At 37.6% G+C, this 144,179-nt stretch overlaps 1 protein-coding gene across 2 annotated transcripts; it reads left to right on the forward strand.

Moving 5' to 3' along the window:
- Window positions 1-27,600: 27,600 nt before the first annotated feature.
- On the forward strand, window positions 27,601-114,013 carry KITLG (KIT ligand). 2 transcript variants are annotated; one of them, XM_017659036.3, is made up of 10 exons: window positions 27,606-28,078; window positions 61,780-61,893; window positions 72,887-72,949; window positions 85,771-85,941; window positions 88,112-88,271; window positions 88,980-89,063; window positions 100,312-100,421; window positions 101,116-101,183; window positions 102,167-102,243; window positions 108,777-114,013. In XM_017659036.3, exons 1-9 carry the CDS (start codon window positions 28,064-28,066, stop codon window positions 102,204-102,206), a joined length of 825 nt encoding a protein of 274 aa, XP_017514525.1. In that variant the 5' UTR covers window positions 27,606-28,063; the 3' UTR covers window positions 102,207-102,243; window positions 108,777-114,013. The 2 variants fall into 2 exon arrangements, with proteins under 2 accessions (XP_017514526.1, XP_017514525.1); XM_017659037.3 differs by lacking the exon at window positions 88,980-89,063 and having other exon boundaries at window positions 27,601-28,078.
- The last annotated feature ends 30,166 nt before the right edge of the window (window positions 114,014-144,179 follow it).

Raw genomic sequence — 144,179 nt, forward strand, 5'->3', positions numbered from 1 at the left:
AGCCTGAGTCCTCCGTGGCTGAGCCACAGCAGCTGGCCACTGACCAAGTGACTGCTAGATGCTAAAAGCATTTCGAGACTCTAAGCCAGAGGCAAAGAGACCTAGAGCTACCTGAAATGAGCCTGAGGCAGGAGGTTCAGAGCAGTACTTGTCAGCTCTGTTGGTCTGTTTGAATGGAATTGCCTTGAGGCCGTGTCTAGGCCCAGGAAGTGGGAATGGCTCTTCTTTACTTTCCCTTTTAGAGTTCTTTCTTTGAAGAGACTGCAGGGAGGGAGTTCAAATCTTTGAAACTAGTGTTTATATAGCTAAGAATAGCTGCTGTTGACAATCTCATGAGAAAGCTAAACAGGTGATGGTATTAGGGTTTTCCAGAGAAACAGAAAAAATAGGGTATATCTGCATATATCTAGATAGAGGGAGAAAGAGGGAGGAAAGCAGAGAGTTTCTTATAAAGATTTAGCTGATGCATTTATGGAAGCTGAGAAGTCCCAAGATCTTCAGTCTGCAAACAGAAGAGATGATGGAATAGTTACGATCTGAGTCTGAAGGCCTCAGAACCAGGAACACTGATATGTAAATTCTAGTCTAAGTCTGACTGGAAAGGCAGGAGAAAAACTGATATTCCAGCTCAAAAAAGAGGCAGAGAGAGCAAATTCTCCCTTACTCAGCCTTTTTGTTCTATTCAGACCTTCAACGGATTGGATGAGGCCCACCCACATTCAGGAGAGTAATCTGTTTTGCTCAGTCTGCCAATTTGAACATTAATCTTATCCAGAAACACCGAAACATCCAGAATAATGCTTTACCAATATCTGGTGATCCAAGTCAATTTGATACATAAAATTAACCAACCAAGGATGGCCAAAGACACATTTAGGGGAATACAACCACAGTCCAGAGCATAACAAAAAAGACTTCAGATGCTATTTGTATTGTAAATATGGTTAACAAAAGCCATCAAGAGGACATATTGATACTATACTATTCCTCTCTATGTAAGCAAACTAAAACCACCTAAAAGATCTGAACTGTTTTTCAGATCTTATTGCATAATATAAGCAAAAATATTTTCTTTTTATATTTGATTTAAGAAAAGGTATGTATTGAACATCTATCAGGAATACATTGCAATGTCTTCCCTGCTGATCATGCTTTTTGCAAAGGGTTGTTTTCTTTTTATTTGTTCTAAGTTTACTTTTGGACCATTGTGAGAGTTTAGGGGGTTACATTAATATTTATTTTGGCAGAAGTGGCCTAACTTTTGCAAAAATGTGAATGTAATATTAACCCACCATATCATAAATGCAGAAAATAGCAACTTTTGAAAGAACAATTTCTTTTAACTATTGCTTGGATTTTAAAGCGAGATCAAGGGTGATTCTGGAAAAGGATCCAATGTTTGGTCATTTAAGAGTGTACCTATCAGTGATTTTATAGTATTTGACTCTTCTTGTTTATTTATGAGTTTCAGGCCCTAGAATTTGGTCAAATGGTAATCACCCATGTTAATAAAAAGGAGTAAATTCTTAAATAAAGATATTATTGATATACAATCTTATGAAGGTTTCACATGAACAACATTGTAGTTTCAACATTCACCCATATTATCAAGTCCTCACTGTATCTCCCATTGCAGTCACTGTCCATCAGTGTAGTAAGATGCTGTAGAGTCACTACTTGTGAGAAGGAGTAATTTTAATGGCAGGAATAATCTCAAACGAAAGCATAGTTTATTTGATTTTAGATGTTCTCTATGTTTAAATTTCAGATCATACTTTCCTATGTTTTGTCGACACACACCATGCCATTCTTCATGATCAACTATCAACTGCACAATGGAGGGAAACTCAAACCCTAAAACCTTACTTAATATTTGGATATCAAATTTTAAAAGGAGTTGTAGATAATCCAGAAAGTAAATAAAGCTTATGTGTTTAAACTGAACATATACAGTAAATCCAGCTTAAGAAAAATGCTGGCAATGACTTTAGTAGACAGAGACCATGGCACAGAAAGGAGCAGAAACATTCTCATCCACTTTTACTGCAAATTTCCTCGCCTGTATCTCTCTCCCTGGTGTAACTCTAATGCACTTTGGTTCACTGCCATGCAAGACTTTAATGGCAGAAGAGAAGAGGACAGTATTTTTTCAAGTAATGATTTAAGGAAAATCCTCTGAGGCCCTTTTCTATTAAGTTCTGAAGACCTAAGGCAAAAAAGGAAATAACATTGTCATATATAATAAGCAAATTCATTTCAATGAACATCTATAGATAGTTAATTATCTATCTCAACACCTCTGTTTTTCTTACAGAAATGTTCAGGTGTGGGAAAAGCATGAGAGCATACCATCAATTAGGGGAGACTCTGAGATGGTCTCTAGCACATGGTTCTTTTTTAAGCATGCTTGTGCTTTTTTTCCCAACCTCTACATCTCTCTGTTATCTCTTCCTGAACAGTTGTTCCTCCTTCTTTTCCACGCTTTGATTTTTAAGCCATGGTGATTCTTTCCCAGGTAACATCCAGGCTGTCACTTTTTTGTCATGACATCCTTTAAGGAAGTCCCTCATCACCCAAGGTTTCTTTCTCTGTACTGTCTTCCTCCTAATTCCTTTCCCAACATCCACACTTTCTGAGGTTGTGCCTCTGCGAGTTTCCAGCCACTGGGAGCTAGTTCTTCAATTCTGCCTCAATTGTGACCTCTCAGCCTGACTTCTCAAGAGTCACTGTCCAGATTGTAGCCTTTTAACTACTGATGAAGTAAAATGAACAAAGGGAGGCAAAAAAGTAAGAGAATACAAAAGCAAAAATACAAATTTACAGCAAGCTCATTCAATACTGGCTGTGCATCCCAGGACAGGGGAGCTCGAAATAGGTCACAACATCCAGAAATCATTTTGACAGAGTAATATCGGTCATGACTCACAGCCAGGCCCTGTCTCTGCCTGGCGCCAAGTCCGTGGCACCAATTTGTATCCCCCTTTAAGGCCCCTGACTCCTGATACAATCACTGATGTAGGGTGTGTAGTGTCAGCCACAATTCATACCCATGCTCATCTTCTAATTCCAGTAATTGGACTCTAGTAATAGAGATTCTTTTTCCTCAAACATTAAAACTAATTATGCTTAAGGAATATTATCTATAAAACCCTCACCATTTGGGCTAGAATGAGACCAGTACTAATTGGATGATTTTTAACTTGATGACAACAATTTAAGACAAATTAATTTAATCTTCTCAAAAGTGTCTCTATTTGTTTTTAAACAGAAAAGCTCAAGGAGAAAATAATTCAGAGCTTTAGGGACTGTGGATTTTTTATTCATGAATCACTGTAACTGAGTGTGGCTTTGTATTTCTTAAACTGAAGAGAACTTTGAAGCAGTGACTAAGAAAAAACAGATTGCAAAGCAGGCATTGTATCAATCAATGGTGGAATTCCAGGGTAATAGTGAAAAACAACACTGTGACTGGTTACAGAGTCAGATTATTTTTCCACCAAAATTCTCTTTTATGAGCTCTGTCAATCAAGTAAACTTCATTCATCTTATAAAAGTTAGATGACCTGTAAGAGTTCGTCTCCTTAACATTCCCATCTTTTTCATCAAATAATGGGTCTTGCATATCTGGATAAGATTTAACCTCCATAGCATCACGTGGGGTCTAATATACGAAATCACTTTTACCAGGACATCCCTAAATACAAGGAAACTTCTAAAATATTAACTTATAGAATGCATAAGTATAATATTCCTGCTTCCAAAATGGATAATCTTAAATGTGAGGTATTTTAAAAACACAATATACTATAACTAACCTGAGGGTCCCCAAGTTTGCAAGACTTTGGAGATCCCATTAGTTTAATATTCAAATGAAAACCATTCAACTCTCCATCTTGCATGATTTCAGACATACTCCCCTTTCTTAATTTTACAGAGACCTTGGACAATACTTGCACATTCTGCTGGCCAGTCTTGGGTGTCACTACTCATTTCTTGCTCTTTCATAAATCATTTTCTTTGTAGCTGGCCAATTCATAGAATGCAAGGACTGATGACATCTCTACGAAGGATGCTGTGTCTTCACATTAGCCTCAGAGCAAGAAACAGCTATGCTCAATAAAGCTTAGTTGAAAATTTATGTGTAAATAAAGGAATAAGAACAATCAAAAACATTAAGAACAGGTATTATCAGAGCTCCTAAAGTTCACGGGCCACACTGTCCCATGAGAAGCTCTCTGCTTGTGATCTCCTTCCTTCTCCCCCAGGTCCTTTCATTCTTTAATTCCCTCATTTTCTCCCATTGACCCTTGTCTTCTGTTCCTATTATCTACCATCCAGAGGAGGCAAAGTCAGCTTGCTGAACAATCTGTCAGAATTGCCTGCTTCCTTAGTGAATGCTGTCTTTCTCACTATTTACCACAGCAAAATTTTCTTTTTTGTACAGACATACTCTAGACAGCCTTTTTGTAAGCAGTAGTCCTGTTGAGGTGATTTTTTTCCAAACAAAAGGAGAGTCTCCACTCAAAACTGAATTGTGCTGCCCTCCAATCTCCCCTCACCATAGAATTCATAAATAGTTGAACTTTTTAAAATGTAGTTCCACTGCACATATCAAATCAGTGTATGAAAAAGTGCTGTCGGAGCTCAAATATATCAGACATGTCTATTTTCAAAGTAAGAGAGAGACAAAGAAGGAAGAACAGAGAGAAAGGGAGGTAATAGTTCTAGGGCTGGAAAAGAAAAGGAAACATAGCAAAAAAAAGGACACAGTGCTTTGCAAAATACAACTGGGACTTTGGTGTTCTATATACCATTAGAAAATTTCAGGGTAGTGTGTGTGTGTGTGTGCATGTGGTTATCTTCTTTGTGGTATATACCAGGCTATTCTTAATTCAGTAAGGTATTACACATAACAGTGCAACCGCATTTTTGTGTCTTTAACTATTATAATTTTCAATAAATATAAGAAACTCTCATGAATTTCTGTACAGTGACATACCAAAAGTAACAGCAGGCCTTCTTTTTTTTCTTTTCTAGTTTAGAAGCAGAGCAGAAGTCAGCAGAAGAGAGAATCTTTATCCTGATATTCTCCAAAGTCCTGCTCCAGCTTTCTGTGTAACTCCAGGGCCATTTTGCCAACTTAACCCCCTATCATAGACAGGACATTTGTTCCAAAGTTGCAAAGCAGGAGCAAAGCAAGCTTGCAGGAGATCTAATTATCCAGTTTCTAAACATAGATAGGAGGTGAGAGTAAAGTATTACACCCACACTAAAGGCAGCTTAGTATTTGATGCCATCCACCCTAAGGAACTAAACTTCTCTATGTACAACCCTCCCTCTGTTCCCCATGCATCCTCCACTAACCCAGTCTCCTGCCCCCAGACACTTTACAGACACATCACATCTAAATATTTACAAGTTAGGAAGAAATAGGAGAAATTTTAACTACTGTTGTAACACAGGCAAGGATTGCCTCCCATGACTGACACCATGGCCATTAGCAGTAGGAATTCCTGTCAGAGATAAGCACATGAGGGTTTGTTAAACTCAGATTTTAAAAGTTTGAAACAATAAACATGATTTCCTTAAAGTCGTCTTCATACTTGCCACAAATAAACATAATGAATTTATTGGGAGGAAAGTTTCTTCTTCACAGTGCTACATCATACCATCATTCAGATCACAGACTCCTAGAACTGCGAGGGAAGGCTCAATTCTCAGATGAAAAGTGAGGATCAAAGACAACCAGCCATTTGTGAAAGGCCATTCAAATGGAAAGTTTTCTGGGCTAAAACTCAGGCCCTCAGATTCCTAAGTTAGTACTTTTACATGTACCAGCGATCCTCAAATGTGGGTACCTGAGAATCACCAGTGATGCTCTTTAAAAAATGCAGGCTCCTAGATCTCATCCTCAGGGCATCCTGTTTGGGAGAGCAAGACTGGGACCTGGGAATCTTTGTTTCTACTGAGCTCCCCCTGGATTCACATGCAAGTGGACCACACTCTGGGAAAATGTACTACACCGTCCAGCTGCTGCTGAAAGAAGCAACAAATTTGGCTCATGATGTTCAGGCCTACTTGCATTCTTTTCCTTGGTTAGCCTCTCTCCCATTTCTCCATTCACCAGCAGGCACGTGATTCTGACTGATGAGTCAACAAGTGCTGTGTTGAAAACCTCCATGCATTATAAAGGCTATGCAGTATTTTGTCTGCAGTTGGGTGGAGAAAGGACAGTCTCCCATAGAAGGAGATGCTACATCTTTTAAGGAGTTGTACAGGTAATGCATGAATATATGTTCATTGAACAATTGAAACAGTGCAGAACAATATAAATTAAAATGAAGTCCTACCTGTATCTCTGCCCTAATCTCATCTTCTACCCAAGGTTATTCACTGTTAACTGTTGGGTATATATCCTTTAGATTTTCCTATACACTTACATACATAGGTACATAGGTATGTGTGTACATTTTGCCCTTTAACTTTTGGAAAGTTCTGTTTATAAAATGATCTTGACAATTTTTTTTCATTATATAGGTGACAGAGGATACTGTCACAAGCACAGAAGAAATCAAACTTAAATCAAGGACATCTCAGGATATGTCACTGCTACTGGTAATCTGAGCATCTGCCCTTCATGTTTTTAAAAATGAAGACTTCCTGGACCTCACTCACCTCCTCAACTACATTTTGGTCAATCAGTGGTGTTCCTTAACCGTGTAAAAAAATATCTGTGAGGGAGGTAAAGGAAGAGGAGAGGGCTAGTAGTAATATCATGTAAACTTGTGAATACTATTACAGATTTCTCAAGCAAACACAAGATGCTAAATTAATTCAACTCCCAGTTAGCCCTGCATGACTGAGAACCTGTTCTTATGAAAGAAGTTTTGTGGGGTGCAGCTGAGGGTACAGTAGGGGATGCCTCTGTGTCTTCATAGAAAATGTACAGCATTCATTCTGCCTTCTCACCTTCCAGACCTCATAATCCAGACGTTACCTCCAGCATCTAACTGAAATGGCTCTTGCTGAAGTCACTCGGGACTCCTAATTGCTGAACCTCATTCTCCTGACTTCTGCAGCTACTTTTGGTTGGCCATTCTTCCTTTTGCAAAGATTTCCCCTCCCTTCTCTCTCTTCTGGTTCTGGTAGCTACTCTGAAAATGAGTAGTCATTCTCCATCTTTACAGTTGCTTTTAAATATTCATCTACTTCAGGATTTCATGCTAGGGGTGTTTTTATTCTTGTTCTGTATCCATTTGATGGAGCTCATAAAACCCCACAGCCTCAGCAAGGACCCCTAAATCTTTGTCTACAGCTCCATTTTACCCTGAGCTTAGGGTTCACTCTGTTAATAGCGTCTGGCAACTCAAATGGAGTATCTAACAGTAAACTGGCATCTCCCTCCCCATCTGTCCACCAAGCCTCTTCCCCCTACCCCAAGTTTTGCTCACATCAGTTAAAGATAAAACAATGTATCAGTTCCCTGAATTAGAAACTTAATCATTATTCCTCATTCCTCCCTTTCCCTTATTTTATTAAATCCTATGGGTTCCATCTCCAAAATATTTATTTGCTCTATCACCTCCTCTCTACTCCCATTGTTATTACCTTAGTGTTCATCATTCCCAAATGGACTAAAGTATTGGCTACCTAGCAGGCATACCTATATGAAATCTCTTTCCTCCTCCAAACCCAAGCATTTTATTTTTATTATTATTAAGGTATCATTGATATACACTCTTATGAAGGTTTCACAAGAAAAACAACGTGGTTACTACATTCACCCATATTATTGAGTCTCCCCTCATACCCAATTGCAGTCACTGTCCCTCAGTGTAGTAAGATGCTACAGAATCACTATTTGTCTTCTCTGTGCTAAGCTGTCTTCCCCATGCCCTCCCCCATACCATGTCTACTAATCATAATACCCTTTAATCCCCTTCACTCTCCCCCAACCCCTTGCTTTTGGTAACTGCTGATCCCTTCGTGGAGTATGTGAGTCTGCTGCTGTTTTGTTCCTTCAGATTTGCTTTATTGTTATACTCCACAAATGAGGGAAATAATTTGGCACTTGTCTTCCTCTGCCTGACTTATTTCACTGAGCATAATACCCTCTAGCTCCATCCATGTTGTTGTAAATGACAGGATTTGTTTCTTTCTTGTGACTGAATAATATTCCATTGTGTATATGTGCCACATCTTCTTTATCCATTCACCTACTGATGGACACTTAGGTTGCTTCCATATCTAGGCTATCGGAAATAGTGCTGCAATAAACATAGAGGTGCATATATCTTTTTGAATCTGAGAAGTTGTTTTCTTTGAGTAAATTCCTAGGAGTGGGATTCCTGGGTCAAATGGTATTTCTATTTTTAGTCTTTTAAGGAACCTCCATATTGCCCTCCACAATGGTTCAACATTTTAATTTACATTCTCACCATCAGTGTAGGAGTGTTCCGTTTCTCAGCATCCTCAGCAGCATTTGTTGTTCCTACTCTTTTCAATGTTGGACATCCTAATTGGTGTGAGGTGATGTCTCATTGTGGTTTTAATGTGCATTTCCCTGCTAATTAGCAATGTGGAACATCTTTTCATGTGCCTTTTGGCCATTTGAATTTCTACTTTGGAGAATTGTTTGTTCATATCCTCTGCCCATTTTTTAATTGGGTTATTTGCTTTTTGGGTGTTGAGGTGTGTGAGTTCTTTATACATTTTGGATGTTAACCCCTTATCAGATAGGTCATTTACAAATATATTCTCCCATACTGTAGGATGCTTTTTTGTTCTGCTGAAGGTATCCTTTGCTGTACAGAAGGTTTTTAGCTTGATGTAGTCTCATTTGTTCATTTTTGCTTTAGTTTCCCTTGCCCAAGGAGATGCATTCAGGAAAAAGTTGTCCATGTTTATATTCAAGAGATTTTTACCAATGTTTTCTTCTAAGAGTTTCATGGTTTCATGACTTACATTCAAGTCTTTGATCCATTTTGGGTTTACTTTTGTGTATGGGGTTAGACAATAATCCAGTTTCATTCTCTTACATGTAACTGTCCAGTTTTGCCAACACCAGCTGTTGAAGAGGCTGTCATTTCCCCATTGTATGTCCATGGCTCCTTTATCGAATATTAATTGCCCATATATGCTTTGGTTTATATTAGGGCTATCTAGTCTGTTCCATTGGTCTATGGGTCTATTCTTGTGCCAGTACCAAATTGTCTTGATTACTGTGGCTTTGTCGTAGAGGTTGATACCAGGGAGATAATCCCCCCAGCTTTATTCTTTCTTCTCAGGATTGCTTTGGCTATTTGGGTCTTTTGTGGTTCCATACGAATTTTAAAACTATTTGTTCTAGTTTGTTGAAGAATGCTCAAACCCAAGCATTTTATACCAAAAATGTTCATGTCTCTGAAACACATTACCACATGTCACTCCACACTTAATACTGTTAAGTGGTTTCCCATAACCTACAGGATACAAATTTTTAATACTTTAGGTACTTTCTAACCCTGCCCCAACTGACATTTCCAGCATTATCTCTGGTTATAAATAACTCAGCAACTTCGCCAACACACATAAGATTTTTCATCTATGTTTTTGACCATTTGGTTCCCTCAGGCCAGGGTGAATGCTGTCAACAACTCATTCAGTCTGTAAAATAAAGGCTTTCTCCTCTGAAATCCATGCGTGGCAACACACCTCCACAGCCTCCACAACTCACCCTTTCTATGCTGCCCCTTTGCATCCCACCTTCATTCACATAAATCTTCAAATAACAAGGAAGTAAGCATCCACACAGTATGTTGTAAGAGCATCATTTCTAAACCCTACTACTCTAGGAGACCTCCTAACCTGCAACTCTGCTTCAACTTCCAGCAGATAGAATGGTGCCTTGTTTACAATAGGTTCTCAATTGGTGTTTGTTGTTAAGTGAATGGATGAATGAAACATATATTTCCAATAAATAGCCCTACATAGAAATTATCTTATTTCTTATGAAGTTGGTAACTAGAAAGCCACAGCTCTGAACCCTATTACTAGCTTTGAGCCCTGTCTTCTAGAATTTGTTAATTCATCCATCCTCTTATTTATGCATATATTCAGTAACTATTTAGTATCTCCCCATACCAGGCATGGCTCTAGGTCCCAGGGACACAGCAGTGAACAAGAAAGACAAAAGGACTGACCTGCAATTTAGATTCATGTGAGAAAAAAAAATAACTTTAGACAAATACATAATTAGAATATATGGCATTCCAGTCAGTGATGAAGGTTAGGGAGGAAAATAAAGCTGAAAAGGGGATAGAGAGTGTGGTTAAAGGTTTGAGGGAGGCAATTCTAAATAGAGAAGTCAAGAAATGCCTAAGGTGGCATAATTCTAGAGTATAAACCAGGGTGGCTTCTTACACAATCTCAGGGGAAGGGGATACCAAGCCTACCTTCCCAGTCCTTCCTCAGGAGAAAAAAAAGGGGGGAATACAGTATATAATGGTGTGGTAAACAAAGAAGCCTACAGCATACCAATATGTGGTATGGATTCATAAGGAGTGAGACAGAAATGTTGTCAACCTGGGCATACAGTTAGAAGTCCATACACTTGGGAGAACCTCTAGACTTTATAAGAAAGAGAAAGCTTGAAGCTCTAGGGCCTTGAGGGAACTCTGAAGAAGAGGCTTGGGTTTGTTACTAGAGATAGGCTTGGATTGAATTATTTAGTCAGGGTGAGGCAGGGCAGTCTTGGTAGCATGGAAAATCAGAAGCAGCCCAGGGTTAAGAGTCCTGGAATGATAAATGAAATGGGCAGTAAGCTTAGGCAGGATGCCTTTAAGAGTAAGATTTCAAATGTTTGTTCATTTGTCTCTTTTTCTCCTTCATGGGAGATGTGGAACTCATCACAAACTATTTCCAATTTCATGATCTTGATGATTTTATATATTCCATTTTTAAAAATTGTGTCTCCAATTTTTACGGTGTAAGGCTGATGTGTATCTTTAGAAAACACTATTTCCAGAATTTTTGCATGACGGTATTTAGTTACAACTAGCAAAAATCACTTGAAAGGAAAGGGGATATTCTAATAAAGAAACTTTCAGTCTTTAACAAAATTCGGAACCTTCAAATACCATATTTAATTGTTTTGTTGACATTCTGGAAGGTTTCTCTGGGCTTCTCTAACCTTATAAGTAATTGGCAGCAATTTTCACTAGAAGCACCATTACCAAAACTGTCCTCAAAGGCAGGACTCTTACAGGAATTGTCGAGTTAATCTTATTTTTAAAGGATTTAGTAAGTGATGAAAACTACAGATATCCTGTTATTTTATAATTCCTTTTACTATTATCTAGGTTGTACATTTCTTATGGGAATAAAGTGTTATAAATTCACAGATTTGAACACTGAATCCTCCCATCCTAGAATGAGCTAAAAATATTCTTGTAATACCATATTTGTGAATGGTATCACTTGGAATGATAGATTGCTAAAAGCAAGGCAGAACATTCATAAAGAAAAGAGAAAGCGGAGAGAGAGAGAGGGAGAGAGAGACTGGGAGATTTTTTTTACAAATTATCTCATTTATTTCTTTCCTAAATTTGGTGAGAAGCAAATAACTTACTACTAGACAGAGAAATGCTTTCCCTCCTTCTATACTTGTCAAACTGTAGGCTAGAGAATGAAGCATCTTGTCAAAGGGAGAAGCCAGGGGCCTATTAATGATCCAGAAAGCCATCATACCTGCCCAGGAAGCAGACAGGAACTGCCGCATGATACTGCTTAGGCCCCTTGCTCCTCATTCTGACAGATAACTGCAACTTGCCTCCACCAGACCTTGACCTACCGGCAACAGAGATCAGAGAAAAGGACAGAGGGAAGGGAGTCCATGGCTCAGACAATTTTCTATCATGCAGCTAGCTTTTTCTTACTGATGACACTGGTACATAGCACCCAAATGCTTTGCCTGAGTTCAGACAACTTTTTACCAAGTCTCTGCCTAATCCCTGATCCCTCCTCCATTATCTCTGCCTGAGTTATAAATCTCTGTGACAGTACTGGTAGAGTACTAGACAGTGGAGCTGGGCCATTCTGGCTTACAAAACCAGACTGTTAAAATTTCAGATCCTTTTTAAGCCCATTAATCTCACTTTGGTAGCTTGAACTGGCCATGATAGGAGATTTACATGAGGGCTATTGGCTTGCACCTCCAATTTTCCTCTCCTTCAGCCCCCTATCACTGCTTCTAACTCATGTCTGATTTAACTTGGAGAACTTGCATAATGATTCCTGCTTTATCTGACTTCCACAGATGTATCATCCTGCCCACCTGACCCTTTCTGTCTGCAGGTTCTCAGTCCTGCCCTGTTTCACTTACCCTATCCTTTTGCTGTCCATACTTAGCATGGGGGTATACTCTGCCAAAAGCTGCCTCAACAGTGAAGATAAATCTCTCTCTGTCCAGAGTATGATCTAGTTCCAGAGTTTGAGGAAACCTGAGTCTGCAGGTGGATTGTACAGTCACTAGTTCTCCAACCACCCTTCGCATTTCTCGTGACTAACCTTTCTTGGCATCCCTACAAAAGACAATATGCTATCTACTTAAGGCAGCTTTTGGCCATATAGGTGACCATTTCAAGGAATAAAAACTATTTGAAACAGAAAAAAAAAATATTTTTTCTGTTTCCTTTAATTTCTCCTACTCAGCTGCCACATTATTTTCCTAAAATGCAGATCTTATCATGCCATAATATGCTCAATACTTTTGATGGTTCCCTGTAGCTTACCAATTCAAGTCTATCCATATCAACGTTTGAGATCTTATCTGATCCCAATTTACCTTTCCAACTAGTCTTCCACTACTGGCCTGCACACAGTAATATTCAGGCCTAAAGTCATCAAGATTTTCTACAGGCATCTGGCATTTTATACACATCGTTCCGTTAATCTGGAATGTTCTTTCTCCAGAGCAAATCCTAATATTCAAATTCTATCCTGATTTCAAGTGCCATCTCAAATAACCTCTTCACCATTAGATATCCCTGGTCTTCTCAGATACAAGTGAGCTACAGAAATGTGATACATATCCATTGAAAGCGATGAATTGCCACAGGTAATTTGGGGTTCTTTTGGTAATTATTTTTTAATAATCCTTTCTGTAATTCTTTTTCTGTGATTTCTGTTATTCCTTCAAGGCATTTAGCACTTTCTTTTTTTAGTTGCCTGAGTCTTCACTCCTTTGTCTGATTTCAAACTTTCTCTGTTGCTTACACATCTTCTCACCACGCACAACCTGTATCATAATGTTCAAATATGCTGAGTAAGTGACTGGCATCAATTCAAGTTAGGAAACAAAAATTTTTAGCAAGACAGCAAACTAAACATTTAGGTAGCAATAAATTAACATTTGTTGTACACAGATTTTTAAGTTATGTATTATTATTTGTTTACGTTTTATGAGCATTATGCATTGTGAGCATGGATTTATAGTAATTGTTCAAATACTTATTCTTATATTAATGTAAAGTCATTATAAAAAGTACTTAAACCATACATAATTACAAAAATTGGAAACTGAAAAATCCATCATGCCATTCAGTAGAGGCAGAAATATTCTGCTAAGAATTTAATATAATGTCCCACAGTTGCTGTACATTTTTTAAGTCTTAAATTTTTATTTATTTATTTTTGCATAGCTCTCACACAATTTTGGTTAATTTTAAATATTTTAATGTTATTTTTAAAGTTATTTTGAAGGATATTTAGCCTACAAAAAGGGATATATTTAACATGTACAATTTGATGGGAATTCATATATGTATATGCTCATGAATCCATCAGATTAACCAAAGTAATGAACATATTCATCACATCAAAAAGTTCCTATATACTTTTATATCCTTTTCACTCACCACCCACTTGTGTCCCAAGGTAAAAACTGATCTGGTCTTTGCCACTATAGATTACTTTGCATTTGCTAGAATTTTGAATAAATAGAACCATACAGTACAAAAAATGTACCTTTTTTTTTCTGACTTCTTTCACTCCATATAATTACCTTGAGATTCACTATGTTTTTGGATGTATCATAGTTGGTTTCTATTGATTGATTAGTAGTATTCCACTATTGGATATTTCATGGTTTAGTTATCCATTTATCTGTTGGAAATGTGGGTTGTTTTCATTATTTGGCTGCTATAAATAAACAAGCCTAAATATTGGTTTCCAAGTCTTTGTATGAACATACGCCTCATTTCTTTGAAGAGTGGAATGATTGAATCATACAAAAAATGTATCTTCTAAAAAATTTTCAGTAGTACTGTATAAGGTTGATAACGGTCTTGCAGTTAATATTTTTATATCTCAATGAGAAAGAATAATTAGACTATACAATGATAGAGAACATAATGCAAAACTCATTTGGAATCTAGAAGTACAAAATCTAGTGATTATTCACTCCTTTATATGATTAACATCCTACTCCCATTAAGAATTAAATGTGATTCCACTTAGTTTGAAAACTTTCTGTATTAAAGAATTGCACAACTAGAAATTACTCCAAAACTTGCTTAACCCGAAGAGTCATAAAAGAATCTTGTTAAAAAAAGAATAAAAGGACTCCTGAGCACTTTGCCAGACCTACTAAATCTCCACAGACAGGGTTCTCAAACTTTGTAACAAGTCTCTCAGGTAATTTTATGATTCATATGGCCTAGAAAATACTGATACATCATAACTTCCCATTTTTTAATACATGAGGAAACTAGTCTAGAGAAGTAAAATATTGATTAGTTAACAACAGCCAACCTGAGACTATTAATGAACTTTTCAGCATGTTATATTGAATTATGTCATAGTTAAGATAGTAGACAGAATAATTCAAGACTTATAAGGTATCATCTCCACAAAAAAAAACCCAGATGATTATTCTTTACAGAATTGCAAATGAATGTATTGTATGAAAACATCAATATTTATTCTGTAAATCATTTTCAAGGAATTAAGTAAAAATTTTAGCTACATGCATAAAAAAATCAAACATATACTTGAAGAACATGCCTAAAAATAGAGCAAATAAAAGTAATTGCTGTATTGTTCTTTATGCATCTCTTCTGCTGCATTCTATTTTTTGAGGCAATCATAAAGGCCTTCCACTTTTTAAAGAGGTGGGCAGGGCTGGGGGAGAGACAAAGGCTCCACCCCTTGACTGGGAGGGTCTGTGGGACTGGAAATACTGTTGCAATCATTTATGGAAAACACAATACACAACAGCTGGGCTCTTACTGAATGGATCTGGGATGACTTTTAATTTGTAGCATCACTGCCTGTATCTTATCTTAGTCTATATAATAAGGTAACTAAAATACCAGCTAGCATGAAATTGTAGGTTAATCTAAACAAGAAACTTAGGCTACTGCATTTTTAGAAAGCATGATTTTAACATGATGAAAAAGTGTGATTTGGGTTAGTCCTTTGGTCATATCTCATGGGGCAATAAATGGATGCTTACTTTTGGTTATAAATGTGAGTGAATAAAAGGTAGCCATAACCACAGTGGTCTATTACCCAAACACATACATATATATGTGTGTACTATATAGACATATTTATGGATATATGCACACACAGCTATATATAAATGTCCTGCTAAGTTTAATTCAGAAATGTCATTTTTTTTAAGAAACTTAATTTTCCGTCAAAGTTTTTTCCATTTTCTGTATCAGAGCCTGTGGAATACAGTAAGACCACCCAGTGGTTGTTCTTGCCCTTTTGGCCCGAGCAGTTGTAGTTTCTGCATGGTTCTCCAGGGCAAGCTGAACGCTAGTAGGGAACTGCCCAATAGGCACACCTTCGGGCCAGTCTGCGACCTCAGACTGAGGAGCAGTAAACTCGGGAGCTGGAACAGTTCCCCCTGGACCTGGAGCACTTCATTCTTCCGGAAATTCTTCCTGGGTCAGAATCTCTGCAGAAACAGAAACAGACAGTGCCCCGATGGCAGGTCACGGAGACAGTACCACGCACCCGCAGAGCTGGCACCCCCAGCGTCCACCACGTGGCACCCAGCGAGGGGGCTCCGCCTCGCTGCAGGCGCTGCAGTGTCCGTGTGGTGCGGAGGAGGGTCTGTGTCACACGGCGCAGTGATCGACGGGTTTGCAGAGGACCCTTCGGGGAGGCATTGGGGAACAGCCCTGGGAGCAGTGGCGACCGGAAGGCAGCGTGGGTTTGGTTGGTGAAGTCCCCGAGGGCGGCGGAGGATGACAGGAGCAGGTCCAGCGGAGGCCGCAAACTTCAGCTTCTTGGCTAACCTTCCTGGAGGTTGTGACACTGAGGTCAGCCAATCAGGTTTTCAACTACAGTAACACAAGGTGCCAGCAGAAGCTTCTCCCACGTTCTCCTCAGATTTATGAGGCAGCCGCATCCCTTTTCCTTTTGTAGATGTTCTGATGCGTTTGGAAGTCAGGATTGGTACCACCCAAGTGGGTTTCTGCTGTGAGGAATTTGAAGACATCCTTCTGCAGTTGGACAACATCAAGGGCTCCAGGCATTGTGAATGTTCCCTTTAAGTTATAAGGGGAACCCAGAGCAACACTGTATGGACCCCTCTCTGGGTAGCACAGAAAAACATGAATTTTTAATAAATAAAGAAAAGCATTAAAGTATCAAATTAGATTGTGGTCAATTTATATGCAGTGAAAATTCTGAAGAAGATGCATGAAATTCTAGATCTGGAAGAACTCTCAGCTCTTTGCAGTTAAAGGTCGCTGTTACAGGCTGAATTGTGTACCCTTAAACTTCGTATGTTGAAGTCCTAACCCCCAGTACCTAGCATCTGAAGAAAGGGCCTTTACAGAGGTTAAAATGAGGCCAACCGGGTGAGCTCTAATCCAATCTCACTGCTGTCCTTAAAATAAGAAATTTGGGCACACGGAGATGCCTGGGGCACGTAAGTAGAGAGGGACAACCATATGAAGACAGCAAGGGAGCATCTAAGGATAGAAGCCTCAGTAGAAACCAGCCCTGCTGACTGTGATCTTAAGACTTCCTGCCTCCAGAATTGTGAGAAAAATTAATTTCTGTTTTTTAAGCCACCTAGTCAATAGCAGTTTGTTATGGCAACCTAGTTAACTAATAGATTCACTCCATCTACTATTTAAATGCATGAATGGAATTAGATATCTCTAATATACTCCTAAATAGTCTATCAGGAGTGTTTTATCTGAAAATTTTAAATAAAATGGGAGGAAAGCTATTCTGTTTAAAACCTTGTATTTCCCTGAATTGCCCTCCCACACTTGTGCCACTCATGCATTTACGTCTAAGGTCCTCTAGCCTTAGGTGTTTGGGATCCTTTTATAAAAGATAGTTCTGAGTATATTCAAAGCATGTTATTATCACAGTGTTTCTAGAAAAACGCAAATATGATTTAAAATTAGATGTTTTATTATGAAGTTTTATTATAAAGTTTAAATATCATTTTTGTTATAATTTATCTTTTAAAAAAATGAACAAAATGCAGGTTAGGGTCAGAGCATTTGGGCTTAATACCCATGAATGGCTTTTGCACCCCTTTGTGATTATGAATGCATTGCCCTTCTGCACAATAATGATTCTACATCACATAATCATTATTTAATCATACACTGGCAGGAGAAACAACAAGCAACTACTTTGTTTCAATTTATAGAAATAAAAAGTATGTTTTTATACTTTTTTGTGTGTCTGTATAAAATATAACTGAAATAGTATACCAGTTAAGTGAATAAATTAAACCATTTTATGAACAGTGTGACCCTGGATCAATACATTAAGCTAAGCCACTGTTTCCTCTTCTATAAATTGGGGCTAGTAAAATGTTATCATCAAAGAATTTAGGTGGGGTTATTAAATAAGGAAACATATGCAAAACTCTTGGCAGAATGGCTGATACATAGAAAAGGTCAATAAAAGGTAGCAACTATAAGCTTTTATTACCGTAAAGCTCAGATACTGAATTCCTCAAAGGCAGAGACCTTAGTTATCTCCAGGCCAGCATTATGACCTAGAGAGTAAGCTCTCTATGAATATTATAGGTGGAATTAAATTATTATAGGTTGGACTGAACTAAAATAGGTATTATTTTACATTTAAATAATAGTTTCTATTTCTGTTGCCTTGTGAAAGTATTTTAATATTGCAAAGAAAACATTTTTATCAAATATTAAGTATTTTGCTTGGTAAAATTAAGTATATGAAGGAATCGAAGTTAGTTTGAGCTTGATTTTTATATACCCAATGTTTTTAAACAATGTAGTCGGAAACCATATATTCTAAGTAGAGGTCTTTCAAAAACAATTACTAATTCTGTTATATTCCAGTTTTCTTTGTTGATCAAAATATTTTTTCCTTACTATTTAGAGTTGATGAATTTGACTTGTGACTTTAAAAATGTCTATCATTTTTTCTAAAAAAATGACAAAACATTTTGCAAATTTTCAGCTTTGAAAGGTCTGAAATAAGGTCAAGGCTCAAGCTGATAGTGGCACAAGTCCACTCAATTGAGCAAACGTGTGCTCATTCTGTTCCTCTCTCAATGTTACAGAGAATTCATTGTCTTTTTTTATATTTAAAAAACTGAAACAATAAGCCAAGGATATCAATACATCACAAACTTGTAAGAGGAAAGCCTATTTTGTTTGCTTATTTCTTGCTCCTATAGTTTACCCTAACAGAGGATTTCTGGAAAGGTATGCCAGACCCGTAGGACAGTGAGAATATGGCATAATGGGGAGATCACTAGGAAGGAATTCAGGAAACCAGATTTCAGGTCTGACTCCCCCATTTAAACTCATATCATCTCTGATAGACATCACTAAATTTTTCTTGATCGCAGCTTTCTTTTCCAGAAAATAGGGAGTATAATGTATGTGTGTGTCTTCCATGAAAATATAATGCTTTGAAAACTGGAGAACAAAATTTAATGAGAAATTTTTGTCTTATATGTTGACTGCTATGGCATATATTCTTCTCTATGAAAGCAAGTATTGAGTAAGCCTATGTCACCACTAAATCTGTGAATTTAATAAAATAAGTTCTAATATTTACTGTGTGCCTTTTATGTGCCATGTATTACCTAATTACTACAAACTAAAGATCTGAAATACATTACTGCCTACTCTTTAAAATGCCACTACCAGTTACTCACTATTCTGATTTGACAGAAAAACACTCAAGACCTACATATTTTGTCTACCTGTGCAGGAAAAAGTTCTAGATTGGATCCTGAAGCATTATCATTCCCATTTTACCACTGGAGCTTCTGATGCTCAGAGAGGTTGAGTTGCCTAAAGTCAAAGGTTAGTGACAGATATAAGCCCCAACACTTCTGGGAGACAGGTAAGGGGAGTTCCATTTAACCTATTGGGCAACTGAGGTTCAGGGAGTGTAACGAAACTGCCCTAAGAAATCTCCCAAGTGAAAGTGGTGGAGTCAGGTTTTAAATCCAGGCCAAATGACTGCAAAACTTACATTCTTACCACTACAACACAGTGTAAAAAGAAGCACATTAGGTAAGTGAAATGTACTTCCTCCATCTAATAAACAGTTGTAAGATAAATGATATTGTGTTTTACCTTGTTCACTTTTTCTTCCCTCTGTGGCTACTAAGCCTCTCTCTGCTCTTCCACCTGATTTAACTGGTCTCTAAAAGTCAAACCTGTTCTATTTCTTTCCAGACAGGAAGGTTTATGTAGCATTACACTTTCAATTTTTCTGCTAGCTCTGCTTATATCAAGAGTTCAAGGAGTATCTTCCTTAACAATGCCAGATCTTTGATGCATTAGATTTAGGAGCACAGCTTCAGCATGAGGATGAATTGACAAAAACTCTTTATTTAAGTTCAAATAGGAAACTTTGTACCACTGCAAATAATCAAGATTTTAGCCAACTCTCTTTGTTCACAATGTCCTAGGGTGTTGATATTCTTTAGCAAACCTTCTCCCTAGGAAACCTTCCTTCTTCAAATACCTTCTTTAGGTTCACTGTTGGTGCTTTAATACCTTGACTACTTTATTTCTGCTCAATGCAAACTTTTTAGTTTCTCTTTTTTCTAGTTAGCACCATTGGAAACCAGATGAAAGGCAGCTTCTCACTTTGCACTGATAGTTGATTGAGATAAACCGACAAACACAAAGGTTACAGAGATGATATTGTACAAGCTATAGTAAGGTGAGTAACCAGAAACCCAGTAACAGGGATTAGGGAAAAAATCAGCACAGACAATCTTCAGCTTCCAATTTTTGCCCTGAAAGGACTCAGTGCTAGCCTAACTATTTCCTTTGCTCTACATAAAAGAACCTTGTTCCGTTTTCAGAGCCCTTCATTATCATGAAATCAGTCATTTGAATCAAAATCCTTTAAGGACATTTTCCATGCTGAGAGTACTGCTTTGAAAGGTGTCTAATTATCCTATAGTCCCGACAGCTACCCAGCATGCCCTAGCACTTGGCAAGTTGTTTTTCTACCTTTTGACCACAAAAGAAAATTTTGCAATGTTAAATACTGTATTATCAGAAATATTTATCTCACTTCTTGGCCCATAAATTCTTCTATTTAACAAGAAAGACTCATAAAGGGATGCAGTCAAAGATCATGGTTAGAAGGATGGGCTTTTAGAGTCACTCAGGCACAGGTTAAATCCAAGATTGGCCACTTTCTAGCTTTCTGACCTTGAGTAGTCACTTAGCCACCCTGTAGTTTACTTTCCTCATCTGTAAAACAGGATAACTGTATCCACCTCACAGGCAGATTTGACCATCTTGCTTCTTTCTCTAAATAAGAACAATGATTATCACCATCCTATGCAAAGAGGTTTAACCAAAAAAGTCCCAAGTATGTGAGACCTTCTCTGCCATTCTCTGTGTATATTTTTATAGGAAAAGATAGCCAGGGAAGTTGCATTACATCTTGTGGTAGAGCTTTACCAAGTGGAATATTTGTTTGTATCTCTATATTATTTAACTGTATCATTCAAGAGTTGTACAGAGCAAGCTTGTCAATTAGGAAATAAGCTATTCTCTAAAACCTTATTATTTAAATGATTCATTAGAGAATGCACATTTCAAAGGTAGGATAAAAGAAAGAACATTGCCACAGAGCCACAAATCCTTTCAAGATTAGATAAAAGAAGAGGATAACATTACTGCCAAGAACACCAACCTAAATTACCTTATCTAACACACATAAAAGTTGTAAAACATATATGAAAGCCGTAACCAGGGTAATTATGCAAAAATGTACAATTAAATGATATATGTTTTAAATGTCATGGAGAAGAGAGACCTGTGTAAAATATATAAAAGTTGTAATTTCATGATATTGCCCACTCTATGTCATGTGCCATACAAATACACACACACACACACACACATTCACCAATCTCCTGTATTCTGGGAATAAAGAATATAGAATCTATATTCCTAGAATATATGTCATTTAGGAAATCAATTCCACCTTTCCTTCTCTAGAAATTATTCTCTGAATAACTTTAAAATAATTGTTTTATTAATAATAATAATAAATAAATAATAATAATTCTCCTTACTATACATAAGGGTGGTTTATTTATTCTTTGAACTTGATTCCATGGGAGGAGTGCTTCCAGATTATCTGGAAAGTGCTTCTTAAGTCAATTCTGGAGATCTAGGTTCTACCCCTTATTCAAGTTAGCCCCTCTGTGGCCTCTGTTTCTTCATCTGTCGATTAGTTGTGTAAACTATACTTTATCAACATTCTCTTCTAATTTTGAAACTTATGTGTTCATGAAATAACTCAATTTCTGAAATCTCTAAAGATTAAAAAAAGACAAACAAAAATGTTTAATAAGCTGAATGAAATAATATAACGTTTTATTAAAACAAAATCTTTGAGTGAAAAAAAAACTTCTTAAACTTTTAGAAGCAAAAAAAACAGCACGAAAACATAGTTAACTTTTGTCAAGCCCTATATGCATATTCTCTCTCTAGAATGTTCCCATCAAATTCCTACAGCTCACTTGAATTTTTCACTCAGCACATTTTGAGCAACATCCTTTTCTCCTTCACTGAGTGAGGGCTCATGTATTACAAATTAATTTTCCCATTAATTGTAAACCTAATTAAGATGGTAAGGAATGAGCAGTCACTCTGCTTCAAAGAGGAAGTGTTATTTGAACCAGGATTTGAATGATAAAAAGGAGATTTCAGGCAGAAAATAGAGGGAAAGCTACTCTATGCTAACGGAACAATGTGAACATGGGAACAAAGGTGTCAAAGAGAAAATGTTGAGAAGTCCAGTATGGCTAGTTGGAAGGAAGGGGCTAGTACAAGAGTCTAGGAACTACATATACTGTGGCCAAATCATGAGAAGATTTGGATTTCACATTCTGAGTCACCAAAATCAAAACATATTCATAGACAGTGAGGTAGTATGACAAGATTTTTATAGATGCTACTATAACATTGGCAGTGTGGTATTGAAATGGACTGGAGTAAGAAAAGACCAGAAACAGAAGAACCATTGGTGAATGTGCTGAAATAGTTTAGATGAGATTCATGAAATTCTGAAGTAGGACAGTGATAATAGAAATGAATAATATGTTTTTGAGAGAATTACTAGTGTCATGTGGAAGTATTAAAAAATACGTGTCAAATTGATTAATGAAAAAATAAGTTATTTCTGCAAAGTTGAATTACCAGTTTTAAATATACCAGGAAATTCCCTCTGTTTAAATAGGAATGTTTAAGTAAATTTATTCCTTTAGAATGTCTTGATAATCTTTTTCATTGAGACATGATGATTAATATCTTCTTGATTATTCAATAGATACAGATGATAATAATCCATCTGTATTATATTTATCTCTATGAATCACTAGTTCTTTTTTTTGTCAATCAAATTCCATTTAATATGTAATCAATATTTATCGATAACATTAAAAAGAATGTTATAAACATTTCTAGCAGTTCATAAGAAGTAAAAATATAAAAATTTCTGTTTTGGTATTATATAGGCTCAACTTTTATCAGGAATATAATGATTTACTGTTGATTTTTATATTGGGCCTGTGATTAATTTTTTGGCACAGAATACAGGGAAAAGAAGGACAACTACCAATAGTTTAAGTATTTGCTATCCCTAGCAATATTTGCTAATCTTTATTCCATAATCAATGAAAAAAAATGAATAAAACAAATGGGTTTGATGGTATTCCCTGAATATTAGGAAATCTGAATTATTCAAAGAATACTCTATAAACTGATGTTTTTCATCATTTTTTAAGGCTGGTAAAACCACACACCTGTAGAATAAAGGAAGCTTCACATTTTTATAGTTTGGCAACTCCAGGAAAGAGAGAGTATTTCCAAATATCTTTAGGAGGTAAGTCCCACAGTGGATCCTGATTGGCCTACCTCAGGCGATGTACTCATACCTCTGACATATCTGGATCCTAAAGCCCACTCTGATAGTGGAGGTGTAGGGGGAGGTAAACAGATCCTGGTGAGTGGAAATCTGTCTTGAAAGACATGGAATTGAGTGTGAATTCCACAAAAGTAAGTGAAGTTCTGGTAGCAGGGGAAGAAGAATAGGAAAGTGTGCTGAGCAGATAAAAAAAATCCTAACCATGGTGCAAATGCCTGGATTAGCTCATGCTTTTTCCACTTACTGATTGAGGATTCTTGAATAAATTACTTTGTTGGTCCTCAGTTTCCTTATTCAATAGAAAAACTGTCTCCCTTAGATGATGGCTGTGAGAAGTTAGTGACATAGTACAAGCTAAGGGCCTTGCACAATTCCTGCCTCACGTCTGGCATCAGTAACCTAATTAGAACAATATGTATGAAATTCACTGCTTTACTCACTGTACTAGACAGTGAAGATAAAATAATAAGTGAGGACAGTCAAAGCAACTTTATCAAATAATCACACAAACATGTTGAACTGCTGCTGTTTTGTCTAGTGCTACAAAAGAGGGAATTTGTACTTGAGTTCTAATAAGAGAATTGGTCAAATCAGAGGTTATTCCTGGGAAATCTGCCTGAGGAAGAGAATATAGGGAAACACTAGTTGAGATCTAAAGTATGAGGAGATATTAGGCAAAGCAGTCTAAGCAGAGGTGGAAGAAAGGATACATGCAAAGGCTCTGAAAGGGGAGGAAATTCTGAGGAACCTTGCCTCTGGAGTTGGGGAGTGCAGAATGAATTGACTTTGGAGAGACAGCAAGAGGGCAGACTCTGGAAGGCATGAAGCCTTTGCTAAGGTATTTACTTCTTTATCCCAAGAGCACTGGCAAGCCAGCAAAGAGTTTTCAGCAAAGGAAGTTACATGATCAAATAGTGATTTTTATCCTTCTTTTCTGCTTCCCTCAAGATGGGGGTGGATGGCATCCCTCTGCTCTGGCCTGGTCAGGCAATAATGATTTCAGTTTGCAGTGCCATTTTTTAAAAGAAGCATACTGGAAACAAAATGTGTGTCTAGGGAGCCACAGAGTTGTGAATGAACAAGAGATATTTCATGTGCACAAGACAAAACTTACAAAATTTATTTATTAAAGTAGACCTGCCTCTTAACAACAAATGTTAAAGCTCAAAAAGAAAAGCTTTCCAACAATTTATCAAAAATAACATGATAACCAACTAGCACAGAAGACTATATAATCGTGGAATTTCTGTATATCTAATGCTGAACTCCCCGCACCCTGTAGAGGGAACCTACTATTTCTACAAGAAAAAAATGCCCCATGCCTCCTATCCACTTGGGACACAGCCCTGCCTCTAATTCACTTTTAAACCTGTTGTTCACTGAGTATCTACTGCAAAGGTACTGGATGCTGGCCTCCGTCTTCTCTCAAAGGCCTACCTACCTAAAGAGAGATCTCAGTCTTTCTGACCCACTCTGACCTCCTGATGAGCTTGCCAGTAATCTTTGATTTGCATACTAGCTCTTTCTAATCCCTTTGATATCTGCCTTTATATTCTCTTGACTTGATTTCAAGTAACATACATAGAAACTGTAGTGCAGCAGTATGAAGGAAACAAAAGATACAGAATAATGGATGACACAGTCAGTGATGATATTGACGTGCTAGAGACGTGAAGCCTTGGAGATAGGCAGAGGAGACAGAAGGAGAGGAAAAAAGACCAGGAGGAGGAGGGAAGGAAAAGAAGAGGGTGAGGGTGTACTGTAGGAGATATATATATATATTAAGCGCTCAGATGAATGAAATAAATTAAAATGGACTTCTGATAGATCCAAACCCTGGTTTCTTTAAGCCTGGTGTAAATTATTAGGCCATTCCTTCCTACTGGTGTCATAAAATTAGCATGGTTAGATTGATGTTTCCCAAGCCCCAGCAATTCTACCAACTTCATGATATTTAACATATACACCTTCGTTTAGTATGAGTTCTTATTTATGTAATGCTGTACATTAAACTGGTGTTACAAAAAATTTTTCTAAGAAATAATCAACTTGGAATCATGTTTGATGTGAGATATATATATATATATATATGCATTTTAAAACTATACATTTCAGTTTATACTCATTTGATAAACAGAAGTTCATCTGTATACCACCTAAAATCATCTGGGGAACCTTTCCAATTATGGATGCCACCCTGCAAACCTGTGATTTGAAGCAAAGTCATAAAGCCTGCAGTAGGAACTGAAACAGAACCCCCTTTTCTCAAACTAGTTTCCCTTTCCATTAGACCATAAACACACCTTAAGAGAGTGACGTTTTTGTGCATAATAAATGTACTACTGTTGGAAGACTTTTGCAGAACAAAATGACTCCTAATTGCTGGTTGTGTTAAGATTGGGATTACCGGGGAAGAGTTGTTAAATGATTTTCCAGTATTGTCATATTTGCTTCTGTTTTCCGACTTCTTTCTACTTCTGTTTGAAATGGCTTGCAGCACTGTTTTGTTTATAAGTAAAAGCAATTATTTAGTTCTTTGAACTTTTCTTGTGGTCCTTTTTTCAAACATTTATTTTCATAACTACGGAAAGGCAGTTGTCTTCTAGCTGGAAGCTCCAGCCACTTGGAGTGAAGCACTTGTTGAAGGCTGCCCAGTAACAAACCAAGTCCACATTTCCACTCCATGTTCTTCCCAAACTTGTTTGCTATTGAGTAGACAAATTAATGCCCCTTCTAAAGATGTCAACATCCTAATCCCTACTGTATGTGAATATGTAATGTTACGGTTGCAAAGGGGAATTAAGATTGCAGATGGAATTAAAATTGCTAATCAGCTGTCTTTAAAATAGAGAGAGTATCTTGGATTATCTCGGTGGACCAATGAACTCACAAAGTCCTTATAAGTAGAAGAGGGAGGCAGAAGGGAGGGTCAAAATGATTGTACAACAGGACTCAACTCATCATTACTGACTTTGAGGTTGAAGGAGGCTATGAGCCAAAGATGGGCAGCACCTAGAAGCCAGAAAAGGGCAAAGAGAGGAATTCTCCCCGAGAACTTCTATAAGGAATGCATACCTGCCAACATTTAGTTCAGTGAGATACATCTTGGATGTCTAACCTCCAAACTGTAAGATAATAAATTGTGTTGTTTTAAGCCATTAAGTTTGTGGTTGTTACAACAACGATAGGAAACACAGTGAACCTAAAATTCTACCTAGTTTCTTACTCTCCCATGGGCATAGGTTTGGCATATACATCCTTAACAAAGGCATACTGAACTAAGGAAGGTAAATTTGAAGTCCTACTTTTGTATTAAAATACCTAATTCTTAAATTTACACATTAATCTAGTTTCAAAAGATTGCTGATGTAAATATCCAGTTAATATTTTCCTTTAAACATTAATAAAATGCTTTTTAGTGGTTTCCAGTTATAAGAACAAAGGTAGGAAGGGTTTTGGAGAATTAATAAAATAGTTATTTTCAGTATTTTTTAAGTCTGTTGCGCTAGGGCTCTGGATTCAAAATAAGCTGTGCCGTCCATCAGCCATGTTTTGGGAAAATTGAGCTCCCTAAGCCTCTATTCCATCGTCTATAAAAATTTAAGAGTAACAGGACCTATACAACAGGTTTGAGGAAAAGGTTTAAGAGACAATCTATGTAAAGTCCTTAGTGTAACGCCTGGTCTGTAATTAAGCATATCACATATGGTGTTAGTTACTGTTGCATTATCTTTCTGATTTTGAAAACTTGCCTAACACAAAAACACAGCTCTCAAATGCTGCTGTGTTGGCAACCTGCACTTTGCTTCTTTTTCAATCCTAATTTCTAAAGAAGCGTCAATAAACCATTTTGAAAATAGCATCTCCCTTAGCAATACTTAACCCTGAGTCAACAATTCTTTTAATTATTAAATATTCATTCACTAGAGTAATTGTTTCAGAAAAGTACAGGGGGTAAGACAATGGCTTTGCGGATCCTAATTAGGCTTTTATCTCTCTAAGGCGTGTCGGGGTGTATTCTTTGCTGGGCAACCACTGGACTCCTCTCCCCGACGTCCTCCGCAGAAAGGAAGGAGCTCCTGGCCCTCGCCAGAGCACGAGGCCTGTCTCCGGGCGGTGCCAGGTGAGCCCCGGCGCTCTGAGAGGCCGAGCTGGGACTCGCGGCGCCCGGAGCACAGCGCGAGCGACGGCTGCAGGTTGCTAAGCTTCTCCCTCAGCGCCTGGCGCCCAAGCGGCCTCCCGCCCGTGCGCGCCCGGGGCCCCTGGCGAGGGGACGCACTTGGCCAGATCGGTCCAACTTCAGGGGCGTTCACGGTGCTCTGGCCGCCCTCACGGGTCTCCCCGCCCGCGCCCCGGCCCAGTCTCGCTTCCCCAGGCTCCGGAAGGGAAGGAGGCGTGCCCGGAGCAGGCGGGAGGGAGCGATATAAAAGTGCTGGCGGCGCGCCGGCCCCGGCTTCGCTTGCTGCCTCACGCCGAGCTCTCGGGCGCCGCTAGGAGCACGGGCCGCGGGGGAGGGCGCTGCGCTAGGGCTACCAATGCGTGGACTATCTGCAGCCGCTGCTCGTGCAATATGCTGGAGCTCCAGAACAGCTAAACGGACTCGCCACACCGCTGCCTGGGCTGGATCACAGCGCTGCCTTTCCTTATGAAGAAGGCACAAGTGAGTAGGGCGCACCCCGGAGCTCGCCGGCTCTCCAAGAAAGCCTCCCGCGGCGCCCGCGAGAGCACTGCGCGTCCCGGCACGGGCTGCGGGGGTGTGGGGCTGGGCCCTCCGGCCTCGCCTAGAGGGTGCGGGGGAGGCGTGCGTGGCGTGCGAGCCCGAGCCGCCCGGCTGGGCGAGCCAGAGAGGAGGAGCGGGAGTGATGAGAGGGAGCTGGTGTCAAGTTTGGAGCCGCAGCCGTGAAGTTTGGAACTGTCAGTCGGGAACCGCAGTTCCTCCAAGATGGACGGATCTGCTCTTTGGCCGGAGAGTTTATTATCACGGCAAGGCATGTGTTTGCACGGGAGGCATTTCTCCGTGGATTCCGGGAGATTACAAGACAGCTCCCCGTGCACCACGCTTGCTCTGGGGCCCAGAGTTTTGTGCAGCTCCCGGGTGGGCGCGGGGCTCGTGCGCAAGGGTGCCACCGCTCAGCCGCAGCTCCCCGCGGGGCGGAGAACCTGCCGGGCAAGCCCGGGAAGCGGCTCCCGCGGCGTTTGCCCGGTTTGCGGCTCTGGTGACCTCCCCAGAGCTCTAGACGGGGTAATACTTCCAGACTGCAGACACCTTCTTCCATTACAAAAAAGAAAAAGGGTTTTGGCTCTTTCTTTTTTTTAATGGGCACCTCTAATGATAGTTATTGAGATAATTCCCAGGGCTGCTAAATTGTGCATTATACATAAACACTGTGGGTAAGAACGGCCCAGGGGTACAATTAGATTTTTTTTTTCTGGAAACATATCTGGCTTGTTTAGAAAGGGCCGCCGCGGTACTCCCACCCACGGTTCTTTTAACCACTTGAAGTTCTTACCTTGTTTTAGTTCTTTCCCTTGGAATTTTTCTAGTTATCTGCCGCAGGTTGGATAAAGCTGCCCTTTCAGCACCGCGGAGGTTCTGTCTGAGGTCTGTCGAAGGAGTGGAAGCGATGGGGGGGGGAGGAGGAATCAGGGGTTTATACAAATCATCAGTTTAGAATGAAGGCACCCATGTGATGAAAATGCTTTTAAACGACCCCCTTAGTATCATATTTTAAATCGATGTCTAGTCATGCGGGAAATGTACACCTTGGTAAGGAAGTAGGAAGAATCGAGCCCCCAATGCACCGGTGTGGATAAGGGCAGGGGGAAGGGAGATTGCCTGGCAGAAGGGAGATCACTAGGGTAGCAGCCTAAGATGAAGAGTCTCGGAGCAGCGCTGAGTCCGGTCTTGCAAGCCGGTTAGTTTTACAGGCACAGCATCAAACGCTGCACTTGGGATCACACAGTGTGCTGTTGAAATGCAAATATTTAAGACTCTGGCAACGAAAGAAAAGTTTTATTGTAATTAATTGATTTGCACAAACTTTCCGCTTTCTGCAGTATGTAAGCCAGCGCGAGGAACCAATTCCTTAGTAGTAGCATATGGTCTCGTGCATAGTAGGTCTGAGATCTCCTTGGAGAAACCGCTACCTCCTAGTCTAGGAAATGAGCCTAAACCTTTATTTAAACAAGAGCACCGGAGACAGATCAGGTTAATGACCAAACACTCCAAAGGGGATCGATGTACTATCCAGTCACTTTGAGAGTCAGTAGGATTGATGATCTTTGCTTGCTTTGCGAAACGAATGTGAGCTCTGTAATCTTCTTTCTCTCTTTGATTAAATGGCTGTGTAAATCGGATTACATGGAATAATTCCATTGGAAGCTAGAAAGAGGTCCATCTACCCTGAAAGGCTGTGGTGTTAGTGACTCAGTGCTGCCGACCAGGGACATTTGAGACAGCTAAATATTTTAGAAATGTGACCTGTTCGGACCAAGTTAAAGTGCAAGCCCTTTGGGGGAACTTGCTGATGTTAAAGGTCTTGCAGGCAAAGGAGGGCAGTGCCCTTGGTGAATAAAGGCATTCATGGCCTGGGATCTAAAGACCTTCAAGATTTCCTTTAAGGATACTTATAGCAATTCCACATTCTTACCACTGAAAAAGGGGACACTGGAAATAGCAGAAGGTCAATAAAATATTCCATGATAATTGGGGGGCGAGGTTGATTTTAGTTCATATTGTTAAAACTTCTAATCCAAAAGTTACAAATAAATATTCTGTGCAACTGGATGAATGAAGACACCATAAGGAAATCAGACACTGAGAGGTAAAGATCAATTATTCTACTAGATCTAATGCTGCATCCTTGCCAGGAAGGAATCTGTTCGTAGTAGATAGTTTGATAGTCATTTATGAAGATGGCATCGATACCAAATGTCTATTGTAAGTCAAATGGTTCTGTACTCTCCCATTACCCAAGAGATAAAATGATGATAATAATGACAATAATAAACCTTAACTTGAATTATGCAGTTCTATAAGAATCACAGAGGCACCAGGCATTCTGGCCTCTCAGTTAAGCTAAATAAATGTGAAATTCCATCAACAACCACTTGGGGTTTGAAAAATGATTCATTTATAGAGCATGTGTAATAGACTTAAGTATTTGGAAAATAATTACACAGGCAGTAGTCATGAGGGGCATTTGTAACAAAGTTATTCAAAGTTATACAGAAATGAATGAGCTTTGCATTTTTTCAGATTTCTGAATGTATTCTATTCATATGTGGGCTTTAGTTTTTAAAGGGAATTTGCTCTGGCTTAGAAAAAACATCTTTCAGTGTATGATCATTGTTTTCAGTGTAACACTCTGTCACACTGGTATATTAAATAATAATTGGGCAGCATATTTTGCAAGACCAATTAGAAAGTGCTATCAATTTAATGGGCCTGGTGCCATGTTTATTGATATACTTCTATTTTGGTTTTGAGATGGTTTGTGAGAATTTTCGTGACTATTGTCAGTTTTAGAAATCCAAAGACAGGAAAAGATCATCTTGCAAATAGTGTAGAAAGACCATTTTAGCCACACATTAGTTCTCAGAGAAGAAGCAAATAGAATGCTAGTTAGCTTTTGTTACTCCAAAGAAAATATCCCTCTTTTATCTGTGTGAAGTGCATCATCTGGGTGGATGATATAGGTATATAGAAAAAAAAAACATTTATGAAAAGAGCATTTCCTAACTTTGTACTAAAAAAAATCACTCAGTTTGGAATATGTGCATTAAATAACTAATTAATATAGCTTTTAATTGATGAATTCTGCCAAGACTTTAAAACACAAGTGCTAAGTCAATTTTATTTAACATAAAATAAGGTAAGTGACCATATGGAAATTGGAAGTCCTGAGCCAACCCAATTAAAATTGCTTGATTTTATGTATGTCTAACTGCTGATTTGAAGATAGCCAATTATGAGACATGTTTGTTCTTTAATGATAGGTGACTGAAATTTTTCCATCACCATATGTTAAAGGAAAAGCCCCTGCCCGAATGGCTAGTCTGAGTATTAGAGGTTTCTTGTACAGTCTCTTGAGCCCCCTGTGTGTCCCCTTCCCCATCCATGTCCAGGAAACACCTCAGGTATAGTGGAAAGATCCTAGGCTCTGTAAAGACTTAGATTTTAAGTCCTGTTTTATCATTGGTGAGACAGATGACCTTAGGCAAATGGTTACACTTGTTGGGGTTTCTGTTCTGCAATAGGTACAATGATTATAAAATAAAGATTTTTCTCATGTGACAGTTTTAGGGACTAAACGAGATTTTATATGTAGCTTTATTCCAGCACAGTGGCTTACTCTAGTTACAGCATGAATTTATTGTCCCTGTGAAGATAATTGCCTGCCCGCTAACATTTAAGCCAGAGAAAACCTGGCTATTGCAGGTACAAGATGCCTGGCCAGGAAAGCAGAGACCAAGTTTTCCTAAACGGGGACGTGTAGATTCAGTACCTGCCATTAGAGGCAGATATCTGTTTATAGGCTGTACTTAACACATATCAAAGTAGGAATATGTGAAAACAAAGGATATATGTAGCATGAGGGATGTTAAATTCTTTAACGGTTTTCTTTAAAGGTGAAAGTGAAGTAATTAGAATTGAAAATAGAAATAATGGAAATGTTATCACCATATCTGATTCACTTTCATATTTCCACCCTATTGCTTTCAAACTTTAGGCTAAAGAGACCTGGTCAGCTTTCTAACCTTGATGCACTTGCTCTTCTGAATGAGGCGTTCATATCTGCAGGGTGTCTTTATTCTCTTTACCAGGCAACATGCGGTTACATTTTGTTGTTGTTATGCAAGTTTGGTAGATTTTTCTTTTTCTTTTTCTTTTCTCGATTACTTTAATGTTCTCTTTTGTAAATTAGGGAAAGGCATTTGTATATAAATCTCTGAGGAGTCATCTTTTGTCTTTGTTTCTAGTACGACTTACGATCAGGCAGGAGACTCCGTTTTGGGTGTTAGTCACCTGTGTAGACAGAACAATTCATCAAACAAATTGAGGGAACACCAGGATGCTTTTATAACATATGAGGTTTTCAGTGGCATTTTGTATAGACTTTGTCTCATAAGACCATTGACTTTAGCCTTTCTCATTTTTAGATGCAGTGAGATGTTTCTGTGTTTTCACTTAATTATGGGCATACTGAAAACTGTTTACAAGGGCTAGGAGTTTGAGATAATAGTCATTATTCCATCTCTATTTTGTCCTGAGAAAATGAGGTTTCGGGGGGGGCTAATTTTCTTATAATTAAACCTTATGGTTCTTTTTTTATAAATCACAATGTGTGCCATCTAAAGAAAGCGGCTGTCTTTGTCTTTGGCTACATTGTCCTATTTTTCTGGGATGCCACATTGACATAGCTATTAGGGGATGGAGTTCTTTTATTGGCCTAGAAACTAAGTTGTATGATTTTGGGAAGGTATTTGAATCTCTCTGAACCTCCGTTTCCACAACTTTAAAATGGGAAAATAAGACTAGGTGATTTCGAAGTGCCTTCCAGGTCCCAAAATTCTCTATTTCTAAGGTAGAGTAAAATAGAGGTATGAACCAGATGGGATTTAAGCTTCCTTCAGTTCTGAGATTTATGTAGGCATTGCTTAGGTGTGAATACAATTGTCACCATTGTTCTATGATTATGAACCAGCCAATGGGATAAGTGAAGGAGACAAATTTTAGACTGCTCTACTTGTAGCCATTTCACCAACTATTGATATTTCTCTGTAACAAGAATAATATCTACACTTTCCTATTTTAGCAATATCCATACTTGAAGAGAATCTCTACTTTCCTTCTTCTAATCTTTAAATTCTCTAAGTGAAGTGAGGAGGAATCATATGGCAGAAGTCAGACATCCAGGGGAGATCAAGCTTGCAGGAGGTGGTGAGTGCCTCCTGTATTTGCTTGTCTTCGCTGCTCCTGCAGTGACCACTACCCGTGGACATGGAGTAGAAATGAAGAGAATCTGATCATGAAGTAGAAAGAGCACTAGAGGGTAGAATCAGAGCAGCGGGTCTAGAGCTTGGCTCTGACTGCAGTGGCAGTCCCTGAGTCTTGGGCAAGTCATGGGCAAGTCACTGAATCTTCAGAGCATCTCTGAATTGTGCCTTAGAGTTCATCCTAAAACAGTAGTGGCGAGGGGAGGGGTCTGCAGCTGGAGACACAGCAGCCGTAAAGGGAAGGAGCAGCTTTTCTGCCGCAGGGAGAGACCGTGCCTGTGGCTGACACTGTGCAGAGGGTCTCCTTGCTCTGGATTTTTGCAGGACCGGTACCCTCTGCAACATCAGTTGCGTACCTCCTTTCCTTAGCTTCTCTCTAGGACTGACAGCAGCTGAGAATTGGGAAAAGTGCAGTGGCAGGTGCTCCTTAGCAGTCACAAGCCATGACAGTTGTCTTCTCATTGCTGACATGAGGAAGTTCAGAGATCAGCTGGACCCCCTCATCCAGCCAAGAGACCATGGATTCCTCAGAAAGTAGAGCTGTGACAATGATGACAGCTCTTTTCCTCTCAGCGCCCGCACAGTCTGGTGAGCTACCCACTGAAACAAAGTTCAGAACTGAGGCGATGGTCCAGACAATTAAAACAGCAGCAGTGACTCTCTGGGATATCTGAGGCAGGAATTCAGCACTGTGCAGGTGTAGTTATTGCCTTGGGGCTTTGAGTGCCTCCCATTAGCATGTGGTCTTACTGGGCCAGAGAGGCGGCCTTGTCTGTGTTCTGGGTGCACAGACTGCAGCCCAAAAATCTGGCAGTTGCCTGGCAAAGAATGCCTTTGTTCTCTAGGGTGACTGTTCAAAAGGGTGGAGAAGACAACGAGAGCAAACCCCTGGGCCATGAGCAGTTGAAAAAGCCAGCCTCCCCCTCCTTCACCTTTACAGAAAGGACATCTCTGCTGCAAATGAGCCCTTGGGCCAGGGCTGGGAGAAAGGAGCACAGCCGGGAGGGGGGCTTTGTGTTTGTCTGGGATACACAGGCTGTTGCCCTTTCAGAAACAGAGAAGTTCATCTTCTGAACACACTGTGAGTGCTTAGAACATTTGCCTCTTTTTCACCTTGACACAAAATGTCTGAAAAGAGAGACCTTTCCATTTGAGCGCCTTTAGGAAACCCCAGGACTGAATCGAATCTTATAATGGGCTTGTTTCTTTCATGTACAAGTGTTTGGTAGTAAACCAGGAGGCCTCTGAAAATTGAATAGTGGCTGTGTATTGTGAGGGCTCCCCTTTTGCTCAGTTTTTCACTATTTATTTGGGGTCCCTTGCTCAATGCCCTCCTAAACAATGGCCTTAGGAAAACACACAAAATCCTTGATTTCCAAGAAGAGTGTAGCAGAGAAAGTGGGTTGGGTCATAAAGGCCTTGTCCCCCTCCTGGAATGTGTTGTCCATGTGGATTGCTGTCAGAAATGTATATTCACTGCAGAACTTTGGATGGGTTCGGGGAGGAATGGTAGAGCTGTTCATATAAAATGGTTTCTAATGTGACCCAGAAGACCCGAGGATTGCAAAACAAACCTCAGCGACCACACATCATTATTTATGTTTCTGTATAAACCTACAATTTCATGCCTCTGAAACAGTCAACACATTAGGGATTTCCATTTTTGATGACTAACCAAAACCTCTGTGACTGCTTTAGTTTGAATCTCAGGTGATTCTGGAAAGCTGCCCTATTCGGCTGGTCCTACCGAGAGATCTCTGGTGTGTTGTGTTAGGCAGAGGACTAGCACATGTCATTCTCCTACATGTTAGAAAGATAGATTATCACAGGACCTGGACATGGGTGGTATTTTCTGCCTCTAGGTGTTCCAAAAAGGATACTGAAATGTAGGAATAATAAACGAGTTTTTTTTTTTTTTTTAGTGAAAAGGAGCATAATGTTTTTAATATCAGTTGAAATTAATTCTATGTAGAAAAGCACAGGACTATAAAATAGGGTATATATATATAATCCTTCCATTGTTTTTACAACAAATTCTAACCTTTTTTTTTGTTCTTACCCCTACCCAGAAAAGTATTTTTAAAATTTTAGTACATGTTTAAAATGTACCATCACTGTAGTACTTATAGCACAACTGTCTTAATAGTACTTAGAAAACAGTGAACTTCTTTTGCCTCCATTTGAAACTTGGATGTTTTTTATTCTTTAACAGTTCAATACACTTTTAAATCCCAAACTGACTTGACCATTTATTGTTTGTACTTTTGTACAAATGTCACACATCAATGATTCAGCTTGAAGGAATGAAATTTACAAGTGTTTGACATTTAAATGTGTAGCCATTTTAAACATCGTTTAAAATATTCCATCATTGTTTTATTAAAATCAAATCATCCTGATACACTGAAGATCATGCCAGAATGGCACTTAATAGAAAACAGTTCCAAAATTAACTAATTGGTAGAACTTTTCTTCTGGGAGGTTGGTACTATTATTTAAAACCCCATTTCACAGATGAGGAAACTAAGATAAAGTCTTTCTCCTGTCAACTCCAAGTGTTCATTGCCAAGATTAACAACCAAAGAGACTTAGCAGGTACAGCCACAGCACATTAGTGTGGCTTATTCACTACCTCAAAGAAATACATCCTCTTTATAGGAGCATAGAATAAAAAAAGAAATGCAATTCAGATACTCAAAACAGCTACCAGTAATAGAATTTGGACAACAAAAATTTCATGATACCAGTTGCCCAGCAGAATGGCTAGATGCTCAATGAATACATACAGAATGGTGTGGAACGAATAAATGCCTGATGCAAGTTAAGTGCTCATAGGATTTTTAGAAGTGTTTTTCTTTTTTCTTTTTTCCTTTTTCCTTTTTTTCCCCTTAACAGGAGGCACATTTTTACTACTGTACTGGGTCTGTTAAGCACAATGTTTGGGTGAGGACTGGAATGCATCCTTTGCTCACCATTTACAGAGTTAGTTTTCGTGAATATGCATTGTCATTAACTGAGCAAACCTGGAGGCCATGTGAGAAAACAGAAAACATCGGATTGGTTTATAAATCAAAAGTGGTAGTGGCTCTGCCTTCAGTAAGTGTTTCTCTCTGAATATTACTGTCCCAATTTTTAAAATGGGTATAGAAATATCTGTTAGTAGTATTGATGTGATGATGGAGATAAACTGATGGATTAGTCACTTGCCCTTAGTAAGTAATTATTTCCTTCTCTGATGAAATAGTGAATAATCAAACATTACAGCAAATCCACATGCTGTAAGAAATAAATCCATTGTTAGCAATTCTTGGCTTGGGCTGTAGGACTTGCATGAATACAGGAATTTAAAATAATCCTTAGAGATTAATGTCTTAATCTGCTTAATTTATAGGTTATCTACTTTCCCTAACACTTGCAAGCGCTCTTAGCAAGCTAAACAAAATTTTACTCCCATTTTATCTTCCCCCCTTTCCATGATTTTGGCCTATACAAAATAGGTCAAAAGACAAGCTGCTTAACAAGAGGAATAGCAATTTATTGAATAAGGAAATAAGACTAGTTAATAAGTTGTTTGTTGATTACTCATCATGGATGAGCCATTATGCCACAAACTGCACTGGTATATCCATTTGATTCTATCAAAAAGAAGTTATGAAGGAGATATTATTAATGAATTTTTTTAACCAATAAAGAAACCAAAGCTCAGAGGGATAAGAAAATTTGCCTATTAGAAGTAAAAACTGCAAGTAAGTGAAGATTTTAGATTTGAAGCCAAGCTTGTTTAATTCTGAAGATGAGATTTCACCTAACCACTGCAGTAGAATGCACCCATATTTTATATACATACATGCATGCATACATATACATGGAATCTGTAAGGTGTGAGCTTTTTAAAAAAAATTTGTGTGTGGACATGATGGCTTTTAATCTTATTCAGGGACTACTGAGAGTAGACAAAGCTGTGTTCCTGGATGAGTGATAGGCGCCTCTGCCCCTCAGTACTACCCAAGAGCATAAATGGTTGTAATGAACGACAACTCTCCCACGTGCCAGCGAACCTGGGTGTGGCCATCAGCCTCTCCCATCTCCGCCTCCCTAGTCCTCAAACGCCTGCCGCCTCTTCTGTCTGTTGTGAGGGAGACACCTTGGTGTCTTTCAAATAAAATGGTACTTTTGTCAGCCAGAGGGCAGGTTTTAGAATATCTTTAAATTGTGCTTTGAAATAACTTCTTGGAAAAAAATGCTTCGGGGATTAGTTGAATCAATTTGCTCTGACACTATTTTCATGCTGTTTTGTAAGACAGTTTTAAAAGTAGCTGTGATCATATTTATTTAATAATAACGTCTTTATGCTTATGTCTGGTTTTCAAAACTATCAGCCGTGTAAATTCTGACCTTTGTTTTGTAATTACTTGTCAGTCCAACTGCATGAATAGTAAAAATTCATTATCTGCATTGACATTACAGTGTTTTTAAACAAATGGCTGTTGGAACACCTTTATCAGCAATATCACTATATAACTTACTCATCAGTGGTTTAGTGGAAATGGAACACCAGCTAAAAAGTCCTGGCATTATCTGAGTGCAGGTGAAGGAGACAACAGAGGTGTAATGAACCAAACAGATTACAGTTAGATGGCCTGCTTTGGTTGACTAAGCACGTAATTCTCAGAGCCTCTGTCTCCCCATTTGCCAAACAGGGAGAGCAGTATGGCACCTTTCTCTAAAGTGGTTATGAAGATTAAATGAATAATGCACAAAAAGCCCGTAGTCTAGTACTTAGTATACAGGAAACAATGTTACTGTTATTATTAGCATTAAACAATGGGTGAAGTTATCAGTAGAGATGAATCCTCTGCAAAGAAAAAGACTTAAATTTCCGTTTCCACTGTCATAGTAAAAGTGAAATTTGAAGCAATTTATCCAGATACCTCAGGCTTCAAATTCACTTTAGACTTGAATAATTTGTTTTCGTTTCCTACTTGAATAAAAGCTGAAAAAAGAGCTAAATGTGTTTAATTATAATCGCAAGACAGTTTACCTAGAGAAAAGTTACTTCTTTCTATCATGAGCCCAAGGTCACAGAACCAACATGGGGTGGAGCCACCTTATGAATCAGGCAGTGTGGACACCGAGCCTGAATTCCTAAAGTTCATGCTACACCTGGAACTGGGGGGACAGAACATGAGTCTTTCCCATGAATTGGTGAGTGATTTCCTATTTTCCTCTGTCTTGGAGGAGAGGTCATTTTTAGCATCAACAGAAATACTGCCACTTGTCAAGGGCGAGTGGAAAGAGCATGGCTTTTGTGTCACAGCATCTCAGTTTACCTTTGGCTCTTGTCTCTAGCTTGCCAAGGGATCTTAGGCAAATTATCTAACCTTTCTCAGCCTGAACATTCTTTTCTATAAAATAGAAAAATAATACTTTGCATCTCTTCTCCCTCCTTTCCTTGTTCCTCGACCCTCCTTCCTTTTTATGTTTCCCTCCCTTTCTTACTTTTTTAACCTAGAAATAGTATGTTGTATATCTGCTTTATGATTGTTACTTACAGAATTATATTGTTATTAAACACATGTTGTAGACTTAGTTTAGCAAGAAACTGTGTTAACACTAGATTATGTTTGCACAAAGTGTTTGACTCCATTGGCCTCACAGACACTTGAAGAAACATGGACTTTGGAGTTAGAATGAGACTTAAGTCCTATCTCTGTTATTCACCAAGGCCATGTGCATGTTACTTACTTTCTTTCTTTCTCTGCCTCAATGTCCTCATATATATATATATATAAATGAAGTAATAGCACATAGTTGGAAGAATGCAAAGATTAAATGAGATCATACATGGTAATTGGCTGACCCAGAACTGATGTTCCATAAGTGGTATCTCTAATCTTTAGGGACTGGATTATACTAGTAAACAGATCAGTATACATCAGACTATCTACTACTTGACTGTTTGTTCCACTTGTGTGATGGCTTTAATAATTTAAAACCTGTTGTCATTGAAAAGCAGAGAGATCATGAGTAATTACAGAAAATGGGATTGTGTAACCATGAACTGAAATCTGTAAAGAGTCTGGGTCAGAATCAGTACCGCTCCCCCACTGCCGTGTAACTAAGGATGCTGACGCACATCTTGGCTACTTCACAAGCTGTGGGAGACAGAGGTAATGAGCAGTGTTCTGCAGACTGCTGTTCCATTCAGAGGGCTCGGCTCATGTTATTTTTCTAAGCCTTGAGTGATGAAAATTTCAAACTTTCTAAATTCATGAAAGTTTTCTGTTTATTAATGTCTTCCAAAATGAGCTTCCAAATACTTTATATATATTATGTATTAATAGCATTGGAGACTCACATATCTGTAGATCTTTGAACTGGATGACTTTGACTCACTTGAATCTTGAACATTCTGCTTTTCTCATTTTAAATATGAAGTTTTTAATAGTTTCTAACTCTTCAGGTGGTGGTGAGGATTAAATAAACCAAAATGAGAAGAGCTAGTTCCATGCCATATACCTAGAAAACTTAGGTAAATTCCAGCTTTAAAGCAAAATGTGTCTTTGAATTTAAAGGCTTTTTTTTTTTTTTTAGCCTGTGTTAAATTTAATAAGTGTATAGGATCAACAGTTTGAGAATGTTTCCATTTTGAATTCAGCTTTTATTTTCTTGTGGGTGGTGATTATGTTTAGAGTTTAAGGGCTTGATTGTCCAGGTTAATCTTAGAGTAGGTTTTGTATCAATCAAAACAAGATGCAAGTTACTTTTATCAGTCCATTTCTTCAGGTAAACAAGCATTCCATTCTTTCACAGAACATTAAACTGTTATGTTCCTTTTGATGGAGTGCTGACTTGTTCAAAGCACATGTTAAAGACAGAAAACAGCTCCTGTTTTCTGAAGTCATATAGTCTAAAGATGTTTCTAGAGGTTTCTTGACTGAATCTTTGACTTTAGCTACTTCAATGATTAAGTCACAACCCAGAAACGTATGAAATCATTTTGGGTTCAGTTCAGAGTAGGATCTAACACAAACCTTGAACCAAGACTGTGAAAACCAGAAGTAAAATCTCTTTTTAATCCTGAAAAAGGAAAAATGTGTAATTCCAATCTTATAAAAAATAGGCACAAAGGATCAAGGGACAGAAACATTGATATGTTTTATTTTTGTTAGTTGCGTAGGAGGAAAGCTTGGATTGCAACGGGGCTTAAATTTTGCATCTTTCCCTGAAAATTTGTGTCCTGGCATTTGAGGGGTGATATGGGAAAATCAGAACAAGAACTTGCTGACAACACAGGCGATCCCTGTCCTGCATTCAGCTGTGAGGTACTGATATGTGGGTTGGTGACAAGGAGGGTGATTTGGAAAGTAGGAGGAACTTTAAAACATTACTATGATACACTGATGTCAACTGGAAACAAAAAAATGTGCGAACAACACCACCCCACACAAACATACATTGTTCAAACATAATTCTTTTAGGAGAGAGAAATAGATCATTTGGGCCTGTAGGAGAGAGTGAAGACTGTGGATGAGAAAAAGATGAAAAGCAAGTTGCTTGTCATCTTTAAGGAAATAACATAGTACGTTGAATGGCAAATGCCAGTTGTTTGCTAATTCAAGATGTATAGAGAGCTGAAGCGCCAGAAAGGATTTTAGGACTAAAATATGGTTGATGTTGATGAAGAAAATGCAGATTCCACTGCTCATCAGAGGTGTGAGGTCCCAAGTTTGTTACATCCTTATCTTGCCTGATCCTTTCTGTCTGTGAGGATGGTCATGTGAACATTTAATTTCACAGAACAGGAATGTGGACTTAGGGAGGCTGAGCAAGTTACTCAGTACAACTCATTGCCTTCAAAACCGATCTGTTTGCTACTAATTCCTTGCTTGGACTCGTATTGCTGTCATCTTCTTTTGCCTGGATAAGATGTTTTCCTTGACGTAGAATGCACAGGACTATTATAAATACAGTAAATGGATTCTTCCTCCCCAGCTCACCCCCGTTCAAGATGTTTCCTTTCATATTTTCTTTCCACAGTTTGTGCTGGTTAATAGTTAGCCAGTACAGTGGGCAGGGACAGGATGTCAGGTAGTTTCAGATACTTCTGTGTATAATCTCTACCCAGAAAATGATGAAAGACAGAAATACTGACAATATGAGAAATTTTAGATGTTTTAGTAAAAATACTGTTTCAATACTTTGCGGAAGAGGTAAGATTAGCATTCAAAGATATATTTAAGGGTGGAGGAAGAAAGTTGGGGATTAACAAGAAATGATGTTATCATATTTCATCTGTGATTAAAAGTCATCATCTTAGTGACCCAAGGCAATAATACTACTGCTTTATGAGACAGTTCTCTAAATGAAGGTTTTGTGTACTTTTAAAAATTCACTTAAAAAGTTTGTAAGTCTCTTTTGATGCCAAGTTTCCAAAGTTCTGAAGTTTTTAAAGTTATGCCACCTTGTAACCTGGCCTGTTTTACTTTTTTTTTTTGAATCATCAGAAAGGTAAGCTTGGTTTTGGATGTGGAACTGAAAGGCTAACATTTCTGGAACCCGTTAAGAGCTTTCAAGTTTTAAATAATTATGATATCACAAAGAGCAAAGTCTACCTCCTGTCTCAATTTGCAAACAAAAGTTCCAGAAAGTACCATGAATGAGAAGAGGCGGTAACATACAAAATGTTATCAGTGAAGTAAATGTGCAAAATGCTTTGTGTCGATTTGACACTTCAGTCATATAGCAGCTGAAGTATATCTTTTACATTGCATTTAGCTGGATGCTCGTAGAGGCCTCTCTGCATTTCCTGGGGTGGTGGACCCCCATTCTCACCAACATGGTGAGGCACGTGCTCTGCCAACCAGGCAGTCTCCCTTTCACAGTTTTCCCTCCATATTCTTTTGATTACTCTGCTTTGACAAGAAGCCCGAAGGATTATTTTACCATGGTTACCCACTCACCTTCTTTCCTGACCAGATGGGAAAGTTCCTTTTTTTTTTTTTTTTTTTTTTTCTTCTGGCATTAGTTAGAGTAAGGGCTTGAGGGTTTAAAGTACATTTTCTATGTTCTTTTGTTTTTGAGTGGGAATCTTAATGAATAAGCTTTCTAAGTTTTTTTTTTGAGGAAGAATTTCAGAACACAGTTAAATTCACTTTATAGATTAATTCAGACCCTTTTAAAAAATAATAACAAAAAGTGTGATGCCAATATACTCATATCTTGATAGGTTGTAAAGTCTGGATTTCTGTTGTACACCTTCCTTTATTGAGTATGGACTCTCCGCCTCCATAGTGGTATGGAGAATGCTAGGCATAACTCCCTGGATATCCTGGCGAAAAACTGGAGTAAAAGAACTTGCCACTTAATCATACTTATTAACATGACAATGAGGTAATAGAGCCTATTTTGCAGGTAGGGGAAGTGTCATTTGAGCCAGCTCTTGTGTAGTCTGGCATGCAACTTTCTTTTCTTGCTAACAAGTCATGTGAGCAAGGGGCAGTAAATACTATGCCTGTGTTACACTGAAGAAAAGGTAGCTGGTTTTATACTTTATTCCTTAGTCAAAACTACAAATGGGTCTGGGTGACATAAAAAAAGAATTCCATTCTGTAAGTGGTTTTTTTGGTTGTTGTTTTTTGGGGGCATTTTTGGCCTGCTTTATTCAGTAGGGATGACAGATAAAAGTCAACCAATGCTTTGGGAAGAGATAAGATTAGCATTTAAAAGCTTAACCTATGTCATCACTTTTTTTTTTTTTTTTTTTTCCAGGAGAGCGAGGTACAGGCTTTTATTTAGAGCTTAAGTGAAAGGACAGAGCTCCCAGCTCACGCCAGGAGGCCAGGAGGGGACAAGAGAGTCCGTAGTGGTGCGAGTTGTCTAGGGGGTTTTATAGGAAGTTGGAGGATTTTTCAAGAACATGAAAAAACTTAGGGGTGGGGACTTGTTAAGTGGTCCCTGAATATTGAAAATTAACTTAACTGTAAGGAATTTCCTGCCTTGATTTCTCTCTGGGACACCAGCACCTTGGTCTGGGAGCATATCAAAAGGCTGACTGCCCAGCCCCCAAGGCGGGCTGAGGTATTGTCCACTTGCTAAAGAATCTTGCCTCTTGAACTTCCTGGGTGTTAAAATGCAATCTTATCTTTAAGATGGAATTCTTCCCGCCTTTAACCATGCCGTCTACAGCTGGGTCTGCAGGCTAAGTGAGTTGCTCAGTTTGCAAAATCACCTTGTCAGATCTGAAGAAGGAAAGACAGCACATAGGCCTGGGCCTTTTAGTATGTTAAAGTGAATCTTACACATGGTTACAAATTATTAGCATAATAAAACATGTGCTACTCTTCTTTATCTGGGGAACATTAACTGATTTCACTGAAGAATGATTCTAGAGCTCAATGTTTAACATAGAGTTTTAGTAGGGGGGTTTCCCTGCATGTAGTTACATTGCTCTGACTGCAGATATCCCGCCCTGCCCCCTCCGGAGGCTCTCACCCTACTGTGACTACATCCATGGTCCCTGTCTTATTCCCCCCTCTACAGATAGAGACCCTAGCTGCTGCTAGGGAAAGGGGGCAATGACCGCTCTGGCTGCTTCATGCTTCTGCTGAGAGGGGACGCAGTAAGGGATGCAGCTAGGTCTCCATCAGTGGACGGTTGAGAGGGCCTCGGAAGATGGGCACTTCTATTCTAGGTTCCATTTCTATTACTATTTGCAGTTTGGTGGCTTTGTAAGACAGTTGACATAAGGAAATTCTGATATTTCTTATTATATTGCATACATCTCTCAGGGACCAAGCCTCTCCATCAGAGAGTTTGTATTGAGGCCAGGCTTGTATGCAGAAGATAAAGCACTTTTTCCTTTTCAGGGTCTGGGGATCAAAATTGCTCCCAGTTAGTTCCTCAGAATGCATGCCAGAGGCGTGTCTGGCTTTAAACTTGAAGAGGAAGCTCCCACCTTGCGACGGTGAGCATCAGGTTCCGTGAGACTGATGAAGTTGGAAGAGAGTTAAGGACGCCCCCTGCCTCACTCAGAGGCCAGGGCGGCCTGAAGAAGCTGGCTGGAAGTCAAAGAGAGACAGAGACAGAGAGGAGCTCTTCACAGATACCATGTTGGGCTGTCGGGGTCTGATTCCAGATATGCGGACCTTTGTGAAGCCGCTGAAGTGTAGCCTCAGCCTAGACTCTCGCAGTTGCCCATGGCTTTCCTCAGTCCCTTGCATCCAAGGAGATGCCATTCTGAAAGGAATCCTGGCCTCCACTCAGGTGACTTTCCCAGCTCCCAAGGGAGATGGGGGATCCACTGAGGGAGACGCAGGGGAACCTGTCGCTCTAGACTTTGAGATAGGCAGCCAGGCTAGTCCCATTTAAGTGGCTGACGAGCGCCCCATGTTGTGTGCCACAGATGGCTTCCTTCTATAAGGACAGCAAAAGAAAAGGCAGGCTTGGATGCTGATACTTACCTCCGAAGTTATCCCGGACGAGCCCCCAAAGTTGATGCCGGGGTTCTTGTTTGCGGAGCCAAAGAATGAGCTTCACAAACAGTCAAGGTAGGAGAGCGAGGTACAGGCTTTTATTTAGAGATAAAGTGAAAGGACAGAGCTCCCAGCTCACACCAGGAGGGGACAAGAGAGTCCCTACGTCATCACTTTTGAACGCATCTGCTTCTAAGTGGAAGCATATTGCCTGCATGTGTTTCCAGTACAGAATCACCATGAATATTTTTTTCTTTGAATGGCTGCTTTAGAGACTTTGATGATCGCAGCTCTTTGGGGAAATGGAGAAATTTACAGTTGCATATTATACTAACTTCTAAATAAGGTACAAAATTGCAAACTTCTTTGAAACTTCCATTTGCCTTACTGTAGGACAGGGTCTGCATTCCAGGTCTGTGGGCTTTTTTGTTTAGTCGTTTTTTTATTCCTTTGCTGGGTTAATAGGGGAACATAAATTACATCATAGTTAATTTAGTTCCTTTAGAAAGAGAGCTCTGGGGATTTACAGGCTGGTCAGCACTTTGATAATCACACTTTGGTCACAGCTTCCAGGAGCAGCATTTTCCACTGGTTGTTTGTTCATTAAAAATGTTTATTTAACATTTACTATAAGCAAGGTGTGTGCTAGAAGCTAGAGATACAACAGTGATCAAAGCAGTTGCTTTGTTCCTGTTCTTCATGGGACTTACAGTCTACCCCTGGTTTTGTGGCCTAATTTGCCATTTTCATGGAGCTAGAAAAGCATTTAAAGATACAAAGAAAATGATTAAAACTTCAAATTGAGAAGCATTATCTAATGTCACATTTTGGATCATTTTAGAGAATGTTGCAACATTACTCATACTTGTCATCATTAGGATTTAGCAGCTATTGGACACAAGAATGAGAAGGATGACAATGGTTTATGCCCATCAGATGAGCAAAACATCTGTGTATTCTTCATTCACTCATTTAAAAAACATTCATGAGAGGCTGTTCTGTGCTGGGTACTACTGTACCCACTGTGGACAAAACAGTGAAGGACTGAAAGTACATGCCTTATGTAAGTGCCCAAACTCATGTGTAGGAGACAGATTAAAGGAAAACAGGTGGGTGATGTTGTAATTTCCTTGTGTGACTATGGACAAAATCTGCTAGGAACTGAGTCATACATTATCAGGACTTTGTCGGTGCCCTATTTCATATTCCTGAGTTTATTCTCTGTTCAAATGATTGAGATACTGCTACCTCATGGTCTGCATTATATAATAGAAAATTGGGTTGTAAGAACATTTTTGTGGGTGTTTTAGTAGCAGTTCGCAATGCACGTAATCCATAAATGTGAAGGAACGTGGACTATGAAGGGAGCAGGTCAAGGTGCTAGAGAAAAGAATGGTGAGCAAGAAAAATATAATCCTTTCCTCACACTATTGACATTGTTGCCAGAAGGACCAAGTATTGAAAGAGTAAACTAATTAGGTTATCAAGATAATTTCTGATGGAAAGTGTTTCTGTAGAAATAAAACTGTGATATGAGAGTGCTGGAACTAAGATTACCTGGGAAGGTTTGTCTACACAGGTCATATTTTTAATTGAATCCTGAGTGATGAGAAAGATGTATGTTTTGCCAAGAAGGAGAAAGCTTGCAGAGCAAGTGCAAAGGGCTTAAGGCAGGAATACCTTTCAGGTATTGCAGGGACAGAAAGGAGGCTAGTGTGGCTGGAATATGGGGGGGTGAGGGGGAGGTTGTGGTAAGATATGAGCATGGGTGTGGACAAGTTTATGTTAAATAGGGCCTTGTAGGCCTTGACCAGGAGTTCACATTTTACTTTAAATGTAATGGAAAGGCATTCAGAGATTTTAAGCAGTGATGTCTCGTATTACCAGAAGACCGCACTATTGTGAGTAGCAAGCATGAAAAACAATTTAGACAGTCCTTGCAGCCTTCCAGGCAGGAGTGTTAAGCTAAGCACAAGCACTAGCGATACGGAAATGGAGAGAAGTGAATGTTTCAAGATTGATTTTGCTGGGAGAACTAATAGGATGTGACAGACTGGTTGTGGAAATGGGGAAATAGGAAGCACTGGGACTGGTGCCCTGAGCTTTGGTTTGAACCACGGTGCTTCAAGCTGGGAAATGACGCTGTTGCAGATGTTCATTCTAGGTGTGGTTGAAAAGACAGCAATGAGAGCGACTACAGTGAACATTTAGGAGGGTGTGCTGTGCATCAGGTCCTATTCCAGGACCTTTACACATAACTCCATGCAGTCTTCCACCAGCCTGTGTAGTAGACTCTGTCATCGTGCCCATGTTACAGGGGAGAAAACTAAAGTACAGAATGATGAGGTGGCTTTCCAGAGGCCACAGGACCATGTGGTGATGGAGCAGAGATTAAAACTTGGGCAGCCTGATTTTAGACCTGCTGCCTTCCAGCCCCGAATTCTTTACCACCCCTCTGTACATGAGCAAACACACTCTGTTTTCTACAGCTGTCTTGGATTTATTACTGAAGCTAAAGCTGACTTTTGAAACTCAGCTATTTAGGTTAACATTCACCCTTTGCCCAAACAATTGCACTTCACTTTTGCACTAGGTAGAGATGAGCCTGCCTGCTTGGGGAGAGCTGCTTGGAATCCAAGCCCAGGATGTGATTTCACAACCTCTTTTTATCACCTTCCTGTGCTGATCTTTAATCTATGGGGGAGGCAGAACATAAACAGGTTTGTGACATCCACTCTTAGTACAGCTTTTTATTTTGAATTCAACAGCTAAAAAATTAGTAAATGATAAAATGACTATTGCATTAACAGTCATGTCCTGGTCTGTTATGTTGCCAGCCATCTTATGGGCACTTTACATAACATTAATCTTTTCAAAATCCCTAAGAAATGCTATCACCACAACAAAACTGAGGCTCACTGAGGTTACATAATGTATTCAAGTTTACAGCATGTCTCTGACAGAACAAGGATTTGAATCCATGTCTTACTTTGCTGATGTTCATTTCATCTATTCCAAATATCATCTCCGTCATAATGAATGCACTTGGCATTATGTTATTGTTACCAGAAGTGTACTGTTACCAGAAGAACATGTCCTGGGCATGCCACAGGTAAATGCTTACTGCACTTTGGGTGATAGAATTATATTAACATTCTCATGGATTGCCAATGAAAGATTGCTCTTTTTTTTTTAATTTTAAAATGATCCTTATTTTACAATTTGAATTTTGAAACACTAGTGGAAAATTCCTAAGGTGAGTTTAAACTGATCTTTATGAGAAATAAATGATTAGTAATTTGGGTTCTTTTTTTCCTCATATTGCTTTAGGGTTTAGTTGCAGTCAGTATAATCCACTCCAGCTAGTTGAAACAGAAAGGGATATATTAAAATTGATGGTGTATACCCCTGGAAAGGCTGGAAGAGGGCACTGAGCTTCCAGAGCTTCTGGTCACCTAAGCCCAGTGAAATCCAGAGATGTCTGTAAAGCTGCTGTAGTCAGTACAGGAAGCTGTTAATGCTGCTGACCATGGGGTCTTGTTTCCCCGCTTCCGCCCATGCCAGCCAATGCATCCTCGGCATTCAGCTTCTCTTTGCAAGGATTTCCTTCCCGTATCAAATCTCAAGGAGTTGTGCCTGATTGGCAGGACCTAAGTTACACCTGCAACTGCAGCTAATGCAAAGGAATCTGAGAAATGGAGATTTTAGTTTTGCAGCCACTACAGTACAGAAGAATATGAAAGAAGAGAATATGCTGGAATGGGAAGTGAAAGAGCCAATCCTTGGCATCCTCCATGTTTGCCACATTCAACTTTTCTTTTTACAACTTGCTCTAAATCAGGAGCCCCTAATATGTTGCCTTTCAACCAAATGCAACCTCATATACCTTTTTAGACATTTTTGTTTTTCCCCCTTGAACTAGAAAATAGTAAATCTCAGACTTCAGAGAGTACCTAAGAATCATAAGGAGAGCTTTTTAAAAGTATACATTTCTGATCGACATTCCCAGAAGTTTGGATTCTGTATGGTGCCTAAGAATCTGCATTCTTGGTGAGCATCCCAGATGATTACACTTGCCTCTAAACAGTAAGACTGCCAACTCCCCTTGTCTCAGCTGGAACTCCTTCAGTGAAAGGGTGAACATTTCAGCAGATTTTCAGCTCACATTGCACACTCAGAAATGCTTGTGCAGTGACCTTTGCAAACCAGGTTTGTCATCTGATGAGATGAAGAAAATGATCAAGATTGTGAGTGTTCTTGAGCTTGTGCCTTTAAAACCACTAGTTTTGATGTCATTTGGAAGCAGTTAAAGCAGAGTATAATGATTATTATTTTAAAATAGTAAAAAATCCCAGGTGGGAAAAATACTCCGGAGGATTCCTAAGCTGCTTCCTCAGATTAAGTTTTCTCAGAAATTAAAAGGCCCTGTGAGACCAAACTTGTCAGGCTCTCAATAGCTGATCTGATCAGACATCTCAGCACATTTAATTACAATCATAGGGGAAAAAAACCACAGGCAGTTTTGGAAAGTTCAGGCATTCAGTCCCAAGTTCAGTGCATGGGTTTGGGCAGCAACACTAGCCTTTCACTCATTTTCCATCTCTCAATTGTTTGGAGTTCAAAAGATTTTACAGATATTGAAGGAAGAATTGCAGAGCTTTTGATGTACATGCAATCACACTTCTGGAAGCAAATCACATAGTTCTGAGCGTATACATTTTAGGTTTTTGTAGCTGTTTTTGGAAAGCTCCTTCCCCAGGTTGCATATCATGGTGGTTCAATTCTAAGAGCAACCACTTGACATAATAGTGAACAAAACCATCCACAGAGAAGCATGGGGAGTGCTGAAGATGGGTATGTGGATTTCAGAGCCCTTGTGAATTTATTTTGCCGTGTTCCTATAACTGGTGTCTCTCTTACTTCTTTGAAAATATATACTTGTAGCAAAAAGAACTGACAACAGATATGTAAATCTAGATTCAACATTGAACTAGCTCCTACCAGCTTTCTAGACTAGTTCTGTTTGTTACATATCATCCTCACAAAACTGATTAGTCATTGACTAGCATCTCCCTAAATACAATGGATTATCTGTATGGGAGGATTATTTCCCTCTGCTTTTATCTAACTGCTAAAGAACCATATTTATGAACAGCTGATGGCCTATACCTTACCGTTGGTTCTAATGAAATAATCTCCATTGCAGGTGCAAAAGTTTATGCTACCATGTGTCCTAATAAAAATAATAACAGCAAAACGTAGGTCCTAGATTTTAGCCTGAGGGATTCTCACACAGCAGACAAACCTCTGAGCGCCCCTTGCTCTCATTAACCACAGGTGAGTTGTTGCCCCTGCGTAGACCACATAAGAAAGAGGAAGGCTTAGTTCAGCCCCACTCTTTCAGAACTGTCTTCCCTTCTGCTAAGACTGAGGTTAACTTTCTAACCTTTCCAGCTGTTACCGACTCTCATCTTCCTTTCATAGGCAAGCTGTTCTGCTGTGCTCCTGAAATGCCCCATACTCGTTTACCCCTGTAGTCCATCCACTCTGGTCTGACTCCATGTAAACTGTCCTCATCAAGGTCACCTCCACCAGGTGCTCTTCAGCAGCCAGCGGGTTGGCATCTTTTAGTGTTTGTTATATTGATAATACTCTCCTTTTGGTCCTTTGCTTTTTCCACTGGCCACGTAACATCAATCAACGTATTTCCTTTTCATGATTTTGGCCTCTCATTCCCTCTTTCTCCTCCTTATATGGTGGAGATGTTGGCATTGACTCTGGGGTGTTGGTGATGACTTCCAGGCTTCCACTGCTACTTCTTGTACATACTGGCTTAGTGAATAGCACCATTTTTTTACCCACTTACCCAAACTGGAACCTGGAAGTCACTGTGACTCCTCTCCCTTTTCCCACCCTTACTTTATGTCAGTCACCTTAGTCCTTCCATTCTGCTTCCATGTCCTTGAACTTGTCCATTTCTCTCCATTCCCACAGCCCTATCTGAGGCCCTCGTAAGGTGACTTTGGATACCTGCTTATTGCTCCATCTTTCTGATGCCTGATAAATCTTTCAAAAGTAAATCAGATCTTACTACTCCCCTGCTTAAAGTCCTTCAGGAGTTCCCCAGTGCCTTTAAAATAAAATCCAAACCATTTAGTAAAACTGAGAGGACTTCTGCATATTTCTCTAGCCTCAACTATTATTGCTTATTCCTTAACTCATTTTCCAATGCTATCATAAATATGAAGTTTTAGGAAAATGCCTTATTCCCTCACTTCTGTGGGCACCTGCTGCTTTCTCTGTCAGGAATCATCTTCACCCCAGCTCCCTTCAGTCTGGCTGCTTCCTGCTTACCATTAAAGAAGGTGTCACCTCCTCCCAGGAGCTATTTCTGATTCCCTCCTTAAGTTGCCACCCTCCCTTGTCCCCTAAGTGAAGTTTGTCCCTCCCCTCCCGTTTGCCTTTAAGTGGGTCTATCACCTTGTGTGGTCCTAGTAGATTGATCTTCCAGAAGCCAAAGACCATATCTCATATCTTTTATTTCTTTATCTTATGTACTTATGTACTCCAAACATATTTGTTGAATGAATAAGTAGCTTTTCTTAGAAGTCTGAAAGCACTCAATTTTGTTTTTATCAGAAAGAACAACTTATAACTTCATTTTTGGGGTTTCTTCCCTCCCAGCTATGTAATTTTTTTAAGCTACAGTGAAGTGTAACTTGGTTCACCTGAGCTACCTATTTACCCAGCCTAGTAAAAACTTGACATTGTGATTTCAACTAGAAACCGATTCAGTAAAAGGGACCTATATGCTGTCCACAGCATCAGCATTATAAATATAATTGAATAGTTCATTAAATATGAATTAGATCAGTTTTAGTATCTGACTGGTCCACTATTTTTCTTCCCTGTATAGTATAAGTCTTAGTCTAAACCCAAAGCTCAGGGATTTCCTAGCACAGTGGTCATAAGTTATTTAATCTCATTAAATTGTGTTTTACTCACCTGCAAAATGAGTAATTGTAACTACTGGCTGATGGGAAGGTTATATGAAATATCTGAGAACTCTCTTCTAATGTGTGCCCCATAGTAGGAGTCAGTATATGAGTCTTCCACTTTAAGTAGCATTTATATTTAGAGTAAGGACTGACTAACTTAGGGTGATTTTCCCATTTTTCCCCCCATAGATTACATACCTTGAAATCCTTAAGATCTCCTTTTACATCAAAGCCATTGTCTGCCTTTTTATATTAGACATGCCATCCTGGATGTTCAGCTTTTGTTATAAGAGCATATTCGTCACATATTTTAGTGGTCATACATATTTCTTAATACTTTTATTTCACTTCTTCAAAAAAAGTTCTATATGGAAAGAGGAGGAAGAGTATCTTCACAGACTTTTGTGCACTAAGTTGGACTTCAGGCTGGTTTGAGTTTTACTTAACTATCCTGTTAATGCCTTTCCTGATAGCAGTACAATTTAAAAAACAAATCTGCCAAGTAATTCCTTTGCTCCTTTGAGATTGCTGGACAATCACTATAGAAGAATTTGAGTCCACGGAGGGTGATTAGGTAATTTCTCTATAATGTTTAATGGTAAATATTTTAAGAAAAAATCTGAAGTAAGAAGCCATATAGAATTAAATACTCACCCAACAACAATCTATTGTTGGTTTAATACAAGATTATGAAGGCTATGGTTCATCTGACCTCAGAAGACCCAAACTCAGGACCAGTCTCTATACCTGTATCTTGGTAACTTGCTTTCTTGACTCCGGATAGCTGAGCCAGTTGGCTCTGTTCCAAAGCACATTTGGGCTACAAGGGAACTGCCTGCTTTGCTAGCTGGCATTCAAGATTAAAGAGAAGATCAATGTTGTTTTTGGCAGCAGCTGCTGTTTTGTTCAGGGCAGTCCTAATACCATTTTGTAGGTCTGTTAATGAAAAAAAAAAAGAAAACCGAGCTACACCAACACTCCATTTCCTTTTTGACTTTGAGAAGTCTCTACTATGGACCCTAGCATTGAATATTTTAAAATCCCTTCTCACATTCATAGAAAAGTTTGGGTTTCTTCTTTCCCCAAGTTTAGATGATTGGAATCTCCTGGTTTCTCGAACAGCGTATGTTTCCCTGATGATGTTGGGAACATGTTAATTTGTGCTAAAGGAAAGAAGTCTACAAAGTGATTTGTGTTATAACATGTTCTGATCAAGTAAATAATTTGCTTTAGGGAGACCTCATCATTCCTTTTCTGAGCATGTGGCTTTTTAGTGTAAGGAAGGTTCTGATGTTCAGGAAGCATTGGTGATTGGGTGAATAGGACACCAGAGTCTGCTGAGATTGGTTTTCAACAAAAATGAGATTTAGGTAAGACTTTTGCCTTGAGGGTCTCCAGCCTCACCTTCCTATAACCTTTCCTCCCTTCTCTAAAGAATCTTTGAAGTACTAAATGCCACTCTTAAAACGGCTCCCAGATAAACATCTGCTATACCTGTTATTCAAAATTGAGTGTGAATTTTAGTCACTATTACTTCCCTCTTTCTGAACTGTTTCTGTTGCACAACTTAGTTCTAACAGTGCATACAGATTTCTCAATAGCCTTTTTCATCATGTAAATAATTTAAAGGCAACCTTTAGCAATGAAAGGGTTATTGGAATTTTGTGTGTTGTGGGGAGTATGCGTGGCCCGCATTTGATGCACACCTCTAAATAAAAACGTCTAGAACTGCCTACTATACTCTCAGTTTAATGTGTCTGTGTAATAAAAGGTTATCATGGAAGTAGAGGTTATCATACAATGAGCGTGACCTAGAGAGAAAAGTTGGGCTGATGCTAACAAAGTAGCCAAAGAAAAACGTCATAAGCAAAAGCAGAGAACGCTACAGAAAACAGTGAGAAGATTACCCAAACTAAAAAGATACATTTTAAAGCAGAAGTCACAAACACAGGGACTTTATGCTTCACTTCTATCTCCAATAGGGTGTGTGGGTGCACCCACACACCCACACATTTAGGCACTCATAGGCCATTATTAGAGTTTCCAGAAATTAAAGAGGAGGAGGGAGAAGAGATAAATACCTTGTTGATATATTGGAATAACTCACTTAATTGGAAGTCAATTGTCTATTAACTGAAGCCACTCTAAACACAGTTGGGAACTAGAAAATAAATTGAAAAAGGCATCTGAACCCAAAATCAATGTCAAAATACCCACTTACTAAAGGTCATACTCTTTGTTCATGGAATTGACTCGCTAAAGTCCTCTCTCTGTTTATTCAGTGGTTTCGAAGCACTTGTTTCCCTGGCTCCCTAGACAATCCAAACCCATAAGCCACATAGGTACATTGCACATACATAGTTCGAAAAGTTTTCGTTTGGTTCTCCATCATGTGGGTAAGGCAAAAATTATTCTTATTCTCGTTTTAGAGACTGATAAACAGATCCTTAGAGGGATTAACAGGACCTCACATGGGTAGGGGCTCTGGTTTTCTGGATCTACATTCCCTTCTCTGCCATCACACCACCAGTGTTCAAAAGCATGGCTTTTTTCCTTTCTTGCCCTTGGAAACCTTTGTTCAGACAAATTCTTACCCAGAAGCATGAACAAATAAAACAGAAGAAAAGCTCAGCTGCTTTGTGTAAAGCAGGGGTTGCAGACCCAGAACACTGATGGGCTCAGTGTATTTTCCTTACCAGGAACAGCTTTAACGTCATAACACTACACTGTTCATTCATTAATTCATTGCAGAAATTATCTTTATTGAGCTCTGACTTATTTTTCTATTGCTACTGTAACATTACCACAAATTAGTGACTTGTAATAAATTTGTTTTCTTACAGTTTGGCAATTTAGAAGTCCAAAGTGGGGCTTGCCAAGCTAAAATCCAGGTGTCAGCGAAACTATGTTCCCTTCTGAAGGCTCTCGGGGAAAGTGTTCCCTTCGCCCTTTTTCAGCTTCTAGAAGCTACCTGCATTTCTTGACTCCTGGCCCCTTACCTTCGTCTTCATTGCAGCAATGGCAAGTCAAGACTTTATCAATCACATTTTTCTGACCCTTCTACCATCATTGTATCTCTCTGATCAGAGCTGGAAAGGGTTATCAGTTTGTAAGGATCCCTATGATTAGATTGGGCCCAGAGAATCCAGGATATCAAGGTCCTTAGCTTAATCACATCTGCAGAGTCCATTTTACCATATAAGGCAATATATTTACAAGGTCCAAGAATTAGGGTGGGGCCATCTTTTTAACATTATTCTGCCTACCATAAGCACCCACCTTGGACCATGTGTTCTGTTTGCCATGGAGCCCACAGAAAACTAGAAATAGGCATTCTAATAGTAAAAATATGTTGTAAATAATGACCTGCCAGTCTGGGAGAAACAGATAAACTGATAAACTGAACAAAAACTGAAATAAAAATTTTAAAACATTCAAACAAGTACAGTAATTTGGACCAGCTTGGATAAGGGCAGTCACAAATGTTTACTCAAACTGTTTACCCCAACCCCGCTGAGCTTTATTGAGGTTGATGAACAAATAAAAATTGTGTATATTTAAGGTATAAAAATGTGATGTTTTGATATATGTATACATTGTGAAATGATGACCACAATCCAAATATCACGACACAGTTACCCTTTTACATGTGTGTGGTGAGAACACTTGAGAGAGTCTAGTACATGTCAAGTATGCAATGAAGTATTAGTAACTGTAGCCACTGTGGGGTGCATTGGGGCTCCAGAGCTTATTCATCCTGTTGAACCCTTTGATCAATATCTTCCCTTTTCCTCCACCCTTTCGTAACTTCCATTCCATTCTACTCTTTGTTACTGGGAGTTCTATAAGTGTGAGGGTTTTTTTTTAAATTTTTTTAACAAGATCATATATATAAGAGCATATGATATTTCTTTCAGTGTCTGGCTTATTTCACTTAGACATCCCTTTATTTGATGAACATGAATCATCAAAAAAAGTTTAATGTTTCTATCCATTGTTTAGGGAATTAGAGAAGGGTGTGTACTGTGTGTTAGAAAGATTTCTGTATAGAATAAAACCGAAAAATTCCCTTTCCATATAAAGAAGTAAGCTCTGCATTTCAGTCTTTCATGAGCAGGCTGATGGAGGAGGTATTTCTACTGCTGTGCAGAGTTCTTAATATATTTCTACCTTCATTGCTCCTCCATCCTCATGTTTAGTTATGCAGAGTGAATTGTTGAATTTTATGCAAAGTAAATGTTCCTTACCAGGAGCAAAGTATATATAAAATTAAATTACAATGTGAGTTTATCTAAAGCTTTAAAATAAAGTGTTTCAAGCAATAGGTTTGTCAGGATATTTGAATGTATTAACAGATTTAATTTTAGCCCTGATCAAATAGATTCCTATAAAGTAAGCATAGTCATATCTTTGCAGATGCAAAAAAATATCAATGATGCCCTGGTGAAATTATTCTGCAGTTACTATAAAATCTGTATTAGTATATTTTTTAAAAAACTACCAAAGAAGGTATATTCAAAAAGAAGGTATATTATGGTAATCTGAAACATTCAGAATATTCAAGTATTGCATGGAAAATGGAACAAACTTGGCCGTAACATGCTTGATGTTTGAAAAATTACTATTTAAAGTTTTAGAGATGAGTTCTCAGAGTCCTCTCATCAATGATCTAACAGCTTTCTGGAGATGCTGTATATGGTGTGGTGAAAAGGACAGGATTCAGAACTGGACAGACCTAGGTTTTTATACTGATTTTACCACTTAGAAGTCACCAAATCTCTCTGAATCTCAAATGCTTTGTCTTTTAAAATTATGACATACAAAATGTAAATTTTGTTTGAAATAAAATATACAATATGTTTGGCATACACTAAGTGTTCAGTAAAATGGTAGCCGTTATTGTTCAGAAAACACCAGCACCTGTGCTTACATATTCAGGCATCCAGCCTGATAGTACCGATGAACTAGACATGCTCTTATGTAAAGCCAGGGCCTCTGCTTGAAAACTGTATCTCACCGCTTCTTCCCTTCTCAAGGACATTGCTCAGCAGCTCCCTCTTTTCTGACCCACGGCAGGTGTATCCTCTTATGGGAATATCCCCACAGGCATATGGGCAACCTGGTATTTCTTCCATCTTACAAATAAAATTCTTCCCCTGAACCCAATTCCTTGTCTACTACCACCCTGCTTTATTACTTATTTATTGATTCATTTGCTCTCCTTTGAAGGACAACTCTTTCAAAGAGCTGCCTATATTCTAATTATTCTCATGTTCCCTTAAAGACTCCAGACTGGCACTTTCCTATAACTGCTTCAATGAAAATGTTCTTACTAACACACCAGTGGCCTCTATTCTGCTAAGTCCAGCTGTCAGTTCTCAGTCCTCTTCTTACCTGACCTACTGCAAGTATTTGACATAGTTTGACATCCTTCTCCTTAAGGTACTTTTCTTTTTTTAACTTGGCTTCTCTCTTAGGCTCCTTTGTGAGCTCTAAATCCTTTTCCAGACGTCTGAAGGTCAGAGCACCATAGAAATCATCCTTTGTTCTTTTTTCTATTTGTACTCATCCCTTGATGGCCTCATCTCCCCCTTGGTTAAAATTCCATTTATGTATCAAAGGTTCCATTTATATATATCCAGGCCAAACCTTCCTCCTTAATCTAGATTCAAATAATCTCAGAACACCCAAAAAACTCCTGATCTGCCCTCCAGACCTTCCCTTCCCTTCTCCGTATCAGTTGACGCCAACACCATCCTGCCAGCTGCTCAGGCCTGAATCATCGTGGACTCCTTCTCTCAAATCACACTCCAACTGTCAGGAAATCCTAATGGCTCAGCCTGCAGGAGACAAGAATCTAACCATTTCTGGTCAATGCATTGCAACCTTTTCTTGCCTGGATTTATAGCATTCTAACTGGTCTCTTTGTTCCTACTTATTGTCATACCTAAAGTCTGTTCTGATCACAGCAATCAATGTAATTTTTTTAAAGACTTTCATTTTTTTTTTAGAGCAGCTTTACATTCACAGCAAAATTGAGGGGAAGGTTCAGAGATTTCCTATATACGTCCTGCCCCACCCATGCATAGCCTCCCCTATTATAAACATTCCCCACCAGAGTGGTACATGTGTTACTACTGATGAACTTGCAGGAACACATCAGGATCGCCCGAAGTCTGTACCTTACATGAAGGCTCACTCTTGGTGTACAGTCTGAGTTTGGACAAATATACAATGACATGTATCTACCATGATAGTATCATACAGAGCATTTTCACTGCCCTGAAAATTCTCTGTGCTCTATCTGTTCCTCCCTCCCTCTCCAGTCCCTGTCACCCACTGATCTTTCCACTCATCCATAGTTTGGCTTTTTACAGAATGTCATAGTAGTTGGAATCATACTGTTTTTAGCCTTTTCAAATTAGTTTCTTTTACTTGATAATATGCACGTAAGTTTCCTCCCTGTCTTGGAATGGCTTAATAGCTCATTTCTTTTCAGTGCTGAATAATAATCCATTGTCTGGATGTACCAGTTTATCAGTTCACCTACTGAAGGACATCTTGGGTGCTTCCAGGTTTTGGCAATTATGAATTATCTGCTATGAAAATCAGTGTTCAGGTTTTTTGTGTGGACACAAATTTCCAGCTCCTGAGGGTAGATTCCAAGAAGTGCAATTGCTGGGTCATAATGTTCATCATTTGTTTAGCTTTGTAACAAACTGTCAGACAAGTTTTTTTTTTAATGTTCCTCTCCTTTGCTCAAAATCCTGTGGTGAGTTCCATTTAAGACCCTGCATGATCTGGCTTCTCCATTCTCCTTCTGTGACATCATTAGCATTATAATCTACCGCCCCCTAGTTTAGTGTTGTTCCTTAAATAGACGTTAGGCACTTTGCAGTAGCTTTTCTCTCTGTCCACATGGCTCACTCCCTTAGTTCCATCCAATCTTTATGAAATATTGTCCTCTCAATGAGGCACCACCAAATACCACCCTGTCTAAAAAGTCAAGCTGGTTCCCCACATACTACAATCTCTGTAAAGAAAGGGGTACCAGCTAGTTCTGGGGCTTTTTCCCTAGATCTGGGGTCTTGGCCCTCTATAATCCTCCTACAAGAACTCCAGCTATATATAGGAGTACACTTATCCTTCATCTAAGACAATCCTGCTGAAGTGACCAGACAGCAGAACAAGCACTTGTACATACTTAACTGTTGGGACTGGGACTGGTGGTGAGTAGCTGTGCTGGAGAATGAATGGGAGCTCACTGCCTGCCCTGAAGGGGCTGTTCAACCAGTGAAGCAGAAGCCCAAGAAGTGGTCCTGCACTCCCACCATCGCCTTCCCTTGACACGCACATGCCAAGTGTGCAGCAATACGCAGACACTGGAGCCTGCCTGGGAGGCATCTGACTCCTGCGCTGCTGTGCACGCTCTTTTCTTGCGTGGCCTCTATCCTTCCCTCAAGCTCAGTAGCATACCTGGTGCTGGGTGGAGCCTCCAGTGCTTCGTGGCTGTGAGCTTGAACCCAGGACCCCCGCTCTGGGAGAGCAGAGGAGGCATTGAAGTCCAGACCCCTTTATCTAGATAGTTTTTACTTTTCCACTGTTCTTAACACTTTTTGGTGTACTCTATAATCTCATTACTTATTGTTTATTGGTTATGGTCTGCCTTCTAGTGAGGACAAGCCTCCTGAGGACAGGAATTTTTTTGCCTTTTTTTCCCCAAATATATTCCAAGCATCTAGAAAAAATGCCTAGCACACTAAATCCTCAATAAATATTTACTGAATGAATGAGTGAGTGAACAAATGTGTTCGTGTTTCTCAGTACCAGTTATAAGACATGGTAAAGAGAACAGAATTTATGCCTTTGTATTTCTTAGACCCTGGAATATCAATGTACTTTTTAGTAAGATTGGCCATTTACAGAGATCCTTAGGGAGGATTCAAAATACATAACTACAGAGGGTCTTTGAGAAATATACTTCAAGGTGGGGGAGGTTAGGTCTTAGTAATGAGAATATAAAGAAAACTTGAGTTTAATTTATATACTTGAAGGAAGACTAATTTACTAGAGGAGATTTTATATGTTGAGATTGCCTAAATAGAAGAATCCCCCAAACAAATCGATTACACAATTTAGTCTTCATCTTGGTCCAAGGGTGATGGTATGATGGACTGTGATCTTACAGTGCTCAGAGTAGCCTTAACCAAAATTAAGTAGGATTACTGCTAAATAGATCACAATGGTAAAACAATAAAAGGCTTTTAATTTTGTTTGTAAGCCATTATTATATATGTAATCTTAGAAATTATAATGAATGATAATATCACTTGGTCCAGTATAGTATCTAATCATTTTGCAGATACTACTTGAAAATAATAATCCACTTCCTTTTTAAAAATTTTAAAATCCCACTGTGAATCATTTTTGCTTTTTTCAAAAAAAAATTTGTATTGAGGAACATACAATAAAATGCACAAATCTTAGTATGCAGCTTGTTGAATTTTGACACATATATACACTTGTCAGCATAATCCAGTTCCCTTTAATACATACTTAGCTACAAAAATAGAAAAGATTTTTAGCCATGTACACATGGGCTTTTGTGTAATTTTCAGATACCATAGATGAATGTTAACACAGAAAAGAACTCTCACATTTTAAAATACCTTCACAATTCCATGACTTTGCTCAGGCTGTTTATTTTTCCTGGAATTCTCTACCCTTCTTTGTCAACTCTTACAAATTCCTCCTTGTCCCCCAAAATCCAGGCAGTCACATATTTCTTCTCTGGCTTTTCTTGACACTTTCGTCTTGCCATTGGTTCTCCCCAAAGGTTAGCTGATTAATTGCTTCCTCCTTTGTGTTCCCAAAACATTTATCACAGAATGCAGGTGTTATTTATTTACCTGCCTCTGATTTTCAAGGGCACTTTCATCAACCTTGTTCCTCTAGTGACTGGCACAGCCCCATCTCATAATACTTGCTCAATAAATTGGTAATGGGTTGAAGCATTGGACTGCTTCTACTTTGGTCACTGATTTGTCCAGCAAATATTTATTATTAAGAGCTTTTTATATGCAACGTGCTGTGTTATGTGTTTGGAAGATACTGGAAAAAAATCAGGTGCTCAATTTCTTAAAAGCCTTAAATGCAGTGTAATAAGAAAAAATAAGCCATGCATAAAAGTGACTATAATACATGTTGAAAGTGTTATTTTTTCAAGGAGTTGTGCAGGAATACAGGTGTGTGTATGATGATTTCTTGCTAGGGTTCCCAGATATCTTTCTATTAACTAGGGAAATATTTTTCCTTATTAAACACCTAAAAAGCTTGTGATTCAAAAGAACAGTTCTTCTGATGTCTCAGAAGTTAAGTAAAATTCTATTCTAGATCTAGAATTCTCTCTCCTGTCCTCACTTTAACTTGGTGTACTATTGTAGGTTCTTGGATTAAAGCACTGTTTAGGATATGTTGTTACTTGCCAAGCAGTCTACATTTAAAGTAGAGAAAGTTTCTTTTGATGCCTTAAGGTATGAATGTTTTGCATTCCCTAGTTTTTAGAAAACACCTTAAGTAATAAATCCTTTACGTGTTACCACAAGATCATTCCGAATTGTCATTAGGAAATTGGTTATAGAAAACTGTTGATAAAAGTTAACAATAATGTCATTGAAATGAAAAATCCAAACCACATTTTAATTGAGAATTTTTTTAAAATTTAGTTAGCATAGTTTGAATACTTAGCATTTAATTATATTTAAGCCAGGAGTGTTTTCTTGTTTAATGTGGTAGATTACCTTTTCCACATTAAGACATAAGATGCTAATGGTTTGAGTGGTTATAGATTTTAGCTGATAGTCACCAGCAATTTTTCTGTTTTCATTTAGACTTGGATTATCACTTGCATTTATCTTCAACTCCTCCTACTGAATCCTCTGGTCAAAGCTAAAGGAATCTGCAGGAACCGTGTCACTGATGATGTGAAAGACGTTACTAAATTGGTAAGTCAGGACTGCTTTCAAGAGCTGTTACTCTTTCTCTTGGCCAGTTGTTTTCCTGCCCCTTATTAGTTCTAAGACAAGGAAAGAAATCGTTGAATTATATTTATGGGCTTACAGAGAGCATGTAAGGACATATTTCAGGTCTTGGGAAATCTGGGGACAAAACTGGCTCACTGAACACAACTGCAGTGACTCTGTTTCTTTGCTGGTCTTTTCATCTCTGTCACAGGCCATAAAGGGCACTGGAGATTCTCTGTGTGCTCATGTGCCAGCACCAGCTTGTTCCCTACTATATCTGTAGTGGGTTCCTCAGGGTGTCTTATTTCCCCTATACATGACTTTCTATCTTTCTGTAATAAGTCTAACCAAAGGAGATCTGAGATGGCCCTTCTCCCCTTCCAAACAACATGAAGACCTGCCCTCTGCGGGTGTGTATTTGTTCCACTGGTGAACATAATGGGAGTGATTTGCTGTCCAAATGTTGAACAGATTCATCTCCCACATTTGCCACACTGGACCTTTCCCCCCAGCAAAAGCCATTTTACCCTGGTGCCCGTTGGTCACTGCCAGCTTTATGCCATGCTTCTCTTCAATGCATACTCCAGGGAGAGAGAAAATATCTGGAAAGTACTCTTCCAAGCTCTCATGCTCTAGGGGAGATTTTACTTGCTCATTTGGGCTACAGCATGTGTTTGTAGATTGACAAAATTTGAGAAGCAGTTTTGCAAGTTCCTGGTTCAAAATAGCCAAGTGCCATTCAGTTATCTGACTATTGGCTAGAGAACAGAGGTGATACCAGAATAGGAAAGTGAGGGTTGTAATATGAAGAAAAAAAAGAAAAGTTTATTTGTTGAGATACATATCTTCCCTACTCTTGATACGCATTCCCCTGTTCATAATTTTTTTGGCGGGTTATAGCCAGCCTTCAAAAGAGAAGTAGAATGGTAGGGTCAGAGTCTTGCTAGTTTAGCCTCAGTGCAGAAGAAGAACACACACACACTGTTCATGCAGATTCCTTAGGAAGACACCCAAGTGGTTCCGGGTTTAAAAGTATTCCCTGATGCAAGACCTGAAGATGTGTCAGCCTGGTCTGGTAGCCAAAACAGTGCGACACTTGCCTACTGTCTTGTGCCTGGCTCAGTACTGGGTATAGGGTTGTGTTGCGGTTGAGGGGGAAGTATTAAAAAAAGAAACTTATCCTGGTTCTTTTCCCCAAGTTGCTTGTTAGTTTGTGACCCAAGAAACTATACTAAAAAGGAAAATGCACTATTATGTTCTAAATTTTGTACCAGTAGAAGGTCGTCATTAAACGTTTGTCCAGTGAATGAAGAAACGATGTGCTTCACTGTGGTGAGCATTGTGATCATGTGTGGTGTTTATTAAAATTGCAGGTGCCTGGGCCCCAGTCCAAGAGACTGATACACTAGGTCTGAGGAAGTGCTCCAGGCACCTACAGTTTTTGAAATTTCTGAAAGGAGAGTTAAGTACTTCTGCTGTAGATGGTATATTTGGTCAAAGTTTAGAGACCAGAGTGTCTTGACTCTCATTTAATCTCAATTCTTTTATGACTAGTTTTATCTGTGTTACAGATTTATATGGATGTCAAATTAATATGAGTCTCAAAAATATTCATAAAGAAGGTAATATCTGGGAAATTACAGCTCTCATGGGGCTGCTAGTAAAACTGCAGAGCTGTAATGAGCCCGGTGATCTGCAGTGGTCCTAGGGAGCAAATTTCAAGTATATGGACAAGGAATCATAATTGAAAGATGATGGTATATTTGCCAAGTTTAACATGGTATTTAAGAAAAATTACTTGTAGGTAGCATTTGCTAAGTGTTTGAAGAATACCACTGAATGAGCACCACTTTCTGTGAAAATGTCAAGCCAGTATTTTCAAGTGGCGTAGGTAGATATTAAAAGCACCTTCCAAGATTTTCTATTCTTGTCTTTAACCATCTGCTTATTTGCACTCTGTTACTTGTCAGGTGATACAATGAAACATGACAGGAAACAGTAACGAAAAAGGGGATACTTATTAATATTGACACTAAAATATAATTCCTCACCCTAAGACAGATGTGAAGAAAACAAGGTTTTTTCCTCTTTCAGCAACTGACTTGGGGAAAATTTTTAAGCTCAAGAGTTCATCTAGTGAAATTAGTATGTTTACTTTGGGTTACTGCAAAAAATCAAGTTAACAAAAAATAGGACTCAGAAAATCATTTCTAATTAAAGATCTACATAATTCACAGCCTGTATGCTGTGTGTCTTCGACTAGGAAATGGAGAAGTAATCCCTGATCTCAATGTGTTAATAGTCCAGTTTGGGAGATAAACCATCTCTATAAAAATATAAATGCATGTCACTAGTCACTAATACCACAATTACAACATACAAGTTGCCATTTAAAAGTTTTTACGGTTATAACATAGGACTCAACCTGTGCTGATGTACTGGTTAGGAGAATGGATTTTGGAATGGGGCAAACCTGAGTCAAGTCCCAGCTTTTTGACCTTGGAATGTAACTGTCCTTTTGAGTCTCAGGTCCTACTTCATATTTGGGGGCATAGATTAAGTAAGAGAATCTGTATATGAATCGTTTTACCAAAGTTATTGTCACATCACCTCAGTTTCCTCTTCAGTACTGACAATAAGTAACCTCAGAGAGTGATTGTAAGGATTAAATAAATTAATAAAACAGTGCTAGGAACACAGGAAGTGCCTGCTAAATATTAGGTAGTGGTAGTAGTGTAGTTTGGGGGATCATAGGATACCAGAGCTGGAAGGGAATCTAGAGACAATCTGGGAAAACTATTTTATAATTAAGGAAACTGAGACCTGAGGATGGTGAAGCCCAGTTCCTGGTCCCATTACCAGTGTGATGTCTTCTAGAACAGTGGTTTTCAGACTCACTCCTAGAGCTCACCCAGCCACTCTGCTTTTACTTATGTGTCTGAGGTTCCAAATATATGTCTGGGTTTCCAAATATGTATCTGGCTTCTAAAAAAAAATCAAACTGATGAAAAAAATATATGAAAGCTGCTGCTTTAAATCTGCGTTTATGGGGTATCATTTGAGAACCATCCAATCACAATCTCGTAGGTATTTACTTAGTAAGTACAGCTGTTGGGGCCCCACCACAGAAATACTGAATCTCAACATGTGTAGATGAGGTGTAGGAGCCTTAATATTTATGGCTAGCATTTCAGGTGATATTTTCATAGAAGTGCCTGCACTGCTTAGGCCTTCATACTTACAATCGTTATTTTTCATGTTTGAAAAGAAGCTGTGTTCCCATCCTTAGAGTAAAACTCATTAACGTCACTAATTCAAACATCAACATGAGTGACTTGAGTTTTATGGATTTATATAACCACATCTCTATAAAGAATAGCGGGACAAAGCATCTCAAAGTAAATCAGGTATACTGGATTGCTTGAATACCAATTCAGATATTACTTAGCTATGTATATATAATAAATCCTGAATGAAGCTCTCTGGGATTCAGTTTCTGGTTTTGAAAAGGAGGAACAAAGACATGCTCAATAGTTCTTAATCTAGGATCCATAAACTTCAAACCCTTGCAAATGGAACTCCAAATTGTGTCTATGTGTTTATGTGCATTTCTGAGAAGAGGATATATAGTTTTCATCTTCTTCCCAAAGAATTCTATGATCCCAAGAGAGGTAAGAACTACTAAATTAGATAACTTTAGAAGCCTTTATTTAGCTCCGAAATTCTTTTATTCCACAATGATACAGGTTGTACTTTTTAATAATTCAGTAATGCCTTGACTAAAGGAATTATATAGAGCAAGAGGAATTTGCTTTGTAGGCATAACCTTGATACACTTTATTTGAGGGTAAGAAGGTGGGTTGACGTATTTTTTGCCTTGTGCCCACAGTAATTTCTTCAACTGAAATTTTTCCTTTACAGTCTGTCTAGATCTACTTCTACATTAGGTGACAGCTCATACTGTGCCCACAGACCTTAAGTTTGCTTGGTTGGAATGGTTCTCATGACACAGAAGCACATGATTTATGACCTTACTGTCATTTCTTTTTTTTTTTTTTTTTTAATTTCTTCTTGGACACTTTGTACTACCCCTACTGTCCCCATGGTTTTCACTTGAAATCCTTCTGGCATGTTTACTTAGCATAACAGTTCATCTATTTACAGAACATTTTGCTTTGTTTCTAAAAAATGTTGCAAGACTTGTTTTAAATGGCAAACTTAGACCTACCTAAAGAAAGGGTCAAGTATCTGGAAAGAGAATGAATCAAACTTCAAAAACTTGCATCCATGTGACAGTTTGCTGCAGCTTTTAATGGTTGTGTTAATGTAAGGAAGAATCCAGACACTGACATAGTACAAATTAATTTCCCTTCTTGTTCTTCCTACTGTTCCTTTCATTTGTGATGATGTTTTTCCTGCATCTGGGGGAATAGGGTTAAATGCAACTTTGTTGTTTTTTTAAAAATCTCTTTTTCTTTAAATATCTGTTGAGTAATTATTTGTCTTCCTCAAAACGTTTAAGGTAGGTTGCTGCCCCACTCCCATTTGTGAAGGTGAAATTACTCTCCTTTTTCAAGGTCAGTCTGCAAATCAGTAGAATAGAATGAAAACTGAGAAATTAATGGTTTTCCTGGCCTTTCAGTAGCCACTTATTTTAAATAGGTTATATTAATATGTGACTTTAGAAGTTTACCATAATGAGAGAGTATAAATATATATTCAGATTAACAAATTTCACATCTTGAATGGACAATTTTGAATAATTCTGATTTTTATTCTTCAAATACAGTGTTCTTCATACAGAATTACCATTGCATTAACACAGAGGGTTGGAGTCTCCAAGTCTTCCCATTTCTAGATGAATTCTGAGCTTTTCTAAGCATACCTTCTCTTTAAAAGCTGAGATTTCATGTAGTTCTGTTTGACCATTGAAGAAACAAATGGTTTGATTCCTCAATAGGTTTTTAAAGTTTATTTTTAATAGTTTACAATATTTAGCATTTGATTTCTGCTCCTGTGGTCAGTAGAAATGTCTCTATTTAAAGCTAAACTTAGAACTTTTAGTATTCAAAGGACAGAAGTGTATTAGAAATAATAGTTGTGAAAATTAACAACTAGATGGCCTACTATATTCCAAGAGTGTCAGTCTTATCATGAAGAAAAATTATTTTTCCTTTATAGAATAAAACACTTGGGTACTACTCCCCTGCTCTTTGTAGTAGTAGTTATTATGTGAGCACCCAAAGCACTTTGCATGAATTCACTCCTTAATTATCATGACCCTTGGAGGTTATTATTTTTACCCCCAGTTTATTGGTTAGGAAGCTGAGGACTAGTAAAGGTAAGTAACTTGAGCACTTTTATCTGGAAATAGGGAGCTGAGTAGAGGTTTAAACCCACAACTGCCTACCTCTGGAGCACAAGAACCCAGTTCATAAGTTATGATTGTCTTGATTTAAGATATATAATGTCAACTGCAGTTGAAGGATTATCACTGAAACCTTGAACTTTATTTCCTAGGTGGTAGTGACCTTATCTTATGATTAGGAAGTGATCTTATTGTAGAAATTTCGATCAGTACTGCTGAATTGGGTCATCATCTTAAGGTGTGTCTGTGAAGTAGACCAAAGGATGTTTTTCATTTCTTCATCCTTTTTGAGAGGAGACAAGGTCATCTAACTTCATTTAGGCATTCGTCACTGAGAAGAGATGAGAGAAGTCTTGTGACATTGTTATCTTTTTTTATAAATCACTAATTATCATTAAAGAAAAAAACAACAAATACTAAAAAAAAGGTAATTGGACTGGCAAGTTAGATGATTGGTCAATATAAACAGGAGATGATTTACAAGGAATAATAAAAGCAGAAACCTTTCTCCAGTGATAATTCTGAAGACTGAACAACCCACATCACATACCAAGCTGCTGTAACTGAGTGAACTGGGATATTTAAATACAATGGAGATAATTTTTCCTCTACAGCAGTGATTCTTAAACTTCCCTGGGTCTGATGAGACTGAAAGCTGTGGACTCTTTCCATAAGAAGGTTCATATATGCACAACATTTTATGTACACTGTCAAAGGAATAATGAGCTCCTGCTGCTTTTGACTGGTACTTTGAACTTGGGAGAAACAACTGAGTCAAGGAAGTGTCTCACTGGGATGTCTAAGAAGCCACAGATTTCTTGAGATTAGGGGACTTCAAATGACATTCACATCATGAGATCCAAAGATTTTAGATGAGTGACCTAGAGAAGGGAGTTAAGTGTTCTGACTTTGTTTTTCTTCCAAGTCCAAATACCTGCAGGGTATGGTATTCAGCCAGGGCCTGTTTGGCTTGCAAAGACTTTTTCTTGGCTGAGTTTCCAGCATTTCCGCATGTTGTGCCCTTACACATTTTTTTTTCTCTTTCCAATGTCACTGAGTATGGACAATCCTTAAGATGTCCAAAGTGATAGCAAATGTAGCCTGTCTAGTAGAGTGAGGTCATCACAGAGTTACTTCTTTTTACAGCTTTATCTGTTTTACAATCTGGCATAGTATTGATATCCTTGTCATCAATAAATCTTGCCAGAATAATTTGACCTTTGGTAAAGTTTTCCATCAATTAAGTTTTATTTTAATTTTTAGCCCTGAACTTAATTTACTAGAATAAATGTGTTTTCAGAATCTGTAGTCTTTGTTACCTATTCATTGAACCCACCAACAGGATATTTCCGTGAAATCTAAACCATGTTTCTGCTTTTTCAGTTTCCAGTCTCTGTATAAATATTGAAAGCACGTTCAGCTCTTCCCTAGCGGTCTTCTCAGATATTTGCCATCTATTCTCTTTGCTCCTGTCCATCCTTAAAAAATAATCTTCTTAATGACTGGTTAGCCAGAGACGGGTAAGATTCCTCAAGGGAGGAACAACCTAAGACAGGCACAGTCACAGGGGGGCCATCAGGTGAGAAATTGGGGATCAACAGAGGTGAGGCTCAGAACCTCACCCCCACTGTTTTGAGAGAAATCTTCTGCATCCGTGGATGTTTTGCTGCCCTTGTCTAGCTTGGATTAATACTTAGTCCATAGGCACACACCTGATCATCTACATTTGCCCTCTTACAGCACTAAACTATGTTTTCTACCTTTATCTTGCATCTACCTACCACTTCAGCATTTTATTAAAAATAAAAATAATAATAATAATAAAGGGAGAAATGTGGGATCCACATATAAATCAAGTATAAAAATCAAACGAATATTCATATTTGATCTGAATGTTTATAGTTCATAATGCGTGATCAAAACCAAAAGTTTCTGTGATGAATGCCCTTGTACTGTTCACCATGTAAGAATTTATTCACTATGTAAGAATTCATTCACCATGTAAGAACTTGTTCGTTATGCTTCAGAAGATTGGAGACTGACGAGAATTAGGCTTGAGATGGATTAATGATTGTGCATTGAGCATTGACCCCCCTATACAGAATTTTATTGTTGTTAACAACCATTTGATCAATAAATATGAGATGCCCTCTCAAAAATAAAATAATAATCTTAAATTTACTATCTTATTCCTTCCCTGCTCAAACACATTCAGTGTAGCACCACTGCTTACATGAGAAACTTAAATTTGACTAAGTTTTTAGTAATTATCTAGTTCACCCTCTTCATTTTACCAACAAAGAACTGAAGTTCCACAGAGAGGAAGCAATGTGCCTAAGGCAGAAGTGACTCGCTATAGGGTTCTGGTGGCAGAGCTAGACCCGCTAACTTTACTGCCTTCCTTAGCCCACCATTCAGGTCTCTCTCTGACGGTTTTCCTGGTATATCCCCTCTCTCTTATCTGCTGGATCCTGATTTATCCATGCATGGTCTCCCAAACACACTTTATGTTTTCCTGTCTTTGCATATGATACTTCCTCTATCTAGAGTATCCCACTCCCTTGCAACTAATAAAAACTCCTACTCATTCACACTCCATACTTAATGCTGAAATTGAGGGTAAAGTAGATTAAGTGACTTGGCCAAGATCTCTGAGTTAGCATATGGAAGGGCTTGGAACCAACCTGGACAGTGTGTTGTCCCCCCAAAATCTGTGCTGTGACTTCTACATCCAACTGACTATTTCAAAGGAACAACTTCCAAGTTCCTTGGCTAAGCGCTTCCTCTAGTCTAACAGTTTCCCTAATGATCAATATACATAAGAGAAGCTGATCATAAGGGTATCTGTGCTCTATGAGTGCTATTCAGCATATTTTAAATGCTTGGAAGAACAGAAGTCATCTATCGACCATAAAAATCTACAACTTGACTACCAAAGTTCTCTTCCAAATGGAATTAGAAAGGAACCTATGCAAGCTAAGAAAATCACAAAAGGGAGGCTACTCTATAGATAACTGCGCTGAGCCCAGAACACAGAGCCAGGGTTTGCATTCCACCTCTACCAGGAATTCCTCATGCCTGTGGCCTTGAGATACCAGTTAACCTCTATTAGCTCCAGGTCTTCATCTGTAATTAGGCTTAATAATATATGTATCATGGAATTGTGATAGAAACTGTATAGGAAAGCTTGTTATAAATTGCGAAGCATTTAAAAAAAATAGTATTGCTTTTTAGTCACATCAGAAATTAAGTATCAGTAAATCAATTAAAAAGTATAAATTAGTATGCACCCTACAAGTAGCAAGGTGTGGAAATTTCAATTTGCTGGCCGGAGAACTTCTTATTTCTTTGACTTCTTTGAATCAATTTTTATATACAAGTTATTGACATAATTATTGGCCAGTATCCCCCTTACATTTTCTTTCCTTTTTAAGTGTGTAAGTTTTCTGATTAATAATTTGACCACCTCTTTATTTTTGATAACATAAATTATGCTTAGATAGGCGCTAGCTTGTCAAGCAGCTTGCATCAGAACCTCTGTTACTTCTTGACACATTTCTCCATCTTGGAATGGCTTTAATTTACGTGGCTGGTTTATAACATTTACGTGATTGATCTTCCCCCAGGCCTAACATAAAATTATTAGGTCATTTTGATTTTCAGGGATAGGGGTGAAGATCCAAAGACAAATTTTGGAAGCGTGGTGGGAAATTTGATCGAGAGGGAGAAAGTATAATGAGTAAGAGAGTAACTCCTAAATTAAAAATAAAAAACACCACCATCTGTAGCAGCCCAGATGTGTTTTCAATAAGCAGTGAGGATTCTAGCATTTCATTGGGGAAGGCATGAGGAAGGATCATGGGGAGCTTCACGAGAGGAAAATACCCTGGACAGGTGTGCAGAGAGTAGGTGAGCTAAGAGTCACCTACTGTGTAGTAGAGCTAAGAGTCAAGGGAAGCTGTGCTGTCAGAAACCTAAGTTCTAATCCAGATGTAATATGTAGCTGTGTGACCCTAGTTACTTGGCCTCTTTGACCCTCCTGTTCTTCATCTGTTAGATAGAGAAAATTTGCCACAGGGATCCGAGGACTGGCAGGATCAGCCCATTAATGAGCACAGTGCCTGGCATATAGTAAATATTTGCTAAATGTTAGGCTTGAGGCTGAGATGAGTATGAGGTTGTACCACAGGAGGTAAAATGGTAGTCAGGAAAATTTGACAAGTTATTTCCATAGTTCCCCTCTGATTTCTAGAAGCTGTTGATATTAACATGAAGAAACTTACGGATTGTGTTATGGCAGACATGTCAGAGATGATCTAGTCCATATGTATGCAATCCCAGCTTACTATGGGGAACAGTTGAAGTTTTTAGAGACAGTATGAAGGGGGAAAAAATATGTCTGCCAAAGCAACATAGACCCGTTGAAGATATAATAGTGCAAAACCACTTTTTCACATTGTATATTGTTTTAAAACCCAGTGGACTAAGTCAGCTGTTGGCTATATTATTCAGCTGGAAAATTTAACAGTGCTAGAGGGTGGATGACAGAGCCAGTGCTGTATGTAGGAAAGGAAAAAGAGAACCTAGAACTCTGCAACTTACCAGGACATGTGCCTCAGAAGTCAGTTATACTTCTCAGTTACAGTTCTGAGAAGCCAATGAAGTTCTCAATAAAGAACATGGATTGAGTGTTTATGATGTGTTTGTCACACTCATCTCAATTTGTAAATTGGCTGTTTGACATGGGCATTTTTATCTCCATTTTATGGATTAGAGAAACCAAAGAACAGAGTTTAGATTTGTTCCAAATTCCCTGGGTCCAAATCAGGCGCTTGTTCAACCAATGCTGAAAGGACTGATGGAAACATATTAATTTTTTTTTTGAAAGCCTTTAAAAGAAGCTGGCTAAATATTTGAGGTATCTTAAACGTTCAACCCTGAGTGAGTGGATTAAGTTATGTCACAGAAATGAATCTTTCCAAATAATTTAAAAACATTAAAAAGTTAGAAAGCATTTGCATCTCCTAAATAGCATTGCTGTTTTGAAGTTTCACTGCCACTTTTCTAGGATGAACACAGAACAGTAGTTCTCAAACTTGAGCATGCATAGAAATCACCTAGAAACCTTGTTAAGTATGATTTTGGTGGGTCTGGTGTGGCCTGAGAATTTGCATTTCTAACACGTTCTCTGGGGATCTTAACACATAACTTTGAGAACTGCAAACAAGAAAAACTATATTATATTACTGCTTCTGTGGTAGAACAAGTAGGAAAATAGTCCTGGAAGAGAATTTCAAGACCACAGATGGAAACTGAAATTCAAATCATGTTTCCAAAACTCAGTAAATTATACTTATCCACCCATTACTGAATTTGGAGTCCAAAAGATTGATATTATCACTTACTTTATTTTGGGACAGTGTGTTTGATTACAAAGGGAAATGAAGAATGAAAAATCACTAGGTAAGTATTGAAATTAAGTGGAACTTACAAAAACATAACAGCTTTTTTTGTTGTTAAAAAAAAACCACCTAAAACAATATGATTTATTGACATATATGGATTTTCTCATGAATTCTTTTTCCTTTCTTGTTTTGGTCTTTGTAGGTGGCAAATCTTCCAAAGGACTATAAGATAACTCTCAAATATGTCCCCGGGATGGATGTTTTGGTATGTAAACTATACATTTTTGAGTTTCATAGTAACTGATAAAAGAGATGGGATCATTTGTATTGAAATGGGAAATTATCTGCCATTTAGGAGTTTGCTAATTGTCAAGATTTAAAGAAGGTATCTTTGGAATTTTACTTACGTAGTGTTTTTTCCACCTCTCAAACAACTGTTAAACTTTGGTTGTAGGTGAACATTTCAGCAGGTGTCTTAGATCTGTATGACCAAAGTAAAAAATATCATCTCCATTAAAAGCTAGCCACAGTTTTTTCTCTTTTTCCTTAGCCTTCCCCGAAAAAGGCTAGAGTGTAAAATGATGTAAATTCTTTTATATACATCTCTTTCTTATTTGAGGACACAAAATATTTTATCTCAGGATTTGTTAGCAGTGCCATAGATTCTTAGAACCTTACAAAAATTGAAACCAAGAAATCTATTTTCCTCATTACACAATATCAGAAGTCAGACTCAAATATTTCAAGCAAAGGAAACAATGTAATGCCTGTGTACCCATTGCATAGCTTGTCAAACCTTACCATTATACAGTATTTGCTTCAGATATGTTTTGTGATAATGAAATACACAAATAAACTAACACCCCCTGTATGCTCCTTTCGTCTCTCCATTGGTCCCCCCTTTGTCTCTTAGTGTCAGTTTGTCTCTTAGGAACAAGTATTCTGAGCTGAAATTTTTCATTCCAATTCATGTTTTTGGGGCTTGGCATGAGGATACAATCCCCTGGAGTTGTAGCAACGGAGCACAGCAGGCCCACATGCTCTAATAATTTTAATGCAAATTGCACACCCATATATAAAATAGTGTATTTTTGTGCATATTTTTTTATTTTATATTAATGCCATTCTGTTGCATATACCACTTCAGAACTTATATTTTGCAACATGCCTTTGACGTAATGTGCTGCTCTGTGTTGATTCATTTTAACTACTGTATTGTGTTCCCTGAGTTAATTTAAAACCATTTGGGTTACCTCTTGCTGTGCAAACCAGCATCTCTTCATAATTTACCAAATACTTATTACAAATCCACCTTATGCAAGTTGTCTTAGGCTTTGAGTAATTCTTGTGTATATCAGTCAACCAAAAGTATACCAGTTTTAAGTGTGTTAAGCACATCACCAAGTAACATGCTTAACCTAGCAATCTTTGAAAGACTTTTTATCATTTCAAGAGAATATCAAAGGCATATTTCTTTCTCATAAGTAAAGTGATCACTTTAGCATGACCTACCTAAAGATCCTTAGACCATGTATCTTCATATTGAACCAGTTATCCTGGAGTCTAGGTCAATGTTTGTCCTATTGGATTAGGCGGAGTTCTCTGGAAATAGGAATGTAAAGTTAAGAGCAGCCTGCAGGTTAATTGGTCTAATCATTTGATCACTCAAGGCAGCCAGTATTTATTTAGGAAAAACTATGGAGCCAGCATTTTACCAGCCTCTGAGTTACCAGCACACTTCAATTAGCCTGTGTTCAAAAACTTAAATAATAACCAGGGGGAAATTATCTGGCCTTTTTGTAATGCTTTTTATTCTCAAAATGATTCCACATATTTATCCTTGGATGATTAGAAAACCCCTGTGAGGTGGGAAGGTTAGCTCCTGAGATTCTTATTCTACAAATGACACACTGAGGTTTACAGCCCAGAAGTATTTTGCCCAAGGTTATACAACTAGAAAGTGAGAGTCTTAAAAAAGAAACTTAAGGTCATCTGACTCTTAACCCTGGGTTACAGAGTGTGGGTAGCTAAATAACTACAGTAGCAAGGTGTGGTGTCCTGGGGGAAGCATCTAAGTAATAAAGATGCACCCTGCTCTGACTGTAGAAGCATTTAGGCCTGTGATTGCCCAGCTCACTCAAAGAAATCATGCAGCTCTTTGAAAAACAACAAATGTTATATTGAAAATAACAAAACAGGTTATTTTGTGCTGGTATAATCATAGATTGTGCTAAATCATAGATTTCCGTACTGGCTGGCAATGGCAAGAGCCAAACTTGTAAAAATAAAGCTGATTCACTGCCACATATTTTTTTTTGTTGCTGTAATTGAGAAAAGTCCACTATTATTTGATCTTGGCACACCATCCTGGCACAACTAGAGAAACTGTTCTTGGCTACCATAGCTGGCAAGGAAGAACAAGCCCATGCACATGGCTTAGGCAGAAACAACAGAGTTTTAAGCTTTGTTTTACCTTCATTTTAAAACTTTAGTTTCTGCCAAGACCAGACGAGTTTCCCAATGGAGAGGCCTCTGATTATCAGTGGTAAGAGTCCCAGCAGCCTTATTTTTTGTTTTTAAACAATAGAGGGTGGAGTAAGAGTCAGAGTGATACAAGATTCTCTGGGGTCAAAGCAGTAAAATTTCCCTGAGGCACTGGAAGAAGAAAGCTCTTAGAATACACTCTATCTTTTGCTTTATTTTAAAAATCAGTTAAATACTACTGAAAAGGGGAGGTTACTTTTCTAAGGGCTTTCTTAGAAATTACCTAGAAGATTCTCTCTCGCAAATAGCAGGGTATGATCAACCAGTTAGTATTGAAATACAACAATAATTACCAATTCTACCTAAAATTCTTTGCAAAACTGCAATATTGCTAGGCTGTTCCTTTGTTCTTAGCCTTAAAATTCCCTAACATCTCTAATCCTTTCCATTTCCTAGTGATGTGATTGCAGAAAGAACAAAAAATTGAGTTGTTGAATTGGTGCCGCACATCTGCAGTCATTCTAACATCTAAAATATTTTATAAACTATGACTTGCTTGTGGTATTTGAGTAAAAAACTCATCAGTTTTTAATTAAAGTAAATTACGTATTTATGAGTTTTAACTTTATTTGTACCGAAAACTTGTAAGAATATTCAAAGAACATCCATATACCCTTTAATCCCTATTAATCTATTTTTAACATTTCACCTTGTTTGCTTTACTAAATGGTTGCTTTTGGTGTGCACATGTGTGTTTCAATATTTCCCTAAACCTACTGAGTAAACTGTATACATGCTGGCTGTTTACTAAATACTTGAGTGTGCATTTCCTAAATAAAGGGTTTTTCACTTATATAACCATGGTATGGTTGCCAGCTTCAGTACATTTAGCAATCACTGAAATGTTTCAATCTGTTGGCTGTGTTTCAATTTTAGAATTTTTTTTTTTGCATTTCTTTTCCTCCAGTACAAGACCCAATCTAGGATCATGATTTGCATTTTGATAACGTGTAATAGGCAGACTAATGGCTCCTCAGGGATGTCTTGGGCTAAGAATGTATTACCTTACATGGCAAAAAGGACTTTGGAGATGTAATTAAGGATTTTGAGATGGAGAGATTATCCTAGATTAGCTAGGAAGGCCTAGTCTAATCATGTGAATACTTACAAGAGGGAGGCAAGAGTGTCAGAGCCACACAGAGGTCTGAAGATTATACTGCTTCAGCGATTGTACTGCTGGCTTTGAAGACGAGGAAGGGGCCACAAGCCGAGGAAGGCAGGTAGCCTCTGAAAGCTGGAAAAGGCAAGGGAAGAGATTTAAGCCTGCTAAAACCAATTATGGACTTCTCAACTCAAGAACTGCAAAATACTTCTGGGCTGTTTTAAGCCCATCAAGTTCATGGGCACTAAAACATCATATCTCTTTAGTCTACTTTAAGAGTCCCTCAGCCTTTGTCTTTATGACATTGAAATCTTTTAATCATGCAGTTGTCCCCTTTAGGTAAAATGTTTCTCTTTGAAACATTTAATTGATATTTCCTAATGATTATATTCAGATTATGCATTCTAAGCCATGATGCTACATCTTCAGGTTATCACGTCCAGAGGTACACAGGGTCCATCTTCCTGTCATGTGCTGTTTGACTACCTGGTTAAGGTGTTCCACTATTTCTGTGTATTTACTGACCAGCAATTTATGACTGATCTTTTGGGAGGACACTTTAAGACCATGTGCATTATTTTAAAGGCGGGGTTAAAGTCATTGGCCACATGCAATATTACTCTAACAATAAGCCTCCAGCCCTCTTCCAGTGCCCTCCCTGGGGTGTGCATGATTTCCCTTCTTAACTATTCCCACTTTCTTTTGCCTGCCTTGCTGCCTCTGTGCTCTTCTCATTTCCTTGCCATTCCAGGAATTTATCACTTGAAGCTGGCACCTTTCCAAATCCTCTCTCAGTCTGTCATCCTCACATGTCCCCTGCTGCCACTGTTCCCCTGGGCAGGCTTTCTCTACCTGAAATGCTGATTGGTCCTTTTATTTAGGGAACTCCTGACTCTTTCCGTTCCAAACTCACTTCTTTAAGGAAACCTTCCCTCTCCTTCTTATTGAACCCAAATCCTCCATCAGAGATTTTTTCCATAGCACTCCTCAGAGTAGCAGTTTTCCATTTATTTATAGAATTATATAATTGATAAGGTTCCTCTTACCTGTAAACTTTTTGAGGGCAGGAATTGTATATTTCTGCTCTTATATCCTCCCTGCCTCATGGATGATAGGCACTTCATAAGTATCTGCTGAAAGAAAGTGAGGAAGGAAGGAAGGAGAAATGTTCCCCCAGCATGTCCTCACTTGGAATTTCCCTGAGGCACAAATTTGACCTGAATAGAGTCCACAAGATTGTTCTGATGATGGGGGTGCCTGCAATATCTGCACCTCAATTGTTATCTTCTTTTAGATATGTGTGCATTTTACACAAAATCTTAGGTGTAAGAGTATTATTCAATTTTGAGGAATCATGGTTGCCTTGAGCCTTCTGTTACACTACTTTCATTGAGTCATTTCTGTATTCAAGAACTTTCTCATTGTTCCCAATGACTGAAGGCTGAAAGCCAGATTCCTGAATCTGATGGTCAGGACTCTCCATCATCTTCCCTCATCCTAACTGCCTCGTCTTAATCCTTGTTATTCCTTAACCCATACTCTGCCACCCCAGCCAGTTGTGTCCCTGCCTCCTAAAATCGCTGAACTTATTCACAGTCCAACACTTTGCTTAGTGCTACTTCCCTTTGCCAAGGATGCCTTTTTCTTTCCCATCCATACATCCAAATTCTACCCACAGAATCAATCATACAGTATCTTGTGCCTAAAAGCATGTGAGTGGCCATCTCCTCTAAGGTCAATTTAGGATCCTTTTTTCTCACAAGTCCAATTCCTACTATCCAGACACCTTTACTCTATCTTTCCGATACCATCTGGCTAGTAAAAACTGATATCACCCCGACTCTGCTTTTTCTTGGCTCTGGGGAACCAGCTGTCAATAATGCCAACATGGTGTCTGCTCTGTGGACCTTACATTTTATTCATTCTCTGAATTTCTGTAGAATTTGTCCAGAAACTATTTTGGGTAGCTGATCATATTGCTTACATAGCTGTTTAAAATTGTATATGTTGAGTATTTATTTCCAAGTATTGGTGTGAGATATAATTAGGATGAAAAATCCAAGATATGGTATATATACAATAATTGTCAGATGTCGACATTATCATTTTGTTATGTTTTTTGTTTTTTACTGCATTTTTATTTATCTAAAGATTAGGGAACAGATATTTTACTCCTTTGTATTTCCTTATCTTTCAGGCAGGTAGTAGCTACTCAAAAACTACTTGCCAGTAAACATTTAACTATTGGTGAAAAATGTCTGATTTCAAGAGCCTTTCTTACTCATTGAGACTGCTTTGGTTCCAACAGTAATGAACTCAAGCTTAACAACAGCAACAGGTCTCATTACCATAAGGATAGTGAAGAATAGCATTCTAGTCAAGGCAAGGATGCAGCCAGGCCTCATGGAGGGACTCCAGCTTTTCCTTTCTCTACCTCTGCCTTACTCTTTCTGCTTGTACAGAATTTTGCTCCTCTGTTCCACTCACCCGGTAGAATGTAATTGTTCCAGGCCTCCCAAATTTACATGTTACAAATGTTGGCCCTGCTCCAAGACTGATTATCAGTTTCTATCACCACTTCCAATTCTGGGGAGGGACTTCCTGACTGCCCATCTGGCTCGGGTCCACCATTGTCCAATCAGGTAGAGAACAAGGTAAGTTCACCAGTTTTAAGTATGGGCCCTAAGGTCCAGCCCCTATGATTTGGAGTACTTACTATAGAAATAGAATAAGTCAGCCAAGTAGATGCTATATACTTATCTAATTCTCTCTCTCATATAATAAAAGAATATTTATTTATAAGGAGTAAGTGTAAAAAAAGTTAGTTAAATGAATAAAATATAACATTAAATACTATTTTTAAATGACTCTTTTGTGTACTCAAACTATAGGCCCATCTTAATAAAAAGTGACTATGTTAAGACACTGTTCAGGATATCCAAACCATTACTTTGACAGAAATATAATAGAAGCCACATATTTAATCTTAAAAACTGTCCAATAGCCACATTAGAAAAAAAGTGAAATTAAATATATTTAGTCTAATTATCCAAAATGTTATTTTACCCTATAATCAGTATAAAATTTTTATGAAATATTTCACCTCTTTTTTCCTAGTAGGCATTTCACACCTATAGCATGTTCCAATAAGGATGCTAAATTTTCAAAAATATTTACTCCATATTTATATTTTCATACAATTTACAATTGAAAAGGCAGATTCACATACCTAAGCTTTCCCAAAAGTTTTATAGTCACCAAATCAGATATTTTTACACATAAACAAGTTAAAATTGGGCAAAACTAAAATTTTAGTGGTTCAGCTCACCCCCTCACCCCCACCCCCTGTGTTGAGAGAAAGCTTCTGCATCCATGGATGTTTTATTGCCCTTGTCTAGCTCGGATTAGCACATAGTCTACAAGCACACACCTGATCATCTACAATTGCTCTCTTACAACACTAAACTGTTTTCTACCTTTATCTTTCATCTACCTACCACTTCAGCAGTTTATTAAAAATAAAAATAATAATAATAATAATAATAAAGGGAGAAATGTGGAATCCATATATAAATCAAGTATAAAAATCAAACGAATATTCATATTTGACCTGAATGTTTATAGTTCATAATGCGTGATCAGAACCGAAAGTTTCTGTGATGACTGCCCTTGTACTGTTCACCATGTAAGAACTTATTCACTATGTAAGAATTCGTTCACCACGTAAGAACTTGTTCGTTATGCTTCAGAAGATTGGAGACTGACGAGAACTAGGCTTGAGATGGATTAATGATTGTGCATTGAGCATTGACCCCCCCTATACAGAATTTTATTGTTGTTAACAACCATTTGATCAATAAATATGAGAGATGCCCTCTCAAAAAAAAAAAAAATTTTAGTGGTTCAGTTACACTAGACACATTTTGAGTGGCTAATGATTGGCCAGCACAAATAAGACAGACCCTTTATGGAAAGAGACACTGAAGCTCTAAATGGCTTAAATGACTTGCCCAAAATCACAAAGTGTGTGTACAGAGTTGGGACTGGAAACTATGCCTGCAGTCATCATGGCTGCCCTCACCTCCCCATGCTATTCCTTCCTCACTGTGCTATGTTGTGTCCGACTAAGGGGCCATTTATAGGCCTGCTTTGGAAAATAACACATATTTATAGTGTTTGGGCTGATTATCAAATTAAGCAGATTTGAGGTTTCTACATAACCAAACCAGAAAATGCATAGATACTTAAAGTGAACACTGATGTCCCCAATGAATTGTCTAGGGAGAGGACTAAAATAAATCATAACAAAACCCAGCTCACCCAAAAGGCAGTTCCGATGTTAGAGACCCACACTAGTAATGTGAATGCACAATATTTTGCAAAGTGCTTTATAGGAATGCTTTAAATTTGCCTGCCCATGGAAAGTTTGAGAGTGGCAGGGGAATGTCTGCTTCTAATCCTAAAAGTGAAACCAGAAGGGGAAGAAACAGAGTCCACTCATGGCAGCTAACTTTTGCTCTTTGGTTATGACCTTTCCTCAGAGAAATTCACTGTCACTAGTATGGCTCTGGATATATGGAAATGAGTCAGAAAGAGCCATTTCCATTCTCAGGATCTCTGAATTGAGCCTTAGGACTAGTGTGCCTGGTCCAGACATGAGACACAAGATACATGGTGAACCTGGCAGAAAAAAATACTTTAGCTGTTTGTTCTTTGGCTATACTCGCTGACAAAAGAATGAGGCTAGTGTGTGGGAGTCTTTGCTTCTAATGCTTCTGTCTTAAATTTGTTGTATAACCTTGAACAAACCACTTCACTGCTCTAGGCCTCGCTTTTCCATTTAGAAACTGGGACTAGCCCAGATGGTCTTTAGGATTCCTCCCAGATCTAAAGTCTCGGGACTTTAATGGCATGGCTCTGGATTCTGTTGCTTGCTCAACAGGGGGGCAAATGCTGGAAGCACAAGAGGAAAGAGAGATGCTTTGTGCCTTGGGCATTCATACCTCTAATTCTGGAAAGACTGAGATTTGACCCACATTAAAGAAAACAAAACAAAAACAGTCAAACTAGGTGGTAATGCTGGTAATTAAGATTAGTTGAATTAGAAGACTGGGTGAATACTCCTTGTGAATATTCCTCGGAGGCCTCATAGTTTATGAGCCAGGGCTTTTCTCCTTCAGAATCGCGAATGGTATTTTACCCCAAACTGTCTGTAGAGACCTCTCTTGCCGTGTAGGTGCCTACCACCTTGGGTCCACTGAGCCAGCACACCAGGCTCCCTCTACAGAGAGCTGCTGATGGAAAGTAGTGCTAAGGACGGTCCTGAAGAAATACCACAGCATGTTCTGTCTCCTTTCCTTATGGGGAAGCCTTCTGACTCCACACACCTTAGGGGACTGCTCTTAGAGACTCCTCTGCCTCTAAAACTGATGCAGAATAATGTGTCCAGTTCTTGCAACTAATAAACCACAATAGTTTCTTGAATAAAGCAAGGGATGGAGAGGAGGAAGCATACTAGCCTTATTAGCAAGTCCTCAGGATGTTTGTAAAGCACCCACTCTATTTCAGCCAGGGTCTCAAAGCTGCCAGCTCTGGGAATGCAGAAGTATGATATCACACATGTTGTAAAATTCATTTATCATCTATTTTAAGTTTGTTGGTTTAGAATGTGCATGGATACTTTCATTGTTGGTCTGCAGAAGCAGTCATATTCTTATTTATGTTTAGAATGCCTTTAATTCTAGTAGCTTTTATACCTTTTGTTTAACCATTTAGTTAAATCAGTCATTTGGAACTCATGGTACTTTCTTTCCTCTACCTCTCTGACATCTTGTGCAGTTTTAGCAACTTTCTTTATCCTTCACTTTGTTCTACTAGTGAAAGAGAGAACGTCTTTTTTTTATATTTTACATTCTTCCAATGAATGTCTAACTTAAATATTTATATAGAACTATTTAAGCATAAAATGGTCTCTGGAAGACAAGAAACAGTGACAATAATGACTGTTACTAAGGCAAAGGAAAAAAATTACATTTATGAACTTCACAACCTTTAAACATCCATTTCCTAATCATAATCTTGGAAGAGTCGAAAAACAGAAAGACCTCTTATTATCTCACCAATGAAGTACTCAGTTCGTTTTGTTTTGTTCTCTTTGCAAATCATTGACTATATTTAATTAAAGAGAAAATATGAACCTGCTTGATGTTCTAGTTGAAACCGGCTTCCTCTCTTGGAAGCAAATGGGTCAAAACTGACTGATACTTAATATTACTTGTTTACCTTAGTTTTATCTTCAATAAATCCAACAATGTTAAAAAGTGGAAACAAACTCTTTAAGCAGCTTAATGAAAAGGTAGGACTTTGCATTGATTAAACAGTCTTTTCCAGGGAAATTAGGTCAAGAATGAACAATGAATGAAATACAGTTATAGGACTTTTTAGAATATTTTTTCTAACAGCATAGTCCAGGAGTTCATATCAACGATCAACAAATTGTTCATAAGTTTAAAAGGCCAGATACTAGGCTAGGATTAGATTGTGAGAATTCCATGACTTAACTTAAAGAAATTTCAGATTTAGGGTTGAACATTTTACTGGAAAAAGTTGATTACTGGGACTATTGATTTGGTATGTGAAGATGGGGGAGGGAGGTTCCCAGTGAGGGACTGGTCAGAACTAAATGAGAACTTGAATACAGAATGTAAGTATAGTTAGTGACAGTAGAGATAAACAGCAATGGCAGTAAGCACCCCAGAATTCCCCAGTTTAAAAATAAGAAACATATAAACAAAATCTTTACTACTTTAACCACAAAAAAGCAAAAAAAAACCAAAGGAAAAAGAAGGAATCTGTTCATTTAAGGCAAAGACCACAGAAACAAAAGGGGTGCCTTAGTTCAAAACAAGGGATTTTGATTTGGGTTCCTACATGTCAGATCTGAGATGAGGACAGGCAGGCATATTTATAAAGTAGAGCAAGGATAGAGTTTGAAGAGAGTAATACATGGAATCTGCTCGCCACAGAAAAATTTGTATAATTACACCAAAATGAACTAATCAGTGAAGGCTATTCTACCATATAAGCACTATTCAAAAAAATTTACAGTATGTGCTGTATCCCACATCCTAGGAAATCTGCCCCTTTCTGATAAGGACAACTATCTAAAGGGAACTCCCAATGCCTAAATGAAGGGAAACTTGAAGAGTAATGCAGTGCCAAAAGAAAGACTGACAGCTTGGAAAGAGACTTTTAATGATGCAAATATGAACTTGCATGTGCTTGAGATAAGCATTTATTTATCAAAACAAAGAATCCATTCTGAACATACTTTGGGAACACATAGTCTTTGAGAACTTGGTTGATGAATTGAATGAAATGTCCTAATTAACTAATTCTCGTTTGGGAGTTTGTTTATTCAACTTATCTGAAGCCAGAGCCAATACTTATTAAAGTTTTTAATGACATTTAATGCTTCCAGGAATTGGGGCTTACCTATCCAAAGATAAACTAGTTTCCTTTTTGGCTGTATTATATTAATTAAAACTATTCTTTTAAATGAATATAAAATGACCCCCTTGTATAATTCAGAATAAATAGATTACTTGACTGTCTCCCACAGAGATAGTGTGCTGGTAGACAAACAAACTTAGTGGTTAGATTAATTTCACATGGCGTCAGGTACTCTATGATTACAATATTTTTATTACAATAGAAATTATATTATCTAGGATTTTAATAAACTAAGACAAATTTAGCTATCCCTAACAATTATTTTTCTTACTGTCACATTTTAGAAGACTTAAAAAAAAATAAACCAGAGCCTTCACTTAAAAGATGTTTATAAAGGATAATGTTAAAATAAAGAAGTATATGAACTTATGAACAATTTTATATTTTAAGTAATGTATTTTAAAAATATTAAAATCTGTTCTAATGCTCTAAGAATTCTTTCCTAATAACCCAAACCTTTACCTATCCACAGCCATTTATAGCAGGGGTAAGCAGATACACCCCATAGGGCCAGATTTTGTGTGGAGAGCCAGTGAGATTGTTTTTTCAGATGAACATTTGTAGGCTATTTGCTGATATAGAATGCTTCAAACCCCAACCACACAAAGTATTGACCCACACAAAAAATAAAGAATTCCATTCTTCTTATTGGTAGACCTACATGACAAAAGAAATTGAACTCTATTATGCAAAAGAATTATAGTCAATTATTTTTATTACACTTAATTTTTTAATTAAAAATTTTGTGGAAATGTTTTTTCTAAAAATGTTCCTACAAAATATGCTTGGTTTTTGCCTCTTGATATGCAAAGCCTGAAGTATTTGCCATCTGGCCCCTTTATAAAAGTGTGGACCCCTAAAGTAGAGTGCTTTTTCTCATTCAATCAGGTTCTGAACGCATTTGTTCAGCAAAAAGTTTCTGAGCAATGCCTATATTCCAGACACTATTCTAGGCCCTAGAGATACCACCCCAGGGAACAAGATTTTATAAAAATACTGTCCTCATGAAACTTACATTAAGACTTTGTACATCAGCTCCCCGCAGCCGCCTGGTTCCATTATTCTCATTCTATGGAGAGGCAGAGTGAGGCTCAGAGAACTTAAGTAGCTTGCCTGGAGTCTGTCACCCAGAACAGAGCCCAGTTATAGCTGACTCCTAGGCTTGAGCTTCCAACCAGTGGGGAGGCTGGCTTCATAGGTGGGGCTCCACCTTTAGTTTCATGCTATTATGTCACCATCTTGAAATTCTTAATCATTTCTGAACAAGTTTTTGAACAATAAATACATTTTCATTTTTCCCCTACCACCACAAATTATGTAGCTGATCTTAGGTAGAGAAAAATCACTCAGGCAAATGTGCTTTTCTCTCAGACCACACTCCTGCCAGGGCTGTTTTTTCTGTTTTGTTGTTTTTAAACACCTTTGTGAATTCATTTATGAAGAAGCCTTGAAAACTGTCAAGCACTTCGGAAAAGTAAGCTACTATTAATCCATTGTTTCATATCCAGTTCACCAAAAGACCAAAGTTCCTTGAAGTCTAGGACTCTCTCCCACAAGTGTTTGTTATTCTTTCTGTCTAAAGCCCTTTTAAGAAAGTGAGTGAACAATAAATATTCTTCAGTAGAAGAATAAATAATAAATTATATTACTAGCTGGACCTTGTCAAGGGTACAAGTTATCTCTGTCTCATCTTAATTTACTTCCATAAATGAGCAAAATCTTTACCAGCAACATGTTCCTCTGGTCTTTATGCATTTGTACATTTTGAAATAAATGTTAGGTCTGGGTTGAACAAAATACAAGAACTGACCTGTTATAAGGAAATCCTTTGTCCAGCAGTCAATGACTAAAACACTGATGGCTTTGAAAGATGATCTGAGATAACCATACTTAAAATAAATAGATGCTTTATCTTCAATTTCTTGCAGCCTAGTCATTGTTGGATAAGAGAGATGGTGAAACAATTATCAGTCAGCCTGACTGATCTTCTGGACAAGTTTTCAAATATTTCTGAAGGCTTGAGTAATTATTCTATCATAGACAAACTTGTGAAAATAGTGGATGACCTTGTGGAATGCATGGAAGGACACCCGTTGGAGGTAACCTTATACTCATTGGGATTGCTTTTACCCACTCTTCTCTAAAACTTATGCTGATTGGTGGTGGCATCTTTATTTGTGTGAATTTTAATTTATAAACTTTTAATTTAAATTTTTTTTCAGATGAGCACAGAAAATAGATGTTTCTAGTTATACCACAATGCCAAAATGCACATTAAGACTTTAATGTTGTTACTTAATATACAAATAAAGTTTATTCTCGCTACAATGTAAAAACATCCCTGAATTTATTCCATGAGAGTATAGTTCTCATAACGTTCCTATTAGGTTACAAATGTTCATTGACCTTTAAATGGAAACACCCGTAATGAACACCAACATCAACTTCTCATCTGTGGCAATCATGTCAGCAAAGAAGGGCATGCTAACATCTCCAAGTGGCTTGGTGACTTGTTTCACCAACTTCATATTATAGGCATAGCAGTACTTTGGGTTCTAAGCGTATTCAAGAGGCAGTGTGCCTCTAAAGATTAAGACTGAGAAGCTGGAGTTCAAATCTTCTCGCTAATTAGCTTTGTGAACTTAACCCCTGTGTGTTCACTTTCTTTATGCCTAAAATGGGAACAGTGACATGAGTCAGCTCATAGACTTGACATTAGATGATTCAGGATGAGTGCTTTAGCACTGCATCTGGCAAAATAATGTTAATATTTTTAGTATTATTTTATAACACTATATCTGTATTAGATTAAGTCTTGGGAAACCTCTTTGGCAGAGTTCCCAAGCCAAGGTGTAGCCTACAGGCCTCCTAGAAGTTTAAACCCAAGGTGTTAAATGTGATTCTGTAGTATAATACTCAAATACTCCTTTTCCCATCCACATGCCATTACTCTTTAAGACCCAATATCAGTCCCATTTGTGTTCTCCAGTCTCAGAATTCTTTCCTTGCTAATAGGCTAATCACTGTATTTCATCACTTCTGTTATTTTACTTTCTAGTTTCTGAATCAGAATGTTATCTTACAATCAATGATATCTTAGAGTTAACATCTCCTTTTTTATTGTATTAGTACAAATAGTGTGCTAATGGTATTGATAAGAACTGGAGGTCACAAAGAGTATATCAGACAAGGTGTCATGAAGGAAATTATATACACTGGGGCTTAAAAAATGAGTTAGATGTTCAGTAAATAGCAATGACAGAAAGAGCATTACAAATACTGATTAATGTATGTTTACTAATCATGGCACTTTGGAACCCAGATGATTCATACCAGGTGGTATTTCTCAGTTGCTTTAGAGACTGAGCTAATATGTATAAAGCACTTAAAGTAGGTATAGAGTAAGTGCTACAGAGGGGTTAACTCATATTACCTGATTTTCTTTATAATCCTGCATCAGTGAATTCCTAAAATATAGCTTTGATTTGGTTTTTGGGGGACTTTATAGAAATTAATCACGCTCTTTTTATCCTTTTGTGATTTCTTTCATTTAGCACTGTGTTTATAAAATATATCCACATTGATGCACAGAGTTGTAGTTAATTTTTTTTACTGCTTATAGAGTATTCCATTGATTCAATATGTCACTATTAAACTGCTCTCTAGATGATTGAAGTAAAGGTTTATAAACACTGCTGCTAAGAACTTTCTTACATGTCTCCTGGTGTATATGTGCAAGAGCTTCACTGGAGTATTTCCCTAGTAGTTTTTACCTAGTAGTATTTACCCTAGGAATTTATGGGTCTTAGGGTGGGCATGTGTCCAGTTTTATTAGATACTGTCAACTGTGCCTATTTATATTACTCCACCCATGTGTAAGAGTCACCTTTGCTCCTTATACTTCCCAGCATTCAGTACCATCAGATTTTGAATTTTTGGCTACTTGGAGCATGTGTTATGGAAGGGCTAGTAGTAGTGATTTTAATGAGCATCTCTGAAAAACAGTGTCTTGAGTTTGTTGTATAGATTATTTCATGATGTTGTGTTCACCTTACTCAGCCACACTGCCACCCCATCGCTTTTATCAGGAGTTGAGCCCTGGAGGATCACTGTCCCGTGGTACCATTTTGAATATTATGTGTTAAAATAGTTGTCTAAACGTGTTAATTTTACTTGTTTTGAAGGACATATTTACAGTCTATTCACCTTAACATCAGTTAAAGCTGTATAGACCATTTGAAATATATAATCCTGCTTTTTCCTTTTTAGAATATAAAAAAATCATCTAAGAGCCCAGAGCCCAGGCTGTTTACTCCTGAAGAATTCTTTAGCATTTTTAATAGATCCATCGATGCCTTTAAGGACTTGAAGATGGTAGCACCTAAAATTAGTGAATGCATGTTTTCTTCAACATTGAGTCCTGAAAAAGGTAAGACACAAGTATTTCCAATTTAGAAAAGTAAAATGCAAGTTTGAATCTTATATATGTAAGTAATAATCTGCCTTTGACTCAAAGTTATGTGTAGCTAGAGAAAGATCTGTGTGTGTGTCTAATATAAAAGTAAGTATCAATGGCCTGAAAGAAATGAATGGTTGTTGATTTGTCAATTTTCAAACTGAAACAGCACTCATCATTTTCAAATTAAAGAATTTTGTGTGAGTAAACAATACATGAGATAGTCACTCATAATTGTTATCTGATATTTGCTAGTACTTGCAATTATATTATTCTTCATCTCCAGTCTTCTCGACTCTTTTCCTTAAGCGTCTAACTATGAGTCATGAATTCCCTTCTAGACCACTTACTCTGTACTGAGATTCCTTTTTTCTTCACTGGGTCTCCATAATACAAAAATCTTAATTTCATAGGTTTTTTTTTTAAATGACCAATGATTTGCATTATTTATATTTATTGGCATATGGAGGCAATGAAGCTTTGTTCTACAAGGTGACTGTGGTGAGTTTCTTAACAAAAAATAGAACAGCAAGACCCAGTATGAGATAAATAGGATCTGAATAATCTAGATTTGGGAAGCAGACCTGGAAAGTATTCTAGTTTTGTACTTTGGCCTTTTGGGTACTCTGTAACTTCTGTAAATCACCATACAACACTGACACATTATTGCTTTCTATTTAGATTCCAGAGTCAGTGTCACAAAACCATTTATGTTACCCCCTGTTGCAGCCAGCTCTCTTAGGAATGACAGCAGTAGCAGTAATAGTAAGTACACATATCTGATTTAATGCATGCATGGCTCCAATTAGCATCTATAGGAGTATTGCATGGGCTTTAAAGGAAATTTCTACAATTATTACAATTAATACTCTTCTGTTACTGTTCTCCCTGTTATAGTCTTACGGAGAATAAATATTAGGTTTGTAGAATTGGCTTCCCTATAGCTTGACAATGTTTAGGTAATTGGGCCAATAAATTTTCTGCTAAGATTCTAAATAAAGCATGCAATTAATTTTTAAAATATGATTTAAGCTTTTCTCATCGTTGAATTGAAATATGTTTCATGTGGAATTTGCCTGACAACATTCTAAAATGGAAAGTACAAATGCCGGTCATACAGAATTTCTAGGATGTTTCAGTATTTACTATTGTGTGTTTGAAAATTTGATGACTTTGATATTGTACTATAAAATTATAGGTTAGAGAAAATGCTTCTTTATCTGGAATTTCTGTCCTCTTTCGCCAAGAACCCAGTTTCTTGGAAGTCTAATGTCTTCTCTTCAAATGCAAGCAAAGGTCATTGGATTTACTAAATATTCTGACTCTCTAATCTCTGTTTCCATCTTCAGTATTGCAGGTACTTACTACTAGATACGGAATTCTGGACTAACAGTTCTTTTCTTTCAATCCTTCAAGCTGTAGGAAGAAAAACTCATCCTGTGATCTTAGCTAAGAAAGTCATCCCATAAGACTTAGTAATGGGACACTATCATGTGTTCAGGGACATAGAAGACCTATCTGTAAAAGAGAATAATTAATTGAGTACAAATCCACAATGGCAATTCTGCAATTCAGAATTTTTCACAAATCTCCAATATCCAATTTGTTTTGGAATTTTTGCCACCAAAACCTGATCTGAGCTGAGATAAGGTTATTATAGTCTTTATCCTTCTAAAAGCTAATATTTATATATTTCATTTCAGAAATATTAATGCATTTGATTATCCAGACCTGAGGTGCTATCCAGACCTGAGGATACTATATAATATATAATATTCTCAGGACAGAACCTTCTAAAATATTAAATCACATAACACATGCGATCTAAAAGTTTTAAAATGGGACTTTGTTAGTCAGTTAACTCCAGGATTTACTAACCTTTTCAAAGAAGGAACTTTTGACTTCTTAGTCTATATTTCATTGATTTCTAATCTTTTTTATTTGTTTCCTTCTACTTTGGGTTTAATTTGCTCAACTTGTTCTAGTTTCTTAAGTTCTTAAGGTAGAAAAATATGATCATTGAACTTTAGGTACATCCCACACATTGTGTTATCTTGTGTTTCCATTTATCATTTATGGAAAAATATTTTTTTAAGTCTCATGATTTCTTGATTCATAGGTAATATAGTATAAAAGTGGATTGTTTGTGTAAATATGTAGTTTCTTATTGGTTTCTAAATTCTAATATCATAGAACAAATGCTGTAATCTTTTGAAATTTATTGAGACATGAGTATTATTCAACTTTCAAGTGTAGCATTCTCAATTGATCAAAGTGGTTGATAGTGTGTCTCAGATTTCTATATTCATGTTAAATTTTTTGTGTAATTTTTTATCCATTACTGAAAGAAGGGCATTAGATCTTTCTTTTCTGATTGTGGATTTAGCCATTTCTCCTTTTGGTTCAGAGATTTTTTTCACATCATGTATTTTGAAGCTCTATTATTAGTTGCTTATACATTTATTATTATTATGTGTCTTCTGAGTTATTCATCTTTATGTCTTACTGAAATATCTCTCATTACTTCTGGTTGTGTTCTTTGTCCTGAGGTACATTTCATCTGACATTAGTAGAGCCAATGTTTCTTACATTTACTGTTTTCATAGTATATACTTTTTTCTTCCTTTAATTTTCAGCATATTGTTTTTAAAGGACATACCTGAGACAGAGGATATAGTTGAGTCAATTTTTCAAGTCTTTTGACTTTGAATTTTAATTAGAGGATTTCATCAGTTTATATTTAATACAATTATTAATTTGTTGGATTTGGGACTACTGTTTCATTGTTTCCTGTTTGCACCATTTATTGTCTATACCTCCTTTCCAGCCTTCTTCGGGGCTAATTTGTGTGTGTGTGTTCTTTCTTTAATTATTCTGGCTTCCCAAATGCACCTTTTTGCATTCTTTTGTGTTTGCTTTAGGAATTACAATATACAGCCTTTGCTTTGTGACATGCTACTCAGAGTAAATATTTTAGCACTTCAGAAAAAAATTAACAAACTTTGAAGTAGGATAGTTCCACTTACCCACAAACATTTTTTGTACTGTTCATATAGATCTATGTAAATTATGAACTCCACAATAGTCTTAAAATTATTGCTTTCAGCCATCATATATCTTTCAAAGAATGTAAGAGAAGAAAATACTATTTTTTATATTTACCTACATATTTATTATTTCTTGAACTCTTCATTCCCTGCTCAAGTTTCCATTTTGTGTTAATTCCTTTAGCATTTCTTGTAGTTTCTATCTTCAGTATTGCAGGTACTTACTACTAGATACGGAATTCTGGACTAACAGTTCTTTTCTTTCAATCCTTTTAAGATATTACAACACTGTGATGCTGCTTCTGTCATTTATGACAAATCCAACATTTGGATTTTTTCCTCCTACGTACAGAGCCCTTTTCTCTCTGCCTTGCAAATTTTTCTTGTTTGGCAATGGAAATAAGATGTACCTAGGAATGATTTTCTTTATGTGTATCTTTCTTGTTTGTGAAGCTTTTAGGAATTATATACCTTTATTTCCCCCAAAATTTAGGGGAAATTTGGCTATAACTTTTTCAAATATTTTTCTTCATTCTCTCCCCTGTCCTTCTGAGAGGAATCACACATATACACAGTATATCTACAGGCAGACCTCATTTTATTGCACTTGCTTTATTGTACTTCAGACACTGCATTTTTTACAAGTTGAAGGTTCATGGCAACCCTGCAGTGGCCAAGTCTGTAAGCACCATTTTTCCTGCAGCATTTTACTCACTTCAAGTCTGTCACATTGGTAATTCAAACACTGTTTCAAACTTTTTCATTGTTATGGCAATAAATAATGATAGTATTGACATTACTATTGTTTTGTGTTACCACAAAGTGTATCCGTATAAGGTGATGAACTTAATAAATGTTGTGGGTGTTCTGACTGCCCCATCAACCAGCCGTTTCCCCATCTCCCTCTCCTCAGGCTTTCCAGTTTCCTGAAACACAGCAGTATTGAAATTAGGCCAGTTAATAACCCTACACTGGCTTCCAAGTGTTCAAGTGAAAAGAAGACTTGCATATCTCTCACTTTAATTCAAAAGTGAGAAATTAAGTTTAGTGTGGAAGGTATGCTGACAGCCGGGTATCTTGCACCAAAACTGTTAGCCAAGTTGTGAATGCAGAGAAAAAGTTCTTGAAGAAAATTAAAAGTGCTACTCCGAGGAACACGTGAATGATAACAAAGTGAAACAGCCTTATTTCTGATATGGAGAAAGTTTTAGTGGTCCGGATAGAAGATCAAACCAGCCACAACATTCCCTTAAGCCAAGGACTAATCCAGAACAAAGCCCTAATCCTCTTCAATTCTGTGAAGGCTGAGAGACGTGAGGAAGCTACAGAAGATAAGTTTGAAGCCAGCAGAGATAGGTTCTTGAGGTTGAAGGAAAGAAGCCCTCTCTATAATATCAAACTACAAAGTGAAGCAGCAGGTGCTGACATAGAAGCTGCAGTAAGTTATCCAGAAGATAGAGCTAAGTAATTAATGAAGGTGGCTAACACTAAACAACAGAATTTCAAAATAGAGTCAGTGTTCCTTCTATTGGAAGAAGATGCCATCTAGGAATTTCATAGCTGGAGAAGACAAGTCAATGTCTGGCTTTAAAGGACAGGTTATCGCTAGGAACTAATGTAGCTGGTGACTTTAAGTGGAAGCCAATGCTCATTTACCATTACAAAAATCCTAGAGCCCTTAAGAATTATGCTAAATCTACTCTGCTTGTGCTTTATACTTGGGACAACAGAGCCTGGATGATAGCACATCTGTTTATATGGTTTACTGAATACTTTAAGTCTATAGTTGAGACCGACTGCTCAGAGAAAAAATTACTACTTATGAACAATTGTAGCAATCAGAGCACAAGCTCTGATTGAGATATATACCAAGATTAATATTGTTTTCATGATTGCTAATACAACATCCATTCTTAAGCCTGTGGATCAAGGATTAATTTTAACTTCCAAGTCTTATTTCATAAGGCTGTAACTGCCATAGACAGTGAGTGACTCCTCTCCTGGATTGGGGCAAACTAAACTGAAACCTTCCGGAAAAGATTCACCATTCTAAATGTCATTAAGAACATTTATGATTCATGGGAAGAGGTCAAAATATCAGCATGAATAGGAGTTTGGAAGAAGCTGACTCCAGCCCTCATACATGACTGTTAGGGGTTTAAGACCTCAGTGGAGGCAGTAGCTTCAAATGTGGTAGAAAGAGCAAGAGAACTAGAATTAGAAGTGGAGCCTCAAGATGTGACTGAATAGCTGCAAACTTTAAGGAATAAGGAGTTGCTTTTTATGGATGAGCAAAGAAAGTGGTTTCTTGAGATGGACTCTCCTGGTAAAGATGCTGTGAAAATTGTTGAAATGACAAGAAAGGATTTAGAATATTATGTAAGTTAGTTGATAAAGCAGCAACAGGGTTTGAGAGGATCAACTCCTATTGGAAGAAGTTCTACTGGGGGTAAAATGTATCATAATACCATTGCATGCTACTGGGAAATCATTCAGGGAAGGAAATTTAGTCAATGTGGCAGACTTCATTGTTGTCTTATTTTAAGAAATTGCCACAGCCACCCTAACCTTCATCAAGTACCACCCAACACTGAGGCAAGACTCTCCATCAGCAAAAAGAATGCCTTTCTGAAAGCTGAGTTGATAGTTATTGTTTTTAGCAATAAAGTATTTTTTAATTTAGGTTTTTTTTTAGACATGGTATGTCATATGTAATAGGCTACAGTATAGCTTAAGCATAACCTTTATATGCACTGGGAAACCAAAAGTTTCATTTAATCTACCTTATTGCAATATTCACTTTATTGCAGTGGTCTAGAACCAAATCTGCAATATCTCTGAGGTCTTCCTGTACACATATACCAAGCACCATACATTAGGCAGTTTGATATCATCTCACAGATCATGGAGATTTAATTCATTTATTTTTTCAACCTCTCTTTCCTTTATTCTTCAAAGTGAGTAATTTCTGCATACCTGTTTTCAGGTTCCCTCTTTCTTCTGCCATCTCTAATCTGCTGAATTGGTCATCCAGTACATTTTTTTTTTTTGCCATTTTTTATTGTCTTTATTTATTTATTTTTTTACAGCACTTTAAGGTTCATAGCAAAATTGAGGGGAAGATACAACGATTTTCCACATAACCCCTACCCTCACTCATGTATAACTTCTCCTATTATCAACATCCCCTACCTTAGTGGTACATTTGTTATAATAGATGAACCTACATTCATGCATCATTATCACCCAAAGTCCATAGTTTACCTTGGATTTCACTCTTGGTGTTAGACATTCTATTGGTTTGGGTCCAGCGCATTTTTTTCATTTCTAATTTTGTATTGTAGAATTTCCACTTGATCCTTTTTATATTTTATAGTTTTCTGCTGAGATTTTCTACCTGCATATTTACTTTGATGATATATTTTTACCCCTGGATATAATTATGAAGCTCTAAAGATCTTATGTCCTAACCTCAATTTCTATTGAAATCTTTTGATTGCTATTGACTGTTTTCTTTTTCCATTAATATGGGTCACATTTCCCTTTGGATAACTAGTAATTTTCTAATATATCCTGGATATTATGACACTGTGTTATTGAGCATTTGGATTTGGTAGCATACTTTTAAAGACTGTTGAGTTTTATTCTAATAGGCAGTTCCATTACTGGCAAATTGGCTCTATGTTCCTTCTCAGGTTGCTTTATAAGCTTTCTTAGAAATAAGGCTACTCTCTGTCCTCCCTCTAAGGCATGGAATTTGAGATATCTCTTGAGTGCCTAGAAAAATCTCTCCATTCTTGCTGAACTCCTTAGTGTCTCATGACTGCTAGAGGCTCTGAGACAGTCATAGCTTCTGGACATAGTTTTTTGTCAGGTTTGTGGAATATCACCCTGTGCCTATACATCTTATTACTCTGCCAATGACTTATGGAGATTCCTCCAGAAATTTCTGGCGCTCCTTCTCTATACAGCTCATTTTTGACAAACAACCCTGCCCCACAAACTCCAGCCATGTGAGCAGCTTTGAACTTCATTCATTCCTGATTCCCTATCTCAGGCTACTGAGCCCTGCTTGCGCTCTATCTGCCACACCTCAGTCTGAAGGCACCGCCCAGCCAGAAAATCAGGACAGTCATGGGCTTCCTTGTTATTTTGCTGCCTCTTGGATTACACTATTGTACGGCCTGTTGGCTAATATCTGAAAATAGTTGCCTCATTATTTAGGTTGGGAAGGCTAATCTGCCACCATCATGGTTGGAAGCAAAAGTCTTTCCTACTTATTTTGTAAGACAAACTGAATGCAAAATATCAATTCAGTCCTGTGCCTCTAAGTCTAAAGGTACTTTTTAAATTGCAAAACAAATGGCTAACCTTTTTTGTTTGCTTTTTTTTCTTACTTTTTGTGAAAAAAATACAGGTCTTGCATAATCACCTTTTGGCCAGGTAATGTCACTCCTAAATATGGCACTTAGATTCTCGTGCACAACACTAGCTCTTTATGGGGCTTGCATTTTCATAAGAAAAACAGACAAATAAAATACTCATGGTATTTTATAATGTATATTTTATTATACATATTAGATGTATAATAGGAACATGTAAATGTTTTCAGTTGTAGCATAAAAAAGGTAAGACTTTTGGGAGTAGGATCATGGAAATTTGAAGTAAGTATGCCATGCTAGTTTTCAGAGATAAAACCCAAAATAGTGGCATACAAGTTATCCAAAGGGAGTTGCATTTTCAAAGTAATAGTAATAGTCTTCATACTGAGCTAGAAGGATGCTTAAAAAATCTTGATGATCCTCGCAGATAGTATTTAAATGCTGTAGAAGAAAAATCTTGAGAAATTTGAAGTAAGCATGGTAGTTTTCAGGGGTAAAACCCAAAAAAGTGGCAGCCATGCAGGCCAGAGAACCAGAACATATAAAGGAGTAGTCCAGAGATGTGAGCTGCCTCTCCATAGCTTATCAGGAAGAACCATGTGGTAATATAAAAGCATACAAGTTACCCAAAGGAAGCTGTGTTTTCAAGGTAATAGTAATAGTCTTCATACCTAGCTAGAAGGATATTTTAATAAATGTTTTTGAGAACCTTGCAGCCAGTATTTAAGTGCTGTGGAAGAAAACCTTACTTTGACATTACCTTATAGGCCTTCTAGAAGGATAGTCTTGAGTCAGACTGCCTGGGTTTATATCTGGCTCTAGCCCTTCGCTAGCTGTGTGACCTAGGACAAGTTACTTAGTCTCTCTGGACTCCCCAGCCAAAACCCCCTTCATAGGATTTCTGTGAATTTTAAGTGAGTTAGTACACAGGTATTTGGAGCTGTGCTAAATGTATATGTCCATCATCATTATTAGACCCTTTACATGTGCTAGGCCTGTGGGTCAGTGATTTTGGCAAGCCTATGGTGAACTCTGAAACTGAAACAAGGAAGGGTTTCCTGAGCACCAAGAAATCCTTGTTCACAGACATGGTGCCCACAAACAGACTCTCTAAACAAAGAGCTCTGCAAAGTAGTAGCACAGTTTTTTGTATTTTTCTATATTTTTACAGATCAGGATAATCAGACCAGCCAAACAAGTTAGTTCTCACAGTTTGGACAGTTTTCATAATAATGAGATACAGTTGATATGATAACAACCCAGTAATTTAGGGTAATTCAAATCCTGTCCAGATGAGCTCCCAGCCCCAGAAGGTTTCAGGGGCAATCTTTACATTAAAGCAAAGCTTTGACTGGCTTAGGCTGGGGCCCCAGATTCCCTTTGTATGGGCCTTGGGGCCTACACTTTAAGTCTCACTATTCCCTATCAGACAGCAGCATAGCAAGTATCGGGGCTCTTGCCCTGGAGGTGTAGGCAAAGCTTGTCTTATAACACCTTTTTTTCTCTCCCTGAAAGCAGTATAGAAGAATCACTGGAGAAAACCAAAGGCCTGGCTCTTAAGTCATTTGCATTAACAAGAGAAATAGTAAAAGCAAAATAACATTGACCTCTGTTAGAGGCGAAGCTCAGTTCCTACGGTCCCTTTTTCCTTCTAGCTTTCACCAGGTCTCTCTCTCTCTCCTGCAGGAGCACTGCTGCTGGGTGTTAGTCAGATTCCAGGACTTTGTTTGGGATCATAGTCCTAGGGGTGGAACTTTTGAAGTAGTTAAAAAGTCACAGTACCGTGAGGGAGCTCAGTGAGCTTTCTTCCGCCAGGCCTCCCATCCAGCCTGGCTTTGCCTGGAACACCTCCCACAGGGGCTGGCCTCCTCCCTGAGAACGGCTCTGAGTAGGGAGCTCAGACACCCCACTCTCCAGTAAGCCCCTTCCGCTTGTCACTAGTACAAGTGGGCGTGGTCTTTCCTGTGGCCTGAATGGCACAACTCAAGCTCTGGCTTTCTGATAGAACAGGAAGCACAGGAGCTGCAGCCTTGATTTCAGGGCATCTGGCTGCCCACCCATAGATAATGGAGTTCTCTGAAGCACCATCCTGGATCACTCGTTTTCTGCTGGAGACTGGGGACAGAGTATCAGTAGCGTTCTTTGTTTGCTCTGTACACATTGATTTGGGCCCCTCAAGTTCACTTGGTGAAATCACAGCCACACACCAAGAATCCCAGCAGACAGTGTGGACTATAATGGGTTGGCCAACAAGGAGAATTCAAACACGTTACTGGAATATAAGCACAAAGAGCCAAATTATTTATAGATATGTGAATGGAAGACCCCACTTACCTGCCCAGTCCCTCTGCCCCTTATGTGTAAGGACCACTCCTGACGCGCTAACCCCCTCTCCAAACACACAACCATGCATGTGAGCACACGGACAAACTTCTTTTTTTTAGATAATTGTTTTTTATTGAAGGGTAGTTGACACACAGTATTACATTAGTTTCAGGTGTACAACACAGTGATTGAACATTTATATACATGATAATTCTAGGTACCAGCTATCACCATACCAAGTTGTTAAAATATTTTGACTATTTTCCTTATGCTATACATTACATCCCGGTTACTTATTTATTTTACAATTGGAAGTGTGTACTTTTTTTTTTTTGTGAGGGCATCTCTCCTATTTATTGATCAAATGGTTGTTAACAACAATAAAATTCTGTATAGGGGACTCAATGCTCAATGTATAATCATTAATCCACCCCAAGCCTAATTTTCATCAGTCTCCAATCTTCTGAAGCATAACAAACAAGTTCTTACATGGAGAACAAATTCTTACATAGTGAATAAGTTACATGGTGAACAGTACAAGGGCAGTCATCACAGAAACTTTCGGTTTTGATCATGCATTATGAACTATAAACAGTCAGTTCAAATATGAATATTCGTTTGATTTTTATACTTGATTTATATGTGGATACCACATTTCTCTCTTTATTATTATTATTTTTAATAAACTGCTGAAGTGGTTGGTAGATGTAAGATAAAGGTAGAAAACATAGTTTAGTGTTGTAAGAGAGCAAATGTAGATGATCAGGTGTGTGCCTGTAGACTATGTGTTAATCCAAGCTAGACAAGGGCAATAAAACATCCATGGATGCAGAAGATTTCTCTCAGAACAGTGGGGGAGAGGTTCTAAGCCTCACCTCTGTTGATCCCCAATTTCTCACCTGATGGCCCCCCTGCGACTGTGCCTGTCTTAGGTTGTTCCTCCCTTGAGGAATCTTACCCGACGGACAAACTTCTTTGAATTAGAGCTTCAGAGCTTCTTTGAAAATAGGAATCATAGAATTAGTGAATTTCTTCTTCCCAGTTTACGAGTGGTGGGGAAATTCTCAATTCACTACAGTAAATCAGATTTATTTTAAAAAATCACTTTAGTAAATAATATTTATTTCTTGACTCTCAGGTTAAATCTTTGGGTTTATTTTTATCTTGTAAATGTTGATACACATACAGTGGTTTGGTTCTCTTACATCATGTACTTAAGTTTCTTCATATGTTCAGTGGATGACCATAGGGCTGACATGGTGACCCAAATACCATTGCAAAATATTACAGCCATAACAGTCATTTCACCTTGATTAGTTTATACATTTTCAACAATTAGAGGATCAAAATATAATTTCTAAATTTGTGACATCTTCAAAGGAATTCAGAGTTTAACAATTACAAGTTGGCCCACGTGTTCCAGGGTCTCAAATAGCTAAATTGTTCCTCGTAACATAAAAATCTGTCAAAATGTTCTGAGTTTTGTGTTAGGAGGAAGAGACCCTATGGGAGGTGTTTTACTTCATGAATCATTCAGTTTCTCATAGAAGAGTGAAGCAGGGTCGAGAAAGTTGTCCCAAATGAATCTCATATGTGTTCTCTCTCAGCACGTTACTTATTCAGAGTAAGAAATGGGGAGAAATATTCGATAGTCTCAGGCTTTCCAACACAGAACTTCTGAAAATTCAGACCATTAGTCCAAGCACAGTGCTGGGCATTACCTGGTATCCAACAAATGTAGACTGAATATATGACAGTGAAACAGCATGATTACTAAAAACACTCTGACCACAGTGTATGTAGAATGACTTCATATTTGTAGCAGCCCAAACATAGCTTAATGCATATAGACCTTGATCTGGGTTGCAGAATGTCCTCTTTAAAATGTCTTAGTAAAACATCAAGAGTGCAAACATGAAAAGGTATTAGAAGATAAAGGCATAGAAGATTGATTTGCTTGATAGGATAAATCATTTTCAGGAATCTGTTGTTGGAGTCCTTATGTGTCAACTCGACATTACCTGAGTCACATATCCTTCTGTCTATGGGGTTTCTTTCTTTTCTTCATCTTTTGGTGACTACACAATCTTGTATTATTGTCCCAAAACAATACACAGCAGAAAAATCAGCATTTCAAATATTTTAAATGGAAACAGGTCAAGAGTACATGATGGAAACAGTTGGCAACAACTGCAGCGTTAAGATCCAACCCCCTGGCACGGATGTGCTGTGTTCACCACTGTGCTGTTTACATTGCAGGGAAGGCCTTAAATTCCATGGAAGACTCCAGCCTACAATGGGCAGCCATAGCATTGCCAGCATTCTTTTCTCTTGTAATTGGGTTTGCTTTTGGAGCATTGTACTGGAAGGTATGTATTGCTACTCCTTATTTTTTTCTTGATCAGAAACTTTCTGAACTTTATGTATTTATTTGTTCATATTATATTTACATGAAGGATTCACAAGCAGCCTTTTTCTGAGAAAGGATTCTGTAAGAAACCAGCAAGACAGGTTACATCCAACCTTAATTGAGTCTCCACAAAATTTAGAGGGGCTCTCCCATTCCTCATTATGCTTTGGAGATAATTCCTCTAGCTGAGAATGCACATGGAAGAAATGGGAACTGTTTTGAATAGCCTGAACTAAATATAAAAAGGAAAAAATTTGCTGACTGTCATAGGATGGGCCTAAAGGCAGATAGAAATGCTGCTTGTATTACCTGCTTTTTTTTATTTCTACTCTTTTGTTCTCTTCTGATTGAGACCTATCTGAAATTTTTTAAAGTGCTAAATCATGGAGATTCAGCTTTTTTGAAATGCCTTTCCAACTTGATTAGTATTTAAATCTTTGATTTTGTTTCTTTACTTCCAACATCTTGAAGATACTGAGTTGATCATACTGTGCATTTTTCATAATTTTTTTTGCAAAGATATTTTACATGCTACATGCTGAAAAAGCTGTTGGAGTTCTTGACAGAAAAATAAAAACAGAAACCAGTTTACCTTTTAAACATACCATTTGTTGATGCTTTCACAATATATATTATCACTTTTCTTTTCCCAGAAGAAACAACCAAATCCTACAAGGGCAGTTGAAAATATACAGATTAATGAAGAGGATAATGAGATAAGGTATTTTGTTTTGCTAAATGTGTACATAATAAATATGCTTGACATTGCCACTTCGCATGCAGTGCACATTCTCATAACATCTGGGAGAAGTTGTTTCCTGTCAGAAGGTCAGCTTCCAACTGGTGTCCCACCAATTAATTACCCACAGTTTTTGACGTCTCACTCTCCTTTAAGGCCTACATCTCCAATTACCGGTAGAATACCTTCACATAATTGTCTTCGTAAGCCTTCTTAGGATACCAAAAGGGGTCATCTCTCCTTTATTTCCACATGCAGCAGTGTTTCGTTCAGACTCCCAGCCGTGGAGTCTGCAGGCCCCTTTGCTTATTCTCCTTTCCCATACTATTGCCAAGACACACTGAGCCCTCCCTCCCAGTCTCCTCCCAAACTCAGCTCTCTCTTTAGCAAGTCTTTATCTTCACCCATAGCCCGCATACTGGCTGAGTTACCATAGCGGCTTTCTTCTCCTTTGCGTTTCTAAGCTCCACAGTAGTGGATTTCTCTTGCATGCTTTAATATATTTGACTTCTCTCTAGTTGTCAGAACCCTTAACTTTTTTCCACCCTATCCAGTAGCTTCTCCAAAGCCAAATACAAAAATTGTACTTTTCATTTAATGAGCTGACCCAGACTGCTTTTTTGTAAACCTTACCCCATATTGCCCAATATTTTGATTTATATCATTATAATTTTCCTTCAGCATGTTACTTTCATATGGGGACTGTATGTATACATATTCACATAATTAAGTGCATAGAAGCATTTTGAATATGTGTATATGCATAGGGAATGTTCCCCACTTAGGGAAACTGTGCTGAGGCAGAGTAAGTCTTGTTCACAGAAATACTTATGAAGGTAAGGTTCCTACTCAATTTTTTGATCTTTTCCTACTGCATAAAAACTGCCTTTTACAATGTCCAGATGATGGTGTACTTCAGAATCTCTCTCCATGTGCAAATAAGCATTCTAATTGTTGTTTTTCAGTATGTTGCAAGAAAAAGAGAGAGAGTTTCAAGAAGTGTAATTGTGGCTTGTGTGAACACTGTTACTTTCGTACACTGGTAAGTTTTTAGGATTCAAGCTGAAAGATTAACAAGAACTATATAGCATCTTAGACATCAGTATTTTCAGACAAAACTTATTGTCCTCTATCAATCTGTCAGTATGTTAGTTGAAGGAGTTACATAACTGAATTGTACAAATCTAATTCATTGTGTGTTCTCAAGTTTTGAAAGGCAATCAGTGTTATTCTTGATTAGTGGATTCATCTTGTATAGGAGATAACACAAAAAACTTAACAGTTGAATGTTTACTATTTTTGAGGCCAGGAAATAATTTACACAAGGGGAATAGAGCAAACTAGGACTAAAATAAAATATTAATAGAGGAGAATACATAAAACCAATTCCAATTAGGTGTGACTAGTATGACAAGATAGGAAAAGTATCTCATTTGTTAGCATTTAGAGCATTTAGAGCAAAACTATATCTCTGCTATTTTAAGGTAAAGAAGTCAAAATATCTTATAATGGGGAGAGGAAAATTATAAAGATAAAGTGCCACTTGTCACATAACTGGTAATAATTGTTTTTCATCACAGGCCAAAGCCGAGGGTGCAGTAAGTATAAGCCAGTGACAGGCACCCGCTGTGATTATTGGGGTCTGTGGAGGGCTTGTGGAAGAAAGGAGAGTGAGAAAACATGGCCAGAAGGCACTGATGCTCATGTCTCCTTTCCTGTCTACTTCCTTGGCTTCCAAGCTGTAGATGCTATGGAGGCAGCACCCTAAATAGCATTAACTTGATTCAGCACCAATTCATGCTCTTCTCACTTTCATTCTGCTAACTAGCTGTTAATTTTGCTATGCCCATGGAATCCCAAGCATATTTATGACAGTAGTGTATGACTGTTCTCTCATCTTCCTAAATCTTCAGTTCTTTTCTGCACCCTCATTGTCAGACCACTCACTCTCCTGCATTATGAGAGATACAGGCTGCGGTGAGTACCACCTTTTCCTGACAGGTCAGTGTCCTTCTGGCTTTCACTTCTGTCCCAGATTCAAAGATTTATCTCCAGATTAAACCTTTCCCAGGGAAACTGCATCAGAGAGCTGCTTGCCTCCTCCAGGAGCTCTCTTTATCTTTACAGAACATCATTTTTCAACAACCCAAGGTAACATGATGTAATAATAATTATGCCAGATTGTCTTAAACATTTTAGCCTTTCTATGACATGGACTTTCTCATTCTTTGCCTTTAATCATGCCCTCAAGCACCAGGTCCAAAAACATAAAAATTGCACCTCTTCTTCTTTCTGCTCCCCATCCTCACTCCTCTTCAGGCTCATGTTCTCTATCAAATAATAAAAATGAATAGACCCTGCACTTGATGCTTTTTATTGTCTGGAGCAATATTCACCAATCTGAAGTCACCTTTTTTTCCTAGACACCTATTTCTATGCCCTTCAACCCCTCCATGAGCCCATTTCTTCTCCATGTGCCATCTCAGTTCCTGTAAGCCAGACATCCACAAACCACACACAAGATGGTTAATTGAGTCTTAAAAGCTCAAGTAATGTCCTCTGTTGTTTGGTTTTGCATCGCATTGCTGGGATGCCTGTTTGAGCACACATCTTTAATCATGTGGTTTTTAATTTGTGGCATTTGTCTTGTGACATTTGGAAAATAGATTATGATGGGAAAACCCAGGGTACTTGTTTAGGAGAAAAAAAAGCTGGCCTGTTAAAGCAACCACGGTCAAGTCTTCAAGTCAGGGACCATTCAAGGACAAGAACTGAATCTGCCTGGTTCTTACTTTCCTTCCAGGCACCTCACCTGTTGCCTATGCAGTATAGGCTCTCTGTAAATGTTTATTGAATGAATGACTGAGTGAATTTATAAACCCAAAATGAAAGTTTAACCAAGGGGTCAGGAAGATAGTTTTCTGAAGTATGGGTTTTGTTTTTGTTTGTTTGTTTTTGCAAGATGAGTAAGTTCTCAAGATTTGCTATACAACATTTGCCTACAAATTGACAATGCTATATAGTACTGAAGAGGGTACATCTTACATTAAGTGTTCTTACATTAATAATATTTAAAAATTTGTTTAATCTTTTTAAAAAAGTGAAATAGGGTTTATATTGATCTTGTGTGTATGTTTATGGGACAGTAAAGTGTGCCTAGGAAGTAGAAATACAACTATATAGGAAATTACTAGCTTTCTTAAATTATGAGTTACTATTCAGGTAACAATTGAATTATGTGACAAAAAAAAGAACTTTGAATTGTTTAGAAATAGAGTGTGAAATGGGTGGCAGAATGAATGAAGAAATGTCATTCTCCTTCATAGAGTATCTTACACATCATCTCTGCAAGGCTTTCTCAAGACTCTCAGCTCAGATACTACCACCTCCAGAAAGCTGACTTCCCAAATGAAAGTCATCTCTCTCTTTCTGGCCCTCTAATTATATATCATATAACATTTCATATAACATACTAATGAAATCCTGATATATTAGTAAGATGTCACAGTTATGCTTATGTATAGGCATTCTATGTCCTCTTCTAAACCATAAGCACTTGAAGGGAAGGATTTGTTTCTAAATTTCATTTAGGAATCTAACTAAACTATTTATGTTATGCTTTATGCATGCAAGTGATGATAAATACTTATGGAAAAATGGAGATGAATGAGTATCTCAGAGAACTGCAATGTGAGAATAAAATTTATGGAAATAAAAACAAAAATGGGCTTGTATACGTTGAAGTAAATAAGAAGTCAAAAGCTGAGGGAAAGATAGGAAAAAGGGAGAAAAGAAAACCAGCTCATTATTAAGAATCTGCAGAGCACTACGTCAAAATGTATATGTAGCCATTGTGATCACTTACCGAGTGCCCATCATATAAAGATTTTGCATGGCTCTATACCAACAGAGGTTTAAAACCTGCCAAAGAACATTAAAGACAATTTGAGGAAATGGGTGTGGTAGAGGGAAAGGTTTGGGAGAACAGATTATGACATGCTAGAAGAGGAAATCTGACAAGAAATAAGAGTAACAGTAGTAAAAAGTACCAAGGTAGAAATGAAATATGGAGTTGTAATATATATTTTTAAAATTATATATAATTTGGATTATAGTCACTTTCTTGGTTAACAAGAAATACAGAAGATGACTTAGATTTATGACAAGGATTTCTCCCTAAAATGAAAGTCTCATTAACTAAATGAAATTAACTCAGGAGATATCCTGGGACATCAGAATAGAAAACATGGAATAGTTAGTACTATGAGCAAATAACCTGTAATGGGAAAATAAAGGAGATTTTGTACTTTAAATACAAGGAAATAACATGGAAGGAGTTAAGGTAATGAACTAGGAACAACCAAAAAAAAATGATCCTAAGAGAAAATATACCAAGGCCATGTTTGACATCAAACATGAAAATAATCTACACAAAAGTTAAAAATCTACTTAGTCAATGACCTAATGCCAAGTAGTCGTGTGTGGTATCCCACAAGAATTTTTCACTTATTAGGTTGTATGTAGCATAGTTTAAGAGAAGGAAATAGAGAATATTGTAAAAAATTGTGCTCTTTATTCTTCTCACAAACTCTAGCAGGCACACTGTTGGGTGCAAAGCTTAATGTAACCTAATGTGTCCTCAAATTGCTTATAACCTCCAAAAGGAAACAAGACATATGCATAATAACCAGTTTTTAAAAGGAAACTGGACTTTTACATAGTTTAAAAAGCAACAAAAGGAGCTTACAACGAAATTGCAGTAGGAGACCAAAGGCAAGAGGAGATGGTGGTTGTACAGGTTACGCTGTCAGAATACCTCTGGGTGCTGGCATGGATGGCATCTCTTAAAATTGCACCATTCACCAATTGCCTGTTTTGGAAGGAGAAAGAAATCAGTAGCAATAGGAGAAAGGCTTCCTTTTGTAGGTGTTATAGGAAGCATTTGTACTGAGCTAGATCTTGGATGATTGGTAAAATTTCATTAGCAAAAGGGAAGGGGTAATTCAAATCTGCCACTGGCCTAAACTAAGTCAGGGAGGCCAAAAGAAAGGGCTGTGCTCAAGAATCAGGCTGTACAGTTGGGCTCCAGGGGAGGTCACACATAAAGGGTTAAAATGCCAAGAAGAAAGGGTGGGCATCAGTACTGTATTGAGTAATACAAGGAGCTGCTGGAGGGCTAAGGGAAGTTGGGAGTGATACAGTTAAAGCAAAGGTTTAGGAAAGTAATCGTGATGTTGGTGTGGCTGATGGATGGGAGAGGTCAGCTGGAACCAGGGAGCCTATGCCAGAGGCCAATCTTCAAAAAAAGATGTCAGAGAATGACCCCCTGAACTAGAGTCAGGGTCATGGAAATAAGAAGGCATAAACTATTTTGGAGACACTACAGTAAACAAATCAACAAATCCTACCTACTGATAGGATGTGAGACTTGACATTACTCAAAGATTTGGGGACTAATCAGATGATATCATTAAAAAGAAGGAACTATTAGTAAACACTGACCAGTGGCCAAATATATTAGACTGGAAATTCAGAGAACAGTCAGGGCTGAAAATAATGTATTTGTGATTTGGGAATCAACTACAAAGAATTTTAATTAAGACCTTTAGAAAAGGACAGTGTGGTCACAGAGAAAGCTCAGTTTGTTTGACAGTAAATAGGATGAGTTTGTAGACACTCAACAGTGTTGACTTACCCCAGCATGCTAAGTATACAAAGTAATTATTATTATAATCAGGCTGGTGGAAAGATTCATAAAATAAACACAACATGGAAGTTTCCCATAGACCTGAGCTAAGACAGAAAATAATATATCCTAGAGTTGGAATATGGATGGTGAAGGGTCCCCACCAGTAAGATGGCAAACTTCCGGCTTCTCTTCGGGGTCCTCAGTTCCCGCCGGCGCCACCTGAAGCCCAATCACCTCTCGCCCCCCTCCCAGTCCCAGCACCTAGCCAACAGCCACCAGCCCCGTAGAAGTGACACCTCAATCAATTCATGCCCCTTCCTATATAACCCAGCACCTTTCCCTAATAAAGCGGAACTCTCCGGTGAATTGCTGCTGTGTGTCGCTCCTTTCCTTTCAGATGGGCTCAAGACAAACTTGGTCATTTAGAGCACAGAACTTGGGAATGGTTGGTTAGAAAATGCAAGACCTGTGACACTTTAGCAGACATTTTCTAAAAATTTCTGGAGCATTGGAGATTTTGTTTTTGATCTCTTTTTCTGTAGACTCATTGCAGTCCAGAGGATTAGAAGGGATTAGATGTAGGTTCAAGACTCAGCTCTGCAATTTAACTAGCTGTAGGTTCCTGGGTGAGTCAGTTGTCTTTTATCTCTATTCTTTTTTTTTTTCAAATATAATGAGGGGATAATAATGCTTATACTGTTTATTTCATGATGTTGCTAGAATCCAGGGTATCATTATAAAAACTGTAATTTTGTTCTGTGGGAAAAATTGTCAACCTTCTAGTTTATTTTCTTTACTAAGAGTCCAAGGACAAAATTAGAAATAGATATCCAACCTGGCTTCCCTACTTGATTAAGTTAGGGTTTCAAATTATTCATGACTTTTGAAAAAAATATACACCCTTTTGCTTTGTGTGTGTGTGTGTGTGTGTGTAGATTCCCTTTTGATTTTCTAACCACGCTTTATTTTCAAAATGTTAAGGACAGATGTACAAATACTTCACTTCAAAGTTGAAAAATCTGAAAGCTGAGTCCAACTTTCAGTGGTTAACACCAGACCTGAGGAACTAAAAGTCTGGCTTTCATACTTCAGCAAGTACAATAAGCCATGATGAGACCAAATGAACCTCCCCAGAGGCTTTGTCAGGATGTGGTGCCAGCATCTCTGTCTTTTTTTTTGGCTGACAGTATTGAGTGAGACCTTGCTATGGCTGTTTCCTCAGTTGGAAGAAGTAATTGCTAGAACCTGGCTAGTTAGTCAAGATACTGGCACTGCTCAGTGGCCACCAGGCTGTTGGTGACCTCTAACCAGTTTCTCCACCTGCCCCAAATATCTCTTGCTACTCCATCCCTCTCCACCTCTCCCCTTCTAGACACTGCCTTTGTCTTATAAACCCTCTCCCCTCACCACATGTCTATTACCTTTTCATAGCCTTGATAGGCAAAACTCAAGGCTACTAGGTTGGTAACCGTCTCACCACAAATGGAGATAATCTGTGATATACTAGCAGTGTGAAAGCTATAGGGTATTCAACATCCATTCTTATGCTGAAAAATACTTATTGAGTATATACTTTGTGTCAGGCACTATTTTAGGTGTTGGTAACAACAGCAAAAAAGACAGACAAGAGCTTACATTCTGATGGGTGGAGACAGTCAGTAGGCAGTAAGATCATTTCAAATAATGTTACATGCTACCAAGAATAATAGAGAGGGACTGATCATTGTATCTAGGAAAATATTCATCTAGTTCCTTTAGGTTGTGTAAGTGAAACATATATTGTAAGTATATTATATGTTCTGTGGTTATATGAATTCAGCCTCTGAGAATGAAAAGAATGTAGAAAGCAGGTAAGCCATAATTGCTCTTTTTTCTTTCCTCTTTAGGTGGTAACAGTTCATGTTTGCTTCATAAATGAAGCAGCTATAAACGAATTCATATTCTGTCTGGAGTGACAGACCGCATCTTTATCTGTTCTTACTTATACCCATCACTGTATGGATAATTCAGACCAAAATGGATGATTGAAACAAAATGTTTTACTGTGAAACCGGCACTGAATTGGTCATCTATAAAGAAGAAATCGCACCAAACGGGACTCTGTTCTAAAGGCATGAGGGACTTGTGGTCTCGTTTACAATTGCAATTGATGTTGAAAGGGAGAGAGAGCACGTGTCCTGGACTGCACGTACCATTTGGCATGCCTCCACAAGTGTCTAATTGCTGAAAAGCCACATAGCTTTATTTTCAGTTATAACCTGCTGTCTACGGTCTCAGTCTCTGAAAGTAAATTTCACTGGATAGTGGGGGTAATAATTTTTCTTAAAGAAATCTAGAAAAGATTATAAAACAAAAAACTCAGTATCAGCCACTGTATGCAGAAAAAGCGATGGGAACAAAGTGATTGAAGGAGGCCACATGTCAGCCTTATAGCTGGTGATTAATGATACTGGTCTGGTCTTGGTCTCTTGCTGACATAAACCATGCTCACCCAGTATCCCACTAGACATTTGGACATGGTTGGATGGACCTATCTAGGCAGAGGAGCCAGTACTGAATAGAACAGTGATGTCTCAACAAAATGAAAAGGCAACCTACTGAATGGGGGCAAATACTGGCAAGTTCTATCTGCTAAGGGGCTAATCTCCAAAATATACAAAGAATTCATATGACTCAATAGCAAAAAACAATCTAATTAAAAAATAGGCAGAAGATCTGAATAGACATTTTTCCAAAGAAGACATAGATGGCCAACAGGTACATGAGAAGATGCTCAACATCATTAATCATCAGAAAAATGTCAATCGGAACTACAAAGAGATACCATCTCACAGCTGTTAGTATGGCTAATAACAACAAGACAAGAAATAACAAGTGTTGGCAAGATGTGGAGAAAAGGGAACCCTTGTGCACTCTTGGTGGGAATGTAAATTGGTTTGACCACTATGGAAAATAGTATAGAGGCTCCTCAAAAAACTGAAAAGGGAACTACCATGTGATAAAGCAATTTCACTTCTGGGTATTTATCTGAGTAAAATGAAAATATGAATTTGAAAAGATATATAAATCCCCATGTTCATTGCTTATTTACAATAACCAAGATATGGAAGCAATATAGCATCCATCAAGGGATGCATATAAAATTGTGGCATATATACAATGGAATATTATTCAGCTATAAAATAAAATATAACAACATGAATGGACCCTGAGGGCATTATGCTGAGTGAAATAAGTCAGAGAAAGACATATACCATATAATCTCTCTTATATGTGGAATCCAAAAAAAAAAACAACATGCTCATAGATACAGAGAAGAGATTGATGGTTGCAGAAATTGGGGGTAGGGAGTGCAGGGAGAAATGGAAAAATGGTTTTGTTTTTGTTTTTGTTTATAGTTTAAATCAATTGAATGAAGTTAAGGGAAAAAAATGATGCCATTGCAGTGGGGAGGCTGTCCGGGTCGTGGCACAAAGAAGCTGTGAACACTCAACAGCCAGGCAGTCGCTGAGGAGGACGTCTGGCTCCCCTGGTGAAGCTGTCTTTTCTCTGCTTCAGTGTATAAATCATGCTTGCAAAATACATTACAAAATGTGTATATTCTAAACCTATTACAGAGCTACGTAAAGGGACTTAGGAGAACTTGCTTAATGTATGAAGGTCTCATTTTCGATTTCCATCAAGGGAGAGAATAAAAATAAATTTTAATATTTAGATTCTAAGGTTAGGGAAAAACCCACATGCTAAATGGGTGTTGAAAACTAGGTCACTTGGCTTTTACAAGAATGCAAGGAATCAGGAAGCTTTCATTATTTATAGTATAATCAACATTATTAGTTTAAAGGAGCCATTTATTTAAAATCAGGCACCCTATATTCATTACAGCTTATGAATTAAAAATAAAATGAGAGCTTTATGTAGTTATGCATGTCAGTTTGCTATTTAAAATGTGCAACAGTGTTTTTCATACTAAGAGTGAATTTGTCAGGAACTTCCAAGATGGACATTGCACTTTCAAACTAGAACTTGTAAGACTTCATGTGACTTTGCTAGAACTTGTAAGACTTCATGTGACTTTCCCTTGCCAAGTTTTTTAATAGTCAAAGAAATATTTGACTAAAGGCAAAAAGTGATTTCTTGTGGTTTACATTGATGAAGGTTGTTTTAAAATATCGTGAACATACACACACATAAAGTAATCTAAAGCGTCCATTATACCTTAATCCTTGTGACAACATTATTGGCATGAAAACTTCTAGCTTTCCTCTGATTTCAAAAGTCCAAGAATTTCTAGCATAGTTCTTCTAGCTTATTGAAATAAGACTCCACTTACATGGCCTTTGCTCTTTCTTGTGCCAAAGAGCCCAGATGATTTTTACAGTCCCTTCCTTCTCTAGGTTCCATGGTTCCTCAAACACTAGTCATTTCTCTAAGGTAACAACCCTGGTGCTTTGGGAAGCCACATTGACTTACTCAGTCTCCTCAGTATCCCACAGCACAGCTCATGTATATAAAACCAGACATCAGTTCAGCTGTTGAAAGGACCTGTCTCAGTGTGTGACATTGATTGTTTTGAGGAAAATAGATTAATATGAGTTATGTGGGTAGGTATTTGTAGACTGAGATTGATACACCTCAATTCTCAATAGTTAATTTCACCAATGGTTTAGATTTTCTAAGGCAAGTGAAAAAATGCTACTTAATGAAACTGAGTGTACGATAAATGTACTTTTGTTCTCAAAGCGAGTACCTGGGTTTTAACACTCAAGGACATGGTCCTAATCAGTAGAGTTAAGCAAAGTCAGCAAGTTATGAAATCTGGCATGGTAGGCAAGGGGAGGGGGGAGATGTATTCTGTCTAATTAAATGTATTGGTTTATTGAGAGTTATGTGGATTACCAATTTTTAAAAGACTGAAGTTCAACAAAATGCATGAACAATAGAAAAACTCTGAACATTATTTTGGATGCTAGCTGCCTGGCAATTAATTGTGTCATATCTGCTTTGAGATTATATATATATGTATATATACATTTATATATATATACATATATGTTTATTTATTTATCTTTGCTTCATTTTATCCAGTATGTGTTCTGAGTATCCTTCATCGGTGTTCATCAATGAAAAACTTAAAACTGACATTGTAAACCATAAAATCAGCTTTTAAATTAGTGCCATGTAACTGATATGTCTCTTTTGTAAGTTTCGAATTTGCCTTTTAAAATGATTTTAGAAGTCTGCAGATTGGAAATTTGCACCTGTTTGGTAGAACTCAAGTCTATAAAGAAACTGGTCTGTAATAAATGGTGCCTGCCAGGTGATATCAAAGTGTTGCTAGATTTTTCATTACAATCTAATGTGCTTACCACACTGCCACTTTTTAAATGAGTCAGAGATAAATTAATGTCTTTTGCAATAAGATAATGGAATAAGTATCTATTCTCTTTAAAAAGAACAATGTGAAAAATGAAAATGAAAAAGTATGTCCATAATGAAAGTGTTTGGTTTTAGTAAGATTTAAATACATTTCATAGAGTATAGAAATACTTTTGGAGAAACTTTGTGACATATTTTGGTATTCTAATTCAACTGAAGTTTTAAAGTGACAGAAAAATCCATTCAGAATTCATGGATATTTCTTAATGTTTTTCTGCAGCTAGGTTTTGGTTTCAAAATGTAATTCCAATATGTGGCTTTTAGCCATTCCCTACCTATTCTTCTTTAACTAAGAAAACTATTTTTCCAAAAGGCTGTTTGGCATAGTGGGATGGATTTGGGGGAGAATTGTCAGGAGCCTCACTCTGACATTAACTGATATTGGTAATTCACCTCCCCTCTTAGTATCTCAGTTTTTTATCTATATGGTGAAGTTAGAGATCAAACCTTAGGCATGAAACCTATTGGTATATAACTGACAAGATAAAATATCACTGCAACTATCCCATACAAAATATCTAACTCTGATCTCTGTGAATAAGCAATTTGAACATAAAAAGTCATTGCTGTTCTTGTTTGTAATGTAAATAGGGTCCATTAGTAAAAGTGAAATTCAGTCTCATGTAGGGTGAATTGGATAACCACTTAGACAAGAGATGGCTTTTTCCTTTGCTTAAATGTTTTTGGATCACTCCTGAAGAATGAAAATTACGAGTACATTTTAGTCAGGAAGAGACACTATAAGATGTGCATCACATTTGCAAATACACCAGATTAAGCATTTAAATACTCTCATTTTATTAAAAGCTAACAGCAGAAAATGTAAGATGCTCACAAAGTTTCTGAATGCCAAAAAGAATTTAGAATCCATTTGGAAAGGGGTAATCCATAAGTTACATTTTAAAATTGGAAAATGGAATAAGAATTTTAAAGTAAGACAGCTTGTTTTTGAAACAATTTTGAAATTGGCATTAAAATATAAACATTCAGATTGAAATTCTAACTAGTTCATTTGTGGTGTTTGATCACATTATTTCTAGTGTTGCTGCTTTCCACAAGTGTGGAAATGCTTTTGTATGTAAAAATAAGATTTTATAATGGTACTTTAATTTCCTAACAAGGTATTGCTTTAGAAATCCATATTCAAATGGGTATTCATGATCCTAAAATGTTTCCTAAGCACTGTAAGTTTATGTGTAACTGCCATTTCTGACATTCTTGTTTTTAAAAATAAAAATGATAGTGTTTAAAACCATAATATCTTTAGTTATTTGATCACAGAGCTATAAGACTCAAAAATTTTCCATCAAAATACCTAATTCTCCTATATTCTAAGGATGAATGTGTGATTATTGTGTCCACTTGCCACTATTTTTTAAATAAATGGACTTGAAAAGTATTCAGACATTTAGATGGATGCACAGATATATTACTAGTTCAGTTATAGATTGAAGTTTGCATATTGTAATGTAAATGTATGTCAACACTATTCTAAATAGTTTTATTATGACTGAAGGTTAATTAAAAGTTGTAAAATGTGATGTGTATGTGTATATACTATATGTGTACTTTTTAAAATAGGTATATGTTCTGACCCTTTTTTATACAGGTTTGAATTCAAAATTACATTATATATACATATACTTTATTGTTCTAAATAAAGAATTTTATGCACTCTCATAAATTTTCCCTGTCATTTCATATCTTAAGGTTATCACACATGTTCACAACATTGTTCAGCATTTTTTAAGCTAAAATTTTTTTTTATGGACACTCATTAATCTAGATTTTGTTGAATATGGAGATAAATCATTTAAATTTAATAAATATTGGTTACTAAAATAGGGAAGGTAATGAAAAGTTGAATTAACACGTTTATATCACGAGGTTTCTAACTTAGTTGGGGAGAGGATATGAAAACCACTATAGTATGCATTGAAGAAACTATCTAAATGCCTGCCCCCCCCCCCGCCTCAAAAAAAAGCTGAGGTTCAGTTAAAATGCTGAGGGCATTAAGGAAGGAGAAATGGATACAGAGTAGATAAATTCATGGATGAGTTAGTGTTCAGGTTAAAACTTATAAGGATGAGACAAATTTTGATAGAGAAGGAGAACTCTGCTCAATTTGAGCAGCGTTTTCCAAAGCAAGAAGTAAAATTTCTCATTCCATCAGATCAAAGCAGTGTGTCCTAAGCATATAATGCATAAAGAGATAGATGAGACTCAGCCTTGAATGCCACAAGGAGGACTAGACGTTTTTGTTAGGGGCAATGAGAAGCCATGGTGTGCTCCTAAGAAGAGTAAACACTATTATAGCTTAAGTGGTTTAGGTAATAATCATCCTGCTGAACTCCAGGTTGGTATTTAACCCTTGAGACACATCCCTCCGCTTTATAATACCACACATTCTCACCATTTATTTCCAATTTCTTTGCTGAGTCTCCCTCTCTGCTCACCCATTATATTGCAAACTTCCCCCAGTGTAAGCCTAGACAACTGTAATAGCCTCCTAAATGGTCACACTACTCCACCATTCAACCCGTTTTCAATTAGTTTCTCACATCAGTGCAAATAACATAGAGACAACTGATGACATTTTTCACTGGTTAAAACAAATGGTTTCTCACTCTCTTGGGGATAAAACCAAACTCCTCAACATGGCTTACAAAGCCCTCCTCCATCCATCCCATGACTTTGCAGGAGATTGCTAATTGATTTTGCTTTCAGCCATAAACATGAGGGCTAGGATCATGAATACTTGCACCAATGCATCCCTAAAATTTAATATAAATAATAAGATGCAGAATTGAAATAATTTGATCTGAATAGATATTAACCTATTGCTATGTCTGATAAGTTTAAAAATTATTTTGTAAAACTTTTTATTATGGACAATTTGAAAAATATTAAAAAGTAGACAGCATAGTGTTTGAACCCCCACGTAACCTTAATCTAGCTTCAGCATTATTGAACCCCTGAATGATCTTGTTTTATCTTAGTCTCCTATCTGTACCTCTTATCTACTCCATTTCATATTATTTTAGGCAAATATCTAAAAATATTTTATCTGTAAATACATGTGCATCTCTAAATTATAACTTTCTAAAATATAACCACAACACCCTTGTCACACCTAAGAAAAACTAACAATTCCTTAATACTAAAGAACCAATAAGTATTCACATTTTGTCTCACATCATTGTGCATTGCAATATTGCACTACAGCAGGCTATAAAATAAAAGGTAAAAGTTTCCCTTTGATATTAGTTTCCTCTACAAGGAAAACACTATTTCTTATTACCCTCCATATTTTTTTGAATATGTAAACTATATGCATACACAAACACACACTTTCTCTAACCTCACCTTTTCCATTTATTAGAAAAACGTGCAACACTTCATCACCTCAGATAAACCTTTATTCACTGCACAGTAACCAGGAAATTACAGCTAGACATTGAGCTTGTAATAGAATGTGTGCTATTTGGAATTCCAGATAATACACAGCAAAATCCAACGTACTTTCTGGACCTTTCCTTCATCATGTTACTCAAAAGTAAAATGAGGCTTTCTTCTGAGGCTATGTCTGCTCTTTACCCTCTTAGTTGGTAGCACTTTCCTCCCTAACTGTCACTTTCTGGAACTGGGTTCTCTGCTCCTCATTGCTGCTTCTGGGCCATTTTACCTCCTCCCTATTCAGATGTGAATCTCATGTCATCAGATTAGTATCCATGGCCACTCATTGATGCTTCCATGTACTAACTCCCATGTTCTTCCTCGTCATTTCTTACTGGTGTTAACACCTGCCTCACTGTCATTAAGTTCATTTGTACACCTATCTTAATTCTTGGGATTTTGATATACACATAAATGATTATTTCAACATCCTGTTCTTTCAGGTCCTCAAACTTCTCTCCTAGTAAACCTGTCATCAACACCACCTAGCTATGTACTTGGTCGATGGTCACCCTGTATGCAGACTTTATCACTGCCATCAGCAGCAGCCCATCTGTATCTCCATTCCATGCATTCCATCTCTGATCACCACTTTGCATCTTTACCATTTACTCTCTGTGAACTCAATTTCAACAATCTTTTGATCCACTGGAACTGTCAATCTGTGATTCTACCATTTTCTACTAACTGTCAACCTTTGGTTCCTCTCTTCTTTCCTTGCACAGGTTAAATCCAGGGTCCAGCACGATAATCACCTTCTTGCATATATCTTCTTACTTGATCCCTGTCACCTCCCGCTATTTTTTTGGTAAATGAAACCCCTGCAAAAATTCTCCACCTACTCTTTGTCTACATGTGTATGGCCAAGTATGGCTGAAGTACAATACACCATCATGCCTACCGGTCTTTCTATAAATTCTTCCCTATGAACTTCAAAAGGGAGTCCTGCTCAACAACCATGCTAGATTTCCCTAGTCTACTAACTTTTCCAGTTTCATGGCTGTTTCATACATTATTTTCTATTCCAAAAAAATACACCTTATTCCCATTCTCACTCTTAACTGATAATCTTGATTGTTATTTCACCTTGAAAACTAAAAAAATAAAAGAGAACATCAAAGACTCTTAGTGCCTGCAGTCTGATTTTCTGTGAAGCTGCAGAAACTTAAACTTCTGGTCCTCACTTACAGGCCTTTGTAAGCCCTAGGAGGGGGCCTAGCAATGTGTTCACATGTTAATGTATTTTTTGTAAAATTTTCAGCCACTTCAATCTATCTTTAAGATATTAGTAGATATAGAGAGGATTAAAGATGGCGGCATGAGAGGTGAGACAGAGGCTTCCTCCTAAAACCACATATAATATGAAAATATAATTAATACAACTAATCCTGAAAGAGCAACAGGAAAGAGGACTGAGTCAAACTGCATACACCTGGAGAAAAGAATAAACCTCACGGAACAGGGTAACATACCAAAGCCATGGCCCAGCAGGACCCAAGCCCTTCCCCCAGCACAGCTCTCCGGGGGAAGGAAGAGAAACAGAGCAGGGAGAGAGTGGAGGCCTGGGACAGCTGAACACCTAACTCCAGAGATCTGCTCTGGGAGCACAAACTACATTACATGGTGCTTGCATGGTTCTCTCATGATTAGGGGGTTGGAAAGCTAAGACAGGCAGAATTCCTGGAGAGACTGAGATTCCAGATGCTTGTGGAAAGCAAGGATCTATATCTGGCTGCTCTGGTACAAAAGAAAGGTGGGAAGTCGAAGAGACATCCTAAGAGCAAGAGGGCTGCTTAAGGGGCAAGGATTGCACAGAGCTTACTGCTCAGGAGAAAGGGCAGGTAGACAAAATCGTCCAGGTCACTCTGCCGAGTAGGTTGGGAGCTTTCACAACCTTCAGGTGCACCAGCTACCTGTCTGGCTGTACAGCCTCAAGGACCCCCTCCAAGATATGCAGCCTACTCTGCCTTTGTCCCAGCCAGCCCCACCTGGCTTGCAAACTGGCAAACCCTACCCTGGCGTTAGGCCAGTCAGATGGAAGACCTGTCTACACCAACACAAACACAAAGCATAGAGGCTTATACCTGTGTGCTCAGCCTACTTGTTCAGGCAGTGGAGACAGGCATAGCAGCCAGGAAGCAGCTCTTTCCGCCCCCCAGGCACCAATACCACTCACCTGCAACCCCCAACATTGCTTCAGGAGCTGAGCAGCTCCAGAGAGTAGAGCTTCTGGGCAATAGAGGGCACCATATACAAATATAAAATGCCAAAGGAACCCGGTTCAAAGTAAAATTATGAACACAACTCCTGAGAAAGACTTAAATGACATCGACCTCATGAATCTTCCTGAAAAGGGAGTTCAAACTAAAAATGATTAACATGCTTATGGAGGTACAGAAAAATATTCAAGAATTCAGGAATGAATTATGGTCAGACATCCAATCGTTGAAGAGCACAACAGAAGGTATTAAAAGCAGATTAGATATGGTGGAAGAGACGATAAATGAAATAGAAACTAGAGGAAAACAAAGAAACTGAGAAACAGAGATTAAAAAAAACTCTAAGAATGAAAGAATATTGAGAGAACGTGTGATCAACCCAAATAGAACAATATTCACATTAAAGGGATACCAGAAGAAGAAGAGAGAGAAAAGGGGATAGAAAGTGTCTTTGAGGAGGTAATTGCTGAAAACTTCCCCAATCTGGGGAAGGAGATAGTCTCTCAGGCCATGGAGGTGCACAGATCTCCCAACACAAGGGACCCAAGGAAGACAAGACCAAGACATATAGTTATTTTAAAATGGCAAAGATCAAGGATTTAAAAGCAGCCAGAGAGAGAAATAAGATCACATACAAATGAAAGCCCATCAGGCTATCATCAGACTTCTCAGCAGAAACCTTACAGGCCAGAAGGGAGTGCCATGATGTATTTAATGCCATGAAGCAGAAGGGCCTGGAACCAAGATTACTTTATCTGGCAAGATTATCATTTAAATTTGAAGGAGGGATTAAATAATTTCCAGATAAGCAAAAGCTGAGAGAAATATACCTCCCATAAACCATCTCTACAGTGTATTTTGGAGGGACTGCTATAGAAGGAAGTATTCCTAAGGTTTAATAGCTGTCACCAGAGGTAATAAAACCACAGTAAAGAAAGTAGAACAGCTAATTACTAAGCAAATGAAAAATTAAATTAACTATCCCCAAAGTCAATCAAGAGATAAACAAAGAGTACAGAATATGATACCTAATATATAAAGAATGGAGGAGGAAGAAAAAGGAGGAGAAAAAAAAGGATCTTTAGATTATGTTTGTAATAGCATATTAAGTGAGTTAAGTTAGAACTCTTAGATAGTAAGGAAGCTAACCTTGAACCTTTGGTAATCACGCATCTAAAGCCTGCAATGGCAGTAAGTACATACCTATCAATAATCATCCTAAATGTAAATGGACTGAATGCACCAATTAAAAGACATAGAGTAAGAGAATGGATGAAAAAGCAAGGCCCATCTATATGCTGCCTACAAGAGACTCACTTTAAACCCAAAAACATATACACACTAAAAGTGAAGGGATAGAAAAAGATATTTCATGCAACTAATAGGGAGAAAAAAGCAGGAGTTACAGTACTTGTATCAGACAAAACAGACTTCAAAACAAAGAAGGTCACAACAGACAAAGAAGGGCATTACATAATGATAAAAGGGTCAATCCAACAAGAAGATATAACCATTATAAATATCTATGCACCCAACACAGGAGCACCTACATATGTGAAACAAAGACTAACAGAATTAAAAGGGGAAATGGAATGCAATGAATTCATTCTAGGAGACTTCAAAACTCTACTCACTCTGAAGGACAGATCAACCACATAGAAAAGAAGTAAGGAGACAGAAGCACTGAACAACACATTAGAACAGATGGACCTAACAGACATCTATGGAACTCTCCACCTAAAAGCAGTAGAATACACATTCTTCTCAAGTGCACATGAAACATTTTTAAGAATAGATCATATACTAGGCCACAAAAAGAGCCTCAGTAAATTCAAAATGATTGAAATTGTACCAACCAGTTTCTCAGACCACAAAGGTATGAAACTAGAAATAAATTACACAAAGAAAATGAAAAATCCCACAAACACATGGAGGCTTCACAACATGCTCCTAAATAATCAATGGATCAATGACCAAATCAAAAGCAGACCAGAGATCAAGCAATGTATGGAGACAAATGACAACAATAATTCAACAACACAGAATCTGTGGGATGCAGTGAAGGCCATGCTAAGAGGAAACCATATTGCCTACCTCAGGAAAGCACAATCCCATATGAACAGTCTCAACTCATAGTTAATGAAACTAGAAAAGCAGCACAAATGAGGCCCAAAGTCAGTAGAAGGAGGGATATAATAAAGAGTAGAGCATAAATAAATAAAATTGAGATGAATAAAACAATCGAAAGAATCATTGAAAGCAAGAGCTGGTTCTTCTAGAAAATAAACAAAATAGATAAACCCCTAGCCAGACTTATCAAGAAAAAAAGAGAGTCTACACACATAAACAGAATCAGAAATGAGAAGGAAAAATAACTATGGACAGCACAGAAATACAAAGAGTTATTAGAGAATACTATGAAAAATGATATGGTAATAAACTGGACAATCTAGAAGAAATGGACAACTTTCTAGAAAAATACAACCATCCAAGGCTGACCCAGAAAGAAACAGAAAATCTGAACAGACCAATTACAAGCAACAAAATTGAACTGGTAATCAAAAACCTAACTAAGAACAAAACCCCTGGACGTGATGGCTTCACCACTGAATTTTATCAAAAATTTAGTGAAGACCTAATACCTATCCTCCTTCAAGTTTTCCAAAGAGTAGAAGAAGAGGGAATACTTCCAAACTCATTCTATGAGGCCGGCTTCACTCTATACCAAAACCAGGCAAAGAAACCACATGAAAGAAAATTACAGACCAATATACTTGATGAACCTAGATGAAAACATACTTAACAAAATATTCATCATCCACCACATCAACAAAAAGAAGGACAAAAACCAAGGATCATCTCCATAGATGCTGAAAAAGCATTTGACAAAATTCAACATCCATTCATGATAATATCTTTCAACAAAATGGGTATAGAGGGCAAGTACCTTAACATAATAAAGGCCATACATGACAAACCCACAGCCAACATTATACTTAACAGTGAAAAGCCAAAAGCTTTTCTTTTAAGATAATGAACAAGACAAGGATGCCCACTCTCTCCACATCTTTTCAACATAGTACTGGAGGTCCTAGGCATGGCAGTCAGACAACACAAAGAAATAAAAGGAATCCAGATTGGCAAGGAAGAAGTTAAACTGTCCCTGTTTGCAGATGACATGATATTGTACATAAAAAAACCCTAAAGAATCCACTCCAAAACTACTAGATCTAATATCTGAATTCAGCGAAGTTGCAGGATACAAAATTAATACACAGAAATCTGTGGCATACCTATGCACTAACAATGAACTAGCAGAAAGAAAAATCAGGAAAACAATTCCATTCATAGTTGCACCAAAAAGAATAATGTACCTAGGAATAACCTAATTAAGGAAGTGAAAGACCTATATACAATGAAAACTACAAGAAATTCATGAGAGAATTTACAGAAGATACCAATAAATGGAAATGCATCACATGCTTATGGATAGGAAGAATTAATATTGTTAAAATGGTCATCCTGCCTAAAGCAATCTACAGTTTCAATGCAATTCCTATCAAAATACCAACAGCATTCTTCAACGAACTACAGAAAATCATTCTAAAATTCATATGGAACCACAAAAGACCCTGAATAGCCAAAACAATCCTGAGAAGGAAAAATAAAGCTGGGGGGATTATGCTCCCCAACTTCAAGCTCTACTGCAAAGCCAAATAATCAAGACAATTGGTACTGGCACAAGAACAGACCCATAGACCAATGGAACAGACTAGAGAGCCCTAATATAAACCCAACCATATATGGTCAATTAATATAAAATAAAGGAGCCATGGACATACAATGGGGAAATGACAGTCTCTTCAACAGCTGGTGTTGGCAAAACTGGACAGCTACATGCAAGAAAATGAAACTGGATTATTGTTTAACCCCATACACAAAAGTAAACTCAAAATGGATTAAAGACTTGTATGTAAGTCATGAAACCATAAAACTCTAAGAAGACAACATAGACAAAAATCTCCTGAATATAAGCATGAGCAACTTCTTCCTGAACACATCTGCTCAAGCAAGGGAAACAAAATCAAAAATGAACTCATGGGACTACATCAAACTAAAAAGTTTCTGTATGGCAAAGGACACCATCAACAGAACAAAAAGGTATCCTACAGTATGGGAGAATACATTTGTAAATGACATATCTGACAAGGGGTTCACATCCAAAATACATAAATAACTCACACACCTCAACACCCAAAAAGCAAATAACCAAATTAAAAAATGGGTAGAGGTTATGAAGAAACAGTTTTCCAAAGAAGAAATTCAGATGGCCAACAGACACTTGAAGAAATGTTCCACATCACTAATCATCAGGGAAATGCAAATTAAAACCACAATGAGATATCACCTCAGACAAGTAAGGATGGCCAGCATTGAAAAGACTGAGAACAACAAATACTAGCAAGGATGCAGAGAAAGGAGAACCGTCCTACACTGCTGGTGGGAATGTAAGCTAGTTCAACCATTGTTGAAAGCAATATGGAGGTTCCTCAAAAAACTAAAAATAGAAATACCATTTGATCTGGGATTCCCACTCCTTGGAATTTACTGAAAGAATACAACTTCTCAGATTCAAAAAGACATATGCACCCCTATGTTCATCACAGCACTATTCATAATAGCCAAGATATAGAAGCAACCAAGTGTCCATCAGTAGATGAATGGATAAAGAAGAGGTGGTACATATACACAATGGAATACTATTCAGCCATAAACAGATCCTACCATTTGCAACAACATGGATGGGGCTGGAGGATATTATGCTCAATGAAATAAGCCAGGTGGAGAAAGACAAGTGCCAAATAATTTCCCTCATTTGTGGAGTATAACAATGAAGCAAAACTGAAGGAACAAAATAGTATCAAACTCAGAAACTCCAAGAAGGGACTAGTGGTTACCAAAGAGGAGGGGTGTGGAAGGGTGGGTGGGGAGGGAGGGTGAAGGGGATTGAAGGGTAGTATGTTTAGTTCACATGGTGTGGGGAATCACGGGGAAAACAGTGTAGCACAGAGAAGGCACATAGTGAATCTGTGGCATCTTACTACACTGATGGACAGTGCCTGCATTGGGGTATGGGTGGGGACTTGATAATATGGATAAATGTAATGACCACATTGTTTTTTCATGTGAAACCTTCATAAGAGTGTATATCAATAATACTTTAATAAAAATTGAAAAATGAAAAAAAAGAAAGTAAAATAATAGGATTAATTGTTTATTAAATATAAACCCATTTCATGTAAAAAAAAAAAAAGATATTAGTAGGAATATCTGGTGTAGGAATGGTGTAGGAATGGCTGTCAGCAACACTCCCACGGATCACTGTGCTGACTCACCTGGGCATTATGACCCAAAGATCCATGGCCAGAGGCTCTATCATGATGTGCTAGTGAATGTGTCCAATGGACCTGGTGCCAAAAGTATGTGGGTAATGAAGAAAAACAAAGTTGAAATGAATGGAGCCAGAAGCTAGTTTGTAGAAAATTCTCACAATCATCACAGTCACCTGATGGGTAAAATTGCTAGTGGAAGATTCAGGCTTCATCAATGCCTGGCCTAAACAACAGCTTTCCCCAGTTAAGTAATGTGGTGTAGAGGCTACAATTATAAACAAGCTATACATTTTTTTTCTCTTAATGGCGAGAAAACACAATAAAATTTAACAAAATTGCTGTGTGTTTCCAGAACCAGGAAATCTGTATGTGAGGAATGTTTTAGGCTTCTCAGTGTACTCGTCTTGACATGCAGAGTGTTTTATATCCATCATTATAGTATCATTCAGAATTGTTTCATTGCCCTAAAAGAAAAATCCCTATGCTTTACATATTCAGTATTCCTCTCCTCACCCTAAACCTCTGGAAACCAATGATTTTATTTTTTTATTTTTTGTGTTATAGCTTTCTTTGACTTAACAATATGCATTTGAGATATGTCTATGTCTTCCACCACTTGAAAGCTCATTTCTTCATATCACTGAATCATATTCCATTGCATGGATGTATCACAGTTTGTTTATCCATTCACTCATTAGAGACATCTTAGCTGTTTCCAATTTTTGGTCATATGAATAAAGCTTCTGTAAACAATTTTCTGTGGACATAGATTTTCAAATCAGATAAATACCTAAGATTTTGGACTCGTATTTGGACTGGATTTGGACTGTTCGCTGAACTGTGCGCTAAGACTGTATTTAGGTTTGTAAGAAAATGCAAACCCTGTATTTTTCCCTATGTGGGGAATGCAAAGTCTGTACCACTTTACATTCCCAGCAGCTGTAAATGAGACCTGCTGTTCCACATCCTCACCAGCAACTGTTATTGTCAGATGTTTGGATTTTAGCCATTCTAATAGGTGGGTAATAGTATATCATTATTGTTTTAATTTTCAGTTCCCTAATGACAAATGGTGTTGAGCATCTTTTCATATGCTTATTTGCCATCTGTATATCTTCTTTGCTGAAGTGTCTGTTCAAATCTTTTGTCCATTTTTTCCATTTTAGATTGAGTTTTTTTCCTATTGTTGAATTTTAAGAGTTCTTTGTATATTTTAGATACAAGCCCTCTGTCAGATATGTGTTTTACACATATTTTCTCCCAGTCTGTGGTTTAACAGTTTCTTTTTTAGAGCAGCTGCAAGCATTTTTTTAGAAACACATGTAAGGGCACAGAGTATGTATTCTGCTCAATTCATTCCCTTAATCTCATGAGAGTGAAAACAGTCTTCACAGTACTTGAAATGGTTGATTACTTTCATATTATGCAACTGTTATATTTTTTCATTTTAAAGACTCAAAACAAAAAGTCAAAACACATGAGAAGAAAAAAGTTGATAAAATTCAGGCGTATTATTTAGCTCCAGTTTGGAAAGATGTTTTGGAAGGATTCATAAAAACAATTGGAAGAATTACAAACTCTTGATTTAAACATATAAAATGGATATAAAGGATGCCTTCCTGTCATCTTTATTTTTATTAAAGAATGAGGAACTATGTAAATAACAAATAGATATGAAACAAAGTCAATAATGATAAATGAGGAAATCAATTTAAATTACTCTCCCATTAAGTAGCAAGCTATAACAAAAAATGTATCACATTAAAGGCAGTAAAAGAAAATGTAATATGCTATTATTTATCTTAGAAATGGGAATATATTAAGAATATGCTTATGCCTTTCTTTGCTTATAATTAAAATATAAAATGTTAAATTCTAAAACAAATAATTACCTGTGGGGGAAAGAAGTATATGCCCCCTCTGGGAGGAAAAAAGAAGAAGCTGAATTTCTCTGAACATGGTCGCATCTCCAAATACCATCCTATTTTGGAGGTTAGCGATATTCACATGTGAATTTTGGGGTACACATTCAGTTCATAAAATATATTTTTAAAAGAATTCTTTATCTTTTAGGGATATAAATATGTCTTAGAGTATTAGTGGTGGTAGAGCAGGATGGATGAAACAAAAGCTTTTATGAGTTCATTTTTATTGCATTCCTGAGTAATAGATGGGTCTATCGGGAGTGATAGATGGGTGTTCATTTTTCTTTCTATATGCCTATTTCTTCTGCTTTTATATATGTTTGACATTTTCCATAATGCCAATTAAAAATATGAAATTCATGAGATATTTCATTATGTGTCTGCATATCTGTTCTGTTTCTTTTAATTTCGATCTCATTGTCTTACCTCCTTATGTACCTGATTATGTTGGCCTCTCATCAGATTTTGTATACAACCAATTATAGTTAGGGCTTGAGTCCCAGAATAGGGTTATTTTCATTCTAAAAATAATTTATTACTTTCTGAAGGCAACTAGGGGCACCAGCTATTCCAGGGAACCGTGATCCAGGTTTTCTGGACCTCTGCACTACTGACATTGTTAGCTGATCAATTTTGTGTCATGGGGGATGTCCTGTACATTTTAGGATTTTAAGCAGCATCTCTGGTCTCTACCCACTAGATGCCAGTAGCAGCCCTCAGTATAATAATGAAAGACATCTCAGATACCGCCAAATATCCTCTGAAGACAAAACTGGCCCCTCCCCACTGATTATTTTAATCTAATCAGAAATTGAGAACTTCGAAACTAAATCTGGGTCCCTGGTTGGATCTGTTTTTCTATTCACTCTGGATCCCAACTCACTGGGACTTGGGTTTTTGTTTTTGTTTTTTAACAGGGCTCCTATTCCTTGGCAAACCTGGAGTTCAGTGTTGCCCACCAGCACTGAGTGGTCATTGAAAGTTCTATTCAGTTTCTCAACCTTTCAGTTGACATTTCCATCATCAGTAGCTTCTGCTAAGAAGAAGGCATCTGTAACTGCTTTGCACCGCTCACTAAGTTTTCTGTTAGTTCTCCAGTACCTTGGAGGAGTTGGGGTCTTTTTTGTTTGTTTGTTTTTTGCCAATTTGTCTAGCTTTCCTTATCTGGAGGGTTGATTCAATTTACCTATGAGGTTACTAGAGTGGAAATCCTCTCCATTTTGCACTCCTTGTTAAACCCAATCAGGTGTTTATTTCATTACTCCATCAAAACTGCTCTTATCAAGATTATGATGTAATGAATTCCAGGGGTCCATTCAGAATCTACATAGGCTGTGCATTCCCTGTACACTATTCAGTCTTGTGTCTTCTTGACTAGTTGCTCTTTCTCATTCTCTTCCTTCCTCACCTTCTTCCTGTCCTCTCAATGTTGGAATGCTGCATGGCTCAAACCTTGGGCCTCTTCTGTTAGAATACACTCATTTCTTGGTGATCTTGCTTTCAGTCTACTGTCTTTAAATAACATGGATATCACAAATACTCCCAATTAATTTATCCAGTCCAAACCTCTCTCTTCTTGGATATCTGAGTATAAACTCAAAGTTAATATCCAAAACCAAACTTTTGATCTCACAGCAAAAAGAAACAAAAAAAAAAAAACAAAAAATACAAAATCCCTGCTTAACCTGACATTTTTAAAAGAACTTCTTTGTTGCTATTATCCAGATGAAGTCTTGGAAATATTAACTTTATACCCTAGGTTTGTACCTCTATTAATTGAAAATTGTTCTATGACTAGTATTGGCTGCTACAGTTAAAAATTGTTTATTCAGCAGAATAAATTCTACACAAATAATATTTTTGCTGTGACCTATGTACATCTGACGGTATATTGCTCTTTTACAGATATATACCATGATTTTTAATACATATTTGTCTCTAAATACCCTAGTTCTCATTCTGAGATGAACTTATACAAGTGTGCTATTTATGTTGGATCATAGAGACTGTCTAGGATTTTCATCTCAGGCAAAAGGAAATCATATATGCAATTAAATACAGTTGTATAATAATTATACAATGTAAAATATGTGTCATTTCAAATATTTTTAAATATTATAGAATAACACTCTCTGTAAAAGCTTTCAGAAAATAATCGAACTTTAAAGACTACTGTTTAAGAGTAAGTCACAATTTACAACTCTGATAATGAGAACTACTATAAAATAAATAATCTTTCTCTACTTTTTATGCACAATTGTTTTTTGATTTAAGATTGGGCAAAGCTGTGCTTAACTACTGGAAAGGTCTTGTGGCGGGGGGAAATGAGGTGGGTAATGAAGCAATGTTATAGTTTGTAATACTCTGAAGGACAACTTTGCATTCTAAATAATGGTGTCACTAAATGATTCACTTCAAAAGTAGAAAGCTAAGTTTCCTAAGTCAAATAGGTACATTTATTTCTTTTTTAAAAATACTTGAATTTTGAAATATACAGAATAATGGATTAAACTTTATAAACCTCAACTCTACCAAGAGTACTTTATTGAAATATTAGAAGAGTCCATGTATTCATTTTTTAACTATTAATTCATTTGGGAATATATGTATATTAAAAAGTTTATTTTAAAATACAATGATTCTCCCAAACATATATGGTCAATTAATATACAATAAAGGAACCGTGTACATACAATGGGGAAATGACAGCCTTTTCAACAGCTGGTGCTGGCAAAACTGGACAGCTACATGTAAGCGAATGAAACTGGATCATTGTCTAACCCGATACAAAAAAGTAAATTCGAAATGGATCAAAGACCTGAATGTAAGCCATGAAACCATGGAACTCTTAGAAAAAAACAGGCAAAAATCTCTTGGACATAAACATGAGTGACTTCTTCATGAACATATCTCACCGGACAAGGGAAACAAAAGCAAAAATGAACAAATGGGACTATATCAAGCTGAAAAACTTCTGCACAGCAAAGGACACCATCAATAGAAAAAAAAAGGTATCCTACAGTATGGGAGAAAATATTCATAAATAACAGATCTGATAAAGGGTTGACGTCCAAAATATATAAAGAGCTCATGCACCTCAACAAACAAAAAGCGAACAATCCAATTAAAAAATGGGCAGAAGAGCTGAACAGACAGTTCTCCAAAGAAGAAATTCAGATGGCCAACAGACACATGAAAAGATGCTCCACATCGCTAGTCATCAGAGAAATGCAAATTGAAATCACAATGAGATATCACATCACAACAGTAAGGATCACCACCATCCAAAAGACAAACAACAACAAATGTTGGCGAGGTTGTGGAGAAAGGGGAACCCTCCTACACTGCTGGTGGGAGTGTAAACTAGTTCAACCATTGTGGAAAGCAGTATGGAGGTTTCTCAAAAATCTCAAAATAGAAATACCATTTGACCCAGGAATTCCACTTCTAGGAATTTACCCTAAGAATGCAGTAGTCCAATGTGAAAGACAGATGCACCCCTATGTTTATTGCAGCACTATTTACAATAGCCAAGAAATGGAAGCAACCTAAGTGTCCATCAGTCGATGAACGGATAAAGAAGATGTGGTACATATACACCATGGAATATTATTCAGCCATAAGAAGAAAACAAATCCTACCATTTGCAACAACATGGATGGAGCTAGAGGGTATTATGCTCAGTGAAATAAGCCAAGTGGAGAAAGACAAGTACCAAATGATTTCACTCATATGTGGAATATAAGAAGGAAAAACTGAAGGAACAAAACAGCAGAAGAATCAAAGAACCCAAGAAAGGACTAACAGTTACCAAAGGGAAAAGGACTGGGGAGGATGGGTGGGAAGGGAGGGAAAGCAGGGGAGAGGAAAGGGGGCATTAGGAATAGCATGTATAATGTGTGTGGTGGGCACGGGGAGAGCTGTGTGACACAGAGAAGATGAGTAGTGATTCTACAGCATCTTGCTACTCTCATGGACAGTGACTAATGGGGTATGTGGGGGGGACTTGGTGAAGGGGGGAGTCTAGAAAACATAATGTTCCTCATGTAATTGTAGATTAATGAAACCAAAAAAAAACTGGATAGATCATGGCAAAAAAAAAATACAATGATTCTGATTTTCTCTCTGAGCAACAGCCAAAGTTCTTTAACAACTTACCTCTTTGACCCCTGCTCAATCTTACCTCCTGCTACTTTCTCTGGCTCACTCTGCTGCAGCTACAGTGAACTCCTTGTATGTCTTAAGCATGCTCCTATCACAGGGCTGTGCACTCTGCTGGGAACATTCTCCCTTCAGATATCCATCCGCGTGGCTCACTCCCTCACCTCTTTAAGCTTCACTTAAATGTCATTTTCGCAGTGAAGCCTGACCTATACACCGTACTTCAAATAGTAACCTACCCCACTCTTTTGCCCCCAGTGCTCAGACCAATTTAGTATGTTCTGCATTTTTTGTCATAGCACTTACTCCTCTCTACCACAGAGATCCCCAAACTTTAATCAGTTCATGGTGCCTTTAGTCTCTCCATTAAGTTTCTCACAGCACCACTCACAAAAGGAAATACCTAATAATTCCATTTATTGAATAGTTAGGTCCACACAACTTAATCAGTATTTATGACCTATCAACTTAATAACTATTTGAAAAATTAATACACAGAAGTTGGAAGAAATTTTTTATTTAAATTAAAGTATAGCTGATACACAATCCTCTATTGGTTTCAAGTATACAACACAGTGGTTCAACAGTTACCCACATTATTAACTCCTCACCCAAACTGGTGCAGTTAATATCTATCAACATAGGAAGATGTTACAGAATTATTGGCTGTATTCTCCATGCTGTACTACTATCCCCACGAACAACTTACATTATGATTGAGAAGGTTAGTTCATTCTTAACTAATCATAATTATTTACTAATAGGATGTGTGTGCCTGTTGGATCTTGAGTGGCTTATCAACGTGAAATCATAATGGACACCACCATCCACGTGTCCTGATGCACACTGATTTTTATACAGCATTTGGCTTGTCCTTACAACAACCACTGAAAAGCTGACTTTGCAAAGATATGATGCCACAGAAGGAAATTTAGTATGATCTAATGTTGGAATTTCAAGCTACCTTAGCTAATAATTTGTGCATTGTCTGACAGATGTTGCCATGTTTCCATTGAAATTTTAGATAATCTGCATTGTCTGTGTAATTTTGAGGGAATACCTTATGATGCTTTGGCACAATTTGGGAGCTCAAGTCTAACATATTATATAATTATTAGGTGTAGTAATTACTGTCTTCCTCACCACCATCCTGCATGACAGGCTGCACTCAAGCACAGGAACTTTGGTATGTTTTGTTCTCTGATATAGTATAGAAACCTTGAATAATCCTGGCATATGTAGGCTTTCAGCATGCATTTGTGGCATAAATGATTAGTGGTCATTTATGTTTACTTTTCTGTGAACACTCTATATTTTGCCAATTTTTCCTTCCAGGTGTTATCTTTTTATTAATTTATAAATAGTTTTGCATATCTAGGAAATTAGCCTTTTGTTTATTATATGTTTGGCAAATATTTTCCCCACTTTGTCTTTGATATTTTGACATTTGTATGAAACTTTTTGTTGCATGGATACTTTAAGTTTCTGTATAGTCAATTCTGCCATTTCCTTTCCTGATAAGTGATATTTTATGTTTAAACAGACTTTGCCCACTTCATGATCCTAAATAAAGAATTTGTATCCAAAGATTTTAAGTTATTATTATTTTACTAAGAATTTATTAGGGCTTTAGTATAGAGATCCAACTTGATCTTCATCCAAATGGCTAGCTGACTACCTGAAAACTGCCTATTAAATAATTGATCTTTCCCCACTGTTTTAAAATAACAGCTTTGTCACACACTAAATCCCCATGTGCATTTTGGCTCCATTTCTAGAACTGTCAATTCTGTTTTATTGACAAGTACCAACCTCTTCGACTTAGTGTGACCCTGAAAATTGTTTTTAGTTTTGTTTCACAAACTAATGGATCTTTAATTTGGAGAGGTATAAATATTACTCTTTGAAACTATCCCTCTAAAGTTAATTCCAACAAAACAACTTAGCAAGAATTAGAAATCACAATTCCTAGAGGACCTAAATAAAAATCCTCTAGGAGACTTCTTTTTTATCCAATCAGCTATTTATCAGAGTTCTAGACATATACGCACACAGAATTTCAATGAATCAAATACCTTCTAACACTGGACAGAGGGCAACAGGAATAAACTTTTTATGAAGTAAGGTAAAAACTAGTCATGACTGGAATTTTCCTGTACATAACCACAATGTGGTCAGTCATCCTGTCACAATGTCATCTTTTAAATACAAGGACAGTGATGTCATGAATTGCTATCTTGTTCTCAGTGAATACTTCAAAACCTCACCATATATAATCAGAAGCACAAATGAAAATATTAATAAAAATCTCTTATTTTGTAATGAGAGTTTTTAATGGGCTTTTCTCATAACAACATATTTGATGAAATGTCACAGCTAAAGAACATCATTATCCTCTAAAGTCTCAATAAAATATATACAAGTACTGTGAATCCAAAGAGAACACATATACATACACATATGGACAAAATTTAATGTAGCTTTTGGCAATTTTACATAAATAAACATTCAGAATGTTGAGAGTGGCTTAAAACATTTTCAATAATTTCAACACCCAGCCAAATGCTCTCACGAGGAATTGTATCTCCTTTTTGCTTTTCACTTTATACAAATTCATTAAAAGCAGGAAGACCTAAAAATATGGATTCAAGAATGTAGAGAATTTTTTCCCTTCACACATATGGGAGACATGGGCTCCTGGTCAGCAGCAAATACAAGGACAATTTTCTTTACTCTTGGCAATGTAACGTGTTTTCTTGAGCTGACGGAAAAATATTCCTTGGAAACCGACCACAGCAGACCCTCTTAATTTATAACTAGTAGCAAACAGATTAAATGTATAATAGTGCAAATGAACCAATTAAGTTAAAGAGCATAGGAACAGAAAGTGCTATGTATGGCTTTTATGAAATTTAAATCACTGTATCCTAAGCACCCACTTTTTAGCCCCTAATTTTGAAGAATTCTTGCTTGTAACCACTTATTCTGTGGCATGAGGCTGTGTAAGACCCCCCAACTACATTATGTGTATTATTTTATTCCCAAAGTTAGCATTGAAATGTCTGGAGCATTCATACCATTGAAAATATAATGCTGTCAGCACAGTCAGGTAGAAGCGTTTTCAACTTCTATAGAAAAATGAACAAAGCTGGGATGTTTCCTGTGCCAATTAGCAGTTTCACTGAGCAAGAAGGAAGTGTGTCTAAAGATGCCTGAATGAGAACCCAGCAAGCTCAGTACTTGAATGAGAACAACCCAGCAAGCTTTCTTGGGCTTTTGGCACCCACAGAGGCCACAGTAAAGAGTTCCCAGGAAGGTCATCGATTTCAATGACCCAGAGGGATTATGTGGGAGGGAAGCAGTTGTGTAGCTTGTTCCCTTTAGCACATGTCTAGGGAAGACACTTGCCAATGCCTGGCGTCATAGGGCTTATAAATATTATCTAGCTGAACTTGTGAATACGGCTTTTCAAACACCAAATAATGGTGCAAAAGAATAAGTTCATTGAAACTTATGAATTGTCTGAAAATTCAGTGAATTTCCAGATCTGTATTTGGAAATAACACACATGCCTTACACATAGAATTTGATTTAGATTCAGGGGACAAGTTTTTTTTAACTATGGAATACTCATGATGATTCATCTATGCTACTGTTACACAACCATTTGGAGGAAATGACTAACTTTCCAACATTTAGCAGTATTTTAATTTTAAGGAAGATATACAGCATTATAGCATCAATGGTATAATTTTAGATGTTTAATTGTTATACTTGATTAAGCTAGAATTCTGCATTCCCTTAGCTCTTAATTCATTTAAAAATCTAGAGTCAAATGGCAGGATTTCTTGCTTTTTATGGATGAGTAATACTTTATTGTGTATATGTACACATTGTGGTACATATTACCACATCTTCTTTATCCATTCAGCTATTGATGCAGAGTTAAGTTGCTTCCATATATTGGCTATTGTAAGCAGTGGGGCAGTAAACACAGGTGTCTCTTCAAATCAGAGATTTTGTTTTCTTCAAGGAAATTCGAGGAGTGGAGTTACTTCGTTGTATAGAATTTCTATGTTTAGTTTTTTGAGGAACCTCCACACTGCTTTCCATAGTGGCTGCACCAATTGACATTCCCGCCAACAGTGTAGGAGGGTTCCCATTTCTCCACATCTTCACCAACACAGGGGAGGGGTTAGGGAGGGTGAGTCTGGGGCATAGAAAGGCACAAAAATCTCAATCATAATATGTTGGTCATGGGAATGAAAGTGCAGCATGGAGAATATAGTCAATGGTTCTGTAACATCTTTCTATGTCGACAGATAGTAACTGCACTAGTTGGCGTGAGGATTGAATAACGTGGGTAACTGCTGAACCAATGTGTTGTATACTTGAAATCAACATAAGATTGTACATCAACTGTACTTCAGTAAAAAATTCTAGGGCAAACTATTATCTTAAAATTGTACCCTATATTCATTTACCTATGTGTAAGTTAATTCAGCTTTCTTCTCTTTTTCCCTTTCTATACTCAGCTGCCTTTATCAATTCAGTGTTGCTCTTCTATGAAATTAAGTTTAATATAATCTTCTCAGATTCTATTTAATACAAACATTTCTCATGCCTGATGAAGAAAATGGAACTAATTCAACAAATACATGATTGTTCATTAAGTCTCTCAAACACTCATAATTTACCAACATATTAAGATAAACAAGATGAAGCTTTTGCACTCAAAGGGGGAAGAAATGCCAGAAATAAACAACTATAATTATGGAGTGCAATAAATATTCCTCCTAAATCTATTGTTAATCCAGCAACCAGAACGAGCCTTTGAAAACTCAAGTCAGATCCTATCAGTTCTCTGCCCAAACTCTATTCAGGGTCAGCGGCTTACAAGGTCCTGTAAGATGTGACCCCCTCTCCTGCCACTCTTCACTGCCCCACCACACTAGTGTACTTGCTCGTCAACCACACACTGACAGTGAACATGATACATACACTCTGCCTTACTTTTCCCCCAGATATCCATTTAATTTCTTACCTTTTCCAAATCTTTGTTTAAATCCCACTTTTTTAGTGAGACTTTCTCTGACCACCCTAATTTACCTTGCATTCTCTCCCCAGCACTCCCTGAGTCCCTATTATTTGTATCAATAATATTTTGTATCCCTCCACACCTTAATATTTTGCTGGTGATTAGTTTCTGCCTGGCACCCTAGAACAAAAGCTGTCTGAAGGCTGAGACTTTTGTCAACTTGTTTATTTCTGTGTTTTCAGAGCCTATAAAGAACTGGTACATACAAAATGCTCAGTACATATGTAGGTTTTGAATAAATGAATGACCACTAGGAAGTAAGAACAAAGTATAACAGGAGAATAAAGGCCTAAATGATCCTGGCTCATGAGACAAAGGTTGTGACATTTAACTTGGCTTTATAAGAGTAGATACTCTCCAGTTACAGAATTTCATGCATATCAGGATGCTTTGAACAGCTAGTTATAGAAAACCTGACTCAGGATGGGTTGGTCAATGACAAAGTGCTTTGACTCATGTAACTGGAGGCCTTGTAGTCAGTCAGCCTTCAGGACAGGCTTCAGCCAGTGGTTCTGCCTCTCTTCCTCTGTGGTACCTCATCTCTGCACTGGTTCTGTCCTCATGCTGGCTTCCCTGTTAGAACAAAGCATTGTAATGGTTCCAAGATTCAAAACCTCACACCACAATACCCAGAAGAATGGAGAAAACTCTCAGAAGAGTGGGCATGCTTCCTTCTGAGATTCCAAGCCTATTTCTTAAATCCGTCACTTTGGCCCTGGATATGTCATAGACCAAGTAGTTTAATACTGATTTTATGAATCAATCACAATGACAAGCAGAAGTAGATTACTCTGTTTGAATTAAATGAATCAGAACCACCCTTGGATCTGGGTGTGAGGCCATTTTGCTTCCCAGTTTTACCTTTCCTCCAGATATCTGTCTAATGGATTAGAGGGTTGTTGGGAAAACCATCATAAAATCCATATTAAGCATAAAATGTTGGGGCAGACTTCAAGTGTTCTTGCAAGATGCTTGCAGAATGAAGGAAATGAATTCCGGAAAGGGTAAGACGAAGCTAGATGAGTTAGAACCCTGAATAACTGGGTAAAAGATCATACTTTATCAGGGAGCACCTAAAAAGCCATTGCCATTTTGTAAAGCAAGCAATTATCATGATAAGATTATCATTTATTTTTGGCACTTTGACTCATTTAGAAAAATAATTGTGGGAGCAATATCAAAAACTAGATTTGCAAAGATTGTAGGGAGGAAAGTCACCTAAGATTATTGTATTAGTCCACGTTAGGACGAAATGAGGCAGAGAAAATCAGAAAGATATTTTTTATATAATATCAATAAAACTTTAAAATTAATGAATTAAGCAATGGTTGGTAAATAAAAGGAACAAGATAAACATGACTCTGCAGTCTCTAATTTGGAGAACTAGAATGCATAATGGTCTTCAACAGATAAAAAGAGGACTGAAGATTAAAAGGAATATATTGGAAAGGAAGGTTATGAAGAAATACCATAAGAGATCAAATAAAGAACCTTTGGGAGAATTGGAAAAGAGTAGAACTAATTCTGTCTCAGAGACAGGAAGTATAGTGGATTTTTATTGTGTTTTGACTGCTTAGCATTCATACCCTTTCCCTTCTTCACGACACCCTGATTCCCTTGTAGAAAGGAATTGCTTCTCCAGTGGCTACAGTCTGAAGGGTGTGTAATTGGAAGTTCTGCTTCTGCTTAGCCAAGAAGCAATGTCTGTAACCCAAGCTGAGACATTTGGATGCTCTCTTCCTGAAGGTTTAATAATAGGCATAGTGACAAGAGACTAGAAACAGCTGGACTCATTCTGGAAGTCAGGCTTGGAGCACCAAGCTGTTTTTGCCATCAGAGAGACTGTTTTTTAACTCCCTCTGGGGCTTCTTTTGTTCCCACAAATTTCCAAGTCCACATCTCCAGGCTTCTTTTTGATACTATGATCTAGAATATGATATGACAATGTCTTCCTGGTAAATTCCATTTTTCTGCAGTCTATTTGTGTCACCCTAGCCAAAGAACTTTAGCTGACACAGAAGGGAGAAAGATGATGACAGAATAATACTTAGAAATAGACAGTGAAGTTGAGGATGTTCTCATAAGATATACAAATCCTAGGTTCCATAAAAAACTAGGTTATCATTTTTTGAAAATCAGGAGTTTAAGAAGAATCATAAAGATTTTTTTTTATCTGTTTTATTTTCTAAACTGCTACTGAAAGGAATGTGTAAGGGACTGACTGAAAATGATTAAAAGAATTGCTTATCTCACTGAAGCTGAAAATCATAAAATTTTTATGGAGTCCAAACAAGATAATTATGCAATTGTTTCTAGTAGTATTTAGAAATCCTGGAATGGAAGTAAAGAATGCAAATTAGTAGGGTAATCCAGTCTTAGGGATTTATGGAGGACATACTCCACTGAACAGTCAAAAGAGTAAGAGAATGAAGTAGGTGTATGACTGTATACTTGACATGTGAACCTGGGATTTTCTTGCATAGGTAGCCATCTAGATCATCTGTATGGGGGTGTGTATAGTGAAAAACAGTTTTATCTAGAAGACTGTGGTAAGGATAGGATTCAGGACTGAATAATTCCAGAAAGGATATTAATCCAATGCCTATAGGCAAAACAGACCAAGGAAAAACACAGTCTATGATGCAGGAGGGAAAATACAGTTATAATCATACATGCAGCATTGAGCCACAAGCCCAGAGAGTAATTGAGTGACAAATTCAGAAATCTGGGCGATTTGAAGCAATTGGAGGTACGGAGTAATCCAACAAACTTGGAGGATGTTTATAGCATCAAGGCACAGGGGCACACCTGCTTGTTGAAAGGAAGTATGATAAGCAAAAAATGAAGCTTAGACTCTAATAAACTGGAAGCTAATAATTAATAAATTAGCAATAGAGAAGAGTACGATGAAAGCAAAAAGCAAACCTACCAAGAATGAGGAAATAGAAGAGATGAAAGGCTTGTTCAGAGAAGTCTCAGGGTTCAATATATTAGAAGTGTACATGGTCATGTTGAGTAGTTAAAGGTGAAGGTTATTAATGTAAAGTAATGGACCTAGGGTATTAAATGAATCATAAACATAGAAATTAATTATGGTTGTTGAAAATAATTAGAAGAAAGGGTGGAAGAAAAGTGTTAACATCTTTGGTAAAAAGAGTTACTGACAGATAGATCAGTCACTGATGGGACAGACTGAGAGGTGTGAGCCCTAAGGGAAAGTGAAACTGACGGTATATAGACTACCAGTGCAGAAGGACTGTACTCAGATGAATCCTGCTCTTGTAGTAAAGTCTGTCTGTCCTCTGGCTTTCCTTTCTCTTACTGGAACTTCGAGTCATTCTTATATTCTTGAAATAATGTCCCTGCTCACATGGGACTCACATGTAAGAGAAACAAGCTTTGTACAGACAGGCTCCTTCTGCAGGGTTAGTTTTATCAGAAGTTCTCCCTAAGGGCTTGGGAGACAATAGGGAGGATGCTGAGTTCCTTGGCCTGAGAGATGACCATAGAGGAGGGTGGTAAGCCCTCTGATAGGTGCCACAAAGCTGTTGCATGAGGGGAACAAGAGCCTTGGGTAGGATGCCTGGGATGAGGATAAATAGAATCTTGAGGGCATAACTCAGATGCTTCATGGGGGAAAGGTAACTTGTGAAAATAAATTAAGATGATTCATAGTAGTAAAGAGCATTGCCTCTGGAATCAGATAAATCTTGATTAAAATGTTGTCTGCCAATTAATAATTGTGTAACCTTGATCAAATTCCCTACCTCTCTGATCAAGTTCCATGCCTCTCTGAGCTTAAAATACCTAGTAATACTCCTTCATTACATAAATTAACCTATGTATCTAAAATACGGCCAATAATTCTTCCCTCATCAGATGTGTCCATGATGTGAAGAGGTTTTTGAACACATAGTGAATGCTCATTAAATGGAAGCTTAAAACAAAAATCTAACCAAGTGGATCTAAGTCACTTTGGGTTTCTAATTCCTCCTTCTTTTCTATCTTAACCTCTTCTGTTTCACAGTATCTTCTGATTTACTTCATCCTCATTCTTTTTCTTAAACCTGACCCATTCAATTTATGGCCATATTTTCAGCCATTTGATTTCTTATCTTAGTACCTGTATCACAGTATAAATAGCATACTATACAATAGTCATAGTTTTTTCTGTGCCAATGTAAAATTCAATGGACATTATGAATTGAATAAAAATTCAAAAAGAAACTATATAAAATCATTCCCTTGCTCTCAACCCTCCAATGACTTTCCATCATACAATGGGTGTCTTTACTAAGTACTACAAGACTCCCTCCACCTAGTGACTATCTCCAGTGGAATTTCTTCCAGTCCACTTTACCCTGCTCCAGCCCTGTCCCTGCCCTGGCTCACTCTGTCCCAGCCCTTTACTGTTTCTAGAGCACTAAAAGTTCATCCTCCTCTCAGACTGCTTGATTTTGCTCTTCCTGTCTCCTGGAATGCTCTTTCCTAGAAATTTGGGTAGACAGCTCCCTCCCTTCATTCCTGATTCTCCTAAAACATTCTCATATTCTTCCCATGAAGACTTTTCTGATAAAGCTATGGAAAGGAGCATTCTTGCCTCCTCATTCATTCCCTTCCTCGTTTTTCCCTTCATGACACTTATTGCTACCAGACTTGACAGGTTTATGTTAAATATCTTCTGCACTAGGTAAGCATCAGGAATGTAGAGAATATGTCTATTTTTATTAATCCATTCTCTATCACCTGGAACAACACAATGCACATAGTGGACACTCAGCAAACATTAATTCTAATTTGATTCTTTTCTTAATTGGCCTAGGTAGATCAGATCAATTTCCAAAACAAACTGGCCTCCTAGAATTAATAGGCTACTTTTGCAAAGTTACAAGATAAAGGGATCTTAGTCTGTTTGGGTGGCTATAACAAAATACCATAGACTGGTAACAGAATTTATTTCTTACAGTTCTGGAGGTTGGGAAGTCCAAGATCAAAGCACCAGCGGATTCAGTGTCTGGTGAGGGTCTGCTTCCTGGTTTGCAGATGTCTGTCTGCTCCTTGTGGAACAGGAGGGCTCTGCCCTCATGACTTAATTACCTCCCCAAGGCCCTGCCTCCTAAATTTCATCACAATGTAAGTTAGATTTCAACATAAGAATTTTGAGGGGACATAAAAATTTAGTCTTGAGAAGTCACTTTTCTATATACCAGCAATGAAATAGTAGAATTTGACAATAAAAACATAGTAACATTTACACTGACATCCCCCAATAAAAGACTCTGATAAAAGAAATAAAAGAACAAAATAAATGGAGAGATGTTCCATGTTCATATATAGGAGACTCAGTATCATAAAGATGTCAGTTCTCCCCAAAGTGACTAATAGATTCAATTCAATGCCAATCAAAATTCCAGCAAATCATTTTGTAGATGTGGACCAACTGATTCTAAAGTTGATATTGAGAGGCAAAAGACTCAGAAAAGTCCATTCAAAATTGAAAGAAAAGAACAAATTAGGAAGACTTACAGTACCTGAGTTCAAGACCTGCTATAGCTGTAGTAGTAAAGACAGTGTGATATTGGTGAAAGGATAGACAAATAAATCAATAGAACAGGAAGGAAAGCCCAGAAACAGACCTACATAAATATAATTAATTGATCTTTGACAAAAGAACAAAGACAATTCAATGGATCATAGATAGTTTTTACGAGTGGTGCTGGAACATCTTAACATCCATATGTAAAAACTGAATCTGGACACAGATATTACACCCTTCTCAAAAACAACTCAAAATGAATCACAGACCTAAGTATAAAATGCACAACTATGAAACTCCTAGGAAATAATAGAGGATAAAACCTAAGTGATCTTGGGTATGTTGATGAATTTTTAAATATAACATCAAAGGCATAATCTATGAAAGAAATTATTGATGAGCTAGACTTCATTAAAATTAAAAACATCTGCTTTATGAAAGGCAATGCCAGGAGACTGAGAAGACAAACCATAGACTGGGAGAAAATATTTGCAAAAGACACATTTGATAGAGAATTGTTATTCAAAATATACAAAGAACTCTTAAAACTCAACAATAAAAAATGGGCTCAAGATAATCTTGCCAAACAAGATATACAGATTACAAATAAAAGTGAAAATATGTTCCAATCTATGTCATTAGGAAAATACAAATTAAAATTAAGATACCACTACACACCTATTAAAATGGGCAAAATCCAGAACACTTGACAGCATCAAATGCTGGTAAGGATGGGGAGCAATAGGAATTCTCATCATTGCTGGTGGGAATGCAAAATGATATGGCCACTTTGGAAGACAGTTTGGCAGTTTCTTACAAAACTAAATATCTTCTAATCATATGATCCAGCAATCATGCCCCTTGGTATCTATCCAAAGGAAAACATATCCATACAAACCTGCACACAGATATTTATAGCAGCTTATTCATAATTGCATAATCTAGGAAGTAACCAAGATGTCCTTAAGCTGGTAAATGGATCAACAGTGGTACATTCTGACAATAGAATATTTTTCAGCACTAAAAAAAGTGAGCTATCACGCAAACTCTGAGAAGGGACTAGTGGTTACTAAAGGGAAAGGGCTGGAGAGGGTGTGTGCAGAGGGAGGGAGAAGGGGGTTAAAGGGAACAATAATTCACAATCACAATATTGGTAGGTCATGGGGAAAGCAGTACAGCTTGGAGAAGACAAATAATGACTCTATAGCATCTTGCTATGCTGATGGACAGTGACTGCAGTGGAGGGGGTGAGAACTTGATAGTATGGGTGAATATTGAAACCACAGTGTTGTTTATGTGAAACCATCATAAGATTGTATATCAATGATACTTTAGTAACAAAAAAACATAATCTAACTGAAAAAAAAAGGAATGAGCTATCAAACCAGGAAAAAACATGAAGGAAACTTAAATTCATATCACTAACGGAAAGAAGACAATCAAAAAAGGCTACATATTGTGTGATTCCAACTATGATATGCGAAAGGAAAACGTATGGAGACAATGAAAAAGATCAGTGGTTCTCTTGGATTAGAGTGGAGGGAGAGATGAATAACTGAAATACAGAGGCTTTTTAGGGCAATGAAACTACTCTGTGTGATACTATAGTGGCAGACATATGTTATTATCACATAATTTGTCCAAACCCACAGAGTGCAAAACACCAAAAGTGAAGCCTAATATAAACTATGGATTTTGGGTGATCATGATGTGTCATTTCAGGTTCATCAGTTGTTACAAATCTACCACTCTGGTGAGGGATGTTGATAATGAGGGATATTACATGTATGGGAACAGGAAGCATATTGGGAATCTCTATACTTTCTGCTCAACCTTAAACTGCTCTAAAAATTAAGGTCTTTTAAAAATAAAAAAGCAGACCAAAATACTTAAGAAGTAACTTTTCTGATTTAATAAGTAATTGGATCTTGTAGGTCAGAATGACTCTTTTATTTATAACCTTATCACACTGACTAAAAGTTACTTAAGTAAATTAAAATTCACTAGAGATGTTGAAAATAGTTGTACACTTTTTAAAGATTACTCTTAAGTGAACTGTTTCTGAATGCATACAGTTTTGATAGATGACTTTGACATTTCTGATCCCTTCGATTGTAAAATATTTGGCACACCAATACTCCTCAGAGAGATTTTGCTAACATACAACAATTTTCCACTGCAAAGTATTAGGAGTAATCTAAACTATTTAACTGGGTGGATGACATAGTTTTGGAAAATAAAACTTTACACTTCCCAAATACTAGTTAGCAAGGCATTATCATTACAAGGAACAACTGGACTCAGTGGTTCTCAAAACTACTACTTCTAGTATTTGGTCAGCTATTATTTTGTGCCAAGTTGTATGCTGAATATGTTATATATGCTTTATTTAAATATTCTATCAATTTAGAGGATAGCTCCTATTTCATCTCCATTTTACATAAGAGGAATAGAAATATTAAGTTCTGTTTAAACTAATGTAACTAGTAGGTAATGGTACTGGGTTGAATAGTGTTCCCCAAAATTCATGTCCACTCAGAATATGCCTTTATTTGGAAATAGGGTCTTTGCAGATCTAATTTTAGGATCAGCCCTAAATCCAATGACTAAAGTCCTTATAAGAAGGCCATGTGCAGACACAGAGACACACAGGGATATACAGGAAAACCACAGTCATATACACACTAGCTTATACTTAGCAGTGTGGCATGTATACACATTAACTTAGGTATATTCTATTTACAAATTTTAAAATACCGATTTTCAGAATTGTGGACAATTTTGCTTACCATTCTACTCAATAAACACAAGATTGAATTTGAGATGGGAGATTGAGATGCTGCTGTGTAATCCTTGAAATCTGCCTTGATTTCTATCTGTCCCACTGTGCCAGTGTGTTACAGCAATGAGTATGATTTGAGTGTGTAAAAGTAAAATTTGGTAACACTGAAGGTGCCCCAACAAGTCCAACTGTCTCATGTAGTGCTAATCTAAGAGATCTATTCATTCTTACTTTAAAGGTAAGACTAGCTGCATCAGACTATGATGAGACAGTTGATGAATGAGACCGCGGATTGTGAATGTAATTTTGATTCTTTATGATCATACGCACAATCTACAAGATTTAAAAACCTAGTTTGTACAAAAGATAGGACTTCACTTTATATTCTACCATGCCAGACAGAAGACAGGTCCTCAATAAATATATGATGAGAGAGAGAAGGAACACATTTAGGGTTTTAACAGGCTTGTTGGTTACATAAAACCAAAACATTCACATCTTTATTGTTTCTTTCTGTTCATGATATAAGAATCCTTCAGCTCTCAACCTCCTTTCCTAGCTAGGAGGCTAGGCTCTCCAGGGAATTTCTCTAGCTTCCTGTCTCCTCTTTTCAACAGAAATCAAGGCAGCTCATTATAAATTCCTTTTTCCAGATTGTTGAACAAGCCTCAGCCCCAGAGGGATACAGATGAAAGGACACTAGATTGGGGTCAGGAGGTCTATTTCCTGGGGTCAGGAGATCTCAGTCCACCTCCCCTAACAATTGTGCAACCTCTGGCAAGATGCCTAATCTTCTCTCTCTGGGCCTGTCCTTTCATATCTGCAAAGAGGGAGTAGGACAAGATGATTTCTCTAAGGTCATATTGATGAACAGTTTTGGAATTTGTATTCCACTCCTTTTAGTCTTTCAAAGATCATGCAGAGGGAAATATGGTCTCTTCTGCACCTCAAGGACTTTAGATCAGATTTTCTCTCTCACACACAATGGAAAATTTTTCTCCTTTCCAGCATTGACAGTTTCTATCCCAAACTAGAACTAATTTAATAGTTTTAGCCCATCTTCAATAAAGAAGGATTCTACATGTTCCTATTTTATATTCATATCTGAAAAATAAGCTAGAAAAAAATATGATACAAAAAACTTTGTATCCACTAATTTTTTACATGGTAAACAAGTAGGAACTATATTTTACTAGTATATCTGTTGATTTTTTTCAGAAGTACTCAGTGATGAATTGATACATATTTTAAAAGGATGGAACTTCATTTCTGAAGGTTGA

This window comes from Manis javanica, chromosome 10, assembly GCF_040802235.1.
Source record: "Manis javanica isolate MJ-LG chromosome 10, MJ_LKY, whole genome shotgun sequence".
NCBI lineage: Eukaryota > Metazoa > Chordata > Mammalia > Pholidota > Manidae > Manis > Manis javanica.

Excerpts from the sequence above, each read along its gene's own strand:
- KITLG (XM_017659036.3), top strand. Across the intron at positions 88,272-88,979 it reads AACATTGAGTCCTGAAAAAG|ATTCCAGAGTCAGTGTCACA; the intron begins GTAAGACACAAG and ends CTTTCTATTTAG. Across the intron at positions 101,184-102,166 it reads GAAGAGGATAATGAGATAAG|TATGTTGCAAGAAAAAGAGA; the intron begins GTATTTTGTTTT and ends GTTGTTTTTCAG.